General features: G+C 38.7%; 1 pseudogene across 1 annotated transcript; it reads right to left on the bottom strand.

The window, feature by feature from the left end:
- Nucleotides 1-18,695: 18,695 nt before the first annotated feature.
- Nucleotides 18,696-19,321, bottom strand: LOC308522017 (ER lumen protein-retaining receptor 3-like; annotated as a pseudogene). The gene has a single exon. The product of its transcript is annotated as an ER lumen protein-retaining receptor 3-like (transcript).
- Nucleotides 19,322-144,179: the final 124,858 nt, after the last annotated feature.

Raw genomic sequence — 144,179 nt, 5'->3', positions numbered from 1 at the left:
ATTGCTTGAAACTGGTAGTGGTAATAGTATTTACACCATGGGAATTGGCAAATGCTACAAAGCAGAATTTAAACAAATTCTTCCAGAGTGCAGGTCGTTAAACAGTTACCAGCATACCACCAGGCCTGGGAATGTAGTGTTCCTTGATTCTACTGGAAAATTTCGTGGAGGATAAGGACAGAATAGTGTTTCCAATATCAGTAAAACATGGTGCCTGATAAAGCAGAGATTAGAACTATAAATAAGACATTATCCCTGCTTTTTTAGATGTTACAAATAGGAAATATAAGACAAGTCATAAATCACTATGTCAAGACCAAACAATTTTAAAAGTTCAAGGGAAGAGAGGAAGGCTAGAAGGAGTACTCAAAGAAATACATTTCAGTGGCTGGTTCATGGATCGTTGAGTCATTAGAGCCCATAAGTATTCTCATGTAAAGTTTGTAGGTCACTCAGTCAAGAGTGTTGTTTGGGGGAATGAAGTTTCTCAAGGAGTTTTTTTTTTTATCAACCTGTCATCCTTCTAAAGGGGTTCTACCCAATGTCAGCAATAGAGATCCTGTAACATAATGTTTAAAAATGTTAGCATAGCCCTCTGAGTGCTTTGGATCAAGTACTTCATTACTATGCAGTACTGGGAAAATTACATAAACTGTGTGCTTCAGATTAATTTTTCTTCAAATTGGGAAGTAATAGTACTTAACTTGCATAGTTTGTTGAAGATTAAATGAGTTAAAAGTATGAGACCACTCAGACCTGCCTGGCATATCATGCACACTTTAAGTGTCATTATTAGCACACTAGAGGCCCAGTGCATGAATTCGTGCACGGGTGGGGTCCCTTGGCCTGGCCGGTGATCAGGGCCAATGGGGGGGGAGGGGGTTGGCCAGCCAGGGTGAGGGACCATGGGAGGTTGGCCTCAGCAGCAAGCTAACCAATGGCTGATTCCACAAGGAAACGAGCTCCCTTCCCCTTCCTGTCTGGGTCTGGGGTCCAGGTGAACCAGATTCAGGGCTGTCAGGGCCTCAGCAGCAAGGTCTCGGTCAGTGCGTGTCATAGCTTAAATTTTTCTATATATATAGATACTAGGGGCCCAGTGCACGAAATTCGTGCACTGGGTGTGTGTGTGTGTGTGTGTGTGTGTGGGGGGGGGGGGGTGTCCCTCAGCCCAGCCTGCCCCCTCTCACATACTGGGAGCCCTCAGGCATTGACCCCCATCACCCTCCAATCGCAGGATCGGCCCCTTGCCCAGGCCTGACGCCTCTGACAGAGGCACAGACCCCCATCACCCTCCGATCACCTGATCGGCCCCTTGCCCAGGCCTGACGCCTCCGCCAGAGGTGTCAGGCTTGGACAGGGGACCCCCACCTCCCCCCGATCACTGGGTCTGACCCCCGCCCAGGCCTGAGGACTCTGGCCCAGGAATCATGCCTGGGCAGGGGACACCCATCTCCCTCTGATTGCTTGCTCCACCCCCCGCCCAAGTCTGACGCCTCTGACCCAGGCTTCAGGCCTGGGCAAGGGGACCATCATATCCCCCCAATCCCCGGCTCCGCCCCCCACCCAGGCCTGATGCCTCTGGCCCAGGCATCAGGCCTGGGCAGGGGACCCCCCGCCCCCCGCCCAGGCCTGATGCCTCGGCCAGAGGAGTTGACCCTCATCACCCTCCGATCACCAATCACCGGATCGGCCCCTTGACCAGTCCTGAGGCCTCCGGCAGAGGTGTCAGGCCTGGGCAGGGGACCCCCAGCTCCCCACGGTTGCAGGCTCTTCCCCTGCCTCTGCAGGACGCCTCTGGCTGAGGTGTCTGGCCCGGGCAGTGGGGACCCGCAGCTGCAGTGGCCCCGCTATCGTGGGCTTCACTTTAGGCCCAGGCAAGGGACCCCTAGCTCCCGGGACTGCCAGCTTCGACCATGCCCAGCTCCCATCGCTGGCTCCACCCCTACTTCCTGCTATCACTGGCCAGGGAGGAAAAGGCGCCTGATTCTCCGATCATGGCTGGGGGGCAGGGCAAAGGCAGCCCTGGGGCTGCCTTTGCCCTGCCCCCCAGCTCTTAGCTCCCCCCTGGGTTTCAGATCACTGTCAGTGGCAGGGGGCTTCTTCCTGCTTTCCCTTTCACCTCCCTGCATTGTGCCTACATATGCAAATTAGCCGCCATCTTGTTGGCAGTTAACTGCCAATCTTAGTTGGCAGTTAATTTGCATATAGCCCTGATTAGCCAATGAAAAGGGTAGCGCCGTACGCCAATTACCATTTTTCTCTTTTATTAGTGTAGATTAACAAGGACTGGTGGCTTCCACAAAATGGGTTAGGCATGATCTGATTCTATCATTCCAAACACTTTTACAAACTTCTAGAAGTCATGGCTAATTCTTGAGCTTGACAAATGCAAAGTGACAAATATAAAGATTCACCATCGAATTTTGAGCATTTGCTCAAATTTTTTAAAATTAACCCTGAATATTTGTGATACAATTATCTTTTTTCTAGTATTATGAACATATTTAGAAGATATGATTTCTCTTAACATTACATTACATCTCACAGTAAATTTACCTCAACAATGAGAGAGAAAAGTCACAGATCTGAAAACACAATCCATTTAGCCTTATAAGATGATATTTTAATGACAGGTAAGGTTGAAATGTTTTTAGAAAAACATAAGCACTTAAAAAAGACTTCTTTTCCTTGGTCATGGAATTATTCACCACCTGTCCTTTCTATGTGCTATTTATTTCAAAGCAATAGATAAAAAGTGACCTTTCAACACAGAACCCTTGATTTACTTACAGCTCTACTTTTGGTGTTCCAGAAATCCCATTGAAGGCTTTGCCCATGGCCACAAATGTGACAATAGCTGGAATCTTTTCAAAGATATAAGAATTTTTGGTGGTTAATCACTAATAACATTTCTTGAAAATGAAAACCTAAATCCATACAACCCAAGAACCATAAATCATCTGTGTAAAGAGCCTAACTGTACACTTACTCATGGGGTGATGTTTCGTTAGAAGATGGGAAGAAGAAAAAGTGAGCAGGGTTCTTTTATGGGGTTTTAAAAAATCCTTTGGTTATTGTACTAAACCCAAATTAGCCCTAAGAATATACATGGATGCCATGGTACAGATATTGATATGGAAAGCAGAGGGCCCATGTTCTGATCCCACCCAGCAATACCACTAATTTGCCAAGATGTACAAACCACTGGATCTCACTTTATTTTTTCTTTTTTTTTTTTAGGGCATTGGGTTTGACACAGTTGTTTTCAAACTGAGCTCCAAGCGGTCCTCAGCACCCCAATAGTAGGGTCTGAGGGATAGCACCAAGAGGGTGATGATCAATACTTCAGTCCCTTCCCACCTCCACTATCATTTCAGTCAAAACAATGCCACTTCAATCAGTTTTATAGATTAAATATTTGCAAGTTTTTTTATATTTACTTTAAGCAACTTTTGTTTGAAAAAAGATCACTGGTTGAAAGCTGAAAATCAATAACTGGTGGAGATTCTTCTTTACAGTTTTCACACCACTAGTTTAAGGAGGTGATACCTTATGTAATAGCCGAAATAAGCTCAGACCACCTAGATTATTTAGATCCATAATTACTTAGAACATTGGTTACTATATGAAAACTCTGATGAAACACAAAGAATAAGAGGTGAATGTTTACTAGGGTTGAGGTCTTTTCAACACTTTAAATGCTACAGGTTAATAAAGAAAAAACATAATCTATATCTTAAGGTATATTTTATGTATTTCCTTTTTCCATCCAAAGTGACTAATCAACAAATTTCCTACTGAAATAATAGGCTTGTTATTTTACAGGTGAGTGATCAGTAATTCAGAGTTTCTTGAGGAGGTATGCCATATCTAGCATCCTTCCCTCTGTAGCATATGGTTTTGCCAAGGAATAAATACACAAGCTACCTGACAGCCATCTGGAGATTCTTAATCACTCCCCCCCGCCCCCCATGTCTTTGCCTTTTTTTTTCTTGTCTCTATCACTATCTCTGTATCTGTTTTTCTCTTTCCTTCTCCTTCTTTTTCCCCTTCCTTCTTTCCTTCCTTTTTATTCTCTTTCTTTTCTTTCTTTCTTCTTTCATTTATTCACAAAAAAATAATTTTAGAATCTCTATAAGGATCTCAACACTCTACCAGTATTGGGAATTTGCAATTATGTAAGAAGATCTGGTACTTGTCTCATGGACTATATAGTCTAGAAGAGGAGACAGACAAGTAAACTGCCAAAGGAGTAAAGAGGGCCAGGTCCTCCGGGAGAAATATTCAAGTGTGCTGTGGAAGCAAGAGGCAATACTTTTAAGTCAGAGAAGCAGTCAGGAATGGACATGCAGGAAATGGCACTTAGAGTATGTTTTGAAGAATGAGTAGGAAATAAATAGACTAAAGCTGTATATTTGAGGGTATTTGGGCTGTGGAAAGAGTCTTCCACGTAGAAGAAAGAGGTACAGATGCCTAAACAGATGAGGCAGTGGTGGATCTGCAAGAGTTTCAGTGAGGCTGGACAGATGAATGCACGTCAGAAAGAGGTGCTGGGAGATGAGAGCTGTAGGAAGCAGAAAAACCATAAGGGGTCTTCTAGGACAAAGTTTACAAGCATGAATCTTCCTCCAAGTTGTTATGATGCAACAGATAGCTATTGATCAAGGGGATGCTATTGTCAGACATACAGCTTGAAAACTAAATGACAGGTTTATGTCGAAAGACTGGCAGGGGCTAGTACTGAGATGCAGAACCATTAGGATGTGCTTCCAGGCATCCAGGAGAGAGGAGTGAGGGCTGTGGTCTGTGCTGGGGAGAACTGACATCAGGGGATAGATCTATGACAAATTAATTAACAATTAACCCTGACTTACCTTAAGGGTCTAAGAAAAATTCATGGTAAGAAATAGGTTATTTTGGTCCTCCCAGAGACCTGGCTGCACTTGAGAGAAAAGATCAAAGTCCTACTGCAATTCCACATCTAGAAAATACTCCCACAGATCTTTCCAGGACATTAAATTCAGCCTTTCAACTCCCATAAGTTCACCATTCAGCAAATGTTTCCAGAAGAGTTAATATAGTACTGTGCTTAGTTTGTTTTTCGTCTTTTTGGACAAAGTAAGAGAGTAACTATAACATTCTGACCTTGAGTTTCCTCTCCCTGGATGTTGGGTGAATTTTTATTATTCTGAAGTCAACCTGACACTATGTAAGTTCAGAGAGATAAAAGTTTTGGCAAAAACTCTCTGGAAAATGGTAAAAATTAATTCAGAAAAGAGATTCGCATCCATCAGATCAATCAAAATGGGCAATGCAGTTCTTGTTTAAAACCAGTTATATTCACTTAATGACTGCAGTGAACTCTTGGGGAGTAGGGATGGATCTGGGAAAAAAATCTGTATTGTAACTTATAGAAAGCACTTGTTTTAAAACCAATGATTATAACTATCACAGACAAAGGTAGATCTGAACATTATTTTATTTTATTTTATTTATTGTACTGGGAAGACTCAGTTAGGATCACAGGCTCAATGTTTCTCAAATTGTGGTCCAGCATCAGCAACCTTACCTGGGAACCTGTTAAAAAAAACAAATTCTGCACATTATTTCAGACTTACTAAATAAGAAATTGTGTGGAGCAGTTGAGGTAGTAATCTGGGTTTCACCAGCCTGTTAGGAGTTCTGATGTATGTTCATCAAAGTTTGAGAACCACTGTGACTGAACTATTATCTTAGTCCATAGCATGCACTCCAGAATCAGAAAGACACATCTACAAAATCTGGCTCTGATACTAAATTGATGTAATCCTGGGCAATTTACTTAACTTCTCTGAACTTTACTTTCCTCATTTATAAAATGGGAATGAACATCTGTCCTACTGCACAGGATAAGTGTAGAGACTCAATGAGATAATGCATTTATTCATTGATTGATTCATTGATTCTATACCTACTCATTGGGCATCTCCTTCCTCCTAGGCACCACTGTAGGCCCCTAAATATTTAATGGTGAATAAGACAGACAAGGTCCTTTCTTGGGAGACTGGAAGACACACTGTCTAGTGCACTATACGTTGTGGGGACTCAAGTCTGTCTGGCACACAGAAAGCTCTCGATAAATGTTACTTCAGATGAGTAATGGTTTCTTTGAATCAGAATTCAAAAGCAATGCCATTTTCAATTTTCTCAATTCAGTGTTTGGAAACATTGTGAAGATCAATATAGGTCTGGCCGGAGTAGCGCTTTACAAAACAAAAAGCACACTGGCTCTTAAGACAGACAAAATACTTAATGACTGTAATTTGTGAAAATAAAAGTGCCACAGAATCGAAAGACAACATTTACCCTAATAAAAACAGAGATAACTCAAGGGCCACTGTTTACACCATTGCGAAATATTAACTGCATTTGTAAGGACTTCAAACACTCCAAAATTTCTGTCCTATTGCCTGCTGAACACATTAAAAAAAACCACACGGACTGTTCCATTATTAAATGATGCTTGAAAGCTTTGTTTGATCTTCTGGGTATCCAGGAAAAGCTGCTACAACTTTCTTAACAGCCTCTCTCATCTGGGGATGGAGGCCTAGTCATTTGAATAACAAAGGGCAGAGAAAACGCTGAGAGGCAGTTTGATCTAACTCAACCTTTTCAAATGACTACACTAATTTTAAACATATGAATTTAACTGTATGTTTGCCCCTTTATAAACAGGGTGAACAAACAGTATATCATTTTTACACTTGAACTGTATTATGATTTTAATGCAGGCTCAGGTGAGGTGAGGTCAGAAGATACAATTAAATGGATCTGGTACCAGCTGGAGATTAGGCTCTCTTTAACCATGCTTGGGTGATTTATCCATCAACAACTCATGTACTGCTCCATAAAAATTGATATCTGTTTAAAAATAGGCATTAAAATACAGTGTACTTTTAAAATTAGAGGCTAAAATATTGTGTCGTTGCCAGCAGGTACTTTATTTAATATTCATGTGCAACATGAAACAGAAAGATTCCTGTTCTTGAAATAAATATCTATTAGAATAAATTTGCCCTCGTTGCTGGTATATATGGAGCCTCTGTGCTTGGCCAAGTCCTTGGAAAGAAATGCAGAAGCAAACTTTGAAATCATCTCCAACCCCCCAGCATGTGGAATGGTGCTATGTAATTATCTCTCTTGTTAAGTAGCTCTATCTGTTCCTCAAGGATTTATTCCAATGCTGTTGTGTGTTTTTTCGATGAAAGGCTGCTTAAAAACAAAAACATGAAAAAAGGGCAACAGAAATGCCAAGTAAACCTGTGTATTAAGGGGAAATACAAAATCTTGGTGGTCTTATATATTCTACTGTGGACTATGAATGGTGGAGTTCAATCTTGTGGGAGAATTTGGTTCTTAATAGACGTAAATTCCAATATTTGGATTTTCAGTATTGAAAGCCAACTTGGAGCTCTCAGTAAAGGGCAATTATTTGTCTGTTAATATGCATATCAAAAACCTAAACAAATGAGCATTTAACAGTAATATTTGATTAACCATTTGCTGAAAGAAAAGTAATTCTGTCTGTCTAACCCAGTAATTTATATAGTTTAGTGATTTGCTTGTCAATAATGAACATATTGCCCTAATATATTACTGTAATGCTTCATTTTCATTAAGACATCTGCCAACTTTTCAAAAAACCTTTTCCATTTGGGACTTGACTTATAATTGTAGAGTCCCTTGGGGGGAGTTTCAATATTATTCTAATCAATTTTATCCACAATACACAATATGGATGATTACATCGCAATGTAATTTCCAAAGTTACCTTCTCGCATTTGTCATTCGCAAAGAGAGGAGACACTGCCGATGTCTCCAGAACATATTTTAGAATGGAAACTCACTGCAGCAATGGAGCAAAGAATATTTTTCATCATTTGAATGCATCTCAACATGAATATGTATATGTACAGATATGCTTATATAATTTACAACCACACTTCAAAGCTTTATGGTCTATAACATTTATATGTTATTTTTATGCAATCGGATGATAATGGATTTTACAACCACAAGATTCAAAAGTTAAAAAATCCTCTAAGATGGACTTCCTGCGTGTGGGCTCCTGTGATAATGCCATAGTCTTTTCCTTTTTTATAATGAGGGGAAGTGGATCACAGTTCCATGGCAAGCTGGAAAAATAAAAGTGGAATTCAATCCCACTCCAAATTGAATTGAGCCTGTGAAAAATCATTCCCCTAGACGCTCTGTCCATAACAAGTGTGATATCTGGGCTTCCGTCTGTACTTCAGTTTTAAACTTCTGACCCAGGCGGGGAAGAGCTATGCATGGTGCTTACTGAGGGACTGCCAGCACCAAGACCCCCCAAATCATCAGCACTGATGCCTTCCCCGGGTCATCTAATCTGGCTTGAAAAGTTGGGAGCCTACTGCCAACATGTCACGGAAGCCTACTTTTAATTCAGGAGCATTAAAGAAGAAACAAATAGGTCTAATAAATAGTTTAAACATGTGGTAAGAAAAGGAAATCAGAAAAACAAATAAAACTTTATGAAGAGCAAGTCAGTGGTGATATCAGAAAAGATTAGATTTTTGGATTTCCTGCTTGTTTTTACCAAGTTTTTCTGTCTCCCATTTTTTTAAGCACCAGCAGGAGAGGAGCAGAAATGAGCCCCAATTCTCAGGATTCCATATTCAAAGCTTTTTACTATCTTTAATGTATTTATAAATTTTTTCAAAAAATCATTTTGGTTTCAAAATTAAAGAAAACCACGTTTAATCTTACCATTAAGTTGAATGAATTAAAATAAAGATTGGCTCTTTCCCAACAGAGGTACTAATTCATCATTAAAATTAATAAAGTTGCCATTAAAAATATTTATTAAGTGCTTGACAAACACAAGGTGATTTCCTGGAATATATATGAAGAAAAAATTAAAACACAACCTAAGGACTTAATGAAATCTTGAAAACTAGAAAGACATTTATTGTTTGTAGGTAAGAGTAATTAATATGCTAAAGCTTTCAGTTCTATTTAAATTAATTCAATCATAAAATAATTTTGATCAAAATATCCCCAAGTCTTTTAAAAACTTGAATAAATGAACTTATCTGGAAAAATAAAGGTAGGATACATGGAGTAAAGGAAAAAAGGTATTCCAAGCTGGAAAAAGTCAATGGGCCAAGTTTTATGGGCAGCAATTTGGAAAGGATGCCAGAAGATGATAAGTGGAGACATTTGATGGAACCCAGAGCTCATATAGGACAGAGGAGGATAAGGTTACAAAGATAGAATGGGCTCAGATAGGAAGAACTCTTTATTTTAAACTAAGTATGGGGACGTTCTTCCAAAGGGAAGTGACTTAAGGGTTTTAAGCCTGGGAATTAAACTTGGAAAAAGCTACTTCAGAGCAGTTCAGCAGTAGTGGATGTGATGGATTGGAAGGGGAAGAGACTCTAAGCAGACAGAATGGTTAGAAGGCAGTTGAAATAATCTATGCATGAAATAGTAAAGACCCAGAACAAAATAATATAATTTATAAATGGAAGGACCTTCAAATCATCTAGTGCAAGGCTTTCAAGCTTTTTAAACAAACAAATAAACAAAAAAACCTGTAAGCCATAGTTAAGAAATGTGTTTTAGCCCGGCTGGTGTGGATCAGTGGTTGAGCATCCACCTATAAACCAGGAGGTCACGGTTCAATTTCCAGTTGGGGCACATGCCTGGGTTGCAGGCTCGATCTCCAGTAGGGGTCAGCTGATCCATGATTCTCTCTCATTGATTTTTCTACCTCTCTCTTCCTCTCTGAAATCAATAAAAATATATGAAAAAGGGGAAATGTGTTTTATCTACACAAACATACATACAAAACAAAACAAAAAAAAGTTTAACAGGACAGTATTTATCCTTAGTATTTATGCTGACATTTGACATTTCTTTGCTGCATTCTTTTTAAATTTTAGCAAATGCTGATGGGAACACATTATATTTAAGATTTCCTGCTGAAACCGGTTTGGCTCAGTGGATAGAGCGTCGGCCCGCGGACTGAAAGGTCCCAGGTTCGATTCCGGTCAAGGGCATGTACCTGGGTTGCAGGCATATCCCCAGTGGGAGATGTGCAGGAGGCAGCTGATCGATGTTTCTCTCTCATCGATGTTTCTAACTCTCTATCTCTCTCCCTTCCTCTCTGTAAAATCAATAAAATATATATAAAAAAAGATTTCCTAATAGGCGATGACCTGCTGTTTGTAAAACATGGGTGAGGTGCAGCCTCTTTACTTTTCAGGGAGAAACTAATGTACAAAGACACCTAGAGGCTTGGTCAGGCTCTCACTGCTCATGGTTAGAGGCTGGGTCCATGAACTTTCATGATAACACATTATGATTAGGATGGTAGAAAAGTAAGGGGTTTTGAGTCCAAGTTCATTGTCTTGTGAAATCGAAGAATGAAGTCGGGGACAAAAACGGTTGGTGGAATTGAAATTTATTGAGAGGAGCCAGTCCTGGAAAAAGCAGCTGGAGTTCCAGGAGCAGGCTAGCATCTAGAGCTTCCTTTCCTGTTACAGTCGGGAGTAGTTCAGCATCCAAGCTAATAAAATCCTAATAGTCCATGTGTGGAGGCCCACATGGCCATAGCCACGTGGGCACAGGGAGTGCATCTCCTGCCATCAACCCAAGAACCTAGCCGGCCAGGGGAGAAGAGGAAAGGCATGGGCTTTTCTGTATATATATCCTTGTTAGTTCCTGATTGGTCCTTTCAAAGAATTTTGCCTTAGCAACATCCTTGGGATTGGTTATCTGCAAGCTGTCTGTCTTAGCGACATTCATACATTTTAAAGCGTATGTCTCTCAGCACCCTTTCTTCCCCACCCAGTTGGGGTGCCTTAGTAACTCCACCTATTTGGGTCCCCGGTTTTATTCCCTCCCCCCACCATGGTCCCAGTCCCTGTCTATCTAGCTTTCCTTTGTACCACCGTAGAAATAGATCTGATAGTAAGTTTATAGGAGAAACAAGACAAAGGAACTGACTATAAAAAAATCAAAGTCAACTGAAATTTTATTCCTGGTTAGTTGGGTAAACAGATTTGCCATAGAACTATAGATGTCTAAAGAAGGAACTGTGTCAGGAGAAATATAGTTCACATTGAAAATAAAAGGGCAGAGGGACCTCAAACTGCTCAACAGGCAGGGAGAGCTGCAAAAGTAAGTATTCAAATGAAAAATCTTGTAAGTCATCGATTTGGGAATGGCCAGATGACATTCAACACAATAAATGTATATTGACTACCTTTCCTTTTCATAGCCCTGATATTCAAAGGTAAATAAAATCAGATCCCTGTACACGAGAAGCTCTTATTCAAAAGTTTGTTGATAGGACTACATTTCCTTGGAATTCAGCCACTATTGTTACAAAATTTCAAAAAAAATTATTTTCAGTACTTTAAAATTCCTTTTAAAAAACTTTAAAATTTTCATCTTCTACAGTTTGATCCAATAACTTCACACTGGCCTTTATACCAACATGCATTATTTCTTTGAGCAATAATGCATTCATGTGTGTATGTGAGTTCTTTTTTTTCATCCACCAGTACTCTTTCAGGCAAGTTGCCTCTTACCAGATTACCTCTGAGGAGAAACAGCTTTTGACAGGGAAATGAGCAGCTGGGTGGCAGCCTACAGCAACTCTGTTATTTTGCACTGATAGAGCATTTTAATATAAAGGGCTGAAATACAATCTGAAAATAGTTATTCATCACAAACTCCACAAAGCTCGTTAGCATTTAAGCTGTTATATTTGTGGGTTAACATCTTTTTGGTGCTTCTCTTCCTTTAACAATAATGGTGATGTTCACACTGCCCATTGAAAGAGGAATAAAGGGTGCGGATTTCCACTTAAAGCAGTGGCTCTCAACCTTACTAATGCCGCGACCCTTTAATACAGCTCCTCATGTTGTGGTGACCCCCAATTTCATTGTTACAAATTGAACATAATTAAAGCATAGTGATTAATTACAAAAACAATATGTAATAATATATGTGTTTTCTGATGGTCTCAGGCGACCCCTGTGAAAGGGTCGTTCGACCCCCAAGGGGTTGTGACCCACAGGTTGAGAACCGCTGATTTAAAAATGTAGTGTAGTGGTGTGTCCCCTGGACATATCTCCAGACATTTTAGGTTGTTACAGGTTGGAAGGAGTTTGCTTAATACTGGCCTCTAGTAACTAGAGATCAGGCAGAGATGCTGTTAAACATTCCCCCAATGCACAGGAAAGCTGCCTCCCCTAACTCCTCCATCACAATAAAGAGTGTCAACAGCTGATGTTTTTGAGAAAGTGTAAGTGTAAAAACAGAAGAGCGAGCAACATAGAAAGATTTTTATCCCAAAGGCTTCTTTTATGCTCATGTTAGTTTTCCCTATACAATAAACAATTTTGTCTCAGTCAGTTTCATTGACTTCTTGCCTACCACCTGACTCTGATACTAACTTAGTGAGCTCACTTCTGGGAATTCATCTTATGGAAGTAATCTAAAAGGAAGACATCCTCATAGGCATGTTCTTTGCAAAAATAGAGAGTTTCACTGGATAAGATAGCTTGCAGACAAGGCAGAGATGGGAAATTACAGGGGAAGAAACTGAACAGGAGGGAGATTAAGAGCATAAGTAGAGGGTATAACCATTACAAGAAGGAGGGATATGTTTTTGAGACTAAAGAAAGTAGGTATATAAAAATGTTTTTGTTTTTTTAAAATATATTTTATTGATTTTTTACAGAGAGGAAGGGAGAGGGATAGAGAGTTAGAAAAATTGATGAGAGAGAAACATCGATCAGCTGCCTCCTGCACACCCCCTACTGGGGATGTGCTCTTGACCGGAATCGAACCTGGGATCCTTCAGTCCGCAAGCTGACGCTCTATCCACAGAGCCAAACCAGTTAGGGCTAAAAATGTTTTTAAGGGAAGCCATTGGGGAATGAGAAAGATTCCCTCTAATGACCCCCACCACTTTAGTAGAGTATAAGAAGCATCCTGGTTAGAGAGGGCTAGCAGCTTGGGGATCTGATTCAGAGACAGATAATTTGCAGAGATGTTTTTCCCAAATTAAAAATTTAATATAGTTCATTAAAATAAAACACAGTGAAACAAGCTTAACTTTGTGTTAATTTTTGTTTATATGCAAATTTGCAACTACCATCTTCCTTCCTTGTAAATGCCAGGATACACTAATATAAAATCATTTAAAAAATGAATTATGATCACATCCAGAAGTGCAACCCATGTATCAGCTTGGGCTGACACAATTGTTTTTATTTCTAATAAAGACCTTCATTTACTTAAAATGTCACTCCCTAGGTATTCTATTTCTCTTTTAAACATGTAAGACCATTGCTGTAAAAAAAGGAAATTACACTGAATCAAAGCCATTGAAAGTAGTAGTTGGAAACTTGATAGGGCTACAAAGAATCTTAATCTTAAAAATGCAGTAAAATTTGACTCCATCATAATAACCACAAGAGGCAGATCAATATGACTGAGTTAAGGTCTGTTCTATAAATCATCACTTGTAACCAAAATGGAGAGAGTGAGATGGGAACAGTCTGCTCTGGAATTAGATTCTGATAAAGTTCAGCTCGGGGCTGCAATATGGAGAATAATATGTTGTGTACTGTGGGCAATGGTGCATCTACTGACAAGTCTAACCTAGACATAGAATTTAGGGTTTTGAAGGCATAATTCTCACTCACTATTTGTGTAAAATAACAATAACAATAACCAACATGGAAAACATAAATCACAAACATAAGCTGAAGTTGTATATGTGACTACTAAGTATGAAATTTGGCAATATACATTTATAATGTAAGGGCTGTGTATGTGTTAATGATTTTTATTGCTTAAGTTGCTTAGTTTAGCTAGAAAAAAAACATTTATTTGGCATCAACTACATACAAAGTACTGAAATAATAACTGTAGGTAATTCAAAGATGAAAAAACTGGTCCCTGACCTCCAAATGCTCAGATGTTGCAGGTAGAATAATACAAATACTTTTTGAAATTGTGCATAGCCAGAAGGCTCTGTTAGAATTATTATGAATGTGAAAATAAAATCTTCTTGAAACATGGGGAAAGAAATCTTTATACTCCCATTAGCTATGTAAAAATATAGTGTTAAAGTAATTCTTTCAATGTTTGTTTTTATCTTTATACTAGAGGCCCAGTGCATGAAATTTGTGCACAGGTAGGGTCCCATGGCCTGGCCGGCGATGAGGGCCGTTCTGTGGGGCGACCAGTGGGGTGACTGGGGGGCCCCTGCTGGCACCCACTTTGGCTAGCCTGGGGCCTGTGGGCTGGGGGCAGCTCTTGTGTTGAGCGTCTGCCCCCTCGTGGTCAGTGCATGTCATAACAACCGGTTGTTCCACCATTTGGTCGATTTTCATATTAGGCTTTTATTATATAGGATAGAGGCCTGGTGCATGAAATTCCTGCACTAAGGGGGGGTCCCTCAGCCCAACCTGCGCTCTCTTGCAGTCCGGGACCCCTCGCTCCTTACTACCCACCTGCTCATTCCTAACCACTCGACTCACTGCTCCTTAGTGGCAGGCTCCTTAATGCTTGGCTCACTCCTCCTTAGCACTGCTGTGGAGGCAAAAGAGGCTCCCGCCACCTCCACTGCACTCGCCAGCCATGAGCCCGGCTTCTGAGCAGTGCTTCCTCTGTGGGAGTGCACTGACCACCAGGGAACAGCTCCTGCATTGAGCATCTGCCCCCGGTGATCAGTGCTCATTATAGTGACCGGTTGTTCTGGTCATTCAGCTGTAATGGTCACTTAGGCTTTTATTATATAGGCTAGAAGGCCCGTGCACAAAAATTTGTGCACTGGCAGGGAAAGGGGGTCCCTCAGCCCAACCTGTGCCCTCTCACAGATCACGCTACCACTCGTCCTGCCTGTCCTGCCTACCCCGTCGACCCCGCCCAAGTAACCGCAGGTCTGGATCCCGCGCTGGGGCGAAAGGCCGCTCAGATCTGCTGCCGCCCACCCTGCCAAGACACGGCAAACCTGGATCCCGTGCTGGGGCGGACAGCAGCTCTGATCACACTGCCACTCGCCCCGACCACCCCGCCTGCCCCACCCAAGACACAGCAGGCCTGGATCCAAGGCTGGGGCGAGTGGCCGCTCAGATCCTGCTGCCTCCCGCCCGGCTCTGGACAGCAGCTCGGACATGCTGCCGTTCACCCCGCCCACCCCGCCCAAGACACTGCAGGCCAGGATCTCGCCTTGGGCGGCGCAGCGTGATTTGCCTGCAGTATGCAAATTAGCCACCATCTCTGTTGGCGGTTAATTTGCACATCACCCTGATTAGCCAATGGGAAGGGTAGCTAAGTTACGGTTAATTACCATGTTTGTCTATTATTAGATAGGACTAGAGGACAGGTGCACGAAATTCATGCACGGGGAGGGGGGTGTCCCTCATCCTGGCCTGCACCCTCTCCAATCCAGAACCCCTCACGGGATGTCCGACTGCCGGTTTAAGCCCGATCTCACAAGGATTGGGCCTAAACCTGCAGTCGGACATCCCTCCTGCAATCTGGGACCACTGGCTCCTAACCGCTCACCTGCCTGCTGGCCTGATTGCCCTAACTGCTCTCCCCTGCCGGCCTGATTGCCCTAACTGCTCTTACTTGCCAGCCTGATCACCCCTAATCACCTCTGCCTAGGCCCCGCCATCATGGCTTTGTCCAGAGGATGTCTGGAAGATGTCCAGTCTAATTAGCATATTACCCTTTTATTAGTATAGACTAGGGGCCCGGTGCACAAAATTCGTGCACTGGGTGTGTGTGTGGGGAGAGTGTCCCTCAGCCCAGCCTGCCCCCTCTCACATACTGGGAGCCCTCAGGTGTTGACCCCCATCACCCTACAATCGCAGGATAGGCCCCTTGCCCAGGCCTGACGCCTCTGACAGAGGTGTCAGGCCTGGGCAGGGGACCCTCATTTCCCCCCATCACTGGTTCTGCCCCCAGCCCAGGCCTGATGCCTCTGGCCCAGGTATCAGGCCTGGGCAGGGGACCCCCAGACCCCTCCGATTGCTGGCTCTGCCCCTTGCCCAGGCCTGATGCCTCAGCAAGAGGCGTAGACCCCCATCACCCTCTGATCACCTGATCAGCCCCTTGCCCAGGCCTGACGCCTCTGCCAGAGGTGTCAGGCTTGGACAGGGGACTCCCATCTCCCCCCATCACTGGCTCTGGCCCCCGCCCAGGCCTGAGGCCTCTGGCTCAGGAATCATGCCTGGGCAGGAGACCCCCATCTCCCTCTGATCGCTTGCTCCACCCCCCGCCCAAGCCTGATGCCTCTGACCCAGGCTTCAGGCCTGGGCAAGGGGACCATCATATCCCCCCAATCCCCGGCTCCGCCCCCCACCCAGGCCTGATGCCTCAGCCAGAGGAGTTGACCCTCATCACCCTCCGATCACCAATCACCGGATCGGCCCCTTGACCAGGCCTGAGGCCTCCGGCAGAGGTGCCAGGCCTGGGCAGGGGACCCCCAGTTCCCTGCGGTTGCAGGCTCCGCCCCTGCTCAGGCCTAACGCCTCTGGCCTAGGCCTTCGGCCCGGGCAGCGGGGACCTGCAGTGGCAGCGGGGGGCGCCGCGATGGTGGGCTCCGCTTTAGGCCCAGGCAAGGGACTCCTAGCTCCCGGGAATGCCAGCTTCGACCGTGCCCAGCTCCCATCGCTGGTTCCACCCCTACTTCCTGCTATCACTGGCCAGGGCGGCAAAGGCGCCTGATTCTCCGATCATGGCTGGGGGGCAGGGCAAAGGCGGCCCCAGGGGCTCTTAGCTCCCCCCTGGGTTTCTGATCACTGTCAGTGGCAGGGGGCTTCTTCCTGCTTTCCCTTTCGCCTCCCTGCATTGTGCCTACATATGCAAATTAGCCGCCATCTTGTTGGCAGTTAACTGCCAATCTTAGTTGGCAGTTAACTGCCAATCTTAGTTGGCAGTTAACTGCCAATCATAGTTGGCAGTTAATTTGCATATAGCCCTGATTAGCCAATGAAAAGGGTATCGTCGTACGCCAATTACCATTTTTCTCTTTTATTAGTGTAGATTACTAGAGGCCTGGTGCACAGATTCATGAGCTGGTGGGGTCCCTCAGCCTGGCCTGTGGGGATTGGACTGAAACTGGCTCTCTGACATCTCCCGAGGGTTCCCAGATTGCAAGAAGGTGCAGGACAGGCAGAGGGACCCCACTGGTGCACAATCTGGGCCAGGGAGGAACTGTGGGAGGGCTCCAGGGCATGTCCAGACAGTATTGCCGAGTCCCGATCGGCCGGACCCCAGCAGCAAGCTAACCTACCAGTCAGAGCATCTGCCCCTGGTGGTCAGTGCACATCATAGCGACTGGTCAAACGGTTGGAGGGACAATTAGCATATATATATATATATATATATACACACACACACATACATATTAGAGGCCCAGTACACAATTGAAATCACACAAGGAGGTGCCCCGCCTCCCATCATGTGAGGAGGCACCCTGTGGGGGGCTGGGACCTGCACCTGACCCATGTAGTGCTGGCCACCGTGTTGTATCCACTGGGGTGGGGGCAGGTGCTCCTGTGTGTTGTGTCTCCACTCCGGCCTGCCCCCAGCCCCAACCTCCCTGTGGCCACTGGGGTCGGGGTGACACTCAGTCCCTCCTGCCCATCTGTGCATGCAGCTCCTCCTGAGCAGTCGTGATGCAGCTCCTCTTGAGTGGTAGTGATGCTCGGCTACTTAGCATATTCCCTTTTATATATATGTATACATATAAAATTATATATATATCATATTACATATATAGATTAGCATAGTGCCTGTCTAGGCAAATTAGCCCTTAAATAATATTTGATTAAATAAAATTTGAGGGGGTTGGTGGTGAAAGCTTTTAGAGAGAAGATAGGATGCATTGATTTAATAATATTAATGAATCTCTTTCTACTGAAGATATAGCACTTGACAAGATGGTCCTTGTCTTCATGAAGCTTCTGGTCTGGCAGACTTGGAATGTTGAAAGCATTCAATAAACTTTAATTAGTGTAATACAGTTAAAGCTTGAAATTTAAAGAAGAATGGCTTATAACAACCATGAGTATTAAATAAGTAAGGAAAGAAAAACAATGTTTCAAATATAAAAGACAGTTTAGGTAAGACAGAAACAGTTCCAGGAGTCACTGTGAACTCTTTGATTAAGATTTAGTCCCTTAGTATCATAGTCAAAAGGTCAATTGCCACACTAGTCAAGTGTCATACTAGAGAGGGGACAAAAATTCTAAGAGAAAGAATAAAACCCCATTTACGCTTTGATCATATAGTAGAAATGTAAAACAGAGTTTTCTATGGATACTAGCCAATTTTCATTCCCTTTTAAAGTAGTCTTTTTTTTTTTTTTTTTTCCATTTGTGAGTTAGGCACCTAAGGTTTCTTGGTGTTCCTGTTGACATTGTATGGCACCATGTTTATGTAATTGGCACATGTTTTTCATTACCACTATAAAGGAGGTGTTATTGATGAAGTTTTCTCTAGGTGGAATGACCAGGACTTTGTTGAAATCCATCCACACTAAACATTTTTCTGGCTTTAATTTTAACATTTGGTCTGAGTCAGGTGTAAGTCACTCAGTAGGACATTTCAAATAGTTTGATTCACGTCCTTGTTCTTCAAGGGCCCTCAAATTCCATTGGAAAACTTATCTTCTCTCCTTTAAGTACTTTGGTCACATACACCAGTACGTAAAAGAAGACACGATAGAGGATGGTTTGTACCACTTCAGACACCGCTATAATTTGGCCATAGAGATTCTCAGTCTGGTACCACCCGATCCAGCTAGCTAGGTAAAGGGCCAGGTACCGCCCAAGAAGTACCAGGTAGCAAGAAGTAATGGTCTCGGCCTCTCCAGTCTTGCTGAGTATGAAGAGCTGGGGCAGGATGGCCGCTGATTCCAACTAGATGGAGAAAGTCCAGAGGTTCTCCAGGGGAGTTCTCAAGGAAGGACAGGCCAATGACAGAGACCAGAAGAAACTCTAGGTAGAATGTGTATTCTCACTGTCAAACTTCTCATAGATCATGTACACTGTGACCGAGGCACAGAGAAGAAAAACCACCTCATGACTGTTGACGATGAAGCTGATGAACAGGTCCAGAAACCTGGTGGCGAAGAGGAGAGTGAGAGGATCTGGCTCTTCTCAGAGCTGCCTATGCAGTACTTGGACTTACAGATCTTTCCTAGGAGCAAGATCACGACCAGGAGGTGGCTCAGCTCTCCTAGGATACGGAATATGGTCATGGTCTAGCAAGCCAGCTGTAGATCCACACGCAGACAACACCTGTGAAACTTTCTGGCCGGCCAGAGGGCTGCCACACTCCCTGCCCTGCCAGTGGGCTCAGCCCACCCTCAGATCTTACTCTGCCTGGTGGTCTCTGCTGGGCAGGGTGCTCTCAGCCAGGGGGTGATGTGGCCAGCAGTCTTTCCAAAATATAATTTTTTATTTTTCAATTAAGTTGACATACTATATTATATTAGTTTCAGGTGTTCACCCCAATGATTAGACATTATGTAACTTACTAAGTGATCTTCCTAATAAATCTCATACCCACCTGACACCATACATAGTTATGATAATACTAGAGGCCTGATACATGAAATTCGTGCAAGAGTACGCCTTCCTTCCCCTGGCTGCCGGCACCAGCTTCCCTCCGGCACCTGGAGTCCTGGGACCTGGGACTGGGCTTTCCTTCGGCCACCAGCAGGCACCTGGGACCCGGGCTTCCCTCGCAGCCCCTGCTTCATCTGGAAGGTCATCCGGTCTAATTAGTGCATTATGCTTTTATTATAGATTATTGACTATATTCCCTAAACTGTACTTTACATCCCCTTGATTATTCTATAACAATTTGTACTTCTCAATCCCTTCACCTTTTTCACCCAAAATGTTCTTTGTATCTATGAGTCTGTTTCTGTTGTGCTTGTTTGTTTATTTTGTTTTTTAGATTCAATTGTTGATAGATGCGTATCTATTGCCACTTTATTGTTCAAATTTTTGAGTTTTTTTCAAGGACAGAGGTGGAGAAGCAAACAGTGACTAGAGGATGCAAAGCAGATGAGTTTTCTGAAACAAAGTTTAAGAGGGTAAGTGTGGCAATGAAGTGACAAAGGAAAAAGTCGTGAGTCAGATAATGAAAAGCTCTAACTGCCAGGTTAACAAGTTTGCACTTGATCTAGTGAATTGTGAGAAACAAAACTTTTTGAACAAGAAAAGGTTTTGGGAAGGTTAGTATGCAATTCTTTTTAAAATATATATATTTTTATTGATTTCAGAGAGGAAGGGAGAGGGAGAGGTAGAAACATCAATGGATAAGAGAGAATCACTGATCAGCTGCCTCCTCCATGCCCCACAGTGGGAATCGAGCCCACAACCGGGCATGTGCCCTGACTGGGAATCAAACAATGACCTCCTGGTTCATAGGTCAGTGTCAACCACTGAGCCATGCTGGCTGGGCTAGTCTGCAATTCTTGACAGGACAGACTGGATGAAACTTTGAGATATGTCTATCAGAATTATTTAGTTCAGTGGTTCTCAACTTTGGCTGCACATTAGAATCATCTGGTAATCTTTTTAAAATCCTGATTTCTGGGCCTCATCCTCTGGAAATATTGTTTCTTTGTTATGGGGTGGGGCCACAACATTAGTAACAAAGAAACAGAATTTCCGTAGGATGAGGCCCAGAAGTCAGGATTTTAAAAAGATTCCCAGGTGATTCTAATGTGCAGCCAAGGTTGAGAACCACTGATTTAGTTCCATTTCAGAACTACAAAGTTACAAGTTTCCATGGGAGTATTGGCTATGTGGTATGCAATAAATAGTTGTTGAGTTAATTAATGGTTATGTTTCTCCTACTGGAAAGTTCTGTAGTTATGAATTCCAAGTTCAATATAAGAGTTGACCAGGAGTTTTATAATTTATATACTGACAATATTTTCCATTTAGAATGCCTTGAAAATTTTCAAATCTATTTATAATTTCTGATGTCAGTTATAAGAAAAAACCTAATTTACAATTCATTATTCAGCCATTATTTTATCCCATGGGTGGGACTAATGAACATTAGACTATACAAGACAAGTATGTTGATAAAGGAAAGAATAGCAGGTTCTAAAGATAAATTGTGGTTCACACCTTTACTAGGCTCAGTAAAAACTCTTTGAATATAATTCAGTACACTGAATTGCTTTGCTAAAATAGAAAAAAGAGTATGTTTTCTAATTTTATGATAAAGAAATATTTTAAATGTATTAATAAATAATTAACACATATATTTAAAGTTTATAACTTGATGATATATCTATTGACAGGTCAATAAGTTATTGATCCATAGACAGATATATTGGGAAATTACTACCAAGATTAAGATAATTATACTCTCAGGCCGAGCCAGTGTTGCTCAGTGGTTGAGTTTTGACCTATGAACCAGGAGGTTCAATTCCCTGTCAGGGCACATGCCCAGATTATGGGCTCAACCCACATTGCGGGTAGTGCAGGAGGCAGCCAATCAATGATTCTCTCTCATCATTGATGTTTCTGTCTCTCTTTTTCTCCCCTTTCTGCTCTGAAATAAATAAATAAATAAGTAAATAAATAAATAAATTTAAAAAGATCTACTCTCAGTAACTTTAAGTATACATATTATTAACTATAGTCATGATGCTGTACATTATATCCTCAGAACTTACCCTTCTTATAACTGAAAAATTGTATGTTTTGACCTATGTCACCCTTCTCTCCAAAACCCTGGTATCCACCATTCTATTCTGTCTATGAAATCAGCTTTTCTTTTTTCTTTCTCTGTCTGACCTTTCACTTAGCACAATGTCCTCCAGGCTCATCCATGTTGCTGCAAATGGCAGGATTCCTTCCTCTTTTATAACTGAATAATATTTTCTTCATTCATTCATTCATTGGAGTACATTTAGGTTGCTTCCTTATTTTGGTTATATATAAATATGCTGCATAGGTAATCTTTGAATACTGATTTCAGTTTCATTAGGTATATGCCCATGAGTGGAATTGCTAGGTCATATGATAGTTCAACTTTTAATTTTTTGAAAAACTATCATACTGTTTTTCATAGTGGCTGAAACAATTCACATTCCATCAATAGTGGACAAGGATTCCCTTTTCTCCACATTTATCTCTTAGCTTCTTGATGATAGTGATTTTAACAGGTGTGAGATAATATCTCATTGTGGTTTTGATTTGCGTTTCCCTGATTAGTGATGTTGAGCACCTTTTCATATACCTATTGGTCATTTGTGTGTCTGCTTTGGAAAAATGTCTATTCAGGTCATTTGTCCATTTTTAAACTGGATTATTTTCTTCTTTGCTACTAAGATATATGAGTTCTTTGTATAGTTTAGATATTAACCACTTATCAAATATATGGTTTGAAAATATTTCCCAACAACAGTTATTAAAGAGACTATTCTTTCTCCATTATGTGTTTTTGGCTCCCTTGTGAAATGTCAGTGGATTGTATATGCATTGGTACCATTGACCTAGGTGCCTGTTTTTACGTCAGTACCAATCTATTAGAGCTTTGTAACGTAGCTTGAACTAGGTAAATGTGATGCCTCCAGCTTTGCTCTTCTATCTCAGAACTGCTTTGGATATTTGGAGTTTTTTGTGGTTCCATACACATTTTAGGACAGTTTTTTTTACATTTCTGTGAAAAATACCATTTTAATTTTGATAGTGATTGCATTGAATCTGTAGATGGCGTCTAGTAGTATGCACATTTTCACAATATAAATTCTTCCAATTCAAGAATACAGGATATTTTTCCATTTATTTGTGTCACCTTCATTCTTTTTCATCAAAGTCTTATAGTGTACAGGTCTTTCAACTCCTCAGTTAAATTTACTTTTTAAGTATTTTAATTCAATTGTAAATGAGATTGCTTTCTTAATTTGTCTTTCAGATAGTTTGTTGTTAGTGTATAAAATGCAACTGATTTCTGGATGTTGATTTTGTTTATTATTAGGCTCAATAGAACCTTCCTGTATAATAAAAAGCTAACATGCAAATTGACCAAACTGCAAAATGACTGGTTGCTATGACATGCACTAACCACCAGGGGGCAGACGCTCAATGCAAGAGCTGCCCCCTGGTGGTCAGTGTGCTCCCACAGGAGGAGTGCTACTCAGCCAGAAGAGGAACTCAAGGCTGGCGAGCACAGCAGTGGTGGTGGAAGCCTCTCCTGCCTTTAGGCAGCATTAAGGATGTCCGACTGACGGCTCCCAGGGGAGCAGGCCTAAGCTGTCAGTTGGACATCCCCCAAGGACTCCTGGACTGCAAGAGGCTACAGGCCGGGCTGAAGGACCCCCCCTGAATTTTGTGCACTGGGCCTCTAGTTTAATATAATTGAGCATACAGAGTTGCTATTACAATACAAACAACTGTATAATTGTCAATTATTTTAGCAAAGAAAGTGATCTTTTTAAGGTACTTCTGTTTCAAAGAAAGTGATCTTTTTAAGTTACTTATTCCCTAAGTAAACTTACAGCTTATAGAAGGAGTCAAGGTCTCTTCCATGTCCCTGGACAAAATGTATAGTTCTAAATAGTGTTTCTTATTTGTGCAGAAAACAGCAAAGCACTCCACTCAAAAAGTGCAAAATCTTTTGCCATCTGACTGTTTCTTATATTTTCAAAGACCATATTCATTTTATTATTATCCATATTTATACAAATAAAATCCAATTTCAGAAAAACACACAATAAAAGCAGCTAATATTATTGAATGTTTACTATGAGCCAGTCCCTGGTCTAAGTTGCTTACATAGATGAATGCATTTATTCTTCACACCAATCTATGAAGTTGGTGCTATTATATCCCTGTTTCATAGATGAAAGAGTTGAAGCAAGGAGAGGTTAAGTAAATTGTCCAAGAGGATGCAGTACTAAAAACGGTGAGGAGGGATTGAACACAGACAGTCTGATTTTGGAGACATACTTTCAAACAGAATTTTATTTTCTGTATAGGGCCAGATAGTAAATATTTTAGGCTTTGCAGGCCATACGGTCTCTGTCGCAACTACTCAACTCTGCCGTTTAGTAAAAAGCAGCCATAGATAATATGCAAATGATAAGCATGGCTGTGTTCCAATAAAACTTTATTTATGGACACTACAATTTGAATTTCATAAATTTTCATGTGTCACAAAATAGTATTTTTCTTTGGATTTCTTTCCAACCATTTAAAAATGTAAAAATCATTCTTAGCTGTGGGCCATAAAAAATGGAGCGAGGTGGCCAGTTCTGTCCCACAGTCTCTGGTGCTCTGACCCCTGTGCTCTACTGCCGCACTCTTTAGCCTGTAGGAAAGGAGTGGAGAACCACCGGATAGTTTTCCCAGAATTCATTACTAATAAAGAAATTTGGGACTTTTTTATTTTTCTGCTGAACTGAGGGAGAATATGAGGAATTGCTAAAAATGATTTGGGATAGACCTAAGAATAATTTACTGGATAAAATAGCAACTAAGTGCCCAAACAGGTACCTGAGGATGCAAGATCTTTTTATGCCTATTGTCTATCTGCCACAGAAAAGGCTATTTCCTGGAAAGATGGCTCCTTCTTGGGATTTAGAAATAAGGATTGTAGACAAGTGATCATCTAAAGTCTAAACCAGCCGTGGGCAAATTACGGCCCGCGGGCCGGATCCGGCCCGTTTGAAATGAATAAAACTAAAAAAAAAAAAGACCGTACCCTTTTATGTAATGATGTTTACTTTGAATTTATATTAGTTCACACAAACACTCCATCCATGCTTTTGTTCCGGCCCTCCGGTCCAGTTTAAGAACCCATTGTGGCCCTCGAGTCAAAAAGTTTGCCCACCCCTGGATGGGCCAAAGGGAGCCTCTTTGTGTGCTGCCTGTGGTCACTACTCCAGCGAGCCAGTACTAAGAGCCATGGAGACCAAGGGGCAGGTGGAAGGTATGGGGAGAAGGAAGTCCATCCCCATTACTCCTCAGCATCTAGCAACTGCCTTCTCGGTCACACCTTGCCACTCTCCCAGGGTCCATGTCAGTTTCCACCTGTACTTTGGAAACTCTGCTGTTGGCAACTGAGGGCACCAAATGTCAGAATCTCAGCCTAGGAGTGGCTTTACCTCTGGGCTGCTTTCCAAGTTGAGATGGCTGCACTGTATCTGAATGCCTGAGCAGACAGTGAAATTGACCATGGCAGCCACCTACACCATTGCCCACTAGGATGCCTATCCTTGGCTTACTCCGTCACCCAAGGAAAGTTTTCTTTAGACAGAAACTTATCACAAAGCTTCTCCATTACCTAGAATATCCCACAGGCAAACAAGGCAGGCCAGGCCAGGGCTTTTCTCGTGTCATATAAGTACTAGCATTATATCCTCAATTTTGCCTCTTGGTTCACCAAGCCTTTAATGTTTAATATCTGTAGCCCCCGCCCCCCAGTTGCCAAAGCCCGAGTTAGATCATGGCAGGGACCACCAAAATAAAGAGGAAGAGGGAGAGTAAGGGGAGGTTGTTTTGAATGAAAGGGTGTGTGATTTGGCTACAAGTTAGCCCATTCAGTATTTCACTTGATAAAAGGAAAATGTCTGAAGCTTAGGTAAATATGTGTCTAGGAAGTGATGGGACTGACAATTTTTTCTACAATCATGTGTGACATGTGATTACCTTTCAAAATGGCACCCTCATGAGGCTCTTCATGAAACTTAACAATGTTGTCATTGCTATAAAGCATTTGACACTCCTCTTTTGAAGTTGCCCTCTGAATGGACAAGTTGCAAAAGATAATCTGAGAGAGGGAATATCAAGGCACATTTTAGAGTTGAAAGAATATTTGAGATCAGCCTCAGTGTTTTATAGTCACAAACCTCCTTGAGCACAAAAGGTTAGTTCCCAGTTGACCACCTTTCTTATTAGTAATACTCGCCTAAGTTTGACTCTTTTCTAAATCAATTTATTTATTTATTTATTTATTTTTAAAAACAGAATATGATTATATTTAATGCACAAGTTTGATACAACCAAAAAGTAAAACAGCAGAGTAAAATAGTAACAAAAAACATGGTATATCATTTGCAATGCATGAGAAATGGTTAACATCTTTAGTTATAAACAATCAATTTATTATTACAGGATGAAAGATATGGTTGCATCAAGGATAGTGAAAATAATAGACCATATGTTGTGAAAGTAATTTTATAAAGAGGAAGTGAAAATGCTCTGAGTGGAAAAAAAAAAGATCATTTCTAGTAATGGTCAATAATTTGTTTGGCTACATAAATTCGGGTGAATTTTCTTTTTAAAAAGTCATGTTGTTCCATGATCAAGCAAAGTGCATTACGTTCCTTAATATTAAAAAGTTTTTGGAGTTTAGTAACTTTCAATTACAAATAATTAAGTCTATCTTAATTCATGTTTTTGGAGTATTCTGTATTATCCAATAAAATACATATTCTAAGATAAGTACATCAGTATAAGTATTTGTCTAAATTATAAGTGAGTCATTCTAATTTTTAATAAAGATAGACAAAGGGGGATGTTATTATGATTATTATTTTAGCAATAATTTTTCTTAGAAAAAGATATGAACATTACTTTTTGTTTCTCCACTATCGAGATGGTAGCTAGATTTCTTTCTTCCCCTTTTTTTAAATTCACAGAGATATGCCACAGAGAACAACCAAATATAACAACTCCCTTTCACAACCATGTGGAAGCAACTTGCTTCCTGCCATTTCTCTCTTGTGATATTACAAAGTGAAAATGAAATACAGATACTATCAAACTGTGGCCATGACAGATGAAAAAAAGAGAGACTTCTGTTTTACTGAAGTTCATTTGTTTTCCTCCCTCATTTTACAGGAAGCATCATAAACTCAGAGTCCCTGAGAGATGGATTTTACTCGGAGGCAGAATGCTAACTTTGCTCAAAGATGTGTAAATGCCACGTGCCCAGATGGTCCCTTTGCCTATTCATAGGGAGACGCTCAGAAACACACATGCATCTTTCTGTGGTCAGTCATAACAGATTTGTTCTAAATAAGCTACACTGTTTTGCAAGATGGCAGGGAACTGTCAGGCTGTATTTTAAGCACAAATGTTTCTGCCAGACAGACACAGCATATACCATGTGCTTCAGGAACACACACATGCGGCATTGATCTGAGGACAGAAGACAGACCTTGTGTTGTCATTTCGCAGCTCAGATCAATAAGCCCAGGGTGTAGTTCCTGCATTGGCATTCATTTGACTTAAGCATTTCATGATGGCCATCATATATAGATAGAGAATGATAAATAGACAGCCAGATAGAAAGATATTCCTTTTTATGCCTTACATAGAGATGCGCCTTTGCCAAGCCTGATTCTGCATATTGTCCTGGGAGGGGTCATTGTGTTATTGTTGTTGTTTTTTTTGGGGGGGGTGGCGGGGGGGGGGGCGTGGGCGACCTAGTAACTTTGATACTCTTATCAAAGTATCTTTACTACCTTTCCCCCCCATCAAGAGTCACTTTCCATCTTTAATAATGGTAAAATGTAAGCAGTTTGACATTTTGTATATTATCAAGTATACTGCAGTCCTTGGAAACTTACAATCTAAAGTCGATATCCTGAAATAGAAATCTTTAGTTAATAGAGATTTATTTTTTTTAAAAAAGAAGCAACAATTTGTTACAAAAACTACCTTTCAGAGGTTAACTGCAATTTTATGTAGGGAAGAAGAATGCTTATATAGTTGACTTGGAGACTAAATTGGGAGAGTCCCGGGACTCCCAGCTCGGAGTATTGTGAGACTGGTGATTCCCGTCGGACTTGTCCTGACAGGTATCTCCAAGCAGGTGAGCAAACTGAAGCCACATTACAGGAAGGCATGACTAGATGTGAAGAATGACTAGAAGTGACATTGGACTGGGGAGGAGGGAAAGCATGTTTCTCAATGCAGCTAATAGTTAATTCATTAACTAGTTGATTATATCCCAGCTCATTCCAAACAGAATTAACAGGGGTTGACAAAGATGCATATTCTGAATTTGATGGTGAATAATGGAGAAAAATAATTTTGGGTAAGAGAGAGGAAAACAGTCAGAGGTAGAGATTATACTAAAAAAGTTGACTCTAGGAATTTTACCTGAGCTGGCTTGCACATTCGACTTTATGCTTTTTAGCAACCAAAGAAGAAATCAGTGGCAAATTCCATAGTGTCCAATAGGGAAAAATACACTGGTTTTATAGTTTAACCCCAATTACTTCTGATATAAAATCTCAAATAAATCTACTTCTTGGCCCTGATAAGGAGGTCACTGTGATGCGATAAGCAATATCTAACAACATGCTTGTAGTAAAAACAGCAAGTTCCATTAGCTGTCCTAAAAAATAAACTTTCTTAAATTTAACCCAGATGTAATCCCAAAGTACAGTTCAGTGAAAGCAATTTTATTTCAAACATTAATGGCCCATTATTTAACGATACAGTTGAGTTCCTAGAGGAATGGTTAAACCTACAGATTTTAGACAATTGATAGATATTTCTATGACCAAGTTTTGATTATTTTCCAACAAAAACCTAAAGTGTGACTATTCCATTGGAGATTGAGGGCAGATTTCTATGTTTCAGACCTGAGAAAAAATAAGGGTAGGATTCAATATCTTTTATAAACTTATTTAGTGCAAACTAGAACACACCACACACATAGCTAAATAAAATACCTCTCATTTAAGCAGATTTTCACTAGTAAATACCATCACACTCAAAAATGGCCATTTGGGATAACTGTATCAATAATAACTTTAGCATGTTTTGACCATTTCAAAGAAAATGTGTGATATGACCAATGAAACCATTTGTATTATGTCACTGCAATCAACAGTGTAGGATGGAAAACCAGGAATCAAAATTTGGAAATATTGGTTGCATCAAGCAGAAATTAAAATGTAACATCTTAATAAATTATTTTAATACCAATCAGGAAATTCAACAGTATATTTGCAGCCTGCGATTCTAATATCAAACCACGCCTAAGGCATTTCCTCGGGGATTAATGACCGGGGGGAATTAATGGCCCTTGGCTTCATCTCAGGCCATCCACTTTGCCAGCCAGTCATTAATCCTAAGAAATGTCCTGAGCCTCAATCATTACAGCTTAATTGAGATGTCATGAAAAGGGTTAAAGAAGTTTTGACTACTTTACTACATGAATACCAGCAGTGAAATGCAGTTAGAATCCCTGTTTAAAAGACATGTAATTGCCTCCGATTCTTTATATTATCATAACTCTTGAAAATTGATTGGTTTTAGGTTTATGGAAAAATATGCAAATTTACAGAGGATATGACACACAGTTCTCATTGTGGGAATAAAAGTAGTGCATACAGAAGTCATTTGATTGAGTTTGATTACTGAACGAAATCTAATTATTTTAGATACACCATCAGACCTTTCTAGAGATGCATATAATAGGAAAGAAGCAGTTGGCATGCGTGATTGTCAGTTCAAATATGTCATGTTAAACAATGGTTACTTGAGGGGGAGTGTCCATCATTTCTAGGAAGCACTGTTTTCAGGAACCATGTATTCAAAGTAAACAAAATGAAAGGATTGATTTCTTTCTTGCTTACTCAGGATGAGCATACCATTAGCCTATGTGGAGTTGGGAAAGGACCAGCAATTTCTGTCTTAGTATTTTGGAACTATATTTTCTACACAAAGTTTCTAAGCAACTTACAAGAATGCTTTAATTTGCATGAGAATCTGAGACCAGACAAAACAAGGAAAGTTGGACAAATGGGGAGAGTGGCCAATCAGAATAAAAATAAAACAATTAGAAAGAATCCCAATAAGGAACCACTTTTAGCCAAAAATGCTTTACGATGTAGAAAGTGAAAAAATTCACTAGAAATAGTTCTTAAATGCACATTTGATTGTATTCCTTGTAGCTTTGATTCCAGCCATCTGCCAACCAGAGGAGTCCTTTTAAAATTCTGATCATGCCCAACCTGCATGGCTCAGTGGTTGAGTGTCAACCTATGAAGCAGGAGATTACGGTTCGATTCCTAGTCAGGGAATGTGCCTGGGTTGTGAGCTCAACCCCAGGGGGCATGCAAGAAGCAGCTGATCAATGATTCTCTCTCACCATTGATGTTTCTTCTCTCTCTCCCTCTCCCTTCCTTTCTGAAATCAATAAAAATCTATTTTAAAAATAATTCTGATCATTAGTGACTATGTTTTATTCACCAAGTTGCACTAAGAGCTCAGCAGTTTGCAAACTTTTCACATCTAGTTTTGATTCTCTTCTCAGAACCATAATATTCAGTTTTCAAGGAATAGATATGTCTATTCTACAATATTCTTGAACACTAATTATCTTAGTGGTGATAGTGTGTGATTAAGTGTGTGTGAGAGATGTATTATAGAATTGTACATTTAAAACTTACATAATATTATTAACAAATGTCACCCAATAATCTTAATTGTAAAATAGACAAACATTGTAGATTTAGCATAGCTCTCAACAAATCACCTTCTGCAGTGGCTCTAGGTAGTTGCCTATTCACTTTTGGAGTATCTTTGTTTCAATAACACGATTTTAATCATGTATATTTCTATATGAGTGCATATGTATTAGGAAATGAGTCGGATATGAGTAAGATTTTTCTTGTTGCCCTAAATAGCTAACTTGGACCTAAAGTTGAGGACAGAGTGTTGATATATTATATCCTCTGCTCCAAAGAGAGCTGACAACAGTAGTGGCCAGCCCACTCCCTCAGGGTTTATTGTTGAGGTGTGTAGTTTATTTGATATTCTGATCCAACACTCAGCACCCCAACTCAATACCAGGCTATTAAAAAGTAACTAAAAGACATTGTAGAGAAGTGGCCTGGGTCATCTGGAATGCTGTGATTTCCACAACACCAAGCCAGAGAAGAAGGAAAATCCAAAAGAATCTTCATCCTAGAGACTGAAGGTAGCTGCAAGGTTGACATCTCATTCCCTGGTCAACATCTGCTTGGTCAGTGGACGTGTTGGTCTACTCTGAGCCTACTGAGCAAGACAAATAAGGACTAGAGAGAAGTGGCAGTGAGGAAAGGGAAGTCACTGAGGTGTGGTAAGGGTTTAGGATTTTCTCTTTGGACTAAGAGATGTTTTGAAGGAGACCACCTTGTGCTGTCTTGGTATGTTAAGGCCATAAGGGATTTTTCCTAAGATTGTAAGGCCAACTGCTGGTGGCACGCACAGCCACATACTTGCCAAGAGCCGGCTGGCAATGTGAGAAGTGAAAGACCCAAATATGAGATGGGAATTTTAGCCTGGCCTACATTGGACTTTGAGTACATGAAAAAGATGAGAAAGCAATTGTATCTTCCCAGAATAGTAAACTAGGGTGGAAGAGAAATTCAACAAAATACCATGCATGTACCTCTGAGTTGCCATAGTTTAACAGATTGGTTACCCATGTAATAGATCCAGGCACACCTCATAATGTTCTCCTTATGTGTCCTGGATGTCTATCACTGTATTATTAACCCATCAACTCATCAGTTCTTGTATTTACAGATTAGTTAGATTGTAAAATCAGAACACCAGCCAATTTATTAAAATACTAGAGGCCTGGTGCATGAAATTCATGTGTGTGTGGGGGGGTCCATCAGCCCAGCCTGCACCCTCTCCAATGTGAGACATCCCTCTTGAAATTTGGGACCACTGGCTCCTAACCACTCACCTGCCCCTCTGCCTGCTGGCCTGATGCCCTTAACTGCTCCCCTGCCAGCCTGATCACCCCTAATTGTTCCCTCCTGCTGGCCTAATCACCCCCTAAATGCCCCCCTCTGCTGGCTTGATGGCCCCTAACTACCCCTGCCTCAGCCTCTCCCCCCCCCCACTTGCTTTATCTGGAAGGACATTGGAAGATGTATAGTCTAACTGGCATATTACCCTTTTATTAGTATAGATTTGTCTAGAATATTCAGTTGGTGATCTTTATTTACTCTTTAGCACATCCATTAATATACAGAACATAGAGCAGTCTAATTAATTTCAGAGTATAATTAATTTTTGCTATAGCAAATCTAATTATCAAATTATTAATTATTAATTAATGTTATTAATACATTTTGAATGTAGATTTTTTATTCTGTCATTATTCATATGCAGTATGTGAATAAATCCTTTTATTTAATGATTCAATCACTTTTGGGGGGTTTACTCTCTCCACCATTACCATTCTGGTACAAATCATTGGTATTTCTCTCTTAAATTAATGCAAGGGATACTTCACTGGTTTCTCTGACTTTACTGTTGCCTTTTTACAGGTTATTTCCACACAGCAGCCAGAGCAATCATGAAAGCTGGAGTTAGAATTTTCCAGGGTCTTTAAATTGCACTCAGAGTAAAGGCCAAAGTCCTTGCCATGGTTTTTAAGGTTCCACAAGATTTGTGTATCTGCCTCCTCATCTCTCATGATCTCCTATCAATCTCCCTTCTTGCAGTGATCCCTCACTCAAATTCTATGTGTTCTGAGAAAAATAACAGTCAATTTTATTTAGCATCTACTATGTACTAGATACATTCTAAGTGCTTTCCCAATACTATCTTATATAATAAAAGCCTAATATGCTAAGTGTCTGACCACTCATTCAACCATTAGACCAGTTGCTCTGAGGTGTACTGACCATCAGGGGGCAGACGCTCTGACCAGTAGGTTAGCTTGCTGCTGGGGTCTGGCTGATTGAGACTGGGCAAGACAGGCTGGACACACTCTAGAGCCCTCCTGCGGTCACTCCCCGGCCCCAATACTGCACCAGTGGGGTCCCTCAGCCTGGCCTGCACCCTCTCACAACCCGGGACCCCTTGGGGGATGTCTGCAGGCCAGGCTGGGGGACCCTACTGGTGCACAGATCCGTGCACTGGGCCTCTAGTCTATTTATATAAAAACCCTGGGTGTAACATCTATCACGACCAAGGCTGTAACATCCATCACGACCAAGGCTCAACCAACCGGAAGGAAATCAGTCCTGCAGGGGTTGCCTTGGCAAGGGCTGTGCCCTCCCCGAGCTGTTTCCTGCGAGGGCGAGGTTTGAGGCAGGAACTGGCCCTCGGAGCATGGAGGCATATCTTTATAAAGTTTTAATACATTATATTAGAGGTCGTGGTGGTACTGTTTTACCCACAGTGTCTACAGGAATTGCTGCAAATTTACTTCTCAGTGGAAGAACCTTTCATTCCCAATATAAATTACCTATTCCATTAAATGAAACTTCAATTTCTAGACTCGATATAAACAGTGAAGTTTCTAAAACTATTAAAAAGGCCCAACTTCTCATTATTGATGAATGCATCATGGCATCCAGTCATGCTATAAACGCCATACACAGATTGCTGACAGAAATTATGAATTTGAATGTTGTATTTGGCGGGAAAGTTCTCCTTCTTGGAGGGGATTTTTGACAATGTCTCAGTATTGTACTGTATGTGATGCGATCAGCCATAGTACAAATGAGTTTAAAGTACTGTAATGTTTGGGGATGTTTCAGAACGTTGTCTCTTACAACAAATATGAGATCAGAGGATTCTGCTTATAGTGAATGGTTAATAATACTTGGAGATGGCAAACTTGATAGTTTTCATTTAGGAATGGATATTATTGAAATCCCCTGTGAAATGATTTGTAATGGTTCTATTTTTGAAGCTACCTTTGGAAATAGTATATCTATAGATAATATTAAAATATATCTAAACATGAAATTCTTTGTCCAAACAATGAGCACATTCAAAAATTAAATGAAGAAATTTTGGTTATACTCAATGGAGATTTTCACACTTATTTGAGTGATGATTCCATTGATTCAACAGATGATGCTGAAAAGGAAAAACTTCCCATCAAATTTCTTAATAGTATTACTCCTTTGGTAATGCCATGTCATAAATTAAAATTGAAAGTGGGTGCAATCATCATGCTATTGAGAAATCTTAACAGTAAAAATGGGGTCTTTGTAATGGTTCCAGATTTATTATCCAAAGATTACGACCTAACATTATCAAAGCTGAAGTATTAACAGGATCTGCAGAAGGAGAGGTTGTTCTGATTCCAAGAATTAATTTGTCCCCATCTGACACTGGGCTCCCATTTAAATTAATTCAATGACAGTTTCCCGTGATGCCAGTATTTGTGATAACTATTAATAAATCACAAGGACAAACTCTAGACAGAGTAGGAATATTCCTACCTGAACCCGTTTTCGCACATGGTCAGTTATATGTTGCTTTCTCTCAAGTTTGAAGAGCTTGTGATGTTACAGTTAAAGTTCTAAATACTTCATCACAAGGGAAATTAGTCAAGCACTCTGAAAGTATTTTCACTCTTAATGTGGTATACAGGGAGATATAAGAATAAGTTTAATCTCTTTATTAGTCATTGTTTGCATCACTGTTGTTTTTATATCATGGTTTTGTTGTTTTCATATCCTGTTTTTGTTATTTTTATATCATGCCTCTGTTGCTGTTATATCCTTTTGTTACTGTTTATTTATTAATAAATTTATAAATCATTTTCATATACATTTTACTAATTTCCTTTCATCTCTCACACTTCTATTATAGAAAAAGGGCAAATAGCAATATTAAAATATTTCCTCTAATTAATTCCCTTTTAATGTGCACAAATTTCATGCACCGGGCCATTAGTACAACTAATGAGTAGTTAAGATGCAATTTTATCTCAGGCAGACTGAGACCACAGGCTTAGTCCTTATACAAATATGTGTCTTATGGAGATGGTGTGTTATAATAGTCCGTGTTTCTTAGTAATTAAAACAGGACTTCGGAGTTAAGTAGAACCAGGCTCAAAACCTGGTTCCTTCTCTTCTTAGCAGTGTCACCTGAGCAAATTACTTACCATAGTTCAATTTTCTTATCTGAGGAATGAAGATAAATCTACACTAATAAAAGACAAAGATGCTAATTGATCATACCTCTAAGCCACGCCCACCAGCCAATCAGAGCAACTATATGCAAATTAACCCAACCAAGATGTCGGCTGGCAGCCAGCCTGCAAACAGCTATCAACCCTTCACCAAGGCTGGCCAGGCACCCCAGCAGGGACCTCCACTCTAAAGGGGCTGTGGCCAGCCTGAAAACAGCCATCAGCCACTCACCCAGGCTGGCCATACCCTCATGGGGTGAGGGTCCCCACTGGGGGGCTTGGACAGCCTGAAAACTGCCATCAGCCACTCATCAGACTGGCCAGGCACCCCAGCAGGACCCCCCCACCCTGAAGGGGGTGTGACCAGTCTGAAAACTGCCCTTAGCCCCTCACCCAGGCTGGCCAGGCACCCCAGTGGGGACACCTACCCTGAAGGGGCTGTGGTCGGCCTGCCAACAGCCATCAGCCCTTCACCCAGGCTGGCTAGGCACTCCTATATAATAAAGGAGTAATATCCAAATTGACCCTAACAGCAGAATGACTGGAAATGACTGGTCACTATGACCACCAGGGGGCAGATGCTCAATGCAGGAGCTGCCCCCTGGTGGTCAATGTGCTCCCACAGGGGGAGCTCTGCTCAGCCACAAGCCAGGCTGATAGCTGCCAGTACAATGGTGGTGATGGGAGCCTCTCCCACCTCCTCAGCAGTGCTAAGGATGTCCAACTGCAGCTTAGGCCTGCTCCCCACTGGCAAGTGGACATCCCCTGAGGACTCCCAGGCTGCCAGAGGGATGTCTGATTGCCAGCTTAGGCCCAATCCCCCCTGGAATGGGCCTAAGCCAGCAGGTGGTCATCCCCCGAGGGGTCCCAGACTGCGAAAGGGCACAGGCAGGGCTGAGGGACTCCCCCTAGTGCACAAATTTTTGTGCGCCAGGCCTCTAGTAAGAATATAAATAAATATTCTTAGTGCAATCACAGACAAGGAGTATATGCTCAAAGCATTATTATAAAGTTTTTATTATACTTATTTAAATATATATTTTCAAAGAAAATCAATATTTTCACTCTCAAGGCTTTTATAATGTTTTAAATTAGACATTTGAGAATCTCTATTAAAATGGCTTATGCTTGTATTAAAGATCTGTACACAATTGAATGTATTTACTACATTGTCAAACTGAAGGTTCAGGAAAGAGGAGTGTTAGCCTATATAATAAAAGGGTAATATGCAAATTGACCCTAATGGCAGAACGACCGCTCGATCAGTCACTATGAGGCACACTGACCACCTCTTGGTCCCTTTCCCCAACAAGTAGGCTCGTATTCCCTGATGTTGAATGGAGAACCGGGGGCGGGTAGCAGGGGATGCAGGTGGTGCCAGGCCAAGGTTCTTGCTCCACCAGTCACCCAACACACAGAGGGCAACCCACAGTGGGGACGGGGCCAGTGAGCAGACGGGAATGGCCGGCCTCTTGGTCCCTCCCCTGGCTGGCAGGCTGAATCACCTGATGGCGAACGGGGAACCAGGGGTGGGTGGTGGTGGGGGGCGGGGCCGGCTGCAGGCAGGCAGGTAAGATGGCCTTGATAGCAGGCCAGGCCTAGGGACCGTACCCATGCACGAATTTTGTGCGCTGGGCCTCTAGTTTTATTTATAATTGTCCAAAGGATGTCCAAGACTACAGACTCTTCATTTCACTCATTGCAGACATTTTTTTTTTTCTAAAATAATAGTGTACATGAAAGCTGACAAATATTTGCTAAAATTTTATCTTGATGCAAATTAAAAGAGACAAGTTACAATCTGGAATAGCAAAGTTTATAATAGACAGCAACTAAACCTTAAACAAGGCATTATAAACTCAAAGCTTTTTAAAAATATATATTTTCATTGATTTCAGAGAAGACAGAAGAGGGATAGAGAGTTAGAAACATCAATGATGGGAGAGAATCATTGATCATCTGCTTCCTGCACACCCCATATGGGGATCAAACCTGCAACCCAGGCATGTGCCCTGACCAGGAATCAAACTGTGACCTCCTGGTTCATGGGTCAATGCTCAACCACTGAACCACATTGGCCTGGCTGAAAGCTTTTTTTTTAAGAGGAGAAAAATGGTTATAGGGGCTACTCAGGAGGCTAGCATGGGTCTGGCTGGGCATCTGAATGTCATGGTTATAGCTAATCATTTGTCATGTTAGAGTCAATGGGAAATAGTTTATCATTATAAAACAAGATCTTAAATAATATGGGTTTGGGGTAGAGCCTCTTTAATTTTTGTAGTATTTTTTTTTCAGTTCATGTTTGCTGTACCAGTTAGCCAAAAAAATCCAAATGCAGATTTCTAGGTGGTTCTTTGCCCATTTTGAAATCTCTGTAAATCTGTAGCTTATCGTGGTTGCTCAGTAAATACCTGTGACTAATTGGTTGGCTCATTGACTAATAATATAACATTGTTCACAAATATTACTGTCTTATCTCTAAAGTTTTGATAGTACACACATACACATATATGCCACTGTTTTGAGTGCTTGACATATAGTGGTATATAATTCATATAATCCACACGAAAACCTTCAGAAACAGACAATGATATTATTTCTATTTTACAGATGAAGATATGAAGTCAGAGGGAAAGTAAGTGACATCTATGTCACACACACAATATGTGGCTACACTGGGATTTGAGTCTGTAGAGTCTGGTACCATATTTCTAAACACTATATCATGACAGCAAAGCAGCCCAAATACAGATGTGTTGTCATGGCCAACAATATATTAAGCATATATTAATATCACTAGTGCCTGCTGTCATGAATGTATAGCTCACTGTTGGTGATGCCATTCAATTCTTCTTCTAAAAAATAATTTTATTGATTTCAGAGAGGAAGGGAGAAGGAGAGAGGGAGATAGAAACATCAATGATGAGAGAGAATCATTCATAGGCTGCCTCCTGAATGCCCTACATTGAGGACTGAGCCCAAAATCCAGGCATATGCCCTGACTGGGAATTGAACCCTGACCTCATGGTTCATGGGTCAACACTTAACCACTGAGTCATGCAAGCTAGGCAGCCATTCAATTCTTTGCTTTTTTTTTTTTTTTTGACACAGCTCCTGTGTCTATTTGCCATTTGACTCCCTCCATTGGACTTTTTTTTTTTTTTAAATCCTCACCTGAGGATATTTTTCCATTGATTTTTAGAGACAGTGGAAGATTGATTAGAGAGAGTAGAAGAGAGAGGAAAAGACAGAGAGAAATATACATGTCCACGTGAGAGAAACACATTAATTGGTTGCCTCCTGCATGCACCCTGACCAGGGCCCAGGCCAGGGAGGAGCTTGCAACTGAGGTACATGCCCTTGACTGGAATTGAACCTGGGACTTCAGTCTGTAAGCCACTGAACCAAACTGGCTAGGGCTGGACTATTTTTTTTTTTTATTATTCTCATCCTCAACACTTCCCTGAAGTCTCTTTAATATGCAAGCTGTCTTTTCATTTTATCACATGACCTGATGAAATCTATTATAACTTTTTTGTTTCCTTCACTATTTTTTGAAAGCACAGTTACATAGAATTATATCTTTATATAATTATCAAATTAAATTTATCAAACACCAGTAATACTTACAGCTATTATTCAAATCTTTAAAGATTTGAAGGGATTATACAAGTCTCTGAAGGGTTTGAGATCCATCCCATTCACTTAAAATGTAGCAATGGGATGCAATATTTCCATAGCAACATTCTTTGAGAGCTCTGTAGCCCATGCCATTGATCTTTAAAATATTCTTGCTTGGCATGACTAGTAGCTTCATTTTTGTTTCTGTAAAAGAAAGATAATGAGGCAAAGGAAGTAAAAGTTCTTTTCTTATAGCTATGTTCTTAAATTCAAACTACTCATTTTATTATGAAGCAAATAAAATAGTAGTTTAAAATTAGAATTAGAAAATATATGTTTATCATGAACAGGAAATATTGATTAATATTTTAGTAAGTTACGTGAAGAATAATATCACCTAGTAAAATATCTGTTCCATAACTACCTTGGTGTAAAAGAATAGAGATACCTAGAGGCAATGGTCATGTAAACAGGACAAACATGGCTGCAATGACTTAGAGAGTCTACCCCTTTAACCCTCAGTGACATGAGCATTTTGACCAATGTCCTCAATTTCTTTAGGCTTAACAATGCCTGATTGCCTGACTGTAGTCTTGTGGACAGAAGCTTTTTAAAGATAATGTTATATTGACACTCAATTAAATGTCATCTTTACTTGTGCATAATCTTCTAGATCTCTTTCTTGGTTTATATTGCATTTACTCTTAACCATGGACTAAAACAGGTTAGATCAATAGAGGTTCTATTTTAACTACTATTCTGTTTAACATAGCATCTCTTAGATGACAAAACATCTGGTTAAACTATGAAAAATCCCTATTCTCAACCAGTTGTTTTACTTTGGTTATATTGGGTCATTAATTACTTTCTTCCTCAAATTAAATGACTGGATAAAAAAGTATTAGCTCAGGTCCAATTGGGTTAGAATATTTTGATTAAGACCTACATGGCATTCTAATTTGAACAAGCTCTTTAGTCATTTATTTATTTTAAAGTGCACAAAAATGAACAATTGGGTTTACCAGTAGTCAGCTTACTTGGTACAACAATTTTTGCAGTTTGTTTTAATGTTTTAAAAATGTTTTAAATCTTGATTTTACAGAGAGAGAGAAGGAAAGTGAGAGAGAGAAACATTGATTGGCTGCCTCCTGCATGATCCCTACTTGGGATTGCCCACGCAATCCAGGCACATGCCCTGATGGGAAATCCAACCTGTGACCTCTGCATGGGAGGACCCTCAACCAACTGAGCCACAATGGCCAGGGATGTTTTAGTTTATGATTTCAAATTTTATTCTACTCTATTCATTAAAATTGACCATACTGCTCTTGTTGGCATTTGATTTTTTAAATTTTTCCTTTTCTTCACTTCTTACGACTTGGGGTATTTTCACTTGCATATTTTTTTCAGTGCATACATGGAAAGTTTTAAGAGAGATAGAGGCTTTTTAAAAATATATATTTTAATGGTATTTTTGTGCAAAGTTGGTGTTTTTACCTCCGCTTTACTCAGCTGCAGATCAGCTGAAGAAGCAGATGTTTGATGTCAGTGTTTTTTAAAACAGCAAATCTCACTTAAAAGAGTGTTTTATTTTAAAATATAAAATGGAGCAAGATATTTAACCCTTTTTAATATTTCTCAATTACGAAGTCTTTTTACTTATAAAAGTTTACATATTAAAATGTATTATTTTGGATAAATTGTCCCTTCTTACTTAATCATAGACAGAGTTAGTGAATCAGAATATAAAGTGGCTTAGCAGTTGAGCATCTACTCAGGAACCAAGAGGTCATGGTTCGATTCCTGGCCAGGACATATGCCCTGGTTGCGGGCTTGATCCCCAGTAGAGGGTGTGCAGAGGCAGCCGAAGGATGATTCTGTCTCATCATTGATGTTTCTCTCTTTCCCTCTCCCTTCCTCTCTGATATCAATAAAAATATATTTTAAAAAATATAAGATTGCTTCATTCTGACATATAGGCATATTGGTTTCTCTCTCTGTTCCTGCTGCTCAAAGAAAATCCTCCTGAACCATTCTTTACTTTGGAATATTAGTTCATTAAAGATGTTTAACTGTACAAGCACTTTGTGGTTTATTTTGGTTTATTATTACTTAATAAAGACAAATAAATAATATAATTCAAACAAAATATATGTCTAATTAGTAACGATTTTGGGGGCTAAAGTTCAGTTTTTTTCAAAGTAGGCCAATCATCTCAATCAAACTCTTGCTAGATTGTTTAAAAAATGAAATAACCAGAAGGAGAAATGGATAAATAAATATAATGATATTTATTGTACTATATATGTGTGTGTATGTATATATATAGTATTACATATGTGTATGTATGTATATATATGCACATACATATCTTTAAAGGCACATATTAAATCTTGTGTTTCTTCAACAACAAGGGGGTACATTATCACAATTGCATATTCATGAGCCTTCACAATGACAAAATCATAGAATTTACATCCTTCCTCTATCCAAGGAGCAAATTTGTTGGCTTGAAATGTACTAGCTTAACTTAAACAACATATTCTACCTCTACACTAATTCAGACTCTTCCCATAAGTACTCAAGTCTTCAAAGGACATGGAAGAATATTATATCCAGTAGAAAGAACTCACAGAGGTCAACAAGCTTGTGTCCTAAATGGCATTTTCAGAGTAAGACGAAAATGTACTTCTCTTCGTTTTATTAAGTACAATCAACATACATTATATTAGTTTCAGGTATACAACATAATGATTCAACACTTATATACCTTAGGTAGTCATACTTCTCTTCAGATGTTAAAATTAAGTCACTGAGAAGAAAACATTCCTTTGGCAAAGGATTAGTGTTGGATATAATTATCACTAATTTCCCTCCCCAAATGAACACTGACTTAAGTTTGCTACTTTATAGCACTGATTTGAGTATTTGGGGCTATCAAGATACCTTCTCTTTCTTTATGTAGCAAGAAGAAGCCTATTACAATCTTGTCTTCCAAACTTTCAGAGAGGAAGGGAGAGGGAGATAGAGATAGAAATATCAATAATAAGAGAGAATTATTGATCGGCTGCCTCCTGCATGCCTCCTCCTGGGGATCAAGCCCGCAACCCAGGCATGTACCCTTGACCAGAATTGAACCCGGGTCCCTTCAGTCTGCAGGCCGATGCTCTATTCACTGAGCTAAACCAGCTAGGGCTTGTCTTCCAAACTTTAATAAAAATTCAAGGAGAGCTTGCATTGGCTTTTCCTCATAAAGCATTTTATTTTTCTCATAAAGTGACCACCAGAATGATAGCTCAAGCCAGCCAGGACTAAATTAGCTACACCAAAAACTGAGATATCCTTCACTTAAATACAAATAAGATTTTATATATACCTACACCACTTCTGGTGGGAAGCTTTCAGATATTAACCTTTGCAGAAAATTACATTTTTTTATTCAACATACAGGTTCTTTGTTTTCATAGGAAGGAGATATAGATGGAACAAATGCAAGATCACAGTGACCTCATGGTCATTCTGTGCTACATTGGTTCATTCAATAGTAACATTTCAACACCAATAAATGTGATTACCAAAACTTTATGGGCATCAATGATATTTTTGTTGCTGTTGTTATCTAGTTTAGGGAAAAACTTCAGAAAAGATATAATTTCAGTTGATGGTACTAGCAAATATTAATCTTTCAAAATTCTTGATACTAGAATTTTATAATGAAGGAATAATAAGTCTAATTCTATCTACTTGTTGAATGTTTATCCAAGTATGATGTTGTTCTAAGGGTTTTACAGAAGTTAGCCGAAACCAGTTTGGCTCAGTGGATAGAGCATCGGCCTGCAGACTGAAGGGTCCCAGGTTCGATTCCGGTCAAGGGCATGTACCTGGGTTGCGGCCACATCCCCAGTGGAGGGTGTGCAGGAGACAGCTGATCGATGTTTCTCTCTCATCGATGTTTCTCTCTATCTCTCTCCCTTCCTCTCTGTAAAAAATCAATAAAATATAAAAAAAGAAGTTAGACAAAAACATAGGGCTTGAAAAAAAACACAACAAAAAAATCACACACAAAGGACTTCTCTCCTCTTAGAGGGAACTACTGCTTCCCAAGAGATTAGAGAGTCTTCTTGTATGAAGGAAATTTCCTCACCCATTGGAGCACCTTTAATTTCTTCTCTTATATGCATATTTTTTAAAATATAAAAGTAGTATATATCCTTTATGGAAAATTTGTAAAATTTAAAGAAGTTGGAGAACATGTTTACTTGTAATAATTCTTAACAGAGGTAACTCTTGTTATAATTTTGGAAGATGCTTTCTTCCTTTTTAAACATTCTTTTCCACTCCCCTTTCTTCTTTCCTTTTCTCCTTTCCACTCTCCCCCTTTTTGCTCTTCCTTCACTTCTCTACATACAATGTTCTCTTCAATTAACTTTCTGAAACATTTGCTTAAATGCTTTTTTTAAAAAACATATTTTTAAATGTTACATTTTACCTTGTTTTTGGTACCAGAACCATTTCTTTTCTCAGTAGCTATGACACCTTGTGATCTTGGTGACAGAGTCTATACCTATCAGTGACAGAGACTATTCTGGATTAAGAATTTTCAGGGAATTTTATGGTCACATGATAATTGTTTGACCATAAGAACTAGGCTTTGGAGATCTCCCAAGTCTTCTCAGTAGGAGTGGATGCCATAGCTATCTCTCACATATGTTTTTATTTATTTTAGAGAGAGAGGAAGAGAGAGGGAAAGAGAGAAACATCAATTGGCTGCCTCCTGAATACCCCCTATTGGGGATCAAACCCACAACCTAGGTATATGCCCTGACCTGGAATCAAACCAGTGACCTTTTGGTACAGGGGATGACACCAACTGAGCCACACTGGCCAAGGCAATACAGCAACTTTTGGGATCTGCTGTTTACTTATTTTGAAAATGGCTGAGAGTATCTTTTAACTATAAATACCTTTTTAAAGTAAAAAAAGGGGCTTATCATTAAATTGAAAATCAAGTTTTTATAGAAGAGTGTGCACAGATGTTTGTTAGCTGAAGTCTGGACTACAGTGATTATTACTAGTACACTGCCCTCTCTTAGCTTCAAACCCATACTCCTATACTCTGTTTTGTTATGCTGAAATCGAATGCCAGTGGGTCCCCATTATACCTTGCCAAAAGAGGCACTAGACAACATCTGGAAGGCTGGAGAACTTGTTCCTTCCTGTTTTTTTTTCCAATTCCAGTCAGGTGATAGCTCTCCACCCTGGCTGTGACAATTGATTCCACAAGTAGCAATTAATTGTAGTTTGCAATTTTCCCATACTATTAAAATCAGCCTCATTGTATTCCTCTCAGAAAACTCAGCATCAGCCAAACCAGACTTTAATCTCAGAAGACAGAGTTCAGTGGGATTTCTCCTTAAAGCTCTTAAACACCAGCACTAGCTGAGACGTGCTCTTTCATCAGAGATCTGAGTCCCAGTTCCACAGGCTTTTCTCCAAGTCCCCCTTTGCCTTTTTAATTTTCTAATAGCCAGTTAACAATTCTGCTTAATTTTTTTCTATTAAAATAATTGATGTAGTTTCTGTTTCTACAAAAATATCCTGATCTAGTTGAAGATTAAGAATGGCAACACTGAAGTTATCAGTATTAAAGATAGGGACTAAAAGGTAAAGCCTAGGGGACAGGGGATGATTTGCCTGTGAGGGTAGACAGAGAGGTAAGAAGTGAAGGAGGATAGCACAGGTTAAGAAAGAGATATTTAAGGAATCATCAAGGAAACCATGTGGCAGAACATTCAACTTGGTTAAGGCCCTAGCCGGCTTGGCTCAGTGGATAGAGCGTTGGCCTGCAGACCGAAGGGTCCCAGCCAGGTCCATTATGGTCAAGGGCATGTACCTCAGTTGCAGGCCCCTCCCTGGCCCTGGTCCTGGTCAGGGTGCATGCAGGAGGCAACTAATCGATGTGTCTCCCTCACATCAATGTTTCTCTTTGTCTTTCCCTCTCTCTTCCATTCTTTCAAAAAGTCAATGGACAAATATCCTTGTGTGAGGATTTAAAAAAAAAAAGAATAAAATTATTTCCTGGGATTCTATATTGTCAATGACTCTCATTGCAATGAAGGTGGGGAGCTTGGTTTAGAGGATAAGCTTTAGAAATTTTGTGTCATTGGTGTTTAGTAGTCCTCATCTTCTACATAGTCCTGGGCAGGGGACATCAAGGTGGCCAGTGATAATGAAGACAGACACAATAAGAAAACGCAGTACTCACATGAGGTCAAATCATCCACTGGGTGATCGATGGTAGGAACAAGGCCTAAGGATATTTAGTATGTTATTTTAGTCTAAATTCTTTAAAGTTAGAATTATGTTTTATTGCATGGCAGTCTAAATGGCCAAGATTACCACTCCATATGAATGTTTAGTGTTCTCTCATGGGAAGGATGAATATCAATTTGACTGCATCCATCCCAAAATACTAAGAAGAACAAAGAGAGCTATGGTTTTTATTAATAATCCCAACTTCAGTTTCAACATTGAATTTGGTAGTTTAGATTCCTATGATACATTGAGGCAGACTTGGCTGAATTAAAAAGCACTGGACTTCTATATCCCAACATTCCCTGCTGCAAACTGGTAATAATCATTTCATCTTTAAATGCAGAAGTCATTGAAACAAACAGGAGAAACACACAAACCCACAGGCATTTTAACATCCCTTGTTCTCTTCACAGACACAACAAAATCAGGAAGAATAGAGAAAAATCTAAACAAACCTGAATTAATTGGCATTTATGGGACACTAATACGACACAAAATAATTGCAGAATATTCATTCATTTCAAGTATGCATCAAATGCTTAGCAAAACAGGCCACATTTTGTACCATTAAATATGTCTCAAAAATTTTAGGACATTGAGGTCATCAGAATGTGTACTGTGATCAAAATGGATGAAATCAGAAATCAGTAACAGAAAAATATCTAAAAAATCTCCAAATATTTAGAAATCATGTTCATACATACTTTTTCTACTTGGTTTATATGAAAACTGGGTAAAGAAATACTTAAATAGGCATTGATTGACACAAAAATATAAATATGTAATTTCTACAACGATAACAGCAAAAGGAAGGAAGGTTGAACCTATAGAAATGAAAAGGTTTTATATACTATTGAAATTAAGTTATTATTAATCCAAACTACATTGTTATAAATGAAGATGGTAATTGTTATCTTCAGGACCACCACCAAGAAAATAAATTTTAAAACTTAGTAAAAGAAACAAGGGACTTAGAATAGACTTAAAAATACTTAACAAAAAAGAGGACAATAATGGAAGAATACAAGGCAAAAGAGACATGGCCAATAATCATATGCCAAAAAAAAGTCAGCATTATTTGTCACTGGGGAAATGAAAATCAAAACTTTAATGAGATACCTTTATACTTATTTGGATGGCTACAATAAAAAAGAGAGACAATAACAAGTATTGGCAAGGATGTGGAGAAATTGGAACAGTCATACATTGTTGATGGAATTGTAGAATGATGAACTGCTTTGAGAAAGTTTGGCAGTTCCTCAAAAGGTTAATGTATAGTTACCATATGATCAGCAATTCCACTCCTAGACATATACCCCAGAGAACTGAATGCATGTTCATGTAAAAATTTATGTCCATGTAAACACAAAGTTTATAACAGCATTATTCAGAATGGCCAACAAGTGGAAACAGGCCAAATGTTTATGATTTGAATGGAAAAGTAAAATGTGGTACATCATACAATAAAATACTTTTCAGTATTTTTCAGCTTTAAAAAGAAATGACATACTGATCCATGTTACCACATGGATAAACCTTGAAGGTCTTATGGTAAGTGAAGAAGCCAAGTAAAAAAATCACAGTTTGTATGGCTGCATTTATATGAAATGTGTAGAATAATTAAATCCATGCGTAGGATAATTAAATCCAATGAATAAATACAATTCCATTTTTTTCATGTATTTAACTGATTTGTGTTTGTTCAAGGTTGAAGGAAGGAAAACAGGGTTTGACAGGATTTAGGGATTCTCCTTTGAGTGGTAAAAATGTTCTGGAATTAGATAACATTGATGGTTGTACAACCTTGTGAATATACTATATGAAACCTTAAAAGATGAAATTTATGGTATAAAAATTTTATTTTTACTCAGCAATAAAAAAGAATCAACTTTTGACTAACGATAGATCACAGATCTCAAAATATTATGTTGAGAAAGAGAAGTCAGAAACAAATGAGTAAATACCAGATGTGAAGCCAGATGTGAAGGAATTTACAGGTCACTCTTTTAAGCAAATAAAATACATAAATATATCCTCCATCATTACCATGTAATAGGCACTGTTGTCGATTAATCTTCCTTTTTTTTTTTACCTGATTATTACATATTCAATTTCCTTGACTCCATTTTCACATCTTTACAACATTGTGTGAAATCATCCCCAGGAAACCATTTTGTTTTTAGACATAAAGGTAAAATAAGATCACAAGTTATTTTCAGGTATTTAGAAAGAAGAAATATATAAACTCAATATATTACCATTTCTCTTTCATCTTTATTTCATTAAAACATATGGTACATGAAAAACTATGTACTAGCATAATAATAGGTAATCTATATTATCATTATTATAATTATACTATCCTGTACTTATGTACTTCAGATATCTTCTCATCAAGAATCCCTAATGGCTTGACAAATGAGTAAATATAATTTCTTCCAATTTTTTCATGTGTATAATTGAGATAATATGAAATAGGAGAACGGAGTTGAAGCTAGACAGAAAGGCTTTGGAATAGTTCAGAGGAGTCCACAAAAATTGAACAGAATTTATTTGAGCCTATTCTAACCTTTAGATCATATCCCTCCCAGAGAACATAAAGAAATCCACCCACCAATGCACCCTGGAAATACTGACTAAACTCTCTAGCAACTGCTGTGTTAGGAGTGATTTCCTATGTGCAGCATACACAGTCAGAGCATTCGAATCAGACACAACGAGCAGAGGCCAGACATGTCAACGTTTTTACAAGTTTTCGTTAGAATATTACAAATGCTAAAAGATTTCCAATATTTTGCTTTTACCATTTATTGCACTCACTGTTTAATTCAGAACTGTTGCCTATTCTCTTTTTGTGCCTTTATATCCCATATAAAAACTTCCACTAAACTGCTGGGCGATTTAAAATACTATTTAAATAAAATCTTTTTGGAAGGCCTTATTAGGAGCTGAGTTGGGTATATGAGCGAAGGTTTCTCCACCTGAAGCCAGAAACGTCTATTTAACTGCTGTGGTTCTTTCTCTAGGCCGTGAGCATTGACTGATTTACTGTCACAGATAATCCAGTGCTCGGCCAGAAGCCATTTCAGTTTAAGGGCATGTGGTTTGGCAGGCAGCATTGCTTGCAATAATGTAATAAAACAGAAAGAAATCCATACCTGGTTGTGAAAGAAAAAAAATCTATCTATTTCGCCAGAGGCAGGTGAATGGGTCCGTGTGATTTAGCGGTGGGTCAGAGCAGAGCTATATAAAATAATCCACCATGACTTGTATTTCTGAAAATGTCCAGCATGCTTCAAAGTTCCTACGGGCTGTGCACTACTGGAAGAGGTGCGGGCAATGATTACTAGTTGTATTTGTCTTCTCAGGCCATTGGTTTATGATGGTGCTATTACCATTGATGGTGGTTCTGGTCAAGGTTCTTTTGGTTGCAATGATCAGAATGCCATGTAAACTCACCCAAATCGCATAAAGAAAAAAAAGTAGAGGTAGGCCTCGAATACGATGGATGGAACTGAGACAGAAGCCATTCTCTGTCTGTAGGTGCTGCCTGCCTCACTCCTGCCACTCCTCCCAGCGAGTCTGCCCTGCTCCTCTCTTTCAGCATGTTGCCTTGCTCTGCTTGCACATACAAGCCATGGCACCTCACATTTTGTCCTTTCCTGTATCATAGCCTTTATGCTGTAAGTCCATTGTTAACAGACTGAGTCTCTCAATTTCTCATTTATAAATTGCTAGTAAAAGAATCTGCTTGGACCAGCTCATCTATGTTTTGGCCAGGTCTTGGCACTAGGTGTTATCACAGGTTTCTCTCTTGTCAGCCTATGAAGTGGTGCCTCCGGGTGGTTTGAGGAGGGACCCTCATCCCATGGTCTACTGTTCATTCAGCATGGACTGTGGTCAGGAAAGGCAATAGTAGGCATGCTGATATAACAATGGCTTATAATTTTATTAAAGCTAGATATGTCTTCTTTCATTGAAAAATGTTGATGCCACTATATTATGTACCATGCTAAATTCTGGAGATGCAACTGTCAACAAGATGGAAAATCTTAGTTCTTTACTAATTTGCCCTGGCACGGCACCCTCTTATCTCCCTTAGGCCTCTTCCAGCAAGTTTATTCAATGTGTCCTTTATTTGGGGTTTATAGTACCACCTCTGAGTTTTCTTGATATTCTGTATCCTAAAGATCATTGCTTATAATAAAGCACAAAGCCCTTCCATTTCTATTATTCCAAAATTTATGAAAACTATTTCCTCCACACGGTCTTTTCACTTACCCTATATCAAAACCACTCCCCATTTCCCACCAGTCTTCCACTTTATCTGTCTAGTGTTTATCACTTTAATATGACCTTCATTTAGGATTATCCTCTCTGTCTGAGCTCTGGTCATGGCCATGAGCTGATGAGAAGACTTGTTGAAAGAGTTGAGGCCACACTGTTCTCTATTGATGCACATTTGTCTTAAATTAATTTTTAGCACCTAGACTTGCAGAAGGAGAGTTTATTATTTAAAAACCTGCTCTTACAGTACAGAGGTTGTGAAAAAGCATTTCTGTGTCATGCAAGAAACTGGCTAAATAAATGTGATTCTCTGGTGATTCTCAAAGCTGGTAAAATCCAGGTACACTATTGTTTCTTCCTGCAGGTTCTTTAGCAAACCAAGTGAATAGCCCACTAGAGAAAAGTTGTCACTTTCACTGATTCATCAACATTTTCCCCTGCAATCACAGTACCTGTGCCATCTGTGTTTAGTACTTTACAGAAAAAAAAAAAAAAGCTCTTTGCAACCGCCATACAAATCAGGGGCACTAACAAGGTCACACAGAAGGGAATTTCAGGGCTCTGGGAAGATGTTCTCCTGCATGGCAGTCAGCAGTAAGGCAATAATGGCATCCTACACGAGTTCTCCTGCATCCCAGGCTGCTCTGCCCCAGCCTAGAGCGGCTTCTGGTCCAGTGGGAAATGTGTATTATGCCTGGGTTAATTTGCTGATTAATCTCTAGTCAGTGGTTTGTGCTTTCCCCAGATGGCCAATTAAAATTTACAACTGGCAGAACAGTGTCCCGTTGGCAGGCTGCTGAGGGGCTAAAGCTAGAGGCAGTGACAGAAGGCATGGGCCCAGTTTTGCCTTCTTTTCTCCTCCTCTTGTCTTTATTTCTCTGTCTTGCTCTTTTTAAAGCTGCTGGATTTATTCAGAGGCAAGCGTAAGCTGGGCTTACGCGGTTAAGTGTGAGATGTGTGGTGCAGTTTACAACTCTGCTGCTATTTACTCTCCAACACTCTCAGGGCCGCTCCAGTATTCCAGGCATCAACAGTTTTACCCACAGCAAATAGAGCTGACAAAATCAGCCAGGGGGCACAACTGATTTAACAGCTTCTGAATGTAATAGCCTTTTTTTTTTCCCCCCTGATTTGCAGTCCCCATGGATTGATGGTCTAATATCATTCACTTCCTCACAAATATATAAAACATTTACAGTTGTTTGTGTAAATCAAAGGCAAAGTGCTATGTGTGAAGCTGATAATAAGTAATGCCGTGATAGATATGAAAGATAACGCACTTTTACGGCAGTAACCCCCCAAATTAACTGTTGCTTTTTATTTAGCATTCTGTACAAACTGCTTTGTATACACATCCGAATAAAACACAGCAAGGGATTTAATTAAAGAAATGCAATTTGATATAATTATTTTATAGTGAAATATTTACCCTGTGTTTCAAATATGCATGCATCATCTGGATTGGAAATTCTGAAGGAAATTGTTAATCAAGGACCATTGATCCTTAAATAAGCCAAGCATGGTAATGATGTATGGTATTATGACAGTTTGTTATTTCCACTAACTGTTGATAACAGTTGCCAAAATGTAAAATAAAATAAATATATTCCTTGAGGTGGAGAAAAATATTTGTAAGCTGAATATTGCATTATTGATGGTAAAAATAATTTAGGGCACTCAGGTGTCTCACATAAAATAAACAGGAAGGGAGGAGGCATTGTGTAAAGTTACCTTTGTGTGAAATACGTAGAATTTTGGATTCTCTTTTTATGGACAGGATATGTCACAAACTACACACTGGACAATGGCGAGTCTCTATGATACTTTTAGATTAGACTTACAGGTGTAACTCTGTAAGTTATTTTCACCATACTATATGCCCCAACAAATACATAGTTGTTAAATTTATTTTATGAAATACAATTGGGAAATGATTAGAGACATAGCAATTTCCACGTAGGCAGTGACTGTATCATTATTGGGCACATAGTGAGTGCTCAAGAAAGGTTGGACTAGTACACTAATTTCCCCAACAAATAGATCTCAGTTTGCTCCCTGCAAGGCTTTCCATGTGAACCTCCATTCAAACTAAAGCTCTCAGAATGTTTTTCAGAATGGGGTTTCTCATGTGTCCCCGCCTTGATTTATTCTCATCCAAGAGATCATAGCTCCCTTCATGGCATCCTTTGTCTTTGTTTATGCCTCACAGTGCCTACACTAGTATATCTTCTGAATAAATGTCTGCAGAATTAAATTCTAGGTGCTTCTCGAACTGCTGCTGCACCTGATAGGAACAACTCAATTCCATTGATAAACCTCCCATATTAGAAAGCAGACTTTAACTATACAGCATCTTAGTTCAACTTATGAGATGAGTGTAGGCCAAATGAATTGTAAATGGGATATCCATGAGACAAAATTGCAGAAGTAATGTTTCTTAGTTTTGTATTAAGTTTTTTTGTCTAATCACATAGATTATAAATTTTCTTTGGAGTAAATATTTTGCCAATAAAACAAAGCACTTCTATGTAATGTATGCGTTTCTCTGAGGTAGTTAGCAATACTTGAATTGTATTTTTTCTCAACTGATTGGAGAGTTTGTGTCTAATTAGTAACTGATTCATTCTAGAGATAGGACCAAAATGAGAGGTTGTGTAATGCCCCAACTTGGAAATACTAAACTGTGAATCATTGTGTCTTGATGGGGGGGACTGCAAATAGCTCCACATATATTTATTAAGCACATACTCTAAGGTACTGTGTTAGACATTTGGACATTAGGCATAGTTCCAAATATAAAAAAGCTTGTGATCTATGAACCAAAATAATAGTAAAATACAGCATAATATGATCACTGCAAATACAGATTAAAAAGACTCCACTAGGACAGTGATTGATTTTGTCTGCAGGAATTGGGAAAGGATTCTTCAGGGAAGTGAGCCTTAAAGAAACCGCTAAGATTTTAACAGGGAACAAAGAGAAAGGGGACAGGGAGGGCTTTCCAGGAAAAGGGAATTGCATGAGCAAAGGTATAGAGGTGGAGGAAAAATATTAATTTAATTCAAGGAGTAAAAAAATGGATTAAAAGAATGATGAGAACATGTGGGTGTGTGAATGAGGGTACAAAACAAGGCTGAAAAGGTCAATTGGTAAATTTAAGGTGTAGAAATTTGAAGCAAGTTTTTGATCAATGTAGAATCATCAAATCTGCTGGGTAGGGAAGTAATCCTAGTCCTACCTACATTCAACAATGAATTAGAAGTGGGAGTCTGGCAGTAGGGAGGGAAATCATGTCCATCACAATGACATAAACAAGAGGTATAAGGGTCTGGACTACAATGGCGATAGGAATGAAGAAGAGGACGAATGACAGAGCTATTTCTGACGCAGAATTGATAAAACTGGATGGCAATGAGGATGCTGAAGATGAGGGAGAGGGTAAAGTCAGAGATGGCTCAAGTTTTGAGGCTGGGAGCCAGAATGGGTGGCAATATCTTTACAGGAAAGAGAAAACAATTGAAAGATCATCTTTATAGGGAAGAGAGTCCACTAAATTTTGAAGTTATTGAGTGTGAACAACTGACATGGTCTTATTTTTACTCTATCTAACAGATTACTGAAAATGAGTTAAAGACTAGAGCTGTGGTTTTGCTGGTCACCTGAGGAATGTGTTAATTGAGTCATAGAGATAGATAAATTTTGAGGTGGGCTGATTCTCCATACTTACATTAGCACAAGGATTATAAAAATACTGAAGTACTTCTGTATTGGGTGGTACTTCCAGCTGCCCTAAGCTCTTCAATGTGCTCTCTGGCCCAGTTGTCCCAACCCCTTTACAGAGACCCTTGGAGCTACAGTTGCATAATCACAATTAGAATGTTAACATCTATCCATCATAAGGCCCGCAGGTCCCCGCCACAGAGTTGTGGCTCTATCTCTTCTAATTGGTTGGTGCCCTTGCCATCACTTTCTATTGTTAAGTAATTTTCTTGCCACCCTTGTCCACAGAAGAACTATATTCCAAGAAAAGAAGCAAGCTAAGGAGTGTGCTAGATAATACAACAGGTAGGAAGAAGTGATCACAAGGGGCATTAATGTTCCTGTACTTTGTACCTACCATATGCTTTTAAACTAGTTGTTATGGTAAAGCATATGATGAGATAAATTAAAAAAATGGTATGTGATAAATGTGTGGTGGTACAGACAATCAAATAAAAAATGGTATATACAAAGATACTCAATATAAACTTTTAGTTTCATTGTCTCATAAAGTGCACATAACTTGGCCATATGCATTTGTGCTAGAATGGGCCTGTGCATTAGAATGCAGTGGTATTATATACACACTTACAAAGTTTTATTCTATGTAATTCTGCAGAACTGAGTTTATGCAATTTTCTAAACTAAAGGAAGTTGAATTTCGCTGGAGTTATTATATCCATTGCTGCATACAATGTTCGTCCACATTCTCTTTTTATAATTATACCTACATTGGAGAAAACTTAAAGACGAATTACCTAGAATAATGCAAAACAGAGAGCATACATTGAGTTATACCAGAAATAGTAGCTTTGACTACTAGATTGTGAATGTGTTACCTACAAGCTTCAGGTTCTTGAGACTGTTTTGTGCAAACTGCAAATTCTGGAATCTCAAACATTTCTCTTATTTTTCTTTTTGTCAGGTAGAGAGGAACGTAACAGATCATTCTGAGGCAAGATGGTTGGAGTTTTCCAGTTGAAAGGTCATGTAGCAAAATCAGTGTGCTGGCTGTAATCTTATCATGGTTTCTCAGCATGAGGGAAATTTAAGTATTCATGATATTGTAATTACTGCTGCTGGTCCCATGTTTCATTAATGACATTGGAAGAGAGTTAGAAAAGTGTATTTTCCCTTCAGCATGAGAAAAATAAATTCTTTTATACTTATTTGCTATTACATTTATATTATACTATATTAATTGTTCAATTTGATCTGACAATTAATTGGCCCTACAAATACTATTTTTCCTTTCATTAACTACTCTCAGAGAGAACAATTTTGAAGACATATTTCCAAGTTATTAACCAGTGATTACATAAGCCCTTAAGTAAATAATGAAAATGTAAATATTAGATCTATGTCCTAATAAGAGGTGGTCAGATACTGTTAGATATTATAGGGTACACTCAGCTCATTATCATTGTTTTCATTCTCTTATTTGTCCATGCCCGTTAATTGTACACTTAAGTAATGCAGAGTGTGGTGAGCCCATAGACCTTTTCAGCATAAATTTATGTTTGATTATTTAATTGAAGATCAAATCAACTCTTGTCTGCTCTATGGCAATCCACAACATCTATTAAGGAAGATGAAATCTTTTTCAAAACTGCCAGGTCAGTAGCAAGCAACATATATCTACCCCTTAGTATTTCTGGTAATCAGTACTACTTAAGCTCTAGAATTGGCACAGAATGGTAAATGTAAACAGGATTTGAATATATTTAAGTTAAGTTGAGATTTTTTACATGGAAATATTTTTCTTATGTAAATATTTTATGAATATATATATATATATATATATATATATATATATTTACCTTAATGATAAAATCATAATGAAACAGTAAATGCTTAGGGAAAACACAAGTGAAAATAAAGCCTGTTACTGTGTTTTATTCTCTTAGTCTAAGGCATTTGAAAGCAAGATGTAGAAGCACAGATAATATTTATTATTAGGGACATCAATCATTATTCAGAAATTTAAACTACATACAATTTAAGGTGAAGAAATGGTTACTCATCAGCATATTCAAGACTTTTGCCTAAACTTGACCATTGGGAGATAACACAGACAGGAAAGTACGTGTTTGTGGACCCTGAGTTGCTGAGTGTAAGTTCTGTAAGTAGAAGGGTCAGGTTGAGATAGGATTCTATTCAATTTTTAAAAATGCATTTTTATTATAATGCATTTTATTTGTTACTTAAATATGGTTTTATTCAGGTATTCATTCATTAAAAATATTGGGTGTCTGACACAGGGGAGAAGAGAAGAGAAGAGAAGAGAAGGGAAGGGAAGGGAAGGGAAGGGGAGGGGAGGGGAGGGGAGGGGAGGGGAGGGGAGGGGAGGGGAGGGAAAAAGGGAAGGGAAGAGGAGAGGAAAGAAGAGGAGAGGAAAGAAGAGGAGAGAAGAGGGGAGGGGAGGAGAGGAGAGGAGAGGAGAGAGGAGAAGGAAGGGAAGGGAAGGGAAGGGAAGGGAAGGGAAGGGACGAGAATGGAAGAGAAGGGAAGAGAAGAGGTGAGAACGCTTTTGCAGCTCCAGACTCTAGGAATCAGGCCTATGTTCAATCCACCCCAGGGACAAGAAAGTACTGTGAATGGACGCGCCACAGTCTGGTTTAGACAGGTAATGTTCCTTGACCTACGAGATGAGACTAAGTTTAATAGGAACTCTGATTATAAAACCTCTGAAAAAATGCATTCTCTGTGCTAGCAAAGTGCCTGGAACACAGCAGATCCCCAATAAAAACAATTAGCAAGTGAACTATTGCTTCACTTTTGTGAAATTGTATAGTTATATGTAATGTATTTGAAACAAAAATCTCTATTTTTCCACTGCTGGTCAATATTTGAAACTACTGATTCCTCCTAAGGCTAGCTCTCTCTCCTCCCTTATGTATTTGCTCATATGCTACTTTCCTAACGAAGTACTAATTACTTTCCCTAATATTTCTATTTGAAATTACATTTCCTCATCTACTTTCTTACCTTAATTTTCTCCATAGCACTAATAGCCATTACAGTTATTACATGTTTATTCATTTGTCTGTCTCCTCCCACTAGAATGTAAACTCCAGGAAGCAGCCAATCAATGATTCTCTGTCATCATTGATGTTTCTACCTCTCTTCTTCCTTCCTCTCTGAAATCAATAAAAATATATTTTTAAAAATATTTGAAAAGTGATTAAGACCAAACAAAAAACCCAAAGGCTTTGAAATCAGATGTGAGTTCAAATTTCAGATCTGTAAAACTGGAAATAATAATAGTGACAGAGTCCTTGTGAGGTTTAAACAGTATTTTCATTACATAACAAAATGCCTAGAAGAGTCAGCCTTTAATAAATGTTTTCTATTAATTATTAGTACCTTATAATTATCACATAGTCAGATAATATAATCCTAAACTGCTGCACTTTGTCATCGATAGTCATTTATTAATTTTCCCTTAAACAGGTATGTGGTTTATTGAACCCATCTAGGCCAAGAGGTGAAAAAGTGAAGCTGTGGAAAATTCAATGGTACGGTCATGCCCCCATAAAATAAAAATATTACATCCTAATAAAACTTGTCTTTTGTTACTAGGGACATGCTTTGAGAACTGGAAAAAAGATTAGCAGAGTTTAGCTCATGTGAAAAAGGTTTTTTAAAAACTCAGCTAATAAGATCTTATATTCATTTATATATTGCTTCATAAGTCTCTAAAAACTTTCTCATGTTATATCATGTGATCCTTGTAAGAACATTGGATAGTAATCAGAATAGATCTAAAACCTACCTTTAAATGTGGAGGAAACCGCCCAAAAGGATGTGACTTACCTAAAGTCACGTGGCTGGAAGGAGGCGGAGCAGCAGTGAGGACACAGTCCCCTGCACACTAGCATCTCCGTTCCTGATAAAAAGGAACTCCATAAATGCATTTGGCTTTCTGACATAAATATTTTATTTTCACATAAGAAATAAAAAAATTACAGTTTGTTAAATTCAGTAAAAAAAAAAAAAAACACCCTTAACTACTATTTTGGAACATAAATATCCTCTAAAATTAATTCCTCAGTTTAGTGTCTTAAGTTGGCTACAGTCCAATCTTAAAATGTTATTCTTCTGATGCAAGGCTGGGATAATCAGACAATAAGGAGAGCAACAGCACAATCTACTTACGGTGCTTTGTGGTGCTTAGAGATAAGAGTCACTACAACTCCAAAAGTGTCACACGCTTTGACTTCAGTAAATGCGAAGGGACCCTGCAGAAGGCATTTCTAAGAGATTAACTTGATTTTTCTAAGTGAGAAATGGAACCTCAGATGTAATAAAATTATGGACGTGTTGATGTTTGTTTTTAATCCAAATCAATAATTTAATCCCCAGATAGATTTAAGAATCAATATTTTATTTAATACAAAAATCCATCTTTTGGGACAACCACAGCCTTTATATGAATAATTTTATCTCCTGAAATACTGTCAAAAAGAACTTCATAAACTTTAAAAGAAGATATGAATTCTAGGTGAATGGCAAACTGATTCTAAAAACACAAGGATTCCAGTTTGCTCAAGGCATACAAATGGAAAAGTGGTTATAAAGTAGAACAGGGGATAAATAATTACACCATACTTTGTAAGGGTTTCCATTTTTTCCAAGGTTTATTTCTATAGCAGTTAAAAAATAGAGAATTATGGTCATTATATATAAACAGTAGCTAAAGAAAGAAGTACAGAGTGGCCATAAAGCATATGTGAGCAAAGAATGAACTATTGCAGTAAAACATTACAAAAGAAAATGAAGTTAAGATTGCTGCCCTTCAACAAATAGACAACTAGATATTTCTCCAACAAATGATTTATTCAGTAACAACAAAGAATTGCAGTTGGGGACAAAGGAGCTAATGGAGAACCACATGCAAGTCTTGAGAGACAAAGTAAAGGAGATTATTTTATTAGAAGAGGATGTTGGGAGAGTTATCATAAACAAAAAACTCTTACTGTTGGGGTCCAAAATGAAAGTGGGGCATGAGAGTACCACCCTTTTGGCCTCCTGGTTTCATTTTAAATGAGGTTCCTTGTTATTAAGTTTTACAAGATGACAATCAGTGTGATAAAAGCTTGAGACTGGAATTTTGCTGACTAAGGCTTAAATCCTGGCTCTATCACTTATATCTTGAGAAAATTACTTAATCTCTTGAACTTCATCTTCCTCATATAAAAATGAGGCAGTATGCCAAACGGTTTGGCTTGGTGGATAGAGCATTGGCCTGCGGACTGAAGGGTCCCAGGTTTGATTCCGGTCAAGGGCATGTACCTTGGTTGTGGGTACATCCCCAGTAGGAGGTGTGAAGGAAGCAGCTGATCAATGTTTCTCTCCCATTGATGTTTCTGACTCTCTATCCCTTTCCCTTCATCTCTGTAAAAAGTCAATAAAATATATATAAAAAATAAAAATGAGGCAGTAATTATACTCTCTTACAGGGTTTTATAAAAATTAAAAATGATAAAGCACATCAAATGTTTTGCATAGCTCCTGTTATATAGCAAATGCTCAATGAAAATATTATGATTTATACAAAGTCACACATAGAATTGCAAAGATTCTGAACATCAGAACCAGAATAAAATGATAGTTCTGAAATAGATGGGTATCAACGATTATTAAGAATCTAACTAGTACACTTAGGCAATGTCCCTTCTTTCAAGTTAAACAACAACAACAACAACAACAAATAAACCCAAAACTAGCATCAAGAACAGCAAAAAGCACTGTGGTTTACTGAATGAGCAGAATCACCTTTCAATCAATCCTGCCAATTCATCATAACTTAATAATGTAACTAAACTTTAGAAGACTTTTTCCTACAACAATTAAAAGGAAAAATTTAATTCAGAAAATTAAGATTCAGATTTTACTCAAAGGTTGATTATTTTTAGCTGTTGCTATCCAATTAAACTTAACATTTATTTACTGAAGGTCTACACAATGCCTATAATTTACTCACCAGACATTATTAAATTATAATACTTTAAATTAAATCCAGGCAAAATACTATACCAGAACAGTATTCATCAGCAACAGCATAGGTCTAGTATCTAAAAGTGTTAACTCTCATCCCACTCAGTTTTGTTTCTCTAGAACAGATATGAAAAGTTAGAGGTTAGTCACTTCAAGAATTAAGACTGGTCCAGAAAATAAACAACACATCTCTGTCACTCGTCTCCGCTTGGCACAGAGCACGGCAACAAATGCTTGGCTGAAAATGGATAAAAAGAGAAAGTGGGTCTAATCACACCCACAGAGCAAGCAGCTGCACTCCTATTGCCCTGCCTTGAGCCGACTGCTCATGCTCAGATCTGGTGAGCCCCAGGACTGATCTCTATGCAGGTAAAGGAAACGAAAACTCTTTCACTGTCACCCAGGCTTCTCCTTGTGACACAGCCCCTCTTGCTCCGATTAAAGAAGGCCACGAGGCCATGCATTGTCTTTTGTTAAATATATAAACATCAATAAATATTTGTTAAATAACGGAAAATATAATGCAGGTCAGCCAAGACATTTAAAAAAAAACAAAACACCTCTGAAATTTATTTTTCCTGGCTATCCTGTCAGCCAGTGATTTGGGTAGTATTTCTGAGGAGAGAAAACAATAATCAAACTGCAATAGTTCCTTCAGTTAACCTAGAAGTTAACATAACTATGCCCACGGCCCATTTAACTTAATGGCTTGCCTGTCCTGGAATTGTAGATAGGGCTTGCAATAATCATCTCATACTGGAGTGCTGTGGACCCGTTATTCATCAATTGTTTAGAAAGAAGTCAATCCCAAACTCTCAGTCCCCCAAATGAAAAGATAAAATGTTAGCGAAGACGACGGTACTGGATTGCAGAATCAAAGGGGGAAACCTGATTAGGTCATGTGTGTGACATCCAGAATGATAATGAAGTTAGGGACTTAACATCTTGAAAAGGGTGAGAGGTGCTTTTCAGCACTAAACAAAGCAAAACTGAAGCTACCGGTCACTGCAGCTTGCTTTGTAGATTCACACCAAAGTGTGTATTTTCCTGGGCAATATGCACAAAAGACTTGTGCGCTTTGTGATGCGAAAATATTACCTTCCTAGATTCGAGGTGGATGCTATAAGCCAGGTTCTTTTTGTCTAAAATGCAATAGGTAAAGGCTATACTTCCAACAATAAAAAAGGAATTATACTTCGGTGAGGGAATAGTAAAGGTTTCCAGCACTTTCACAGGCCAAGCAAATGTCTTCCTCTGCCATGTAAATGCAGTGAAAAGATATCTGCATCAAATGACAGGATTTATCGTCGGCAGAAAAAGCAGAACCACATAAAGATCATTTTTGCATTAAAATTTGGTTTTCTCTACTAGTATATATTTTAAAAATATAGGTGTCTTTTGCTAATGAAGTACATCAAAGCTTATTATGTTCTACATTTTGTGAGAACTAGGCAATTTATAAATGCTATTCACATTTAATTAGTAGTCATTTCTTCTTCATAAGCATATTTACTCGGATCTCTTGTTCCTACGGCAACCCAGTGAGTACTACAGCTACAAGAACAGCCTAGACTAACCTCAAAAAGGATGGAGATTAATGAGCAACCTCAATATTAAGACTATAATGCAAAAGACCAAGCAATAAGATTGGTGAGAGGAGCATTACAAAGAAGCTTCAAATAAGAATCTCTTATTTCAAGCAGCCTATTTATAGCAGCACAGATTTTATTTATTCAAGAGTGCCTATAGTATACAGCGAATATGAGAGATGACTCATTTAGTGCTAAGTTCTGCTTAATTGGCTCTCCACTCAGGTACAGTGTTACACATGCACATACATATATACATACATGTATTATAATCCTCTAACACACCTATCAAGGGACTATATAAACAATATAACAAGCAGTTGTGCTCATGGATGCGGCCCTTAAATACTGCACTTGTTTAAAAACAGGGAGTCTTTAAAATTAACTTAGATATGAGATAATGTCATTAAACATTTAATGAAAAATGATTCTTAAATATCAGTGTTTATGCTATTTTAAGGGTAATTTATTATCTGCCCTTTATTCCAGTTCCATCACTCAACTCTCATCACAGGGTTGAATTGAAAATAAATAACAAGAGCATTGTTAAGAGAACCAGAACAAAAATAAGTGGTAATAAGGAAATAAATTTTGCATATTCCCCTAAGTTCTGTTTACCAGAGAGAGTTCTTAATTTAAAGGAGTAGGTGGGAGACTCAGGTATAAGGAACTTAGGCTAAAACCTAATTTTTTTTTTTTACAAAAAGTTATATAATTTCACATTACCTATGAGAAATAAATTAAAAATAATTATGAATCATTTACTTAAAATAATAAGACATAAAAAATAAACTTCTTATAGGTAAATTAATTTTGCTTTGCATGTTACAGATGGTTGGCAAATAATTACTGCACATTATTTGTCCTAAAATTTCTTTATGTCTCAAGACAATCTGTGGGAAAGAAACTGAATATGGAGAAGATAAACTAGAAATTACATAATCCTTGTTATCAAATCATGCTTAGGAAAAGTGACAGGCTCTCTTCAGAGCTGGGCAGTTCGTTCTTGCTACAACACGAGGCAGTGGCATCGTTATCAAGCCTCCAAATTATCTTGCTTGGTGGCAAAAAGTAAAATGACGCCTTCTGACCTTTCCACATTGCTTCATTAACTCTAACTTGCCAGCAACAAGTACAAATGCGAAGCTTTCTGCAGCCCCCTCTGATATAACTGATTAAAAGAAGTAGCTGCTCAGCAGCTGTCCAGGAGACTGGGTACCGCTCACGTGCTAAATGAGGGTAATTCAGTGTGTGGCAAGAAACGTCTGCTGTACATTCACTAATATCCAGCCCTGTTTAGCCAGGGCATTTCAAATGTGTTCCTTTCTAGATCTAGAGGGAGAGTTGCAGATGTAAAACTTTGTATACCTTCTCCAGAATCCTTATGAAATTATTTTATATGGCTCTATAAATAAAAAAGGAAGTATTATTTTATAAACCTGTGCAGATATTAATGATCAACCAATTCTGTTGCCTCAAATCCAGTTCTATAATATCAAGTCCCTTTTAAACATAGTCGTTTCTACCTGTAATTTTCTTTTGTGAAAATGTGCCTTTACCAGCAACTATTGTCTATGCAGTGAATTAATTATACTCAACAATTAAATCGCCAGGCATTTCTCTCCAAGATAATCTAGGAATTTGATTTCAGCATTTCTATAGGTACTTTTGTGCCTGTATGGAGAGTATTTTAATACCAAAGAACACAGCAACTTAAATGCCATTGCCTGGGCTTTATGAAAAAGCAATATAGGAGAGAAAATAGGGCAAATATCAACAACAAAGAACCTCTACTTTGAGTCAAACAATAAATGCAAATAAAAGAACTAAACCAGAGGAAAAGAGGGGGAGGGGGGCGCATTGTGGTCTGAGTATTCCTTGCTGAAAATGCTCACATATATTTAAGGCAAAAGTATTCTACTATCTTAAAACAAAAAAATCATGACCGGCCATCAGTGAATCCTCTTCTCTCTGCTTCCCAGGTAGAATTAAAACGCAGTCCCAGAGGCACCGGGACATGAAAACTGAACCCCTTGCCGCAGATAATCAGCACAGAAACGCAGCTAACTTCCTAAATAACCACAATTAAATTTCACACACTCGCCTCTCCCTTCCTGGTTTCCAAACGTGGGGTTATTTATCAGAGAGAAAAAATTGGAGGCTGCGTCCGCAGAAGGCAGCCAGGCACTCCTAACCTAATTAGCGTTAGCCACCTCTGAAAATAAATCCCCTCAATCCTGCAGCTCAAAAGTCACCCCCCACCCCCATAGTGCTCCATACACACCAGCAGCCCGATGGATAATAACCTTCCACCCTGACCCTAGCAAATAGCACTGAAGAGGCATTTGCCACCACCTTGCAGGAAATCAGGTTAAAAAAAAAACAAAACAAAAAACAGGGGCGGGGCGGGAGGGGAGGGGGGCGGGAAGGAGGGGGCGAGTGAGATGCATGCGATTTGCTTTGTCCGTATTTAAACTTAATGCCCACAGCACCACAAAATACTGCCCAGAAGCTCAGAAGCTGCCCTAGCCGGAAGCCTCAAACAGAAGGCTCAGAAAAGAATGGAGATTTGCAGATCTGATAATGAGCCAGTTAATGACATAAATGATACCTCAAGAACCTCACTAAACCATCCAGGTCCTACAATTTAATCTGTAATAAATACTCCTGCATCATTGCGAGATGGCTGCTCATAATGGCAAATGAAATATGCTGGTATGATAGGTACAATAAATCTGGATTTTCCTATGGTTCCCTCAGGCTAGAACAATATGTAACCACAGTGCGCACTGTCAGGATGAGCAGATCTCAAAGCCATCATAAAATCTAAATGGGGACTAATTAGGAGGCCCTTCCCTTCCAGAGTTACTATTTCTATTGACATTTTCCATGCATGAGCCCCTCCATAACATCATAAGTCACCAAGATAAGAACTCCCTAGATTATAGGGAAAAAGCTTTAATGGAGAAGTTGAACTGAAAGGCGATGCATAAATTTTCCTTTTGATACTATGGGAAGTCTGTGTGCAGTACTTTCTTTACAAACTTTCAAGCCATCAGCAGGGTACTTTTTAATCCCTCTGCAGCTTTGCCAAGGCCTGGCCACCGGGTCTCTCTGCACCGGGACCCTGAGTGTCAGGTGGTGCCCGGGGAGGGCACTAAAAGAGAGTGGGCTGCTTGTAAAACTGATGGCTGAGGCTCAGGTACACTTCCCACGCTGGTTTCTGGTTCAAGGGCCTCTTGGTTTAAAGGCTGGGAATTGTCCTAAAGGTCACTCAGGATTAGGCTTTCCCCAGGCCCTTCCAATCCGGAATGGAGCAGATTTCTTCAAACAGGCCCTTTCAATGCAGAAAAGTGAATTAAGTCTTGTGATGTCAGGAAGCCACAGGTCCGTGGGAAACAGAGAGGTGGAGTTGCCACTGTGCTTGGCAGGGGCTGGGAGTGAGATAGCCAGGCACCTGGGCTGGAAAAGTGAGGCAGAAAAACCCAGGCATTAATTTCAGATGAGCCTTCTCGTTGTCAACCAAGAATATGACAAGTTACTTAGCTTTTCTAAGAAACAAAATCCTCCGTTAAAACAGAAATAAAAGTCCCTTAGGGATGTCGGAAGGGTTGAAATATATATGCGGATAATTTTTAAAATAGCTACGAAATTGATTACTTACACAACTTATTTCATTTTAAAGGAATAAAATTAGGACAATACCATGAAAAGGGCATGTTCAACCTCATGTTCTCTTTTCTCAAACTTCGTTTTATGCCAGAGGAAAAACCAAATGTTGTTTGGGGTGAGTTGTCATATGATCTTGTAAAATGTAAGTCCAATATTAAAGAGGCATAGTCCTGTTCTTAGTTTAATTACCTGCAAGTGTTATCTGATTTTTGTATTTGTTAAAGTATTTTTGGTTCCCGAATGCAAAGCTGAGTACTGAGGGTAGAGCCGAGGCACTGCCACTGAACTGCTTCTCAGGAAGGCAGCCCCACGAGCAATTTCATAACACTCAGGAGTCTACCTGGCCTTGAACATTTTCTTTCTTTTTTTTTGTTTTCTTCTTTAAAAAATTTTTTTTTCTCTCTACACACCGGTGAAGAACAAGCTTTACTGTTTTCCAAACACAATAAGATCATTTGAAATTTCAATGGGCTTCTCCCTCTACCCATGCACATAAAATTCCTGGTGGCTTTTTCTTGATCCTCAACCCAGGGACCTTATCTAACTCACTCAACAATAAAGCAATGGCCACAAATATTTAGTCATTAATTTCACAAGCCATTATTCCAAGACAAAGACCTCTGACACCTGAAAGCTGGACAAAGGAATCCATACACCGAGTAAGTAAAAGGAGGATTGAAGGGGCCAAAGAAGGTAAGAGGGTGAGATAAGAGACCCCCAACCTCCAGGAATCAAGTAGCTCCATCGACAGCACTAAAAAGCCTCCTGGGAGTCATTACCCAACAGGCCACCCATCGATTTTGCAGTAACGTCACTGTCCATTCCTCTCTGATTTATCTACTGGAAGAGACACCCTGACTCCCTGAGCCAAGGCACTGTAAAACCCTATGAATAAAGATAGGACCTGGATACCTACAGTTACCTTCACTGTCGGGTGGTGGTACCACGAAGGAAAAACGTCCATAGCCAGCCGCAGATCAACCAGCTGAAAATCTCCCACAGAGGCTGGACAGGGTCTAGGAACTTCACAACTACAATGCATTCTTCAGAAACATGCGTGAGGAAGTCCCTTGGAGTAAAACTTAAACCATCTCGCTGACCATAATTCAGATTCTTTCTTCCATAAAAACAAAGTGCTTTCGCTCTATCTTCATTGAACCTAGGGTTTAAAAATTCCCTGATGTCATGTGACTTGGATACACCAAAGCAATCTACTGAGAGTGCAGGTGCCATTGGAGCCACCCATAAGTTTCCTCGGAAGAAGAAATGGTGAAACACTGTCCTTACTGGCTCCACTTAGAACAGCCTCTTTTGTTCTGTGTTTAGTATTCTCAACCAAGACTCTATTTCCTTTATTTCTATGCAGGATGGATTTGTTTTTCCATCACTTCTACTTTATTTTTTCACTCCCTCCAGGCTCAAGTCACCATTACAGTTAAACCATTTTTTTTCTGACTAAAGGAAATTAAATTGGGCTGTATTAACAAATGAAGCTCTAATTTTTTTCCATTATTCCTAACAGTTTTGCAGATGGTTTTTAAGAAACAGGCATCTGTGTCTCCCTGTAGAAAAAGCCAGGCCCTTCTGGAACTCCCAGTGCCGGGAACGAGTCTGCTCTGGGAAGGGACAGAACAAGGCCCCAGGAGACCCGAGACAGATAGGAGATCCAGGCAGGCTGTCAATCAGCAGAGCAGGGCATGGCCCCAGGGACTGGATAGGGGTCAGGAGCCCGGCCTAGCCCCAGGAAGAAGGGCTGGCCATCAAGGTCCCACAGGTGTAGAGTAGAGGGGGGTACCACCAAGGCATCTTGAACATTTTCTATCCAGAGTGAGTGTCTGCAACAACCAGGGCCACATAAACCCATGCATAAAAAGTGAATAACATACAAATCTCCAACATGGCATGTAAAATCAGCTATATTATTGCCTATTGATTTAGCCATGAGGAGAATAAATGCACTCCTATTCTTGATCATTCTTTACTCTATGCAATAGATCAAATATTTCCTAATAGACATTTGGTGAATGCTTCTAGCTGCAAATTTTCCAGTCTGAGTTTAAGATTAAAGTGGTAATATATTAGAATAAAAATAATACACTTTTGTGTGTACATCTATTTATTTTAAATTTATGTATGAAGTTCTCTTTATATTCTTGCTTTCCAGTGGGCTGAGTTAGTATTTTATTATTTTAATTGCTTGTTATTGGCTACTGGACTTGTACAAAATTTGCTGAACTCATTTCATTTGTTTGTCATGGCCACTAACATACAATTTGTATCACCTAATGTTGAAAATTATAAGGGTGTCCTTATTTTATATTTATACTAGAAGCTCGATGCATGAAAATTTGTGCAAGAGTAGGCCTTCCTTCCCCTTGCTGCTGGCACCGGCTTCCCTCCAGCACCTGGGACCCGGGCTGCTTCCCTTTTCCAGCTGCTGGCAGGTACCTGGGACCCAGGCTGGCTTCCCTCTCGCCCCAGCTCCATCAGGAAGGATGTCTGGAATGATGTCTGGAAGATGTCTGGTCAAATTAGCATATTACCCTTTTATTATTATAGATAGAAAATTTTGTAATTACCTGTAAACATTATAAAGACATCAATAGAATAAAGATAAAGTATATTTCAAAGCTCATGTAGCTTTCAAACTTTGCATTTTTTTGGAAGTTTAAACTGTAAATTGAATTTAAAATATTTAAGAAATACAAGTTAGGTTGTATTAGAGCCTAACTTATAATTTAATTTGTTAAACTATTTAGCATTACTTTAGTAAAACACTCAATTTCTTGTTTCTCTCCATGTCAACAATAATAAAATAATTCTGATAAAAGCAAACTATTTGCTGAATTCTACACTGAAGCCACCACTGAAAAAAAAAAAAAAGTAATAACAAAAGAGGTAAAGGTAAATCACATTATTGGACTTGTTATTCCATACAGTCTTAGTTTAAATGATAAGTGGAAACACCATTTAACACTAAGAATTTTCAAACTTCAGGTGTTTCTGGGCCCTGGTCAGGCTGTTAGGGTTTAAATATTCTTTTACAAGCTGAGATTTATAGAAAAAAGGGAAAGTTGAAGGTCTTGTGAACTAAGATGTCCTATGATAGCCCAGAGTTGCTCAGAATTGAAAATTAACTCTCAACTTCCCACACCCTTGTCTTCATGGAACTTCTAAAATACTGATCAGCTTAATTCTTATTGACTCAGAGTTGATGCTAAGGTTTAGGTGTTTAGAGTTACAATTTATTTACTCAATAAATATTTCCTGTATGTCTATGCTGTGTCAAACACTCTTTTGGGTGATACAGCATTGTACAAAACAGGCAAAAACCCTGCCTTCATGGAACTTATGTTCAACTGCAGGGAAAAAGATAACAAATAAATATATAGGTAAATTCATAATATGTTGGATGGTAATAAATGCCATGAAGACAAATGAAGCAGTGTTGTTAGAGAGCTAGAAAGTTGGGAGCTTGAGGAGCGGGCACTGACATTTATATGTATTTTAGGCAACATTTCACTGAGAAAGTGACATTGGAGCAAAGACCTAAGAATAACAAGGGAACCAGGCCTGTGGAGGGAGCAGAACATTCCAAATAGAGGAAACAGTAAGTGCAACTGTCCTGAGGTGGGGCCAGAGGGGTCTTTAAAGAAAAGCCAGAAGGTTGGTATGGCCAGAGAAAAGAGAGCAAAGAAGATAGCAGTAGGAGATAAGATTAAAGAGGTGACAACTGGCCAGCTAGTGTGGGGCCTGATGAGCCTCTGAAAGGACTTTGACTTGTGATTTGAGTGAGATGGGAAGCCTCTGAGAAGAGATGTGATAGGACCTGACTTACATTTTTAGATGATCACTCTGACCTCTGTATTGAAATGAACCTGGGGTAGAGAGAAAGGTGAAGGTAGGCAGACAGGATAGAAGCAGGGAGATATATAAGAAATGACTGCAGTAATAATCCAGGGAAGAGAGGAGGTGGGCTGAGACCAGTGAGGTACAGCTTTGTGAAGTCAGATTTTGGATATATTATAGACCCAATATGTAGATTTGCCAAAGGATTGGATGTGCATGTGAGTAACAGGCAGGAATGAGAAAAGAATTATTGAATATCCTTTAAAAAATTCTAACAAACACTGAACATATGCTCATAATAATGTAGAAGACAACACAATCATTTTGTTATAGTATGTTGTTTTTTAATGTAAAAAACATTCACTCATTCAACAGACTCAACAGATGTTGATTGAATACCATGTACCAGGGACAGTGCTGGAGATGTGATAGTGGACAAGGCAGGCAAAATCCCTTTTCTCTCTGAGCTCATATTTTCGTGGAAAAGAAGGAAGAAGATGAAAAGAAGGAAGAGGAAATAAAAAAGTAAAAAAATAAAGAAGATTGTAGTACTTACTGTGAAATAACTAGCCATGTTGACATGTGTAAGAGAAACATCCATAGCCATGAATAATCTGTAGGTTCATTTTTGGGATAATGATCTATAAAAAGGATTCTGCTTTAAAAGTTTTTGCCCACATCTGAGTGGACATTTCATTGACTGAAAATGTGACATTGAACATTAATGAAGTCAGGACTCCAGACCCATGAAAAAAATGAAAGATTATTAGTCACAAGATAATGCATAATATCTGCTAGAAATATAAAGACGATACCCCAAAATCTAAGAAGAGGTAGAAAACAAAAATTATACTTGCACTGTATTAATATAAGAAGACCCCTTATGTTTTTGATTTAGTCTTCATTTTAAGCTAAGGAAAAGTAATTTACTGTTAATTATAAAAATGGCAACACTCAATGAAAGTTATTTTTTATTAAGTTAAAAGTGTGTTTTGCCAAATTGAGTAATACAGATGAATTTGATTTGGAGTTTTGGGCTGTTTGTTTAGCTTAAGTTCATTCGATAATTTCTTTATGACTTCTTTTGATGATCTTATTCTTATATTTTTAACTATCATTCAGAGAATGTTTTAATCTCTATATTCAGCCCTGAGAATCCACCAAACTTCTGGCTCATGTACGTAAGTGTCGGTTAAACACATTCACCAGGATATCACAGGTAACTTTAAAGTCTACACATCATCACATTACCACTTCTATATATTTCCAAACTAATTTTGTTAGTTTTTACATTTGAATTGTATCTCATTCAATAGTCATTAAACCATGCAACTAGTCATCAAACCAGAAACATGAGATCAGACTAATTTCCTCTCCTTTCTTTATCCTCATACACAAACAATAAACCCTCACTGATGCCGTTCAGTCACACAGACTGAATTATGCCATGGTAATGAACAACATCAAAATCTCAGTGGCTTCACAAAACAAAAGTTTATTTCTCATTCCCCCCAAAATCTTTTGCATTAGACCTCCTTGTGAAGGTTCAGTATTCCACTCATCTTTGCTCTTATAAGGTCTTGGTCTGTACATGTGCTTCCAAAAACACAGTCTCTGAACAATAGCTGGTCACACAGAGTTTCTCCCATGTTTGGGCCTAGAACTTACATATGTCCTTCCTATTCACAGTCTATTGGCCAGAACTAATCACATGGCACCACTCATAGCAAAGGACCCAAGAATTGCAGTTTTACATGAGTTCCAAATAAAAGATGAGCATGTTACCCTACCCTCTAAACGTCTTATTATCTTGCACTTAGCTTACAATAATACCTCAGTGTCTCCCATGATCTACAGAATGCAATCTATTGTCCACAGTCCTCTGCATCATGCTCTTGCCCCTTCACCCAGTGATGTGGCTCATGCAGATGAGGATTTGCCTGACATGCTCTTCCTCCTTCTGCATCTAGTTAACATGCGATGATGCTCAGGATAGACTGGGCCTCACATTCTCCAGAATGCATCCCTGATCCTCGGGTTGAGCCAGGCATCATTGTTGCCCCCCCTGCCCCCCCCCCCCAACCAAGTTCTTAGCACTTATCACATTACATTACATTATTTTTTTATATAGCTGTCAAACTCCAAACCCTGAATGATAAGTTTATCAAAGGCAGATAAATGTGCTCTTAGCTTGTATTCCTAGCACTCTGCAATGACTGGCATTCAGTAGACTTTTATAAATATTTATAGAATTCAGTTATTATTTAGATTTTACTACTTCATTTGGAATCTGAATATCATGTTTAATATTTGGAGATGTTAAAAACAGTGACAGGCACAACAGAGTCTGGGTGGTTTAAGTTAGAGGAAAAGGGTTGATTTTTCTACTAATTGAAGCGCAATAGGTAAATATTAGCTAATTTGGTTCTTTCTTTCTTTGCAGTAGTCTCTCTACTGAAATCTAGTTTGGGAATAGGTACAATGCCAGATTGCAGTTCAGCTCCTTGTTTTTAACCTTCCCCTTGAAATGTATTGGCTGTGAAGTGTATTTTTATAGCAGTGTGTTTTGGGAAATAATTTCTGATACAAACAAATTGCTAGGCTCAAAAAGTACTTTATGGCCCTGGTTGGTGTGGTTCAGTTGGTTGGAATGTTATCCCATAGACCATTGGTGGTGGGTTTGATTCTTAGTCAGGGCACATACTCAAGTTGTGGGTTCCATTCCCAGGTGGGCCCATACAGAAGGTTTATCTCTCTCTCTATCATATCTCTCTCTCTATCATCTCTCTCTCTCTCTCTCTCTCTCTCTCTCTCTCTCTCTCTCTCTCAAAGCAATTAAAAAATTTTTAAAGTACTTTATGAAGTATTGTATTCTACTTTTAATCTATATATGAAAATCTAGAAACAATATGTGAAAAAGCAAGTGAGCCCACTGTAAAATTTACCCAAGGATATGCAAAAGATACATGCTCATGCAAACCAGGTTATCAACATTAAAAATCAACTAAATAAAGACTCCTGGGTCTCTTAAGTTAAAGTCATCATCTTTGTGTTTATAAATGGTTGGTATATATTATTGATCTATGTATTGTGAAACCAATATTTATTTATTGGACAATTGAATGTATGATAGAGGTATTCAAACATATTAATAATTTGTTGTAGGGGGCGGCTATAGGGTTACACCTCGGACTGACCTGTTGGCAAAGCCACAAACAAGTCCCAGCTTAGAGGGCACAGTCCTCTTAGCATAATTAAGCTTGACCTTATGACTCTCCCTAGATCTTATCTGGGAAGCTAATGGGCTGAGGGAGATGCAGCAAGTGCTGCCAAAACAATTGAAACTCACAAGAACATTGTAACTATGGTGACCACTACCTTGTTTGCCCCTGGCTATAAAATAAAGGCTCAGCTTGCCTCTGGGTCTCTCTCTGTGGCCTCAGCCAGGCACAGAAAGATCCACCTCCTAGACCAGCCGTGGGCAAACTACGGCCCACGGGCCGGATCCGGCCAGTTTGAAATGAATAAAACTAAAAAAAAAAAAAAAAAAAGACCGTACCCTTTTATGTAATGATGTTTACTTTGAATTTATATTAGTTCACACAAACACTCCATCCATGCTTTTGTTCCGGCCCTCCGGTCCAGTTTAAGAACCCATTGTGGTCCTCGAGTCAAAAAGTTTGCCCACCCCTGTCCTAGACCCAGCTTATTCTCTTTGTCTGTCTTTTCTTCATCCATTCACCAACCTCACTCAGGTTTGTGAACCCTTGGCTGAGGTGGCTCGGCACAATTTGTAAAACAAATGAGATGGATAAATTTATTTTGAGAGGGCCTCAGTTCCCTTATTGATATAATGAGGTGGTTAAAATAGATGATATATATGGCTTAATATCTTTGGAGTCTATAAATAGGGGTACATAGGCATGAAGGTACAATAAAATGGATTGGTCAAGTTGCAGATTTGGGAAAATCAGTAAAAAAATTCATAGGTTTAAAAAATATATTCATAAAGGATTAGAAGACTTAGATTAAAAAATAATAGCTAATTTTTATTGAAATGAACTAGTATGACTATGTACTAGTCATGAGTCTGAACACTTTAGACATATCGTTTCATTGAATCTATACAACAATATTGTGAAGTGAATATTGATAGTATCCCTATTTTAGGGATGAGAAAACTGAGTGTTAGAAAAGTTAAGTAATTTGTCCAGGCTCACAAAGTTAGCAAGTGGAAGCATCTAATTTGAAAGTAGGCAGTCGTCCAATAGTGTCAATGTTATTAATCAACTTAATATTTTCTCCTATTGAGTGTTATGCTTCTTTTCCTTCTGATTTCAAAAAAAAAAATGCTTATTGATTTTTCTCTCAAGCCATCTCATGATATTGACTTACAAATACTTAAGAACTTTCAATTTTGTGATAAAATGCCTATTTGATGTACTATAGTTGTTAATTTTACTTTATTTATTTATTTATTTATTTATTTATTTATTTATTTATTTATTTAAACTGGTCCCATCAAAAGTGAGTAGGAATTAGCACTTAACCCTAAATTACTCTTGCTTTAGGGTCTTTTTTCTGGGTGTTAAGTTTTTGTTCCCATTTGGGCCAAATTTCTATAATTTCAGTTGCAAGTTAATTTTTTTCTTAAATGGCCTACAGTGTCTTATTCTAATGATAGCTATCAGGCCCGCTGAATATGGCCTTCTGATGATTAACCTTTAGGATGCCTAGGGTCATCTTGATAGAAGGTTTAGTACTTTAATATGCAAATCTGATCATCTGGGATAGCCAAGTGGATAATCATCACTTCGCAAAATTAATGACTCACATGAAAAAATTTTTTGAAAGTGTTACATTTCTCCTCTCTTGGATTGATTTGTCATTTATGGTTGGAATTGACTGTTTTATATATATATATATATATATATATATATATATATATATATATTTCACACATATACATTAGACTTCCAGCAAAGATAGCATAAGAACAGACTTTCAAAATCTACTACTTATAAGAATTAGCCAAAATGATGACTAAGAAGAAAAATGAGCTTTGATGTACTAGCAAAGAATGGTTAGGTAATGCTTCTGTATCAAACAACCTCAAATTTTTAATGGCTTAACATAACAGTACTTTATTTCTCAGTCATATTCTATGTCTAACACAGCTTTGCATCTATAATTGGTGGTGGGGGAGCACTCTATTCAATGACTGAGACTGACAGACAGATAGTCACTATCTCCACCCACAGCTGACTCATCTCAACATAGGCTTCCACAAAAGACATGTAAAGGTGCCGAAACCGGTTTGGCTCAGTGGATAGAGCGTCAGTCTGTGGACTGAAAGGTCCCAGGTTCAATTCCGGTCAAGGGCATATACCTGGGTTGCGGGCACATCCACAGTAGGAGATGTGCAGGAGGCAGCTAATCGATGTTTCTCTCTCATCGATGTTTCTAACTCTATCTCTCTCCCTTCCTCTCTGTAAAAAATCAATAAAATATATTTAAAAAAAAAAAAAGACATGCAAAGGAAAAGAACATGGTCAATGCTATACTGGCTCTTAGGCTTCTGCCTGCACATGATACCAATCACTTTCTTACTCAATTCCTTTGTCAAAGTAAGTCACTTAGAGAAACCTAAATTCCAAGGAAGCAGTTTAAAGAAAGTGCAATTCCACCATGGTACTGGAGGGAAAGGAGCTGGAAATATTTGGTGAGCAGTTGTCATGACTACCAGAGTATAGAAGTTAGTTCTTAAGTATATGAATGACCTATCAAACTTCTAAAAACATCTAACAGATATAAAATGAAGGAGACTTTTATATAACACAGAACTTCTGTTCAGGATAAGTTAGAGAATTATTACAGAAACCAACTAATATGCCCTAATTTCAAGGGAATAGAATGGCAATTGTGGGAATGCCATGAAAGAGATGAGAATTGAACAATTTTAGTTGGCAAATGAATATACTATATTTTGGGGAAAACATATTCTTTTTATTAGCTACTTCTTGAGAAGTCTCATCTTTCTACTTGATGCATTTTATATATCTTTTATGTAGAACAATAATGTAAAATAGCTCAGTAAAAAAAAGACTTGAAAAGGTAAAAAATATAATTAAATATACCTGCTACCGTCCATGTACTTTTGTGTTAAATACAACATCTCATTGTATTTAAATTAGTATACTTCTTGTTATTGATGTTAATTTTGTGCTTCAAATTTGGTTAGGCTCTAACAAACTTTTGAAACTTTTCATGATATTGAAGAAAAGCAGAAATGTATTGAAAAGTTTAAAAATAAGGAACAAATACTGTTTTAAATGGGCCAACGGGGACACCATTGAAGAAACACCCATTATTCCCCCCAATTCAAAATATCGTTTTTCTGTTTCCGTATGTGATTCTAATAGAATTTTTTTTTTTTAAAAAAAGGGGAATCATAGTAATTAGTCTGTGTAAAACATTGACTAGCTGCATTAGTGAGGATAGGCTAAAGAAGCTAAATATCAAGGACTTTGCACAATAGTTGTTTTTAATTCTTATTACATGTCAAAGGAAGACTAGCAAGGGTAAGGGGTGGGGTCTCCTGTGCAGAATCACCCAGGTATCCCAGCCAATGGAGCCTCCAACATCCCGATCAAATATTACCAGTGACCATGGCCAGAAAAGAGAGGAGGACAAAGGAATTGTGGAAGAGCTGCTCACTGTCTCCACCCACAGGTGACCCAGATAATTTTCCAGCATCAGTCCTGGACCTGCAAGTGCAAGGCTGCAAGGAAATACAGTGTGTCCTTGGTCCTGGGAACAAGACTATGAAATATGATTTAATGCACTTTTTTTTTTTTGGCCACACCATCCAATGTTTGAAATGAATTATGTGTTCCATCTACATGATTTCTATTTGATGTGGACATTCTGGAAGAAAAGAAGTATTTTCCAAAACTCAAGGTTTGCTTTACTTTTTTGTACTAATTAAGTTCAAGTAAATTTATTGTCTATTTTGTTAAACCATGTGGAGGTGTAACAATAGTATATTTCAGCCTAGAAATGGGATTTGGAGGTAAAGGCAAATTAATACTTTGAGAAACATCACATTCTGGGATCCTCACACAGATGGTCCTTGTGTAGGTCACTGCCCAAAAGAATCATCTTCTGGAATGTTCCTAGAGACAGACTGATTCACCCTATAGCTAGTTTTAAGGGGGAAGAAATGTAAAAAATAAAAGTAAAAGATTAAAGTGTTTTTTATGTTTTTTTTCATCTCTATTTACACAATTTCTTTTCCATTCAGCCCATCACTGACTGCTCAAATACAGACTGCCCCTTTACAGCCTTTGGTTACCCAAGACCTGCCACCCAGCCCAATGCTTGCTGGTAATAATACCATCTGATTTCCCAGTTTTTTCTTTCCCAAATAAAACATAGTAACTTTTTACCTATTGTCAAAATTGATCACTATAAATACTAAAAAATATGATGTGTTGATTTTAGTTGGCATCAATAACTCAATATTTCATTCCTTGAAGCAGTATGTTATTTAAAAACTGGAAACTTAGAGAAGTAATGCCTTGTATCCAAAGTGAATGTTCCTACTTGTGGATTATCAGGAGTCATTTCATGGTAGATTCATAGAAGAACAATCAGACAGGGAGTCTTTCCATGATGCCTCCCTAAAGCTTATTTATTTTTAAAGTTTTGGCTTATTATTTTGTCTGAATATATTCAGTATTATTCATTTATTTATTTGGATATTTATTGTTGTACTAATCAGATATTTATGTTTTATATACTATCCACTGGCACTGTACTAGTAGCTGGGAATCCTATCTAATAAAGAGGGAATATGCTAATTGACCCTCACACCGTTGCAAAGGTGGTGGCAATATAGGATCATTTGTTGATTTTTTTCCTTTAGCACTTTACATATGTCATTTTTTTAATTTTGTCTTGTATTTTTCTCATGAGAAGTCAATAATCATGTTTGTTTTCTCTAGATGTAGAATGTCAATATTTTTCTTGCTGCTTTAAAAATTATCTTTTTTCATTGGTTTTAAACAATTTGATTATAATGTTCCTGGTGTGTCTTTCTTTGAATATTTGTGGAAATAATTTATCAAATTTGAAATATTTTGGTTTTATTTTTTTGTGTATATTTTTCTGCCCTTTTCTAATTCTTTTCCCTACCTTTGATTCCAACTACATATATATTAGAACACTTAATGTTATTTCATAGGTGACTTAGGGGCCAAAATATTTTTCAGCATTTTTTTCTCTATGTATTTTAATTTGAATATATTTTTTTTTTGTTGTCTCTGAAAGTTCACGTTTTTCCTGAAGAATTTAATATGTTGATAAACCTATCCAGTGATTTTTTAAATATTTCAAATATATTTTAGATATTCCACTTTTTCTTTTAAAAATATCCTCTATGTCTTTATTCATTAAGTTTATATTTTCTTTTAAATCATTGGACATATTTATGAAAGCTGCTTTAAAGTTTTGTTTTCTCATTCTATCATCTCTTTTATTGCTGACTCTGTTTTTATTCATTGTTTTTTCTCTTGTTTATGTTTCAAATGTTGCTACTTTTTAAAGTAAGAATATTTATATAACATTTAGTAATATTGGATATTTATTGTTATACTAATCAGATATTTATTATTAGTATACTATATAACATAGTAATATTTGATTGGACATTTGATTTTATGAAAGATCCATTGTTGATTATTTTGGATTTTTTTAAGTGGAAAAGATTTGTTGGAATGCAGTTAAATTACTTGCAGATCAGTACAATTCTTTTAAGATCTTTTTTGTTTATTTGTTAGACCAAGTCTAAAATAGCTTTTAATCTAGGGTTAGTTTAAGTTTGCTTCTAAAGTGTGATCCTTTGGAGATCTCTACTGAATACCTCAGGCATTCACTAAGATCTCTTCACTGTGACTGGTAAAACCTTGTATGTCTGTTAGCCCCGTGTGACATTTGGCAATTGTTAAGCTTGTAGCTTCCTGATAACTGATCTTTACCAGACCTGGTGCATATGCAGATTGATATTCAACCTAGGATTTAGCCTAAGAATTTTGGGGGTCCTTAAGTACATTTATGGAAGTTTTTCTTTGAGGAGCTCCCTCTTTCCCAGTACTATGCCCTCCAAATTCCAGCTGCATCTTCTCCTTGGGCTTCTATGTCTGTCTTCTCGAATCTGTAAACCCAAGTCTGTTCTACCCTGGCAGAAAGCCAAGATTATCATAGACTCTTCCTCATTTGTTTCTCTATCAGGGACCACATTCTCCTTCTTCCCATAATCCAGTAGTTGAAAACAACTATTTCATATATTTTGTGTGGTTTTCTAACTGTCTAGTTATGTTTTATACAAAGCGAGTCCCATACCATTTACTATTTCATGGATGAAAGTGTAGCTCCTGGATATTGAAAAAAGCTTATTTTTACAGCAATGGTCTCATGAAGAGAAGTACAAAATTTTCTTGCTGAGAAATAAAAAGTTTTAAAAAATTGGACGGAAGGAAACAATCATACCATTATGATTAATCTATGCTTAATGACTACCCAGGCAAGATGGATGTATTTCTTAGGAGTGAGTTTTATGAGTCTTTGTTTTAAAAGGGGTATATACAAATAAAGTAGTGGTGACAAGGAAGAGTAACTATTTCTATTTGAAGAAGGATTAGAGAGTGTTTTACAAAAGGAAGAAAGAAATTTGAGCCAAGTTGAAGGATAAAAATATGAAAAGTTAAGGGAGGCTGTTTTCCAAGCAGAAGAACCATGTGGAAAGACATCTATAATAACAAAAGTGTAATATGCTAATTAGACCAGATGAAGCCTGGGCTGCAGCTGCAGGATGGAGGCAGCCACCGGGGCTTCAGATCCAGGCATCCTCCCCAGGCTGCGAGGGACAGATCAAGGCAGCCTGCCCGCGGTTGCGAAGGCCTACTCTTGCATGATTTTCGTGCATCGGGCCTCTAGTCTACACTAATAAAAGACAAAGATGCTAATTGACCATGTCTTCGCTATGCCCTAAGCCATGCCCACCAGCCAATCAGAGCAACTATATGCAAATTAACCCAACCAAGATGGCGGCCAGCAGCCACGGAGCTGGAGCAAGCAGGAGGCTTGGTTGCCCAGGCCATGGAGGAAGCCAAGCTGTGGCCTCCGCTAAAGGCAATAAAGTTTCAATTATAGATGATAAACAAATCCCAGATACCTGCTTCCAGCCACCCTCCACTGGGAGCTTGGGTGGCTGGTGGTTGTGGCCAGCCTGCAAACAGCCATCAGCCCCTCACCCAGGCTGGCCACACCCTCATGGGGTGAGGGTCCCTACTAGGGGGCTTAGACAGCCTGAAAAAGGCCCTCAGCCCCTCACCCAGGCTGGTCAGGCACTCCAGGGGGGACCCCCACACTGAAGGGGCTGTGGCCAGCCTGCAAAGAGCCATGAACCCCTCACCCAGGCTGGCCAGGCACTCCTATATAATAAAAGACTAATATGCAAATTGACCTTAACAGCAGAACTACTGGGAATGACTTGTCATTATGACACTCACTGACCACCAGGGGCAGAAGCTTAATGCAAGAGCTGCCCCCTCATGGTCAATGCACTCCCACGGCGGGAGCTCTGCTCAGCCCCAAGCCAGGATGATGGCTGCCAGTACAGCGGTGGTGGTGGGAGCCTGCCCCGCCTCCTCAGCAGCTCTAAGGATGTTTAACTGCAGCTTAGGCCTGCTCCCTGCTGGCAAGTGGACAATCCCCCGAGGGTTCCTGGGCGGCCAGAGGGATGTCTGACTGCCAGCTTAGGCCCTATCCCCCAGGGAGCAGGCCTAAGCCAGCAGGTGGTCATCCCTCGAGGGGTCCCAGACTGTGAGAGGGCACAGGCTGGGCTGAGGGACCCCCCTGAGTGCACAAATTTTTGTGCACTGGGCCTCTAATAGAGATATAAAATGGAATGGCTTGATCACATGAATTTGGGGAGAATATAGTGTAGGTTGGAGACATAAGCAAGGAGAGCCCTGATTGCATGACACACTGATAGGTTTAGACTATCTAGTAATTGAAAGGCAGGCTTTTATGGGAGAAGTTACATATTAAAATAGGTAGCACACAGAACTCTTTGCTGCCAGAGCAGGAAATACATTAGCCAGAGTCTTGGCTGGAGACGGCAGTTCTTTTCTTCTTCTCAAAATGCAGGTAGCAAACTCCTATCAGTGATGTTTTAAAATCAATTTTTCCTTTAAAAGTGGAATAGACTAGAAGACATTGATGTTCATCACATATTAAGAGAAATAATTTTTGAAACTTTTATTTCATGAATATGTTCTATTTTATTTATGTATGTGTATAATGACACATAATGTAAATGCATTTCTTCATGGTGATAAGGAAACAAATTGAATGCCACTGCTGTAGTGAAGTATAACAACTGTCTAGGTAAAAGACTATTTGGATTTAGGCAAAGTATTAACAAATGGAATACATAGGCATGATGATGAAAATGTAGAACCTACATAATTTAGAGTTTAATGAATTGTATGGCTTGAGGGTCACAGAAGAATGCAGGATGGCATCTTTAATTGTTTAACTTATGCAACTAGATGCTTGGTAATAACTTTAGCCAAGAAGATGTGTAAGTTTTGGAAGAAGCAATATCACTTCACACAAAGAAAAACTAAAAAGACACAAAGGATAGTTAGCAAAGGACTAAAATATGCCTACATTTTTACTCAACATAAAATGTCAATGCTGTAGCTAACCTCTCTTGTTCTGCCCTTGGAGATAAAAATTTACAAAAACAAAAGTATCACAGCAGAGTAACTTAAGAATAGATATACTTAGTAAAGCAACAACCTAAATAAAATCAGACATTTTCTTCTCAATACATTCTTTTTTTTTCTTTGTCTTAAAAAACGTATTTAATGATGAAGTAAAGCCCATTGGATGAGTTTGATAAAATATAGAAATATAGGAAGATAGAAGAACTGTACATTATATGTAATACATGAGAGCTTACGTCCTTGATGACATTTATCTTCACTTATGTGAGGAGATTTAATAAAGTAATTTATGAGGTCCCTTCTTACTCATGAAAAGAAATGTCATAAAAGACCTATTCCCTCATAGATTGTCCATATATTGAATATTAATCTTTATATTCCTAACTCAGTATGGCATACTAAACTTTCAGTGGTCCTGCTTTAGAGCAAAACAAATGTAGATGCCAAGAAAATCTTAAATTTGTGGGACAGAAGAATTTCAAGACTGGTAGATACTTATGAGTCTCTCAATTTTAAACATGTATTTAGTTTCAGAAAAGAACTAGCCTTGGAAATTAAGCCAAACATCATTTTGGAAAGTTAAATTATGAAGTCAAATATGACGTCTGTTCAGATGATGAGATGACATTTTACATGCATGGACCAGGTTTACTTCCCAAATACTTCTCTCTTAGAGAAAAAGTAATGAATTGGTGATGCAATGCAAATGTACTATTAGAAAAGCAACTCAATTAATAGAATCTATTGTATGCAATATAAATATAAAATTCAACTACTCAAAAGATATGTATTTTTAAAAATGTATATAGTTTATGAATCAGATTCACAAAAACAGCAAAGAAAATAGAAAATCCAGTATGCTAATTGTAGCACAATCTATTAATTTTAAAGTCAATGATAATGACAACAAATTTAATTTAAATATTAAAGTCTTTTTCATTTTAGTTAGATATTTTAGTTGCTCCTAAACATTGACTATTTTTCTCCTTTGCCTTTCATGCTTATCTGTACTTGGGAAGGGAGCTGTCTTGTCCAATAAATTTTCAGGTACATCTTCAGTTATTTGAGACATGAGCAAAATGATGTAATACAAAGCAAATTTGAAACGACTTCAGAAATTGACACAAATTCCTACAATTGACACAAAGTGACAGGTCTTTTCAAAGGAAAATTCTACTGACATTGGATTTTGTTATCTTCCTTAAAGCAGAGTTGCAGTTCCAGCAGTGTATGTACAGGGAAGGGAATTTTAGGGAAATGGACAAAAGAACATGACATACTTTGATAAATGGTCATTGTAGTAGGTCCATATAGATCATGAATTTTTTTTGTTGTTGGTAAAAAATCTAATTCAGAATTTTTTTATTTTGAAAATTCTAAAATGCTCTCATATCTGAAAATAAGGATTCCAAAAGTTTGATTCATTTCAACTTTGTCATTCAGAAATTCTTGTAAGAATAGACTATGATCCTTGGGGGTAGTGGACTTTTGAAACTCTACAATTCAGAAACATTTATTTTAGGTAAAAGTGACATAACAATTAGCAGAGGCAATATATGAGCTTCCATTTCTTAAATGTGCCTTGGACTCTTTGTCAGTATAAGGTCGTATCTGATTGGTGAGTACAATGTAGAGTCATATATGTAGCAGGTACTCAAAGTATTTTAAATTGTATGATAGCTTTTAGCTACTAATTTTGTTAAGAAAAATATGAAAGGTATAAAGGTATGTAAAAGTAAAAATTAGAGACTCCTTTCTTTGGCTTATGATTTTTATAGGAGTTACTATTAACAGATCAGTTATTAAAAATGGATTGCTTGCCGAAACCAGTTTGGCTCAGTGGATAGAGCATCGGCCTGTAGACTGAAGGGTCCCAGGTTCAATTCCAGTCAAGGGCATGTACCTTGGTTGTGGGCACATCCCCAGTGGGAGATGTGCAGGAGGCAGCTGATCGATGTTTCTTTCTCATCGATGTTTCTAACTCTCTATCTCTCTCCCTTCCTCTCTGTAAAAAATCAAAAAAATATAAAAAAACAACATAAAAATGGATTGCCTTTGGCTTTTAAGAATTCATTTGAGACTCAAGGTGGAAAAGCCTATTATTTTCTTAGTTTTTTTTAACATATTTTTTTTATTGATTTTAGAGAAAAAAGGAGGTAGAGGAGGAGAGAGAGGGAGAGAGACATCAATGTGTGAGAGAAACATCATTTGCTGCCTCCAGATTGATGTGCATCCCACCAGTGATCAAGCCCACAACCTGAGCATGTGCCCTGACCAGAAATCAAAACAGTGACCCTTCAGTGAACTGGATGACACTCAATGAACTGAGCCACATCAGCCAGGGTTCTTGGTTTTGTTTTTAATATCTGTTTCAGCATAGAGTTAATTAGTGTACTAATATATCTAATTGTAGAAATAAATTATTTTCTCTTTTCATATGTATTGCTAAGATTTTGGGATAGAAAAATTTCATGAGTGGAAGTGAAAAAAAAGAATTACTCCAAAAGGGAAGTGAATTTGGTTATTTTTGTTTACATATATAGTATGAGGTTGATTCTACAGCATTAGAAAATAGAGATATTTGTCAATTGTTTGCATAACCATATACTAAATTGATGCTTAACAAAATTAGGCTGTATGCAGATTTCTAAGAACCATTAACATTTGTTCTTATATCAGACCTTTGCTGACTGGGGGACCAAAGATGCTATGTTGTAGCTGTTTACAAAAATGATTAAAAACATTGTTTTCTTATTATTCCTATGATAGCCACTGTTTTACAGTTATAAGGATATAAGATGTTCCAAGAGTGCAATGTTCCTAAGTATAGGCATGTATGCTGATGAAATGTATAGAAGAAAGAAGTCAATGTGAGAAAATTGAAAATTGTGTACTCTAAAAACTGTACAATGAAATATATTTGACATGAGACTTTGAAAATATTTGATATGAAAGGAAAGTTACTTTACCATCAAGATACAGAGAAAAAATAAAACTTTACAATATGAAAGCAATTTGAAAACATTTATTTTATGTATAATAAATTTTTGGTAAGGAGATGAAAACAATAACAATAACAGGATAAGATAAAAACGTTGCTAAATTCAGGTAAGCAAAGATGAATCAATCTGGAAACATTATAAAGAAACTTAAAATGCATTAAGTAATAAAGACCATCTAAACTATGGAAGTAGAATGTTTATGTTGTGGACAAACAACAAAGATATAGGAAACATAAAAATGGAGATAGAAAACATAAAAAAAGAATCAGTCAGAAATAAAGAACACATTAATTAAAATGAGAAATATATTAAAGGGAATCAATAGTAGAATAGATGAAGCAGAGGATGAAATCAGAGATTTGAAAGATAAGAAAGCAGAAAATTACACAATTAAAACAGCAAAAAGAAAAAAATAACCACAAAAAAATGAGATAATATAAGAAGTCTCTGAAACAACTTTAAGCCTATCAACATTTGAAATATTGAGGTGCCAGAAAGAGAAGGGAGAAATCAAGGAATTAGAAACTTATGTGAAAAAAATAATGATGGAAAACTTCCCTAGGTACTTAATATATATATATATATTTTTTGCAGCCACTGTGGAGAACAGTATTGTTTTCCTCAAAAAACTAAAAATGGAACTCCCATTTGACCTAGTGATCCCACGTCTAGGAATATATCCCAAGAAACTAGAAATACCACTCAGAAAGGATATATGCACCCTTTTGTTCATAGCAGCACAATTTACCATAGCTAAGATGTGGAAACAGCCTAAGTGCCCATCAGCAGAGGAGTAGATTAAAAAACTATGGTACATCTACACAATGGAATACTATGCTGCAGTAAAAAAGAAGGAATTCTTACCATTTGCAACAGCATAGATGGAACTGGAGAGCATTATGCTAAGTGAAATAAGCCAGTCAGAGAAAGATAAATATCATATGATCTCACTCATTTGTGGAATATAATGAACGACCTAAAGTGATGAACAAAAACAGATCCAGAGACAGAGAAGCATTGATCAGACCATCAAACCTCAGAGGGAAGGCAGGGGAGGGTGGAGGTAAGGGGGAGAGCTCAACCAAAAGGACTTGTATGCATGCATATAAGCCTAACCAATGGACACAGACACCAGGGGGGTGAGGGCATGAGTGTGTGTGTGTGTGTGGGGAGGGAATTGGGGGGTATTGGGGGGATAAGGACACATATGTATACCTTAATCAATAAAGAAAAAAAAGAAAAGAAAACTTCCCTAACCTGTTGAAGGAAATAGACATACAAGTTCAGGAAGCATAGAGAATCTCAAACAAGGTAAACCAAAAAAGGCCCACACCAAGAAACATCATAATTAAAATGCCAAAGGTTAAAGACAAAGAAAGAATCTTAAAAGCAGCAAGAGAAAATCAGTTAGTTATCTAAAAGGGAGCTCCCATAATACTTTCAGCTGATTTCTCACCAGAAACTTTGTAGGCCAGAAGAAATTGGCAAGACATACTCAAAGTGATGAGAAGCAAAGACCTGCAACCAAGATTATCCAGCAAAATTGTCATCTAGAATCGAAGGTCAGATAAAGAGCTTTCCAGACAAGAAAAAGCTAAAGGAGTTCATCACCACCACACTAGTATTACAAGAAATATTAAAGGGTCTTCGTTAAGAAGAAGAAAAAATGAATTATAAAATGGCAATAAATATATATATATCTATTAGTAATTACTTTAAATGATGAAATTTTGCCATCTGCAATGATATGGATGGACCTAAAGAGTATTATGCTGAGTGAAATAAGTCACACAGAGGAAGACAAATGCCATAAGATTTCATTATAATGTAGATTCTAAAAAGCAAATAAACAAACAAGCAGAATAGAAACAGACTCATAGATAGAACATTTTGATAGTTGAAAGATGGTAAGGGGTTTAGGGATGGATGAAAAAGGTAAAGGGATCAAGAAGTACAAATTGATAGTTACAAAATAATCAGGGGGATGTAAAGTACAGCATAGGGAATATAGTCAATAATATTCTAATAACTATGATAGTGTCAGATGGGTACTGGATCTATTTGGATGATAACTTAATAAGTTATACAATGTGCAATCACTGGGTTGTACCCCCCAAACTAATATAATATTGTATGTCAACTGTAATTGAAAAATAAAAATAAAGCACCCCCCCCAAATAAGAATAAAGAAAAAAGTATAAAAATAAAAAAGGACAAAAATATGTCAAGTAAATAAAAAATAAAATATACATTTTAAAATTAAATACAGTACATGGGACAAGGGGATTAATCTTATTTTGTCAAAAGGTATTCTATGAAAAAAAAGATATAATGTGTGTATGCATGTAAAAACACAGCAATGAAGCAGATGTAGAAGGATTAAATTGGAATATATTAAAACCAGGTGTTTTTTTTTCTTTGTGTGCTTTGTAAAATCCATATTCTTCCTTAGCTGTTGACTCAGTTGCATGTATAAGAGAAAATTGTATTAGAAGAGAATGTATTATGTAGAGTAAATTGTATTAGAAAAGGTATCAAGTTAGCAGAAACAAAAAGGAAGAGTGGATATGTTGGAGGAAGATTCTGAAGAGACAAAATAGGGAGGAGAATTCAGCAGGACTGCAGTTTTTATTTTGTTTTAAATCACATTTCAAGTCAGATCATGTTGAATGTTAAGTCATGTAGAAATTTTACAGAATCTCTAAAAATTCTAAGTTCCCTCAAAAGCTTGAAATTGTTTAGATCAGCAGGCTTGAAGAAGTTTTATAAGTTACATGTCAAGAGACTTATACCTGTGAGCTTGAGATTGACTTTAACAGAAGAGCCAGTGCTAGCAGGAAGAGCAAGCCAGACCAGGTGGACGATGAAAGCAGAGCATGGAAAAGTCCAGATGTGCTGCCACTAGAGGGGAATAATATATACATTCCCAGGAGCCCAGATCTCCCCGGAAGAAGAGAAGGAAAACCATGGTTAGAAGAGAAAGAAATAATTTTCCTCATACATATTCTGGAGAGTCTAAGTTTGACCTGGAGGAGTGCACATTCCGCTAAATTGGCAAGTTTTCAGCATTGGGGAAATAGGCACTTGAGAGAGAAATTAGTTTTAGTTAGGGAAGAAAAAAGTTAAATTTCTTATACACCTCAGTTGTAGATGTAAAAAAAAAAAATCACTGCATAAAGACCAAACATTAAAAATCAAATGGAAAGATGGGGCATAGCATGATGAATATGAATAGGGGATATTGGAATGATGATGATGATTAAATTTGCATCCTATAGAAAAAAATTTTTAAGTGTTCATGGAACATGTACATATCTTCAATAAATCTAAACAAAAACAGGACTGTCCACATTATCTGGGCAGTACTTAACAATAGAATAAACAAATAATCCCCATGACAATTATAAAGTGCAAAACTTCAAAACAGTTCCTGGGTCAAATAGAAAGTGCCCACAGGTGTGGCAGGTTTGCTCATCAAATTTTAAAACACATTACAAAGCTACAATAACTAACATAGGGTGATATTAACTAAAAAAGACATTATCGGGAAGAGAATACAGAATACCGAAACTCATTCAAGAATAGGTATGCAACATTTTGTATATGATCAGGGGGTATTTTGAATCAGTGAGCGGGAAAATGATTGTTCAATGAATATTCTTGCTCTAATTGTATAATTATTGGATAAAATTTAGATCGCTACTTACACTAAATTTTAAATACATAACATAGTAGGAGATATATACATGACTATTTTAATAATACTGGTATTAAAAGGCCATTTTAAAATTGTGATATCAAAGAAAGAATTGCTGAAAATAATACTTTTTCTGCTTATTATATCTATAATAATAAAAGTATAATATGCTAATTAGACCAGACAGCCGAACAACCTTCTGGCCGTTATTCCAGACATCCTTCCTGATGAAGTCATGGCGGTAGGGGCTGAGGCAGAGGTGGTTAGGGGTGATCAGGCAGGCAGGCAGGTGAGTGGTTAGGAGCCAGCAGTCCCAGATTGCAAGAGGGATGTCCGACTGCCAGTTTAGGTGTGGTATCAGGCTTAAACCGGCAGTTGGACATCCCTGGAGGGGTCCCGGATTATGAGAGGGTGCAGGGCAGGCTGAGGGACACCCCCCACCCCATTCACAATTTTCGTGCTCTGGGCTTCTATTCTAATTATATTTATTTTCTTATTGTATTACCTAAATCTTCCAGAGCAATGTAGAACACTGAATGGATAATGGAAAATCCTACCTTTTCCTGACACATAATAATCCTTTGAGTCTTAGCAATAAGCGTAGTATTCTCTGCAGTATGAGATAGTCATAATTATTTTAAAGAAAAATCCTTTACTTAGATTCAAAATATTTACTTGTTTTAAAATCAGACATCCTTGTTGACTTTTATAAAAAGCTTTTTATAGTCTCTGATATGATAATATGAGAAATTATATTAGCAGATCTATTTTATTGATCTCTCTTTCTTTGCATTTATAAGATAAAAACTTACTTTGTCATGGCTTATTATTTTTTAATACACTTCTGAATTCAATTTGCTATTATTTTATTTGGAATGTTTACCTCTCTGTCACTAAAGAGTTTTATTTATAGTGTTTAGTTGTGTCTGTGGGTGCGATCTTGATCAGGTTTCTCTGTTAAGGTTGAGCTATTTTCATAAAATATGATTTTACACCTCTTCCTTCCTTCCCATCTCCCAGAAAAGACAGACTTCTGTGACATAAAAGAATTCTGAAAACAGCTTCTTCACACCTATCTTACCCATGAGGAAAATGAGAGGCAGATGAATTAAGTAGCATGACTTGTATACTGAACTGGCACACTGGGCAAAGTATAATCAAGCTTTAATTATTTTTCTTTCCTACTCTCCATTCAAAATATGTGCGATAAAGCAAATTTTTCTTCTGTTGCTAGATGAAAATTCTGGGGATTCCATGACTTTGGCATCATTTTTAGGTAATGGTATGTTCTCGAACTCACAAAACAGACTTAATTTGATATTATAGCACCAGTTCCAAACTTGATTGATAATTAAATCTTTTCCATTCTTTCAGTTCAGGAGGATTTCAGATAGACAAAATACCACGTGCGGGCGTGCACGTACAATGTGATTGAAACTTCGTGGCCCATGCGCAGAAGTCGAGCCGGTATTTTGTGGAAGAGCCGGTATTTTGTGGAAGAGCCACCCTCAAGGGGCCAAAGAGCCGCATGTGGCTCGCGAGCTGCAGTTTGCCGACCACTGATAGACTATTGACACCTGGTAAATAGGTCTGGTCAGTATCTCTTGTCATTTTCTGCTTCTCCTCCCTCAGCTTGCAAAGTGGTTTCCAGCTCTTCCAAAGACAGTGTGCAGAGAGGGAAAGTGAAAGAACATACAAAAAGCTTACTGGTATTATGCAACATTGCTTCACATTCTTGAAGTCTTGGTACTACCTCACGATGACTTTCTTGTCCAGGGACTTCTGCGGATCCCTTAGAGGCTTGCTTTGCTAGGCCTTCCCGTCGTAGGGGTAACAGCCATGTCTCCAGAACTTGGTCTTCCCATGAGCCTCTCTACATGAACTCCAAGCGGCACTCCTGGGCAGAATTTGAAATGGCTCATGTGAGTTCTTAATCCCTTTTGGGCAGATGAATGAGAAACACTCACACATTCTGTGCTTTTTATGTGTAGGAGAACATTTCTACCCAAAACAGCCTTCATCTTCTCGCTTTCTTGCCACCGCAGGCCTTTAACATAACTGCTTGCCTTGAGATTCCTCGAGATGTGTCTACTGTCTTGCAAGCTGCTGAAGGTCCTATTAGGGCAGTGGTTCTCAACCTTCCTAATGCCACGGCCCTTTAATACAGTTCCTCATGTTGTGGTGATCCCCAATTTCATTGTTACAAATTGAACATAATTAAAGCATAGTGATTAATCACAAAAACAATATGCAATTATATATGTGTTTTCTGATGGTCTTAAGCAACCCCTGTGAAAGGGTCGTTCGACCCCCAAAGGGGTTGCGACCCACAGGTTGAAAACCACTGCATTAGGGTGTCTAAAAGGTCCTGTTGAAGCCCTTTGTTCTATATAAAAAGTGAGAGGCAAACACTGCAGTACACTCACAATGGGATCATAGCTTGGCAGTAATACTCAACAAAGAAATTCCACTTGGAAATCCATTCTCAACCCTTTCATACCTTTAAGGTGAGTAAGGCATTTCAAGAGACCCGAAATAGCTCCTGTTGAGGTTTTCATCGGGCCAGGCCCTTTCTCTGGAATTTCTTACCAAATCCTGGGACCTCCGCTGCAATTTCAGACATAAAGTCTCCTCAGAGGTTGCCCAAGGTCGTCTGGAATGTTAGGGAAGACCTGCCCCTGGGTCCTTCGATTCCAGCCAGGAGGTCTCCACCACTTCAGCTGCCACCTCTTCATTTAAGTCATTCTTGATTATTGTTATATAAACTTAATTCCTTATATCTCCACTTCATAGCAGGGATCGAAACTGCCAGCATTTCCATATTTGTACTTATTTTCAAGGCAGGTTAAAGTTCAGCTAAAAATTGGTAAACATTGGTAAAACCATCCTGAGCTCCAGTTTGTCACTGTGGAAGTATCTTTTAGCTATTAGGACCTGCAGTATAAACAGGCTTTTGTTTATGTATATATACATTTCACACTTTATCCACAAGTTCCTTTCCTTCTTTTCTAACAGTATTATCTGTATTCCTCTGGATATTTTTAGGTCAGGTTAATAAAGCACAAGACGAAGGGATTCTTTGCCTTAACTGCTCTTCAGCTGCTTCCATAATTCATGTGCCCTGTGCGCTGCATTTGCACATTCATGCACTGCATCACACTGGTGGGTGGTTTGTATTTTTCTGTCTGGCAGGAGCAGGATGACTTTTTTTTTTCACCTGTTGTACTTTGTTCCTGATGTAAGTTGTTCAACTTATAAGGTTTCTGTTTCTTTGTTTATCAGTGTTCCTTTATTTAGTTTCTCTTTGCATGTACTTTACCATGTTACATTTCCCCAACAGCCTTTCAATTCTAAAGAAAGGTCCTATGTTCCCAAAGCTTTCTGAAGCATGGCTGCACACACTGTGGTCCACAGATCGGCAGAATTGGCATTGCCTTGGTTTGTTAGAAAAACAAAACTATCCCTCCACCCCCACCCAATAAATGGTGATGGAAGAAGACTGACTTGGGGAAAACACACAATTCAATATATAGATGATGTATTGTAGTATTTTATACCTAAAATCTGTATAATTTTATTGACCAATGTCACCCCAAGAAAGTCAATAAAAAATGAAAGCAAAATCGAAGCTGTGCCATAGACTTGCGCAACCAGAGTCCGTATTTTAACCAGACCTTTGAAAGAATAGCACATTAATAAACGAGAAGCACTGCTCTGAAGGATCTGCCCAAGCTCCACACCCGAGGAGGTCTCATCTCTATGTTCACTCTGGCTGTTTAGCTGCATGAAATATTATCCCCACTGATTACGCTAATGTCAGAGCCAGGACTGCATCAACCGGGGAGCAGCTGCTTGTGTCCACATGGATGCTCAGATGCACTGATCTTTCTGAACTCTTCTCTTAGCACTTTGGGTGTTCATCCTGCCGACCTGGAATGCGAGGGAATGAGGGGATTGCCTCATTTGTAGGATTGGGCATATTATTGGCAGAATAACCTCAGCAAAGGAGTAACCTATTTTGTGCTACTATTGGGAATGAAAGATGTCTCTACTACCATGTTACTAGTTCAAGTCACAGTGATTTTATTGTTAATATGGTTAGAAAGTGGCTGGCTCAAGATTTAGCATAATACTATACTGTGAATGCTCTTTATTTTGTAGTTTTCCATTGTATTTTTAAATCCTTGGACTGGCCAAATGGCATGAAGTGATGTTAAAAAGAGAAAGACATACTGTATATTTCAGTATAGAATCATTGTGACATAAATATGGGCTGTTTCCTCAGTTATACCTACTTCTTTCTTGGACATGGTGGAGATCTTCCCCACACAGTAAACATACAACTATGAAGAGAATGAGAAGCAGATGATGTCTTTGTGTTCTTTTGTGGAAATATGCTGCAACTGAAAGTTAAACAATTTAGAAAAAGAAAGGAAAGATAATATATATTGTAGTACATGGTATGTCAGAACTACACACATAATGAGATATTCTCTTAAGAATATCTGACATACAAGTAAGTAGAGATAATTAAAAAACAAAACCTCTAATAGCAACTGATGATGTGTAAAAGAAATTATCAGCATCCTGGTCAATTAAGAATTCAGAAATTATTGAATCTGATTGCAGTAAATCATAGGCAAATATAAAGATGCAAATGGGTAGGATAACTAATGCAGTTATTGATGATGTCTAACTTTTAATTTCCAAAGTTAGTTGTACTATTTTCCTAGACTGAAATATATATATTTTGTAAATTCCATATCATTAGTAAACTAGAGGCCTGGTGCACAAAATTTGTGTACTGGCGGGGGGGGGGGGGGGGGGGGCTGTCCCTCAGCCCAGCCTGCACCTTCTCCAATCTGGAACACCTTGGGGGATGTCTGACTCACAATCCAGGACGGGCTGGCTCCTAACTGCCCACTTGTCTGCCAGCCTGATTGTCCCCAACTGCCCTCCCCTGCTGGCTTGATCTCTCCCCCAATTGCCCTGCCCTGCCAGTCTGGTCACCCCGGTGGAAGCCAAGCAGAGAAGCAGCAGCCAGGACCTGCTCCCTGGCATGGCTGCAGGAACCCTGGAGGCAGGCAGGCAGAGTGGCCACCAGGTCTCCCACCCCACCCTCAGGGCCATGGCGGCAGGTGCGCGGAGCAGCCGGCCCTGCCCCTGCTGTGCACTCCGCCATCTTGTGACGGCGTTATGGCATGAGGGTTAATTTGCATGTTACCTCTTTATTATATAGGATAGCATTTACTACATAAGAAGAACATGTCACTATTATGAAAAACCTTAATGTCATTTTAAAGTATTGGGTTATTATAAAATATAACTAAACCAATATTAAATTTAACATGAATTATGTTTTACCAAACTATATTTCATATTAATGTTAGATTAGGATTTCTGTTTTTAAAATTATGTTATCTGTTTGCAAAGACACTAAAGTTTGTCAGTTAAAAATGAAATTCCTTTCTGCAGATGTATACATGTAAATTCAACCATGTATAATATTTAAAATTAAGAATTCATTTAAAAATAATATATTCTTGCCCTACCTGGTGTGGGCACATGCCTGGGGTGTGGGCTTAATCCCCAGTAGGGGCCATGCAGGAGGCAGCCGACCAATGATTCTCTATCATCATTAATGTTTCTATCTCTCTCTCCTTCTCCCTTACTCTCTGAAATCAATAAAAAACTATATTCTTCATAAATGACTAACTTTTTGTGATTTTTATATTGGTCACCCTGATTTCTCTTCTGAGGAAAGCCCACATACAATATTCTATAACAATGATTCTACTCTGGGGCCTTTTGGAAGCAGTGGGGACATTGTTGGTTGTTGCAATTATAAAGGAGAACTGATGTCATTTATTGGACAGGAAGTAGGACATTAGACGTTTTGTACTTTGCAGGACAATTCCTACAATGAAGCAATGAAGAACTGTTCTGAATACTGATGACCTTTAAATGTCCTTCCATATAGACATTCAGGGAGTTGAAAATCTTGTTGAAAATGATACTGAGTCTAGAACCTATTTCAATTTACATATTAAAACAAAGTATATCTGCATAGTTTTAATATGTGCAAAATTTTCAAAGAATGGAAAACATATACAATAAGAGAATCAAAATTATAAAATTTCATTGCTTGTAATTTGGTTTGGAATTTTACCAAGGTTTAGCTCACCATCTTGGTAAACCTGGTCTATCATCAGCAAAAACCCTCCAATGGTGTTGGAGTCACTGATCAAATACCCTGCATTTTGTAGCTATGTGTTCATGATAATTCTTAAAGGGGCAAAAATCGCATTACTTGTTTATCTAGTAGAGTTGTTTCCAAGTGTTTAACAACATATAAAACACACACACATACATACATTCATATTTCATCAATCACAACTTTTCTTTCTTCTACTCTATTATAATCAAGGCATTGATTTGATGTTTAAAAGACACATCATATGAATAAATTGAAAGACAAAAATACATATTCATATCAATAGACACAAAAAAATCATTTGACAAAATTCAACACCCATTTTTGATAAAAACTCTCAGCAAAATGTGAATAGAAGGATCATACTTCAACATAATAAAGGCCATCTATGACAAACCTACAGCCAACATCATACTCAATGGGAAAAAAGTAAAACCATTTCCCCTAAGAACAAGAACAAGACAGAGATGTTCACTTTCACCATTCTTATTCAACTTAGTACTGGAAGTGCTAGCCACAGCAATCAGACAAGAAGAAAACATAAAGGCATCCAAATTGGGAAAAAGGAAATAAAACTATCATTATTCACAGATGACATAGTATTGTACATAGAAAACCTTAAAGACTCCACCAAAAACTTCTAGATTTAATACATGAATTTGGCAATGTAGTATGATACAAAATCAACACCCCAAAATTGATGGCTTTTTTATACACCAATAATGAATTCTCAGAAAGAAAAACCAAAAAAAAAAAAAAAAAATCCCATTTACCATTGCAACAAAAAAAATTAAGGTGGTAAAAGACCTGTACTCAGAAAACTACAGGACATTGAAAAAAGAGACAGGAGAAGATAAAAAACAAGTGAAAGAATATATCATGTTCATGGATTGGTAGAATTAACATCATTAAAATGTCCATACTATCCAAAGCAATCTATAGATTCAATGCAATCCCTATTAAAATACCAATGGCATATTTCACAGATCAAGAACATGTAATCCAAAAATTTACATGAAACCAAAAAAGACTCCAAATAGCTTCAGCAATCTTTAGAAAGAAGAACAAAGTTGGAGGGATCACAATACCAGTTATCAAAGTTATACTATAGAGCCACCATAATCAAAACAATATGGTACTGGTACAAGAACAGGCATATAGATCAATGGATCAGAACAGAAACCCAAGAAATAAACCTAAGCTATTATGCTTAACTAATATTTGACAAAGAAGGCAAGAGCATACATTGGAGTTAAGACAGTCTCTCCCAATAAATGGTGTTGGGGAAACTGGACAAGTACATGCAAAAAAATGAAACTAGACTACCAACTTAATACCATACACAAGAATAAACTCAAAATGGATAAAAGACTGAAATTTAAGTCATAAAACCATAAAAATCCTAGAAGAAACCATAGGCAGTAAAATCTCAAACATCTCTCACAGCAATATGTTTGCTGATACATCTTCTAAGGTAAGTGAAAGTAAGGAGAAAATAAATGGAACTAGCCTATATAATAAAAGGCAATATGCAAATTGACCGCCACACCCTTGCACAAGATGGTTGCCCCCAAGTGGTCACAAGATGGCCGCCACAAGATGGCTGGCAGGGGAGGGCAGTTGTGGGCAATCAGGCCAGCAGGGGAGGGAAGTTAGGGGCAATTGGGCCAGCAAGGGAGCAGTTAGGCGTCAATCAGGCTGGCAGGGGAGTGGTTAGGGGTGATCAGGCTGGCAGGCAAAAGTGGTTAGGGGCAATCAGACTGGCAGGTATGCGAGCAGTTGGGAGTTAGCAGTCCTGAATTGTGAGAGGGATGTCTGACTGCCAGTTTAGGCTCAATGTGGGATTGGGCCTAAACCAGCAGTTGGAAATCCCCTGAGGGGTCTCAGATTGGAGAGGGTACAGGCTGGGCTGAGGGACACCACAACCCCCCCCACCCCCCCACCCCCGTGCACTAATGTTGCACTGGGCCCCTAGTCTATAATAATAAAAGTGTAATATGCAAATAGACTGAACGATGGAACAGCAGAACAACTGTCCGGATGACCATGCTATGACATGAACTGGTGCCAGGCCAGCCAAGGTGGGTGTGATGTAATTGGTTGGGGGGCCTGCCATCGCCCCATGGTCACCCCACAGAAGGAGGCCCAGGCCACCAGCCATCAGGGCAATCAATTGGAGGACTCTGCAATTGCCCCAAAGAGGGAGGCCCAGACCAACCTCTGCAGGGTGATCGATCAAGGCGATGGAACCAGGAAACCAGGGGTGTGTGGAAGTGGACATGAGCAGTGCCAGGCCAAGGCAGGTGTGTGTGGGGGGGTGGGGCCATGAGGCAGCTGGGGCTGTGAAAGCCTACCGTTGCACGAATTTCATGCATAAGGCTTCTAGTATCAAAATAAAAAGCTTCTGCTCAGCACAAGAAACCATCAACAAAATAAAAGGGAGCAAACTGTTTGGGAGAACATATTTGCCAATAATACATCTGATAGGGGGTTAATATCCAAAATATATAAGGAACTCATACAACTTAACAAAAAAAGGATAAACAATTCAATTAAAAAATGGACAAAGGACCTAAATAAATACTTCTCCAAAATGGACATACAGAAGGCCAAGAGACATATGAAAAAAAATGCTCAAAGTAACTAATCATTTGAGAGATGCAAATTAAAACAAAAAGGAAATATCACCTCACACCTGTCAGAATGGCTATCATCAACATATCAACAAATGGCAAGTGCTGGTGAGGATGTGAAGAAAAGGGAACCCTATTACATTGCTGGTGGGAATGCAGACTGGTGCAGCCACTATGGAAAACAGTATGGAGTCTCCTCAAAAAATTAAATATGGAACTGACATTTGACCCAGTAATCCCACTTCTAGGAATATATCCTAAGAAACCTGAAACACCAATCAGAAAGAGAATATGCACCCCTATTTTCATAGCAGCACAATTTGTAATAGCTAAGATCTGGAAACAGCCCATGTACCCATCAGTAGATGAGTGGATAATAAAGCTGTGGTACATTTATACCACGGAATACCATGCAGCAGTAAAACAGAAGGATCTCTTACCCTTTGAGACAGCCTAGAGAGACCTGGAGAGTATTGTGCCAAGAGAAATAAGCCAGTCAGAGAAAGGTAAGTATCACAAGATCTTACTTATATGTGGAATCTAAAGAACAAAATGAAGTGATAAATAAAACAGACCCAGAGACATAGAAACATGGAACAGACTGATGAATCTCAGAGAGAAGGCAGAGGTGGGAGGGAAGAGATTAACTGAAGAACATGTATGCATATATGCATAATCCATGGAAGGACACAGACAATAATATGGTGAAGGCCTGGGGTGGAGGGCGGGTGCAGGCTAGAAGGGAAAAAGGAGGATAGCTGTAATACTTTCAACAATAAAAATACATTTTTAAAAAGTCATCTATATAGGTAGTAAGTTCTATTGCCTGTGAATTTTATTTCTGGGAAGGTGGGGTATTATAATAGACTAGTGGCCTGATGCATGAAATTTGTGCAAGAGTAGGCCTTTTCAGCCACGGTGGCTGCAGCTCCAGCTTGGTCTGGAAGGATGTCCGGTCTAATTAGCATATTATGCTTTTATTATTATAGATTTAATATAAAATGGTATATTAGACCTGATGGTGTTGAGAACCAGTCCCAGGTGTATTGAATCTTAGGTAGAATTATATTTCTAAGAAAGGCACTTGTAATATAGCCAATTGTTCAGCACAAGTTAACATTGTAGAAGAACAAATGTATATAATGCAGAGAACAGTAGTTGTTCTGGTGCATACCTACTTGCAGCAAATTTCTCTGGGCCTGAATTTTCTTCTGATTAAATTAAAATATTAGAATTTATAAACTCTAAAATCCCTAACAAACCATGTTATTATAGGTAGAGATTTATTTTTATGTATAGACACTAAACACAGAAACCTATGTGTTTTATTTGCAGTACTTACAGTTTTTGATATCAGTTCTCTGATCTTTTTTAATGCTGGATTTGAACCTATTAAGTGATATGAAATTAAGGGTTCTATAAATATATTTTCCACTAAGTATTAAACCATTTAAATTTTATTTTGAAGACTATATTAGCAGGATTATAAGTGTTTGTAATGATTGCAAACTCTTCCTTGGCAAAACTAATAGCATGGCTTTTCATTTTTATTACATGTATGAACATATAGTTAGACACACACATACACACATATATATATATGTATACATATATATGTATACATATATATATATATGATGGGCGCAAAGGTGTAGTATGTACACATATAGAGATTTACCTGTGATATTTTAAAGGGTATGTGTAGCTGTGTAATTTAATGGTTGATTTCCTTAAAGCCCAGACAAGATTTTCTGAGTAAAATATACATGGTAATACACGAGGAAATTACTTGTCCCCAGGTCATATAAAGAGTTGGTTAGAAAGGGCACATCCATCTTTATCTTTGGAGTAGACCAGCATTCTCTCCTTCAATTCCCATTTCCTTCCTCCCTCAGCCACATGCACCTTGCCACCTTTCCTCTTTAAATTATCAAGAGGAGGCCATGGGATGAGGAATACTTCACTGCAGGTGGTGATATGAAACTGACAAGTAGTTTATAAACTACCCCTACCCTATTGCTTGGAGAAGCTTTATAACTGATTGTTTTAATACCAAAGTGACACCAACGGGGGTCAAGTAAATAAATATGCAAGCCTCACCAGTTCAAAATAATAAAATTCCAATGTGTGCAAGCCTGCTTGTTGAACATATGTTTGAGGCACGGCTAAGCCATCTGGCTCAGTGTCAAGCATTTACACCAACTGCAGTCTTACAGTACCTGACAGCAGAAAAGCTTTATTCCCCTGGTGTTTGGGCACAAATGGAGAAATATTATTGAAATGATTATCTGCATCAAGACTCAGATTTGCTTTGACATTTAGCTGGCTCTGTTTAATCCAAAGGGTTGTCTGAATGAATAAAGAGAAGGGTTCCTCCAGAAGACGCCGCGAGCAGCCAGGGAAAGCCAAATGATTAATGAGACTGAAAGGCAGGGTGGACCTGCCCACCTCCACCCAGACCTTAGTGCCAAGAACTGAATATGAAATTAGTCTAAAGCTTCCTGTGGCTTGTCAGGAAGATTCTTCCACCCTCACATGGGCTCTCATTCTGGACCTCCGGAAACAAAAGGATCGGATACCTTCCCCCGTGTGGGAGAAATAGAGAGGCCGGGAGAGAGCTTCATGTTATAATCAGAACATTTCACATTCAAACACGTTTTGCTTTTAGCAGCTCTACCGAAGGCATTTAGATATCATGTTAGGAACAGTCTCTTTTAGGAATCAGAAAGCTACGGCTTGTCGCCTTGTTTCTGTTTTGGCAGCAGGTTTTTACTTGCTCTGGTCCGTACAGCAAGATAATTTCATTTGGTTTAGAATGCCACGTCCCACTGCTTATTCTGTGCCGTCATTCATTCTAAAATGCCATATTAAGCTGAGTGTCTTGAAAAGGAGGCTTCAGCATTCACCTATGCTAATAAAATTCAGAGGTTTAACCAAAAAAGAGGCACCTTTTATCAGAGTCCAGGGAAATCCTCAAGAAAATATAATAATACTAACGATAGTAATAGTAAATGAAATGCCTTACTTTGGAAATCTCTATCAAAGAGCTGTAGGTTCGCATCTTGCTTTATCTGATTTTCAGGTATAATATACCTTTTGGAGGGAGAGTTTTAGTAATTATTGTTGATTTAGATTTGAAATTACTTTGGTAATTTGGGTTTAATAGGAATGTTAGACATGATTTCCTCCTCACTCGTACTTTTAATTAACTTTTTATAGAGAGATGAATGAATTCTAATGAAGACAATTGGCAGGCTAATTGATTTGTTTCAGAGCATAGTGGGTGATCAGTATGCTGGCAGCATTGTGATATACTACTCAAGGATGTCAAACAGTTTTTGGTTTAATTTTCTGGCAGAGGTTAGTTAGGGAAACTGCTTAAAATATGTACTGTTTTTGATTTTCAAATAAGTGCCTGTTTTTTTTTTTTTTTTAAATTCAGTGAATTAAAAGATATCTATTGCTCTGAATTTATAGTGTCTTTAAATTATCACATTGCCACCAGGGAGTAGTTTTGTGTATTCTGTGCATATTAACAGAATACTTTTACATGTGTTATGCACATGAGAATATTAAAGACAATTTTAAGAAGATAAAGCATTCTTGTCGCAAGAAGAAAGCCAAGAATATGCTTCTCTATTTAAAACTGTATCTTTAAAAGTTGCCTCAAAATCAAGAGTGATCACAACAAATCCTAAAAGCACCCATTTAAAGAAAAATAAGGCACGACTCCCAGAGGTTATTGTTTTGCTAGGGATCTCACTTTAAAGGTTTTGCTTAAATAAATCCCAGTGAAATGACATTCTTTTATAGTGTTAAGAACAATGAGCGGGTGAGAAAATATATTATGACATAGTTAAACACAGAGCTATAATTTCTAAACTGCATAAATTACATGTTTTCCCCTATTATGATACAGACAGCCAAACTGAACATTTTTGAAAGAAAATGACCAACGTATGATTAATTGCAAGCTCACAGATTTTGCAGCTTCAAGAGTAAATCAACTGCTAAGAAGTGCTAACTTGCTAAAATATAAACTAATTTTAGTCCCTAGATATTAAAATATAATTCATCTTCTTCCTCCATTGGGAAAGCTAATTAGAAATTGTGAATGGCAGAAGGAGGAGAACCCAGAGAACACCAGGATTAAGTTCATACACTTAAAACCTGAGCCCAGAAAAAGAGGCCAGATTTTTTATTCTTTACATTTCACATATTTGAGTTTCCTGAAGCCACCTTATGGTAATGGCTGCTGCCCAAATGTGCAAGTGACAGAGAGAGAGTTTGTGAAAAGAACACGTTAGTTAGCATAGAATGCTACAAATATAATACAGAAATATAGAGATTGGTTCATGGATTTTATTTATACACTTCTCAAAAGACCTGGTTGTTCACATATAACACATTCAATATCTAGAGTTTTGGAAAGGCCATCAGATAAGTGGCATTCATGTTCTGAAGCTTTATATTCTAGGAAACCTTAAAATTGTCAGTCTTGATGTCAAGTTGGTTTCACCTGTGACCTGATGACTCTTCTATTGAATGTTAAGGTAAAAAATGATGGGGTTGGGAATGCATAACGAATAAGTAGACAGTCTGTCCTACTCACACATCCAGAACACTGACAACTTCAGATTTGCTATTTTATGGTTAAGGTCTTATTTCACATAATTTTTATTTTGCCATATTTTAAATAATCCTATATAATAAAAAGCTAATATGCAAATCGACCGGACAGTGGAACGACCGGTCGCTATGACACGCACTGACCACCAGGGTGCATATACTCAACACAGGAGCCCCCAGGTGGTCAGTGCACTCCCACAGGGGGAGCGTCGCTCAGCCAGAAACCTGGCTCATGGCTGGTGAGCACAGCAGCAGCAGCCATCAGTCAGATACCCCCTGAGGGCTCCTGGACTGCAAGGGGGCACAGGTCTGGTTGAGGGACGCCTGGCCCCCCAGTGCACCAATATCGTGCACCGGGCCTCTAGTATAAATATATTGTTAAACCTTCTTGACACATCTGTGAGATTTTTTTCAATTAAATAAAATCTCACATAGAAGAAATGTAAGAAGTTTCCCTACTAATAATGATGATTTAGTGTGAATGAGTGAATTAGAATTGCATAATATTAAGGAGCTACTGTCTTATAATAGCAACCCCATTTCCCTTGTTTACTATTGAAGGAATAGATCCAGTCAAACATTTCATACTAGAAGTAGAAGACTACCAAATGATATTCTATGAACATCTAAAAATATTGAATTATGATGAAAAGTCTCCAGTGGGTATTTATATGCACATTTGAGGGTAGATGTATTTATCAGATAGTGAGATTAATTGAAATATACTTTTTAAAGAATAGCATGAATTTCCTCAAAAAAGTTTAATTAAATTTGGTGTGCATAACAAGACACTGAATTTCCCAAATTTATTTATAACAAAACCTACTCACATTCCTTTTACTGACCTTAATGAGTAATGATTTTAACTAGCTGGGATTCCAAATTGTAAGGCAATGTTTATAATGCAAATAGTAGTAATTGTGAGAGCCATTTTTATAGTGATTAAGAACTAGACCACCAGGGTTGTTATTTTGGCTCTACCACTTCACAGCTATGAAATCCTGGAAAATTATTTAAAACTAGAGGCCCGGTGTACAAAATTCATGCACTTGGGAGTGGGGTCCTTCAGCCTGGATTGCGAGAGGGCACAGGCCAGGCCGAGGGACCCCCACCAGTGCATTTTTGGGGCTGGGGAGAGACGCGGGAGGTTGGCCAGCCGGGGAGGGTCTGTGAAAGGGCTCCAGGGTATGTCCAGCCCATCTCCCTCAGTACCAATCAGCAGGACCCCAGCAGCAAGCTAGCCTAACAGTCAGAGCGTCTGCCCCCTGGTGGCAAGTGCACATCATAGCGAGTGGCTGAGAGGCCTTAGCATATCATTAGCATATTATACTTTGATTGGTTGAATGGCCGATTGGATGACCCGACACTTAGCATATTAGGCTTTTATTATATAGGATATCTACTTAATTTTATCACCTACAAAATAAAATTAGCACTAGCACCCACCTTACAACAATGTTATGAGGACTAAAGATATTAATACATATAAAATAATTGGACTTGTATAAGGCACATAGTAAAGTGCTTAAAAATATTAAAACACATATACATCACAAATACTACAAATTATATCCAGTGTGTAATACATGAACCTATGGAAACAAATGTTTTCTCTTTCCAGCAAAGTTCTCAGTTTTAGAGTCTTTAACATGAGTTAACATGAGACCAAGAAAGGCTGATAAGGTGAAATGTGAGCAAAACCAGCTCCAGGCACTTGAATTTCTACAGAATCACACCCACATCTAAGGGTAAGAGCCCAGAGAGCTGACGAGTGTGGTTATATAGAGAAAAGATTATATTGCTCCCATGTGTTAGTTTACACCTAAGTCATTACTACAGAGTTTCAGTCAAAGGTTTATGATTCAACACAAAGAAGGGTATTATTTTTGAAGCACCTAGCATTAATTTATTAATCATGTAAAGGTTAACAATAATAATTTAGGCATTCTTTTCTAAGAATTGTTATCATTTCACATGCCTACTTTGTGCCAAACACATTTATTTCAGTTATTGCTCATTACCACCAAAATCTAAATGTTTAATACTATTGTTACTTGTATTTTAAATATGTATAAACTTTTTCAGAGAGAATGCTTAATGTACTCTAAGTCACTTAATAGTGGAGATAGAATTCAAATGCAGATTTATTTAAATTTAAAGTCAATGTTATTTGTACTACATTTTGTACCATTGTAGGTAAGAAGATTTAAATTTGACCATGTTCCAAAAAATTAACTTTTTCTTTTCTTTGATTTGGCAACCTATAAAATGTGTAGAAGATGGAAACTTTTTACTTTTGGTTTCTCAGCCTTTGCACACATCTAGAATCTGAAAATACAGGGTGAAATTAGCTGCAGACGTCATCTTATTTTTCTGAGGTTTTGTTTTCTCATATTAGCTCCTTTAATTTTATTGTTTTAGCAATGCATAAATGCTCTTAAACTAATGATCTCGAAATTTATCATTTTCCTAATTGTCCTTTGAAGTAGCACAGTTCTGTTGCAGAATACTTTAACTCATCTAAGTGCAGATATTCCCTTGTAAATTCTTGACCTATATACGTAACAAAATGAAAATGCTCATTGGAGTCCCAAAAATAGTAGAAAGAAAGAATGGGGCAGAAGCAATATTTGGAGATAATACTAAGATTTTTCCAAAACTAACAAAGTACAAGAAATTCTGTAAGACTATGCAAGTCACAAATAAGGAAAAGAAAAACACATTTAGAGACATACAGTAAGATAGCTGAAAACGAAAGAGAAAGAGAAAATATTAAAAGCAGCCCGAGTGCTGCCGAGGAAAAGGAACCCTCATGCATTCCTGGTGGGAATTTAACCCAGTGATCCCACTTCTAGTAATATATCCCAAGAAACTAGAAACAATAATCAGAAAGGATATATGCACCCCTATGTTCATAACAGAACAATTCACCATAGCTAAGATTTGGAAACAGCCTAAGGGCCTATTAGCAGATGAGTGGATTAAAAACTGCGGTACATCTACACAATGGAATATTATGCTGCGGTAAAAAAGAAGGAATTCTTAACGTTTGCAATAGCATGGATGGAACTGGAGAGTATTATGCTAAGTGAAATAAGCCAGTCAGAGAAAGATAAATATCATATGATCTCACTCATTTGTGGAATATAATGAACAACCTAAAATGATGAACAAAAACAGATCCAGAGACAGAGAAGCATTGATCAGACTGTCAAATCTCAGAGGGAAGGTAGGGGAGGGCAGGGGTAAGGGAGAGAGATCAACCAAAGGACTTGTATGCATGCATATAAGCCTAACCAATGGACACAGACACCAGGGGGGTGAGATCATGAGTGTGGGAGGGTGGGGAGGCAATGGGGGAATAAGTACACATATGTAATACCTTAATCAATAAAGAAAATAATAATAAAAATATACCCCCCCCCCAAAAAAAAGCAGCCTAAGAAGACATATTATTGTCAACAGAGCAGCAATGAAATGGACAGCTGATTAATCAACAGAAATGATGGAAGCAAAAGACAATGGAAATACATCATAAAGTGCTATGAGAAAATAACTGCCACTCCAGAAGTATATATCTAGCAAAAATATGAAATTTCCCCAAGTAATAAGAGCAACAAAAGGGTAAATATATGAAGAAATGTAAATGGATTTTGATGGGACATAACAATACAATAATAATGTATAAGCATAACAATGTACAAATAATATGTCTGAGAAATTTAAATATGTCAAATTAAAATGCATGATAATAAAATAAAATTTTAAAAAATTAAATGGAATTAAAGTGTAAAATTTGAGCATTATTGGGAACATGGTAAAATTAGTAAGTTTTATAAGACTAAAATTAAAAATTAAAATTTTAATTACCAATTGTATGAGACTTCAATAAATCTAAGTTGCATGTTAAATCTAAGGTAACTATTAAAATCATATTAACATTTTCAAATATAATCAGTTATGGGGGAAATAGAAAACAAAGCAATTTTAGTAATACAAAAGAAGGCAAGAAACAAAGAAAAAATAGCATAAAATAGGGGTTCAATGGATGGCACATAAATACATAGTAAATATAAACCCAGAAGTATCATTTAAGTGCAGATGGTCTAAATGTTTCATTTCAAAAGACTAAAATGGTCAGATGTGATTCGTAGCAGGAAAGGAAAAAACAAACACAAGGAGGGAAATGATGCTAGAGAAGCCAAAAATAAATACAGAAAAACAAGAAAGAGAAACCTGCCTCAATAAGACAGAACTAACTGTATGTGGAAGAATTATTCTACTGAAGAAGTAGTGCAGGAGTGAGAAGGAGATATCCTACTGAGCGTGGTGGAACTTAATGAGAAAGTGACATAACCATGGAGAAAGGAGAAGGCAATTAATTCAATTGAGGAAGAAATGAATTAAAACGGCATAGCAGTCTATGGAAAGTCATGCAGGGTTGATTATGCCTGAATAACTCACTAACTACTAAGCCCATTTTTGTTTCCAGCAGTGTTATTATTGAAGTTCATAATCACAAGGGGTATTTATTAAGGAAAAGGTTGAATTATGTTTAGTGCAACTTATTTTCAGAGATTAGGAAGTGCGTAATACATTTTGGAAAATTTTCCATCCATATAGTTACAGAAGCAATGCTGCAAAAAGTGATAGCTTTATATTATCTAGAAATTCAGGATACTCTTCCACTCCACTCTAATGGAAACTCCCTTCTCTGACCCTGGAGGAATGGAGCATGTGAACTTCACTCTATGGGGAACTGACTTGGGGGCATGAGAAGCATTTAAAATCAGCTGATAAAAGAGTGTGTGGAAATGGCCTTAAAATATATAACCAATTTACCTGAAGTAGTGCTTCTGAAAATTTGAAAGGCATATTTATTTCCTGAATTTTCTGTTAAAAGGCAGATTCTTATTTGGAGATCTGTGGTGGGTTTGTGATTTCGCATTTGTAACAAGTTGCCCAGTGATGCCAATGCTCTGGTCTGTGGACCACACATGGGGTAGCTTGCACCTTGAGAACATAGAAGAGAAAGTCTTGAAGGTAATAGTCAAAAGTTAATCATGAAAATTGCTCACTTATTGTATGACCATTGGCCCCATGGCACTAAGCTGTTTAGTCAGATACTCAATAGATCCCAAAAAGTAAGAAACACACACACACACACACACACACACACATCAAACGAGAAAGACAATCAGGAGATTTTTAGAAAATTTATACAAATGTAACAAATTTGAGCCATATAATTTCCATGAAAGTAATGTTGAAAAGGGTTTTCAATTTACTTATTTCTACAAATAGCAAAAGTGATTGTGGTTTGTTAATGCATATTCTTCTCACTGTGTCTCAGGACTAACAAATTCAACCTGGGGAAACAAAACTTTTTTAGAAAAACACATTCAGATCTGTAGTCATTTTTTATTATGACTTCTAAAATATACTTCCTATCAAATTTTATATAAAATTAAAATCCAGGGTCATATAAAGCTGCCAATCAAAACATTGGCAAATGAGAAATGCACACAGTAAACATTTGGGAAAATAACATAGCAGTTTTCTCCTTTTATTAAATTTTCACTGAACAAATGGTAAGTGCTTTGGTGTCAGGGAAGCTGCAAGAATAAAAGGCAATGAGGTTGGAAGCAGTGTGTTATAAAGATTAAGATAAGTATGTTTAATTATCTTACCCATATATTCTCCTCACCCTATAAAACTCCTGTCCTATAAAAAATATTTAATCAGTAATCTTGAATGTGAGTCTTGAATTTCTGGGAATTCTCCGTGTTCCTTATGTGTGTAACTTTTGAGATCTGCAGATAGAAAGAAGAAATCAAGAACATTAAAATATAAAATCGTTTTTCTAAAAAAAATATGACTTGAAAGAGAAATAAAGTGTACCTAGATGTCTTAAAAGGAACATGTCTTATCAAAAACCTTATTTATCTGAGGTTTAAACAGGTATTGTTTAGAACCAGCAATCACCTTTCCATTTAATCCCATGACTAATGAGAGGAAACCCAAAATGTATAAAGTATGTTCAAGCACCCTACGTAAGTAGAGATTATTCATGAATTTATTCCTTTATTCAATTTTTGTCAATTCAGTATCATTTTGGCACAATAGGCCATTGGGAAGAAAAGGGTGAATGAAATAGACATTTTGCCTTCAAGGAATTTATAATTCAATAGGGAAATACTTCATGTGCATGAAATAGGCTCAATATACAAGGCATCAAGTGATGAGTTGCACCACTATTAGCTGCAGAACCAAATTATGGGTGTTGATTCAGTGTATATAGGCCACTAAAATTTTGTTGAAAGAATTTTGAAAGTGTTCTTCAAAGAGACAGAGAGGGAATGTATCATATGAAGTCAGAGCTAGGATTGTTACTTCTGGCTGGTAAAGACAAGGAATGATTTCTGAAAGAACTGACTTGTAAGCTGAGTAGGAAAAAAAAATGAATAGGATTTTAACAGAATGAAAAAACAGGGAAGAAACCATCTTCTTGGAACCAGCAGTCACCTGAGATGTATTTTTCTCATGGTGAAAGGTGGAGCACAAGAGGGCAAACTACTGCAAGCACATGTTTAGCTTCTGTTCAGGTCCTGTTGGCTAATGTCTATTGGTCCAAACAAGCAGCATGGCTAAATCCAAAGTCAATGGTCTGGAGACATATATTCCACCTATAAGGTGGAAATAGGAAAGAATGTGAATATTTTTTGAACAATAATCTGTCCTATTATTTATAAACTAAAGGCCTGGTGCATGAAATTTGTGCACTGGAGGGGGGGTGTCCCTCAGCCCAGCCTGCACCTTCTCCAATCTGGGACCCCTCAGGGGATGTCCGACTGCCAGTTTAGGCCTGATCCCACATCGCTCTCACAATTCAGGACTGCTAACTCCCAACCATTCGCATGCCTGCCAGCCTGATTGCCTCTAACCACTTCTGCTGACAGACTGATCACCCCCTAATCACTCCCCTGCCAGCCTGATCACCCCCAACTTCCCTCCCCTGCAGGCCTGGTCGCCCCCAAGTGCCCTCCCCTGCAGGTCTGGTACCCCCCAAGTGCCCTCTCCTGCAGGCCTTGTCCTCCCCCAACTCCCTTCCCCTGCCAGCTGGGTCACCCCTAACTGCCCTCCCCTTTCAGACCCGGTCCCCCCTCCCCCAACTGCCTTCCCCTGCTGGCCTGATCACCCACAACTGTCCTTCCCTGCCAGCCATCTGTGGCTGTGGGCGCCACCATCTTTGAGGGTGTGGCAGTCAATTAGCATATTCCCTCCTTATTGGCTGTGCGCGCCACCATCTTTGCAATGGCATGAGGGTCAATTAGCATATTCCCTCTTTATTAGATTGGGTATTTATTACCATCCCATTATAAAATTAACAGATTCATTTTGGAAACCCCCAAAGTCTCATCCAATTAGGGCATCAGGCTGGAAGTTCAGGTATTATCTATTATAAGCACAGCTGTACATTTTTGTTTGTTTGTTAGTTTCTAGTATAGAGTTCTAAAACTCACTAGTAAAACACTAGTTATCCCCCTCAACCTATACCCAACACACAAACTCAAAACAATACTGGAATAAGGCCAGGATAGCTGCAGTAAACTCCCACACAAGGGAAAGAATGGGAGACATGCAGTAGTCAGAGGTCCTTCACATTTTTAAATCCTGCTGATGTGCTATCACTAGGCCCCCTTCAGGTAGAGGATATTCCTTGACTAGGTCCCAGATCTCCTCCGGGGCATGCCTCTAAGTTCATTGTATTCATTCTATGGCTCTTGAATCCACTCTTTTTTACTGTCACCATCCTTGGCCATTTCAGAAGCCTTTTAAGAAGAAAATGCCTTTCTTGTAGAACAACTCACCTTCTTTCAGCTTGTAGAAAATTGTTTTTTGTTTCTTTTGTTTCTAATCTCTCAAATTGATTTAGTCTCCTTTTGTCATCTACACTGGTAGGACTATAGCCAAGAGTTCTCTCAAAATCTTCATTGGTTTCCTATATATTTGATTCTCTATATTTTGATTCTAGTCATATTTCAGTGTTAAAGAGCCACGCCCACAATTCTTTTGGAGGCATGCCTCTTTCTCTGGTCTTAAAAATGGTATTTAAGATATGCATGAGCATGCATGCTCGTGCAAGATAATTGGGTCTCTGTTCACATCATATCTCCTAACACCTCATTGGCCAACACAGGTCACATAACTAAGCACAGAGTTAATTGGACAGAGATATGTACTCCTCCTCTGGAGGTAGGGTGGGAGGAGTATATTTGTTGAATAATTAAATATAATCTACTATAGGTAGTAATAATACATCAACTTCTAGAATTTTCATAAGGGACTAACATCCCTTGGTATGCAGAGAGTATCCTTCTTGGTATTCAGAGAGATATATAAATAGAGGGGAGGTTTTGGGGAAACATTATTGGGCAATAACCTAAAAATGTGAGTGGGTAGTAAAGCATGTGTATACGCTTCTTTATGGTCTAAACTAAGGGAGCAAGAAATACTAGCTTCTTTCAGATAATATTTTAAAATAATTTGTGTTCATAAGGAAGCAGCCATTACATATATTTTTGTGTATGTATGTCTATGGAAACTGGACCTTGAAAATTTCAAAGCTGAAAAATGATCCATTAAAAAATGTAATAGCAGTCTCCACTTTTGAATAAGTCTCTTTTATGTGGGAAGCCATGTTGGTAGTTCTTTTTTAAAAAAAATATTTTTATTGATTTCAGAGAGAAAGGGAGAGGTAGAGAAAGATAGAAACATCAATGATGAGAGAGAAACATTGATTGGCTGCCTCCTGCAAGCCCCCTACTGGGAATCAAGCCCTCAACCTGGGCATGTACCTTTGACTGGAATTGAACCTGAGGCCCTTTAGTCCACAAGCCAACACTCTATCCACTGAGCCAAACTGACTAGGGAAGTTGTCCTATTTAATATGCAAATGTGATACAAGTGCATATTCCCAGAGATGAGAGATGGGACCAATGTTAGGTCTTGCCATGTAGGATCTATAGGGAGCTAACACTTGCGATATGGGTTATGAATGTTTCCCCTCCCTCCCTCCCTCCCTCCCCCCTCCCTCCCTCCCTCCCTCCCCTTCTGCCTTCCTTCCTTCCTTCCCTCTTCTCTTATTCTTCAATTCTTTCTCTGGTCCTCTTTTTCTTCCTTCTTCCCTCTCTCCCTCCTTCCTCCATCCCTCCCTCCTTCCTTCCCCCCTCCCCCCCTCCCTCCCTCCCTCCCTCCCTTTCTGCCTTCCTTCCTTCCTTCCCTCTTCTCTTATTCTTCAATTCTTTCTCTGGTCCTCTTTTTCTTCCTTCTTCCCTCTCTCCCTCCTTCCTCCCTGCCTTCCCCTCCCTCCCTCCCTCCTCCCTCTCTCTTCCCTCCCTCCCTCCTTCCTCCCTGCCTTCCCCTCCCTCCCTCCCTCCTCCCTCTCTCTTCCCTCCCTCCCTCCTTCCTCCCTGCCTTCCCCTCCCTCCCTCCCTCCTCCCTCTCTCTTCCCTCCCTCCCTCCTTCCTCCCTGCCTTCCCCTCCCTCCCTCCCTCCTCCCTCTCTCTTCCCTCCCTCCCTCCTTCCTCCCTGCCTTCCCCTCCCTCCCTCCCTCCTCCCTCTCTCTTCCCTCCCTCCCTCCTTCCTCCCTGCCTTCCCCTCCCTCCCTCCCTCCTCCCTCTCTCTTCCCTCCCTCCCTCCTTCCTCCCTGCCTTCCCCTCCCTCCCTCCCTCCTCCCTCTCTCTTCCCTCCCTCCCTCCTTCCTCCCTGCCTTCCCCTCCCTCCCTCCCTCCTCCCTCTCTCTTCCCTCCCTCCCTCCTCCCTCCTTCCTCCCTCCCTCCTTCCTCCCTCCCTCCCTCCTTCCTCCCTGCCTTCCCCTTCCTCCCTCCCCCCTCCCCCCTCCTCCCTCTCTCTTCCCTCCCTCCCTCCTTTGTTCTTTTTCTTTCTTTCTTTCTAAAAACCTTTTATTAGGAACCCCTTCAAGCACACACACAAAACATGAAAATAGTATAATGAAGTCAAATTATACCTGCCACTCAGCCTCACCGTTTCAACTCATAGCCACTATTGTTTCCTCTGTACTCCAGCCATGCTGTCTGCCCCAAGAGGACTATAGAAACAATTCTAGACATAATATGATTACATCCTAAGTAGTTCACTAGATTGCCATTTCTAATCATTGCACTTTTCTTATGTTATCATCAAGCCTTCAGTAAAAGTTTGTCCAAAGTAAGACTGTATATATCTTGTTAAGAAAAATTATGAAACACCTGTCCATGTTCAGAAAGGGCAGCTAAGGGAAACGGGTATCCTTTTTAAGACTGGATTGGGATTATTAAGACAATTACGTGAAGTAGAAATTTGTTCACAGCAGGGAGGGAATCTCGGGAAGGAAGTGCATGTTCGGCAAGGCAAGCAGTAGGGAAGCATGAGGGGAAATCCAGAATCTGGTCAGGAGAGGTGGGCCTCTTAGTACTTTTCAAACTAGACACCGCTGTTCATCAGTGGGAGTGAAATCAGCTTCCTGGGTGGCACCAGTATTCAGAAAGTGAAATAGAACAAATGAGGTTGGAATGGATGGGACTAGAATAGAAAAGAAAATAATAGCGTACGTAACACATGTTAAGGCTAAACACAGCATGGTTCTTGTAAACTTTCACATGGACACACTGCATCGTGTGATATGCAAGGCATTTGTGACCGGTAGTTATGGCGGGCTGCAGATGTTTGAAAAGCAATGATCTAGGAATTCATAAAAAGTTCAAAGACACTATGAGAGGAATGGGAGTTTACGGCCAAGTCTGTGGAGGCCAGTACTGCTGGCTCCCTGACTGTAAATACTTTATTTTGGTTACTGATATATTCCCAGCACCTTGCAAAATGTCTGGCACATAGTGGGCGCTCAATAAATATTTGCTTAATAAATTAATAGAACAAATAAAAGTATTTCTGGTTAGCAGGTAGCTTTCCTTCATGTGGTAGTTCAGGCTCCTTCCACCCTGTGACTTCGCTGTTCCCTGGTCTCATAGTCATCTGTGTCTAGCTCAGTGGTTCTCAGCCTTCTGGCCCTTTAAATACAGTTCCTCATGTTGTGACCCAACCATAAAATTATTTTTGTTGCTACTTCATAACTGTAATGTTGCTACTGTTATGAATCGTAATGTAAATATCTGATATGCAGGATGGTCTTAGGCGACCCCTGTGAAAGGGTCGTTCGACCGCCAAAGGGGGCGCGACCCACAGGTTGAGAACCGCTGGTCTAGCTGAAGGTAGGGGAGGAATCTGAGAAGGCATTCCTGATCTTAAAGGCCCAGGCACAATCATGTGGCTATAGCAAAGAGCATGGGAGCCTTAGTAAATACTGTGCAGCTGAGTGCCCAGGAAAAGGACGGACTAGATTTGGTGAACAAATGTTATATAAAGTAGTATATAGTAAGTATCAGATACATGGTACAGTGGAAGTTTTTTTTGTTTCAGTAAAATTGGGAGTGATACTTGAAAAGTTACTTGAAACAAATGAGTTAAAAAGAAAATTTTTAAAAGATACAGAAAAATAGCAAATGTTGATTTTAACTTAAAAATGAATTTAAATTTGTTTGCCTATCTTCAGTGTAGTGATCAGGCCTTTTCTTTTAATATAGGTCTTTGATTGATCTACACTTTCTTCTTTACAAAAAATCACATGCATAAAGCAAACAATTTTCAAGGTTTTAAAACTGAATTGAAAACTTGTATGTCAACGTACATGCAGAATTCTAGACTTTTATGATTTTTCAAGCTATTTTTTTTTTCATGGATTCAAGCTGACATTGTGTTTAAAAAATTTTTTTAAAATATATTTTATTGATATTTTTACAGAGAGAAAGGGAGAGGGATAGAGAGCTAGAAACATCGATGAGAGAGAAACATCAATCAGCTGCCTCCTGCACACTCCCTACTGGGGATGTGCCCGCAACCAAGGTACATGCCCTTGACTGGAATCGAACCTGGGACCCTACAGTCCGCAAGCCGATGCTCTATCCACTGAGCCAAACCGGTGATGGTGGACATTGTGTTTTTAAAGAGCTCTGATAGAGTCTTTCCAATATCTTCAGAGTGTTTTAACAGAACTAGCTCTCTATCTTTCTATATTCAGATTTTATTAGTTTACCATATAAGATAATATAATTATAAAAGTATGCACTGCAAATAAACAGTTTGGGAACAAACATAACATTCTTAGTAGGCGTTCAACTCAACTGTTGGGTTCATCCCAGCTGGTATCTTATTAGCACAAGTGTTCAGCATGTTGTGGGCAATAATCGCTACTTTTCACAGAGGGACTGGTTAATCAGGAGAGCTGATTAAGGAGAGGTTGATTGGGATGGTTTCATCTGTCCCTAAATTAAATATCGCTTACATTACCAATCTTTATCACCATAAAAGGGCTCTTTTAATATCTATTGTATATGCAAAGATATATAGGGATCATATATTCAGTATTTTTATTTTTTGTCATTCACACAAAGCTGAAATGCTTATAACTGATATTCTTGGTCCATAAATTTGTTTAGTATGTGGTCTTTGTTCAGCTATTACCAAGTTCATATTAAAGTCTTTTCTTAGTTCTATTAGTAATAATAATTGGTAATGTTTATTTTGCACTTATTCCAGGCTAAGTATTGCATATGCATTAACATATATAGAGTATCCCAAACATCCTGGAGAACAGTATATTCGTATACCTGTATTACAAAGGGGAAAATTGATTTGCAATGTTGACTAACTATCTGGTTATGGTCACAGAGCTAGAGGCATAATTTGAAATAAAATACACCTGATTATAAAGCCTGGGGCTTAACCACTCAGCTATATGTTTTAATAATAAATGTTAACTTGGTTCTGACTACTCACAAATTGACTCAGTTATTTAAATGTTTCCACTCTCTAACTATAAAAGGGGGCTCTATAGGTTGAAGAAATCACCTATTAGGACACTTACCTTGGCAACCCTACACTACTCCACCCCTCTGTGCTGTCGCATACCTAAGCCAAAGGGCAAGGGTGATCATTGATATTGTCAGTACAGGGTGGCAATCCCTTAGAAGAGCAGAGAGGATCATTATTGAGTGTAGACTGGTAGGCACAACCAGGAGGGACACAGCACAGAGTCTAAACAATTTCTTTTGCAATTTAAAAAGTCCTTTACTAGCATTTTAAAAATACGGTTTCTTAGCAAACACTTCGATTTTGTATAAGTGGGAAAATACACATAGCAAAACGATTTAAGGTTTTTTTTTTTTGTGTGTGTGTGTTTTTAAAGATGATAGTTTTGAGAAGCTGATTGGAGAATCACTAATATGGATAAGAGAAATAATATGTTCCCTGCCTAATCCACAGGTTGCTGTGGGATTAAATAAAATGTCTGTGAAAATGCTATGCAAACGTAAGTTGCCTTTTTTTTTTAAGTGAAGAAAACAAACTTGTAATTATGCTCTTCATTTTCCCTTCTTTCATTGAAATTCCCAAGAATGCAGAATACTGTCTCTCTAATGATCCAGTTAAAATGAAATCAAATAATTATGATATGATGTGATAAGTGAGGGGGATGAATTCTGTATCCAGATGGGGGTGGTGTAAGGCTTCAGAGAGGAGCTGACATATGAATTGGCCCCTGAAGAATGAATAGAAATCAGCAGAAGGCCAGGAAGTTGTCCCTCCTTGGCTTATTGGTGGGAGGAGGACACGAGGGTTCCTGACATAGAGAATGGGCAGGCTGTGTGAAGTGGCATGAGAGGAGACTGAAAAAGAAGATGTCTTGCATCAAATGTTTGGTCCATGGTAAAGATATTGGATTTTTTTAAAAAACCATAGAGCAGTACTTTTAAACCCAGGCTTCATTTTAGAATTCCTTGGGGAGCTTTTAAGACATACTAATGCCTGAGACCAATTAAATCAGAATCTTGGCAATGAGGACCAGGCATGGTTTTTGTTGCTGTTGTTGTTTTAACTGATCCCTTGGTGGTTTTAATATGCAGCTAGTGATGAGAACCTGCACAGCAGCCTGAATGAGATGACACATCAATATCTTCAGTCAGGAATCTTTCCTTGAGCAATAGGCCCATATACCTGCCGTCTCCTGCATGCCGCCTCCTGCATACATCCTCCCAGACATTGCACAGGTACCCATCTCATTTTTAGAATTGCATCACTATTTTTCCACATGTCCCTATTCTATACTTTGTGAAATATTCTTCATTTCTGTGAATGTCATCAAAATGCATCCAGTCCAAAAATCTCTGTCATTCTTGAGTCCTTCCTACCACAGTCACCAAATTTTCTTTTCCTACCTCTTATTTATCCAGATTGCCTAACTTGTCCCCTGTCATATTGTCACTATCCTAGGCCTGGGGAGTAAGTGGCATTCAAGTCACAAGTTTGTCCCAATGGAATCAGTTTTCTAGATAATTGCTCAAGTGACATTTCTGAAAAATAGATCCACAAATCACTCTAATATTGGGTAGCCTTTAATATTTTCTCAATGTTGTTAGAATACATTAAAAACATTTTGACATAAATTGAATGCCTTTAAGGTTGTTTTACCTTCTGCTACTTATCTCGTTCCCTTTGTTGCTTTTCACTGGGGTGTCTACACATGCTGCCCTTTCTTGGCATTCTATACTTGGTTCTCTTTACCTGGACAACTCAGTTCACCTTTCAAGTCTCCTTCAGGTATTTATGCAGACTCTCTGAGACCATAGAGATCGGCACTACCCTTATCAAGGAACTTATCAGACTGTATTTCAAATACAAGGTGTGGTAAAAGTAGGTTTAGAGCTGTTCATAAAGAAAATAATACAATATTTAATAAATAATAAAAGAATAAACTCTGTGTTTCGAGTACTCACAACTGTAAACCTACTTTTGCCTAACCCTGTACTTATTTAATTTAATATTTTACTCACAATACATAAAGTTTTGTAGAACAAAAGAAATGTCTGCTTTGCCCATCATTTGTATTCCCCCCAATATAATAATACATTTATTGTCACAGAGCAGGTGTTGGATAAGTATTTGTTGAATGAATGAATAAACTTGTTAATTGTGGGGGTACAGCAATACAATGAGTTATAATACCCAGGTTCTGTCTTCCAGAAATGTACAGTCTAGTATGGGAAGCAAACGAGTAAATGAAAACGCACACAATACAATGTGAAATGTACTATTTTAGGTAAAAGCTACAGGGTGCTATGGAGCACATAGGAGTAGCATTTAATTCAGACCTGATAGGGACAAAGGGAGATTCATTAGGGAAGATGTGGGTGAGGATTTGAGGTCTAAGCTTATTTCTGAAGGAGCAAGTAATGTGCTAGAGAAAAGGGAAGAGCAGGAAGTGCGGGACAAAAAGGTCAGGAAGAAAGAGAATGCAGCGCATGGTAGAGGAACCCCAAGTGGTAAAGTTGTGGCTGGATTTGGAGCCACAGGATGGGAAGAGAGGGAGCGGGAATGATGAGCGGATCCCAGATGATAAAATGGATATGCATTGGGCACTTGATCTTGAGCACAATTAAAAGCCAGTAAATACTGTAAGCAGGATCTTGACCTAATCTAACTTGATCTTTACAGTGATCATCAACTGTATCTTGGAGACTATTTGAGAAGGGCGCAGCCGGACGATCACTTAGGAAACCTGAGTAGTTCAGGAGAAAGGTGGTCTCATGGACATACAGAGACGAGAACTAATGAAGAGCTACACATGAATATCCCCAACGGAATTTGATGACTGATAGGAACAAGGGAGCACAGAAGAAAGAGGAATAAAGGAGTGAAACTCTAGTTTCTGACATGGGCAGTGAAATGGAGAGCAGGGTCATCCTCTGAGATGGGGAGTGGCTCACAAGGACCAGACTGCCTTTGGGGGGAAGACAAGTTCAACTTCGGACCATTTGCAGTAAGGAATGTTCGTTTGGACATGGAATATTGTTACAGGTTGAATTATGTCCCCCACAAAAGACGTGTTTAAGTCCTACCCACCTAGTGCCTCACAATGAACCTTACTAGGAAATAAGGTCATTGCAGATATAATTAATGTTCAGTTGAAGTCATATGAGAGTAGTGTGGGCCCCTAATCTACTATGACTGGTGTCCTTATAAGAAGAATGCTGTGAAGACAGAGACATGGTGGGGACACCATATAAAAACAGAGGATTGGAGCAATGCATCTACGTCACTCCATACTCTTTGGAACTACGCACAAAGATTGTTACAGACCACCAGAAGCTAGCCAGAGGCAAGGAAGGATTCTGTGCTAGAGCCTAGAGAGGGAGTGTGACCCTGTCACCATTTTTATTTCAGGTTTCTAGCCTTCAGAACCCTGAGAAAATACATTTCTGTGGTTTTAAGCCACCCAGTTTGTTATAGCTCTAGAAAACTAATATGAATTTTACAACAAAGCTACCTAATATTTATGAGCATTTGCTCTGCATTAGCAACTGTTCTAAAATATTTGAATCTACCAATTTAATCCTCATAGCATCATTATGATGTAAGTACTATTATGATAAAAAAGGAAGTAATACAGATTGAACAAAAGAGAGAAATTATGGCAACAGGAAAGGAAAGGAAATGGATTATTTTTGTGTCTCCTGGATAATGTCTCCTTTTGAGGCACCTGACCTGTCCCCAGGAGCTGCTTGGGAATGGAAGAGGTCAGCAGGCTTCCCTTAATGTAAAAATCTAAGCTAACAAAGAACAAGCCATCCTACAGTGAGCAATACCTACACCGATCAATTGTATTGTGTAGGCATTTGTTTCCATGAGGATCTCTGGCTGTCCCACCAGGCACTGATTACAGAGATCAACATGGGAGGAAAAGAGGAATTTCCCCTCCCACATGCCACAGATGGTATATTTTGGGATGGGACTTCTGGACTATCTTTATGGTAAGCAGTGCAAGGGGGAGCTGGTGCACTCAGATAAAGTGCAAATGGGACTCTTTGATTCCTTACGCAAGTGTCAGCTTTATAACCACATGGGCCATTTTTCCTGAAGGATAATTGGGTCCTGACAATAGAACAGAGCCTTCCCCTGCCCCACTCCCTAGTGTTACTCGGGGCACATGGGATGCCATATATAGTCCCCACTCCCTCTGGGTGGCTTCCAGAGCACGTGATTTCCTTCTTGCCTCATAGGGAAACACATTTCCTCAAGGAATAAATCCCCACAATAGATGTATATATGAGTTGAGCCTGTAAAGTTATGAGACAGATTTTCACTGTGGCTTATGAATCAGTATCAAAATCTGAGAGAACAACAGAGGTGATTTAGACTGCCAAGATGGATAGATACGTTTTAGGGGATAATGTATGTGATGCTGAGATATTTGATAGAGTTGAAATGATATAAATGAAGAACTTTTGGAAAGTATAAAGCACTATATAAATATATTCCTATTTAGGATGGTTAATAATTGTTGTGAATTCAGCACACTGACTTAAAATATAATGATTTTATATAGGCCTTGTATTTCAGGTTAAATACTATCCAAGATAGCATTTCAGGAATTGATTTTTATTCCAACTGAGCAGTCCTCTGCTTATTATTATTATTGTATAATTTGCAGTGCTCATTTGTACTTAGCTGAGGAAGATGTATACTGTGCTTCTCGCACTTTTTATCCAGAGATGTTGCAATGTGTGACACCCGAGCGTTAAGATTAGTTTATGTGTCTAAAAGCACTGAAAAGTTGAGCGAGCCACCTGAAACCACACAGCAAAGCAGCAGCAGGAAAAGGTAGGCCATAGCAGCTCTGATCCTCACTTTTGTACTCAGATCTTTTGAACATTCTCCCTTTTACTAAAGATTTTGAAATATTGTATTCATACTTAAACAATGGCCTGATGAAGGAACTCAGGACTTAATTTTTAGTTTATAAATTCTTCAGTTTAACTCCAAGTTGAGCCAGAAAATTATTGCATGAGCTAAGAGATTTATCAAATGGGAACCATGGTATTGTGCTCATTAAAGATAATCACAGGTTTTCATACTTTTAGTTGTAACTTCCTTACTCATTTTGTAATATCAGATATTGGTGTACTCATATTCTTGGAACACACATACTTAACTGTCTTTCTGCTCTTTAGCAATAATTTTTAATGTCCAACTGCCCAAATATTCTTTGAGATATGTGTTCAGGAACCCAAAGAGTACATTTCTAGGTAGCCGTGGACATGGATGTAAGACAATACTTAGAGCTGATGTCTAAGGAAGGTATCTTGAGAAATAATGGCATCATTTGCTGTGGCTGCTGACATACTACTATTGCTTATGATGCAGATGTTCTACACAGGACTTTCCAATCCCATCAACAGCAGACAATAATAGCAGCCCTGATTTGTAACTGGGCAAGATATTTTACTGATTATTATTTTTTTATTTACTTTTAATAGATAACTGGCATATTTTGTCATCTGCATAGTTGATAGTCAATGATTGTTCTACCTTCATAAATGAGTATAAAAAATTACAAGCTTTCAAACTAACATGGCCATTTCTACTTTTACATCATTATGCATTCAAGAATAACGTAAAATAACAACAACAAACAATAGACTGATGTCACTGACAGCTGTTTGCCAGGAATGGGGTGGAGTGAGAACCCGCCTTTTTGAATGAGGGTAATGTTAGATTCTTACTTGAAATACCCGAGAAACAAGTTTGGGAGATAATTAGGTAAGTACTGTGAAAAAAAAAACCCTCTCTGGTTTCTGGAAACATTCATTTCTTTATGCAGTAGTACTTTGAAGCACCCTGCATTATATTTGTCATTGAGGAAATGGAATTATTCTGAACTATAGCATATATAAGTTTAAAATAACTTCAAACGTAAGTACTACTGACACCATAAAGCTAAACTGAAATAAAATTATATAAAATTGTATGTATTTGTGTGTTTGTATATATATATATATATATATATATATATATATATATATATATATATACTCTTGTATTGCATCTTTTTTTCTTGAAATTTTACCTTCTAAATTATACACAACACATCTTTCGGTTGTGACTTGGGAAATAAAAAGTTATTTTCGCCTTTAAAATGAAATATTCTCTTTTTTAAAAATTCTTTATTGATTAAAGTATTACATATGTCTCCTTTTGCCTCCATTGACCTCTCCCTGGCCACTCCCACCCTCTCTTTTCTTTATAATCATTTCACCTCAACTGGCTAATACATCAAAGAGTATAAATACCCATGTTTCAATTCTAAAAAACACTATTGCCTCCAAAGAACTCCAGACATGCAAACATCTATGCCATGGACATAATGCAGAAATGTTGACATTAGCAGGCCCTACTCCTTTGAAACTTATCTCAATTACATTTTTAAAGTCTTCATATCTCATTTAACACTTGCATTGCAATCAATACTCTCTAAATAGGTAGAAAATATTGAAATCTACTTGGGTGTTATGTTCTGCTCTGAATTTGAGAAGCACTACTTTGACCACTAAATGGGAAATTTGTAGGATTACCCTTGTAAACTATTTCATACGTCTCTTCATTTCCAATACAACAAATACTTATGTATTACACTTGATTCAGGTAAAGGTCCAAATAAGACATTTCAGGTTTTCAGCATGACTGCCATCAACAAACATAATAATGTGATATTCCTTCTGCTTCACTCTCAGCCCTGTGGATTAGAGGATCAGATTTTAGCTGGATATCATGCGTACGATGGACGAGGAAACAATCTAATTGGCTTTCCACTGACTCTACTGTGCTAAGTGTATACATATTTTAAATCAATTGATTTAATTCTTAAACTTACATATCCAAAGTAAAATTACACAGTGAAATAGAAAGAAAACATTGTTAAAAAAGATTAAAAATATTAAACAAAACAAAATGCTTTTCATAACACTAAAACCAATCCATGTTCCTCTGACTTATCAGTTTACACATGAGTATGAGGGTTATCTGTGTTGCATCTAGAGAAAAAGTGTGCCCTTGCTGAGATCAGCCCCTGAGTCAAGCAAGAAAACTCAGATTCTGACTCTCCAACCAAAGTAGGCAAAAATGAAAACAATATCAAATGAGAGCAAAAAATTTAACAATTATTTGGACACATGAAAATAATTATTTATTTGAGTTTTTCATATTGTTATAATGACAGGGTTATTGATAAGCCCCAGTTTCTGATTTTTCAAAATATGCTACTACTGCGCGCCATGGTTTTTAAAAACCAGCATCTCAAAGGAGTTGAAAATCCTTAGTCACCAAGCAGGATGTGGCAGGTCTCAGGAAGCAGAGCTGTCTATAGCCCTGCATGCGTTTCTGCAGAGGTAGAGCTGACGTGGAGCAAAGCTGGTAGATTGATGCACAGCTCACCCTCCGTGTAGAACCCTAAATATTAGCTGAGGAATTTTATCAAATGCTCCACCTTTAAAGGATTTTCTCCCTTGCCAAGAAGACTTTTGCAAATAATATACTATTTTCCTTTTCACAAAAGCCTGGATAGGTTCAGGAAATATCCGTTCTTGCTTATGTTAGCTTTTTGCTTTTCAGAGCAAAGTCCCTATGGCAAAGATATAATCCAGATCACTATAAATGTGTGTGTGTGTGTGTGTGTGTCACACACTCATATATTTTTAAATTACTCTTCCTCAAGTTTTAACAAATCAGAAGATTTAATTATTTAATTATATGACTTCCTATTTTCTAAACCTTACAAAATACCAACATCTGTTTTGTCTTTGCAAACCTGATCTTTCTCATCTCGACTTACTCATGAACGTGTCTGTTTTGACTGTGAATGGGGAGGACGGTATTCACACAGAGGACTCGTTTCTTAAGCTGGGTGTGATTTCTTACATGTTAGAAAATGAAATCTAAGTAGAGAAGTGGAAAGGTGAAGTCTGGCTGGGAAGGTGCTTTGTCCTGTTTATTTATTTTATCTGTATGGAAATGCAAAGGTATCACTGACTCATTTAGTGCTTCTTCATGTAGTGGGCTGACTTACTGGAGGGTTTTCCCATGTTCTCACATTACATATGGCGCACACGGCACACCACACACACACACATACACACACACACACAATAGATGCTCAGTTACTATTTATGTATTATCATCTGCAAGGGGCTTTGAAATTTCTGTTTTGCATTAAAGACAAAAAATTCCTCTCTCTGACTGCTCATTGAGGGTTTCCTGACACAAGAACATAATTAACTCTTTACTGGCCTAAATAATTTCTGCATTTTAAAAAGTGGCCAGATATGACAAAAGTGGAGCACTCAATCCACAGGGTGGCCATTAGCTGCGCTCCGTCACTGTGTGTCCTCAATTCAGACCACAATTACTGTCAGGGAATTGCACTGGAAGCTCCTTCTTGTTCGCAAACAGGGATATTATTCATTAAAGAGCACTTTCAATAAAATACAATCTATATTTTTAATGAATATTTGAGAAAGAAAATACAATCTTAGTTTCAGAAACCTGCAATATGGTTATTATTCTTTTAATAATGTAGACTTCCTCCTGTACATATGCTGAGAGATGTTGGAGGAGGAAGCAGAAATGAGATGGAGGGCTTTAACGCAGAAGAAATGAAAAAAGCTGAGCTACAGTAAACGAAGTCAGTGTTAAATACGGATTTCCTGGAACCACCTACAGCAGACACCGCTTCCTATGGGTTTTATTGATATCCCTGAAATACTGGATTTTACTTAAATCTTTCAAACCCTGAGGCACTTCTAAGACCGTCCCTTGCTCCAAGAACCTGCCACTCCCTAACCCAATTCTTTTTCTCTTAATGTGCTTTTAATTTTATTGACTGCGATTTTCATATTTTCAGACTGTTGGTTCTGATAAAACACCTAGTTGCAGTTTCTAGGAAATGACATCAGTAATGTTTAATGCTCAAGGAAAATGTCTACAATTACTCCCCACTAATGAACTTTAAATATGGCCCTCCACTATTAAAAACAGGAACAGACATGTGTGCGTGTGTTGTGCACATGCACAGGATGTACACTTGCACACACACATTTGTAAGAGACATGCACTGGTGGTTTACTGAATGCAAGAGCAGTTGGTTCTGGTAGCCCTTGATGGTAGCCCAGCTCCATTGCCAATTGCTACAGAGAGCAAAAGCACAAACAAGCGTATTGATATAGACTGAGAGTGATTCATTGACCAAAAAATTCCAGGAATGTTGCAACTCAAACAAACATTCCATTGAAAACCTAAATGATGCTTCCAGAAAACAACTAAATTATGATTTTTATAGGAATGAATAATAAGTGGAAATAACCTATTTTTAAGGGGAAAATGCAATGCACCATCTTATTAAAGAAAAGGAAGATCATGAATTTAGAGTCTCCTAAAGAAAACAAGTCTTACATATAGGCTTGACTTCGCAGTGAATTAAATAATTTAAAGTCATAACATGCAAAATCCACTCCCCCATTCCCTACAAAAGAAATGGAGTGCCAGTTATCAAGATTATTGCTAACATCCTTGTGTTCATTTTGAATTATATTTACCTTATAAGACGATGGCTAATTTCAAAGTAAATTCGCTGAAAATGAACATGTTTCTTTCTCTCTTTTATTTTCACTTTGGTTACCCTACAGCGACCATGATTGGATGATATACTGATTGAATATTTGAGAATAGGGACTTAGGAAAAAGACCTTTCAGTATTTCTAAAACAGGTTGTTTCTCCTCCTGCTTATCACTGACAAATGCAAAGGAAGAATTTAGAATTTCAGAGGCAGCACTTTGCTTGTGCCAGTCATGCATGGAGTGAAATGTGTTAACCTTTAAACAATTTGGGAGTGGATGCAGTTAATAGGTAGGACAGATAGTTACAAAGTCCTGATTAACTACAGAGCGCACAGACAGGTGGAAACTTGGCTGTGGTGAAGGGGAAGAGACAGCCGAGATTATTTGCTGTTCTGGAGACCAGGTTCCAGGGAACAGGAAGAAATTCTGAACAGCAACATTGCCCCCTTTTGGCAAAACAGTGCACGATGTCTTTACCTCGCTCTCAGGTGAAAGCAGGTCTTCGGGACACAGACAGTTTCCATCTCAAGAAACATGACACAAACTGAAACAAAATCAAACCCATCAGAGAGGGAAAGAGTTCACCTGTGTACCCATCAGCTAGACACAGTTAGACTACAGAGTAAAGAAACTTAAGAAAGTGATAGGCTAACAAAGAAGCTTTCAGGCTCCGTCTTTCTGTTGTCCAGTCCCTGAGAACAACGGTTTCTTTAACCCTCGTATTTATCCCTGACAGCTTCACGCCACCTGCAATGTAATCACAATCAAGCAGGACTCGGCATGTCAACAAACCAGGCGGGATCTCGCTCCCTTCGCGACACCGCTGCTGAAATAGGCGGGGAGTCTGCAGGCGCGACCCAAGTCCCTGAATAGAGAGCTGTGCCCAGCGACAGCCAGCCCCCGCAGAGTGTGCGCCTGGTTGTAATGAGGCCTGCGATGAGTTAGGACAGTGAAAGAAATGGGCTTGATCGCATCAAAAAGAGAAGAGAAAACTGTCAGGAGGAGACACCGTGTTAAACTAATTACTTTCATTCTCGTTGTCAGTGCCACTCGTTAAATGATACTAATTTCAGGCTCGTTCTCCATCTCTCATTTCCCCTCTGTTTTTCAAGTGAAAGACCACCGCTGGCTGCATTTTTGCTATGGGATTTTTTTGAAAAGAGATACCTCTGGAATGTAGGAATATCTAGTACCCGTGTAGGTGTACTGAACCAGTTCAGAAATTTATGTATTGTATTTTTCTCTCCCTGGCTATGAAATTAATCACCAGGCCTGCTAGTCCTAAATGTTACACCTTTGCTAGCTTACAGGCTAAACATATTTGCAGAAAGATGTCTGTTTTGTGAATGCTCACAGGTACCTCAGGAATGAGGACAAAGCAAGTTCCTCATCTTTCAACAGTTGGAGGTAGAATGTACTTCATGAAAGGAAACTGAGCATCACGCCCCATTCTTGTTCGTTTAACTACCTCCCACTAAATAAAATACCAGTCAGGAGCAGCGAGTTTTTGCAAGAGAAAATCTAAATGGAGAAATAAGTAGTTCCAGTACAGAAGTAGAAGAGGCAGCTCACATCTGTATTTGTAAACTGCTCTTTCTTCCCCTTCTCATTGCTGCGATTTGGAACAGTGAACTGCTACGTACATGCGATCTTTATTGTCAGAGTAGTATTTGAAGGGAATTCAAGTTTAATGTTTAGATCATTCGGATTCATTTGCAAAAAAAAAAGTGCTTGACTCCCTCAACATTGCTCTACATAAAAATTCCGAGAAACTATTTTGAGCTTTTTGGCAATCAATTTGGAAAGGTCAATTAATTCTATTAGTGCTAAAAGTTTACAAATGGCTTTCATATAAATCATCTTATTCTATCTTTACAAAAAACCCAGTGAGGTATGTAAGGATCTATTATTACCTCCACTTGGCAGGTGAGGAATTGGGAGACCAGAAAGTTGACGTGGCAGTCTGAGAGTGTGCAAACCAGGGTTCGAATGTTAATTTTTGTGCTCTTTTACTTTTCTTCATATGTGATAGCCTGTGACTTACCTCCCTTACCTGCCTTAAAAGCAAAAGGAGTGGAAAGCTAGGCCCCCCAAGCCCTTAAAATAGCATGTAGAACTTGAAACTTTATAGAAAAGCATTTTAAAAACGCAATGGGGCGTGGGCCTTCCTGTTTATTCATGTTCAGAAAGATTTAAAACTGCAGCATCGTCTTAATGGAAGAGCATTTCATAAGGTACCTCATTCGGTGAGGCAAAAACAGAGTTTTTTTTTTTTTTTTTTTTACTTTCTCAACTCCTTCTACATCAGTACACTCCAAAGTGACAAATAAAGTTGTCCTTCTCTGTCACAATCAAATTGACATTTATCTCTCCCATATCCGGTGACACCTCGCCCCACTGCATCTATCAGCTGCTGAAGCCTTCAGACCTGACGCAAAGCAAGCTAATCTCCAGTGGCAGCGTCTGAGGGGTACACAGGTGGCAAAAGCAATTGTACAGGTCTGCCACCATACACAAACAGCACTACCAGGTAAGCCTTGCTGGACAGCATTGTTCTGTTAGAGCCTATTTTCCCAGAAGTCCCCTTTGAACCTAAGGAATTTGCTTACTATTACCTGTAAAAGAAAGGATATGTCCTTGTGCAAATTTCTCCTGGCAAAATATGCACGCCTGAATCATGGCGAGAAGGAGCCAGCTCCCTACAGCCATCCACGTCTTTCTGCATGAATGTGTTCATTGACCTTTGAGGCCAGCAACATAATTTTATGTGTGTGTATTTGGCGGGGGGTGGAAGTCATTTCTCCCAGGATAAAGGAAGAAGAAAAGTCACCCAAGTTGCTGCTTTTTGCATATGGAAAGAGAAAAAAACAAAAATTCCCTGTTCCTATGAGTGCTGACATCGACACACGCTATATAGCTTAACTTGTGAGGCCGTTTCATTTTCACATAGGAAATATAATTCAAGTACGATTCAAGTGACATTTTCCAACATGATGCTCAAGTTGTAAATAATAATGGTTCCCAGAATTTTTATTTTCTGGATCAAAATGAATCCAAAATGATTCAAATAGGTATTGCTACTATAATTTACTCAGTTGGTCAAATGAGGGTGCTTATACTAGTAGCAAAAAATAAAATCTGAAAATAAAAACCAACATATTTTTCACATTAAAAAAATTTCTTTGTACACCTGGTTCTTGGCTGGGAAAACAAGATATATATATATATATATATAATAAACAGTGACTGTCACAGGTTTCTTTCAAAGAACCTTCATTAATATAACAATGTCTTTAGAATCTGTAAAAGTTTTTTTGTAATTTCTTAGGACTGTTTTTATTTCCTGATTTTTAAAATGTCTTCAGACATTTTATAAGTATTCAAGTGTTTCATATATGTGTTTATGTTTTTGTTATAGTCCTCTTTAAAATTGGCTGTTTTTTACATTCTCTATGGCTTCTCACCATTTTTTTATTAGTATTAATTTGGTCGTCTGGCTTAAGCGACCAATTTCAATAACAATTTATGCCAGGTGAAGGAAAATAAATGAACTTCCAAAAGTGAGCATATACTCGCTGCAAAATTGGTTAGCCTGGAGAATAATTTGATTTATTTGCATGGGAAGTTGCAGACTTTCTGATGCTTAATGGAATGGAGCTGCATTGGTTTTCAAACAATGCATATAGACAGTCCCCTCATTCAGTGTGGGTGATATTCTGAAAGTTCATTTGTAAGTCACTTGTGTGGAACTCAGAATGTATTTTTCTGCAGCAACAATATCATAACAATGATTAGGAGCTCAGGCCAACCTCCCTTCTCTCCCTCCACCTCCCCTCCTCCCTCCCCTCCCCTCTCCTCCCCTCCAAAACACAATGTTGTTGAAACATTGTTTTACATTTTCAGAGAAAAACCTATAAAAACGATGGGTGTTTTCACACTAGTAATCAAACAACACAGAGAAATAAGAAAATTGAAAAGGTTGTTTTGGAAATGCTGGTGCTTGAAGAAAGCAGGTTTAATTGGAGGAGGAGGAGGAGGAGGAGGAGGAGGAGGAGGAGGGTACCCTGGAGACTTGTGTAAATTCTGAAGGGGACCCCTGAGCTCACTCAAGGGCTCTAGCAGTGCTCGGTGTCAGCTTGTGGTTCTGCCTAATTTCATTCAGGATGGAGACTCTCCTTCTCTCTTTTATTACAGGCATATCATGAGTTCTTATGAGCCAGTGTTGAGGCCATTGTTTCTCTCTGTATTCACGAATGGAAGGAATTGCTAAGGGGGCCAAGGATCATTCTGAGGTAACAACCGGAGATGGAAGAGGGAAAAGCAACACCAACAGCCGTGACTGCAACCAGCGCCACATGTTTCCTGGGAGGAAATTGGTGGGTTGTCAATGGTCCCTGAGAGGCTAAGGGGAGCAGGCAGTAGGTCCAGTCTCTTGAGATGAAGAGGTATATATTTCAGACACATCCCCACCCTGGAAAGTGGATTTTCTCTAGAAAAAGTAGGTAACAGGAAAGTTAAGGTAGCTGGTTGTGTATAATCTGAGTAAGAGATTCTTTGTCAGATACCTACAAGTTTGGAAATGTCTATTTTTTTTGGAGGGGGCAGGCGGCGGAGTTATAATGAATGGAATCAACTCCCTATGTTTGTCATGCCATGTTTGAACTCACAAGTTATCTGAAAATGCACATTATATATAAAATATAGAGCTAGTTACTTTGTTGTCACTGCCCTCTGAATCCATCATTGAATTAGCCAGCAAGTAAAGTATAACTTGATTAAGAAAGTCTGTCTTTTCCCCGTCTTAGCTACTCGGTGCAGAGCAAACATTTTTACCCCCTGGGTTTTCAAAAAGGGCCTCAATTTCACATTCTTTAAATTTTTACTTTTCATAAAATTTGAAAAATAATACATTGCAAATGTTGAAAGCCAAATTATATGAGTTGTGTGTGTGTCTGATTGTGTGTGTCTGAATGTGTGGTGTGTCTGAATGTATGTGTGTGCATAAAAATAAAACGGATCCTGCGAAGGACATACCCATTTGAACAGAATCCTTAGCTGTAGATATACTAAGGGAATGATCCCATTTTATTCCATTTCATTCATTGATTACTTTTGAAATATTGAAAATATTTTCTTATTAAAAATATCAAACAGTGTGATGGCATGTTATATAAAATGTACTATGAATTACTCCTTCCAAACACCCTATGAAATGGGTCCTATAGGTATCCTATATGTCAGATGAGAAAACGGTGACTCAGAGAGGTTACATAATTCATCCAACATTATCCCTATGGCATCTGGTGAAGGGATTTAAATACAAACCTGCTTATTCAAAATCTCCTCCTGCTTACAATTATATTAAATGTGCTTGAAAATAGACTCTAAGGCAGAGCAGAGGTAGCGTGGAAAAGAAGACAAATTTTCTTAGTCTAGTTCTGCTTAATTTGTCTCTGCCTAGTTCAGTAGTGGGCTCTGAGGGCAGGGAACACCATGTGCACAGCCCCATCCCCCATGGTCTGATAGATCATTTTGCTCCTTTTGTGATAAGACATCCTCCAGCTGATTCATAAAATCAGTGCCTCTGGTCAGAAGGAGGACAAGAGAGAGAGCTCAGGTAGATTTTGACATAATCATTACCACTCCTGAAAAGGCATCACATTATTCCTAGGTATGGCCAGTTTTACCTTTCCACTGACGAAAGGCTGCATTTTTTGTTAGATTAAAAATATTACTGATGAATGCAGTTCCATGTTAAATAGTCACCAACATTGTTGTTAATGTTTGGTTTCTTTCATTATTAGCTTTAAGTCCTATTAATAAGCTTTTACTTTACGATGACCTACTAGACATACGTGTTTCCTCTGAGCCTTCTCAGGACCCTCTTCCTGTCTGAATAAATGCATAGAAGTACAAAAAGAAATAACCTCTTAATGGCAAAGAGATTTTGAAAGTAGTCAGAAATAATTAAGAGATTTCAACAAAAAGAGAAAGCAGATGAGCTTGGGCGGATGGGTGAGATGGGGAAGCTGTAGCCTAGATGGAACACAGGGTAACAGAGCTGCAGGGGCATCTGAAGCCACTTTTCTCTCAGCGGAATTACTGGGGAAACCTGGGCCCAGAGTTACCACCTAATGGAGAGGGCTGGCCTGAGATTCAGGGATGAAAGCAGAGGAATAAATTAAAACCCTTTATTAAGGCCAAATGCACTTATGGCCTAGATAGGTAGCCAACATTTACCTCCAGGTGGGAAACAGATAGGCCTTTTCTAATGGTTCAGCCTAAACTGCCTGTTGAAAACAAAATCTTCAGGGCACTGAAGCTCTCTCCTCTCATTTCTGAACCCAAGAGATTCCTAAAAGAGTAGGGCCTTCCAACTTGAAATAGCCTGGCTCCCAATTAGAATTCTCGCATAGATGTGAGACTTGCGGAAAAACAATCCTATGGGCCTTATGACACAGATAACTCAAACTAGCTAGCAATTCCTTTAATCTTACATAGAAAGCATCACTAGGAAAAAGCATACTAGTAATATCAAAGAGAGAGACTGAGGTAACCAGAAAAATTAATACAGGAGGAAAAAGATTGTTTGGGGAACAGGAAGGAGTTTAATATACACCTATGCAGTGATACTAAAAGTGTACTCAACAGCCTAGCTGCTAGCACTCCCCTATTGGCTACTGGTCCCAGAGAAGTAAGAATTTTGTGCCAGAATTGAACCCAGCTATGGCATTAAGCACACTCTGGGTTAGCTGCTTGTTTTCTCTGTGTAAGATCATCTCCATGAAGACAGAAAAGCACTTACTCACATTGTGATGCAAGAACCATAACTTATGTGCTTTTCAAGATTCATCACAAACTGGGATCTTGAATAGCACCTATAACATTCTTAAAGAGATCTGAGAAAGTATAGCATCCAGGAAACAAGTATAAAACCAAAGACATCATTATAAAAAGGAGATAATTAGAGAATAAGAACAAGAATGTATTGATGAGCAATTATTTCAAAAATTAAAATATCTGGGGATAAACACAAAGATATTTCCAAGGAAAAACAGAAAGGCAAAGAGACAAAAATAATAGAAAATAAATAGTAAAGAAGCCAGCAATGCAGGCATTTCAATATTCTACCAGTAAGTGTTCAGAAAAAGTAAGAGTGGACAGAGAGAAATGGTCAAATAAAAATAGAAGAAAAATTTCCAAAGGTAGTAAAGGATAAGTTTTCTGATTAAAACTGCATGATTGTCCAATGGAATGACGTTTTAAAATCCAATCCACATGTAAATACATAAATTTAAAATTTTAGAAAATAAATAGAAGATCATAAAATCTAACAGTGAGAAAACCATGAATTATCCAGGTGCAATATATATATCCTATCTAATAAAGAGGGAATATGCTAATTGAACCCCGCACCATCACAAAGATGGTGGCGCCCACAGCCAATAAGGAGGTAATATGCTAATTGACGGCCATGCCCTCAAAGATGGCAGTGCCCACAGCCACAAGAGGCAGCGCCCAGTCCCCTCAGCCCCGCTGGGGTGGCAGGCACATGGCAAGGTGGGCATAGCCACTCTGCATGCCTGCCTCTGGAGTCCCCCAGTCCCCTCAGCCCCTCAGCCACCCAAGGCCAGCCCAAGGCTCAGGTAACCAGGGCTGGCGGAGGCTTGCGCTGCTGGCAATGACAGCAGTACAGGTGTGATGGGGGTATCGCCTTCCCCTGATCACTGGGTCGCCTCCTGCCCCTGAGTGCTCCTGGATTGTGAGAGGGGGCAGGCTGGGCTGAAGGACTCCCCCCTCCAGTGCATGAATTTTCATGCACCAAACCTCAAGTATACACATATGTAACCATATATATGTACATGTAAACATATATACATATAGGTTTAATATATGGTTTTATAATGAATTAAGCTTTCTATCAAATGAGGACAGTGTAAAGACACCCTCATACATTCAAGAATTTAGGAAGTTTAATTTATTTACACCCCTTCCAAAGGATGTCACTTAAAAATACACTGCAGAAAAATAAGGGTGTCTTTTACAGATAAGGAAGAAATTGGATCACTCCAGGAGCACATATTTTAACTCAATAGTGCACAAGAGGGAGCTTTTATTTTATTTACTTATTAATATATTTTTATTGATTTTAGAGAGGAAGGGAGAGGGAGATAGAAACATCAATGATGAGAGATAATCATTGATCAGCTGCCTCCTGCACACCCCCTACTGGGGATCAAGCCTGCAACCTGGGCATGTGCCCTTGACTGGAATTGAACCCAGCATCCTTCAGTCTGCAGGCCGATGCACTATCCACTGAGCCAAACCACCTAGGGCCACAGAAGGGACATTTGTACACACTCTTACTAACAACCAATCAATACTGAAGCTAGAGGATAGAAAGCTATGAGAGGAGGTTTCATGGAAAAAGGGAGACTCAAGTTAGATAGTTTTACTAAGAATCTGGAAGAAAACTCATGGCTACAAAAAACCCCACAAATAGTATTTTTTTTTAAAGAGAGAAATAAGCTCTAGGGAGAAAATATTTTCAAGAAAATTGTGATCAAAATATCAGACAACAGAAAATATGATCATCTAAACCCATAATGGTAGCATAAAAAAATAGAATACATTTTTGTTGTTCTTCTTGTTGAAGATAGGAACATTTTCCATCAAGTCAGCCAGCGGTCATAACATTGATTTAGACAGAAAAATATTATATTCCTAGCATACTAATTGGCTCAGTAGTGAAAAACCTTTACATAGCCATAATAATGTTATGCTTTATAGTATTTTCCAATTATTAAAAAAATTATTTTTGTTAATCATCACTGAAGGGTATTTTTTCCATTGATTTTTTTTTTTTTTAAGAGAGAGTGGAAGGGAGGGAGAGAGACAGAGAGAGAAACATCAATGTGAGAAAGACACATTAATTGGTTGCCTCTCACACACACTCGACTAGGGTCGGGGATCGAGCTTGCAACTGAAGTACATGCCCTTGACCAGAATTGATCCTGAGACCCTTCAGTCTGTGGGCCAACACTCTAACCACTACCCTAAAAACTGGCTAGGGCAGTATTTTCCAATTTGTGGAGTTAATTTATGGCCAGAATTTAGAAAACAGCTTTGCCTGTAGAACGGAATATAAATGTTAGTAATATTAATAAGGTAAAAATGCAAGAGTAATAGACAGAAAGTAGGATATGAAAAGTGGGAGAAAAGATAGAGGGACAGGAGCTAATGTCTTTATCTGATAAAGTGGAGAACAAAGAGATATTATTGAAAGTGATGCATCAGACTTCACACCACGGCACTGTAAGTTCATGTTCTGAAATATTCTCTTCTATTTAAACCATATAGCAGTTCTTGACAACATGATACCATAATCTGCTCCCATAAACCCCTCTAAAAATGTCTAGTCTCCCTGGACTACACGGGTGGTAAGAGTGATCTAATCACCATTTGCTACAATTACTCCTATCCAGAACTGTGGTGGGCAGAATGATGCACCCGTTTTAAAGATGTCCATGTTCTAAACCCCAGAATATATAAATATGTTGCCTTCTATGTAAAAATGTAATTTGAAAATATAATTAAATTGAGAATATTGCAACAAGAAGATTATCCTGGGTTATCTCATGGTCCCAATATAATCAATCATAAGAGAGATTCCCTTAGAACAGTGGTTCTCAACCTTCTGGCCCTTTAAATACAATTCCTCATGTTGTGACCCAACCATAAAATTATTTTCGTTGCTACTTCATAACTGTAATGTTGCTACTGTTATGAATCGTAATGTAAATATCTGATATGAAAGATGGTCTTAGGCGAGCCCTGTGAAAGGGTCGTTCGACCGCCAAAGGGGTCGCAACCCACAGGTTGAGAGCCGCTGCCTTAGAAGAATGAAGCAGGAGGGTTGGAGTCAGAGGGAAAGAGTTGAAGATGCTACATGGCTGACTTCTGAAGGAGGATGGCAGGGCCAAGGTTTTCGGGTGGCCTTCATCATCTGGAAGAGTAAAGGAACCAAATTCTCCAGTAGAGCCTTCTGAAGGAACGCAGACCTGTTGACACCTTGATTTTAACTCAGTACAACCAATTTTGAATGTCTGACCTCCAGAATTGTGACATAGTAAATCTATGTTGTTTTATGACAGTTTGGGGAGGTTTGGTAAAGTATAAACTAATACACAAGCTTGTCAAGAATGGATTTCTATCATTTCTCTGTCGAGGTGATCAAAATATGGTAGAGGCAGACAATACGAACGGACAACTACATCAAGTTTATCTCCTCGGCATTCCTGAGTAGTGTTTCAATTCTGGTCACATATCAGAAGCATCTGAAGTGCTTTAAAAACTGTAATATGCCCAGGCCCTACAGTAGAACAATTAAACAAGAATCTCTTGGAAATTTGAGAAAAAAATAAAAATAATTAATATGTTGAAAATTTTCATAAAAATTACAGGGTCTGAAAGGGTATGGAACAAGAAATACAGGTTGAGACATTTTATCTCAATTTAAATACTTAAGCAATATAAAATTCAAACAAAATTTAAATTCCACATACTGGGAAAAGAAAGGAGGGAGGGAATAAGTGTATGTGAATCAAATAGATAAGCCAGATAGGCAATGGATTCATTGAGTTCAAAAGGGTAATGTGGGCTTGCAGTTTGAAAGGAGTAGGATGGAAGTTGAAAAGTACTTGTTATAAATAGTGATAATTTACTGAAATCCAGCAACACTTAACTGTCCTTGAGGTGAAAGACATTTGTTTATTGTAAGATTGCTCTGATATTACATTGGGCAGCACTTGCTTTTATAGGACGTAGTTTGATATTCTGAGTAACAGAATTGTTTCTATTTAGTTTAAAAATCTCCCTTTCCTGAAGACACCTGGGTTTTTTGACAATTAAATGTGGTTAAAATAACTCTTCAGTCTAGTTAAGTCTTTTCTGTTAAATTTAGCAAAAAGAAGAAAACAAAATAACAGTATCCAGGTTTAGGACTAAGGTAAGTGCTGGAAGATGCTGATGTTTTCTTTTTTTAATATATTTTATTGATTTTTTACAGAGAGGAAGGGAGAAGGATAGAGAGTTAGAAACATCGATGAGAGAGAAACATCGATCAGCTGCCTCCTGCACACCCCCAACTGGGGATGTGCCCGAAACCAAGGTACATGCCCTTGACCGGAATAGAACCTGGGACCCTTCAGTCCACATGCCGACGCTCTATCCACTGAGCCAAACCGGTGAGGGCAGATGCTGATGTTTTCTAAGGGTGTTTTCAGACAAAGAGCTCTGAATTTCTTTAAAGACTCAGTTCCACCTAACTGAAAAGAAAATTCTCAAGAAAGATAAATTTTCCTAAATTTTTATAATCTTTTGGATTGGTCATAGAAGCTATTTAAAAATCTGTGTTTCTCTGAAATTTTACACATTGCAGAAAACTGAAAGGAAGGGAAGCAGTTACCTACAGTTCCACCATCCAATTTCAATTTCTGTGAGTTTTACTGTTGTGTGTATGATCTTCCATTCTTCCTCTTTTATTTTAAATCACCATGTATGGGATTTTGTGTAGTAGCTTTTAAAATTTCTTTTTACATAATTGTCATCAACCTGAATATAAATTTCTGCTCTTTTAAATTGAATATTCCAATAATTTATACATCTTCCTCCAATCCTTTGGAGAACTACACATTGTATTGTTTTGGTACATAACTACTGCATGTATTTGTTCAGTGACTATTTCCTGACATATGCCTGCTGAGGTACCGACTGTTTAGTTGCGAGGGAAAGAGAAAAAAAAAAGCGATCTTTCCTCCTGGAGCTCCCTCCCTAACGGGGAAAAACTCACACTAATGATAATAAATGGTATTGATGTACTACCTTAGAAAATGGTATGTGCTATGGAAGATGTATATCTGAATAAGGGAGCCGAGGGGTGCTGAGACAAGGTTCTAATAATGGAAAATATAAAATGGAAGAAGCATTGCTAAGAGAATCACTTAAAGTAGAGTCAGAAGGCCGTTAGGAATAACCTCTGCAAATCTTTTGTCTCAGTTCTCAGAGCTGCTATGAGGTTGCAAACCTGTTGCTCAAGTCAGCCCAAGGCTGAGCTGTAACCATATTGGAACAGCAACTGCTGTATGGACACACATGGACTTTACCTGCTTCTTGTCGTTCTCATTTGCATCTTGTAGTTTTTGCCTCTTCCGTTTGCATATTGAAACTAACCAGTCCCTGCTAACCTCGCCAACAAACCTTCATTCACAGGCAAGAATTATTACATCTTGTGGTCTTGGCCTTTGTAAATCCTGCCTTTGTTTTCTCCAGAGCGCAGTCTGAGCTGCTACCTGAATCCGAATCTCTCGGATTTAAATCTTCTAAGACTCCAAATAAACTTTTAAATTGTTTGACAGCCTCAAACCTTTATTGGTTAGATAGGGAAGGATGGTCTCACTGAAAGATGACATTTGAGCAAAGATGTGAAATTGGCAAGAGAGTTCATGCTGCTACCCGAGGGAAAAGTGCTCTGGATAGAGTGAACAGCCAGGGCAAGGAGGAGCGAGGAGGGTGGAAAGTGTGGTCAAGGTGAGAAGAGCTCAGTGATGTATTTAGGGGAGTGGGGGGCAAGTTATGTCATGTGTCAAGTGATGTTCTTTGACTTTTATTCTAAGAGAAATGGAGAGCCAAATTCATGGAAATTAGTTTCAGTGGAAATTTGAGCAAAAACATTTAATATATTTTTTTTTAAAAAACGACACTAGAAAATAATACTGTATGCTGTATAGTGTAAAGAGGAAACTTTCAGGTCATTTCAGAAAGGACTAAATGACCTTTCAATCTTTTCCTTCTAAAATTGGGCTTTGTATTGGAGCATTCTATTGAAGAATGCTTTGGGAGAAAATTGTTATATGATGGGTTTGTCACTGAGTCCTGACTCAGCAGCGCATTGAATCTGCCCTTGATTTAATCTTGAGATTCTTGGTGCCAGGGCATTCTGACTGTGGTCTCTGCTATGGAATTCTCTGTTCGGGTTGTCCTTTTATTTAAAAATTAATTGAAAAAGTATCTATGTGCCCCTGTTTTCACCCACCCGAAAGTGCAGAAATGTATTGCTGAGTAGCCTGTAAAGTGTCCTTGGACTTTCTTTATCTTCCTGTGTATGCTGTTGATGGGTAAACAGATCAGTAAGAGCAGCCGCATTTTGGCTTTATCATTAGAGTGGGGGGTCATACAACTCTTAAATTGCTGTGCTTTTTATTGCATTAATGGTATTTGCGATACACAAATACACATAAATAATCTACATGAATATGTTAAGAGTGGCAATAAGGCTACCTATAATAATCCATTTGGTCTTGGTCATTGATATGACATTCATTCCTTAATATTTGTTGAGTACTTAACTCTGTGTCTGGCGCTGGCTTAGGCACCTCAGACAAAAAATGAAAAATCTTATGGTTTCTGCCTTCATAAAGTTCAATTGGCAAGTCAATGCTGTGTGACAAGTGTTATGATGGTAGAGGTACAAGATGCTATGGGAGCCTACAGAGGAGACATCTCATCCAACTTCGGATGCAGTGTATTCATTCAGGGCATGTTTCAAATACTTAAAAGCACACATGCATGCACACAGAAGCACTAGATTTGCCTTTGCCATTTTAAACACCTAACATGACATGTCCATGGAGATATTTTTTTCCTAGTAAGCAGGCCTTTGTAACTAGTGAAATGGATCTGGTCTTCATTCTAAAGAGATAATTAGACAATGTCCTTGTTAAATAAAGTAAAAATATGTTTATCATTTCCACAGACTTTGCCAACTTTTGATGATCTATTCCTTCACCTGCTTAGAAACTTCCTACTCCTAGCAGAGTTCTATCCTGGAATATAGTTGCAGCTGCTCCCAGATTTCCTGCAAATAGCTGACTTCTCCATCTTGGTTACCAGTAATTGGTACAGCAATTGTATTGCATGTAAATGCCCAGTGGGTAACAGCTGAGAGCCATTTTGAACAAAAGCCTTAATGTTCTGCAGAAAAATTAAAATTGACTGCCGCACATAATTTTAGATCTAAAAATAATCCCAAACATGTTTTCACAAGAAAGACTGTTAATGTCTGATAGTTCTAAGCTAGGAGGTGCCAATGGGTATCCCTATGATGGAAATATTTAGGCACAAATGAGTCATCTCTGTTGCTTTTAGATCCTAGAACAACACTCCTTCCTGCTCCCCTCCCCCCACCCCACCCCACTGTTTAAGAACAGATGGCAAAAGTTCAAGTGATAATAAATTATCCAAATGTTCCTTCTACTCCTAATCCAAGGGCAAGTGGGGATTGGGGTTGTCAGTAGAGGTGTCACACTAGCAGCAGAGGACTGGCCTCTGATTTCTCTTTCCTTGGATGCACTTTAGGAATTGAATGTCAGTCTTGTTGTACTGCCCAATGGAGATGCAAGGATGCAAGGAAGTGTTCACAGTTATTTTTAGTTGTCTGCTTAGCCTGCAGATGCAACCATAAATTTTCCTAATGTATAGTTTTGATGTTTTAACAATCACTTTTTTCACATGGAAAAGCAACTTTCCCTTGTGTTTTGTTGACAAGTAGTTGAGATTTTGTTTCTGCAAACTCAAAGTAGAAACATTTACTCCCATGCCTTGGAGGAGAGGGAAGGGGGGCAAATACTAAGATGAAGACCAAACCCCTGCCACACTAGGAGGAGTTAGAATAGGTTCATGGTTTTGAATATAAATCCTGCTATGTGCTACAAACAAATGCAAGAAGTCTGCAAAAGCTTCCAGAAGGAAGTTGTGTTTAAATGGAGCCCTGCTGGATGGGAGGAATCAGCCCAGGGGGGAGAGGTAGAAGTGAGTTTCAGGAAGAGAAGAGCTGATATTACCTGGAAGCTAGAGAGAACACATAATCTGTGAAGAAATGTAGAGCTTACGTTCAGTGTGAGTTGATGGAGAATGTAAGAGCCCACTATCTAGCCGTGTCCTGAGAAAGGCTGTGTGACCAACTGATAGAATCAATGGCTGAAAAAATTGTAGATTTACCCTAGAGAGTTGAAACTATTCTAAATTGTGACTGTGGAAATTTTATGGTTTTATTTTTTTAACTATTGATTTGGGGAGAGAGAGAGAGAAACATCAATTTGTTTTTCCTCTTATCTATGCGTTCATTGGTTGGTTCCTGTATGTGCCCTGACCTGGTTGTACTGGGATGACATTCTAACAACTGAGCCACCTGGAAAATTTGTGATTTTCAAGAGAATTGACAAAACTCACTATAAACCATTATTTTGGAGAAGAAAATTAGATCCAAATTTTAATTCTTTTTTTTTTAATATATTTTATTGATTTTTTACAGAGAGGAAGGGAGAGAGATAGAGAGTTAGAAACATCGATGAGAGAGAAACATCGATCAGCTGCCTCCTGCACATCTCCTACTGGGGACGTGCCCGCAACCCAGGTACATGCCCTTGACCGGAATCGAACCTGGGACCTTTCAGTCCGCAGGCCGACGCTCTATCCACTGAGCCAAACCAGTTTTGGCTAAATTTTAATTCTTGAACAACATTTCAAGTCCTGGAGTCTTTTCTTTCCTGGAATATCACTATAAATAAAGAGATAAATCATCCAGATGTATTTTGAAGACATTTTATGTGGGTGAATCTACATGCTGTAATGTTAAAGATACGACATTCTAAGAAAACAGTCTTCAGAAACACACTATATAAAAATTAAAAATCTTCACCTCATAGGAAACAAAATCAACTTGTCATATATTTTTCTAATATTTAGATGATACATTATTCTTCTTGACTTTATTTTTCTCATATGTTACATTTTCAAAAGCCAGATCGATTTAGCCTTGGTGTATTTTGAAATTGTATACCAGGTCACTTCAAACTTACCCTTTTTTTTACTCAGAATATCATCTTAACATTTTCAGTGGAATGCACATTCCAGAGAGTTGGTATCATTTCTGTGTCTCTATCCTGTGCTCCTTGTTTGCCAGTATTATGTAAGTGTATGGTAGTCACTTGGAGTAGAGAACAAAGCACTTAGGCTGGAGAGATGGTATTTTCATAATAATAACAAGTTACTGGGACCTGGCTTTAGTTATGTTATATAGTGTTGTATGCTGGAAATAATGTGGGCTATGGCACCCAGATTTAAGCTTAAAACCTTGCTCTTTGTTTAAGACTAAAAACTCAGGGATATACATTGCCTTCTCTAAGTCTCAGCTTTCTAATATGCAAGGAAAGTAAGCCTTGTTTTGAATATTAAAAATTTAATGAATGTATGCAAAGTGCCTGAAACATGGTTAAGACAATAAAGGATAATTGTGACTACAATAATAATGATAACAGTATTTATATAAACAAATAGTAAGTATTTATGGATATTGAACAAAAGTTAGAAGTCTTTGTTTCCCATTATAAATGAGTAGCTGCTGGGTAAAATGTATTATGGACAAAAGTGTAATTTGAAAGGTTTTAACATTTTGATAAAACCTAAAATGTCATGTAATTGCTTCTTCATTTCTGGGAATTTCTCCTTTTTACATTGTGAATTAAGCTCAGAAATGTCCTATAACCACACTTCACTTTCAGTGATTAAAGTTTATATAATGACATAAACCAATAGCACAATAAAAATGACTATATCCTACTCTTTATATAATGAAGCTTATTCATTTATAGTAATACTAGAGGCCCGGTGCACAAAAATTTGTGCACTCGGTGGGGAGGGGGGGTCCCTCAGCCCGGCCTGTGCCCTCTTGCAGTCTGGGACCCCTCAGGAGATAACGACCTGCTGGCTTAGGCTTGCTCCCGGGTGGCAGAGGGCAGGCCCAATCCCTAGGTGCAGCCCCTGGTCGGGCTCAAAGCAGGGACGATTGGGGAGTTGGGGCGCCGCCCCGTCATGCACAGAGCAGGGCAGATTGGGAGGTTGTGATGCCACCCTCAGTCACGCTCAGGGTAGGGCCGATTGGGGGGTTGGGGCACCGCCCCCTGTCACACTCAAGGCAGGGTCGATGGGGAGGTTGCGGCACCACCCCCTGTCACGCACAGAGCAGGGCCAATCAGGGGGTTGGGGCGCCGCCACTGTCACACTCAGGGCAGGGCCGATGGGGAAGTTATGGCTCTACCCCATCACACACAGAGCAGGGCCTGTGTGGGGGGGTGTTGGGGAGCTCCCCCCTATCAGGCACAGAGCAGGGCTGCTCAGGGGGTTGGGGCCCCACCCCCTGTCACACACAGAGCTGCAGGGAGATCAGGGGGTTTGGGCGCTGCCCCCTGTCACGCTGATCCTGGTGCCGGGAGGCATATTACCCTTTTACTATATAGGGTAGAGGCCTGGTGCATGGGTGGGGCCAGCTGGTTTGCCCTGAAGGGTGTCCTGGATCAGGGTGGGTGTCCCCACTGGGGTGCCTGGCCAGTCTGGGTGAGGGGCTGAAGGCTGTTTTCAGGCTGGGAGTGACTGAAGTTCCCAACCGCTCCTTTTTTTCTTTTTTTTTTTATTCTGCGCCAGCTTTACTTTGAGGCTTGGCTCCAGCTCTTAGGCCTCTGCAGCTGAAAGTAGGTTTCTGGCCTTTGCTTACAATGTTGCAGATCTGCTGGCTGAAGTCCGGCGGTATTTGTTACAATGTTTCTTAAACTGCCCACTCAGAGGCCTGCAGCCGCAGGTGGGGAACGTTGGTTTCCTCCAACGATCCTCCGTCACTGAGGCAAGCAAGCCTCATGTTAGTTTCAAGCTGCCTGACTGCCGGCCACCATCTTGGCTGACAGTTAATTTGCATATCTCGCTGATTAGCCAATGAAAAGGGTAGCGGTCATATGCCAATTACCATGTTTCTTTTTTATTAGTGTAGATTAGAGACCCAGTGCACGAATTCATGCATGGGTGGGGTCCAGCCAGCCTGACCCTGATTGGGGCGAATCGGGCTGGGCCTGTTGGGAGAAGGAGATGGCAGGAGGTTGGCCTGCCAACCCACCCCAATCTGGGCCCTATCAGGGCCGGGCCTGCCGGGGGGAAGGGGATGTGGACGATTGGCCAGTGGGCCCCGCCCCCAATTTGTGGGGGGGCGATTGGGGTCGGGGTCAGCTGGGTGGAGGAGCCACCGGCCTTGCCCCTGATCAGAGTGGGGTGGGCCAATCAGGGGTGGAGCTGGCTGGGGGGAGGGGCCGTGGGCCAATTGGGGTGGTGGGGCTTATCTGCGGTGGGGCTGGCTGTGGGGAGGGGCTATGGGTAGTGGGCCACCTGGCCCCACCCTCAAATGGGGTGGAGGGGGCTGATCAGGGGCCAGTGGCCAGGGGGAGGGGCTGTGGATGGTTGGCTGGTCAGCCCCACCCCTAATTGCTGTTGGGGGGCCAATTAGGGACAGAGCTGGCTGGGGGGGAGGGGCCATGGACCTATTGGGGTGGTGGGGGCCAATCAAGGGCGGGGCCAGCTGGGGGAGGGGCTGCAGGCAGTTAGCCAGCTGTCCCCACCCCCTATTGGAGTAAGGGGGTGACCAGGGGTGGGGCTGGCCAGAGGGAGGGGCCACGGAAGGTTGGCTGCTGGCCCTACCCACAATGGGGCCAGTTTGCTGGCCACAGTGGGTGTCATAGCAACCAGTCGTTCTGGTCCTTACAATGTTCTGGTCACTGGCATATATATATATATATACAATAATATTATAGTATATAAAATTGTTAACCAAACCCCAGTGGGGTTAATGTGTCCACCATGAACTAGAAAGAATTCGAGTTTGGACTAAAGACATTACTTTATTAGAATAAATTAGAGTAATTTTGCAGTGTTGATGAACATGCTATGTCAAGAACTATGAGGAATAATGCCAAGGACAGCTTTTTCTTTAGATGAAATAAAATCAATATAGCTTTATAGAAAGTCAAGGGAATAGTCAAAGACAAAGAATATAAATTTGCATCATTGTTGTTGAATATACATTTGTTGTTGTTTTTTTAGGACTACAGAGTTCACTGTTGTTGTTTTAATATCCTTACCCAAGGACACGTTTCTTCGTGATTTTAGAGAAATAGGAAGGGACAGAGTATGGGAGGGAGCAACATAGACCAGGACTCACAGAGGATCGAACCGGCTGCCCTGACACGAAATCAAACCGTCAACTTTTCGGTGCACTAGATGATGCTGCAACGAACTGAGCCACAGCAGCCACAATAGGATTGCAGAGTTTTGACTTCATTTATCTTAAATGTGAATCCTGTCTCTCCCTTGCCAAACCTCCCTTGTTCTCAAATGACACTGACATGACATAACATAACATTACTTATTTGTTGTTGTTTTTTACCTCATACACAACAATCTGAGAACAATCATGTCAATTAACTAAAGACACTTTTCGTTTTTTCTCCCTTAACTCATATAAGACTATATATGTACAATTAAATATTATATGCTTCAAAATTATTTGCAATATTCCTGTTCTGTATTTTGCCACAAACCTGGCCACAGAGTCAGGTTTCAGATGTCAAGTCATTATTAGCTTCACTGTCTCCTCTGATCACAGGTTTACTCTGGCCATTCATTCTTAGCATTTTTATTTTTCATCTTAAGTAGCACTAGGACAAAGAGTGTTTATAGTCTTCGGTTTTTCTTGCCTTTAAGAAAAACATCTCACATGGGCATAAGCAATTCCCCGCTGAGCAGATAATCACGCAGTGATTGCTTGGAATATTTACTTTTGAATACTGGGATAACCAGCCATATTGGATAGTGCTGCTCCTTAACTAAAAACATGTGAAGGTAATCTTGTATCCTTTTTTAACCGAGTAATTAGCTTTTGAGAATCATGATTTGAGCTACCATGTTTTCAAAATGCAGAAATGTGGGAAATAGACCGCTTTAAACATCTTAGATAGAAACATTAAAAACCCCATATGATTTAGAATAGCAACAAGGGGAACATAATACTTGATGGATGCAATGGTCTTAACTCCTGCCCCAAATGACTTTTATTTCTCATAGTCAACACAACATTTAGGTAAGACTTTGCATATGAAAATCTTAATTCTTAGAAGTGAAAATTTGTCAGTGTCAAGGTAGAATAATCAAATGCCTATTTAATCGCACTATGCATGCCAATAAATCACAGGGAATCTCTCTCCCCCTCACTCACTCTCCCTGGTGGGGTAAATATGGTTTGTCACATTCAGAGACTGTTGTATATCATGGGAATAATCAGAACATATTGTTAGCTCCAATTTTCCGTCATTTATTTTTCAGTGCCCAACCAAAGTAAACCTCACCACATAGTTTAGTCATGGGTAGGAAGAGAATTAGCCTGTCAATGGGAGCTGCTATTTTTAAAAAGTGGCTCTTAGAAGTAGAAGATGGAAGGCAACATTGGTCGGATTAATGCACAATTGTTCACTGTGCTTACTAATGCTATATAGAAAAGCCCCTTCGAAAGTTTTTCTTATTACATATTTTGCATAATGTCCATATTAAAAATCAATGGACTATTTGCCTCTGAAAATACTGCAGCTGATCTGTAGTCAGTTTCAAAGAAAACTGAACTCAGTAGACAAAGACTGATTCTTCATCCATCTGACATGTCATGCCAACAAATGGTTTTTTTTGTGTGTGCCGTTTTGTCAGCATTGTCGGCATCTTAATCAGCGTCAAGACAGCCTCCAGCACCGACTCACTCTGAAAGCGCTTCTCACACTTAATCCTTCAACTTGTATGTGTTGTAGAGACATTCAGATGAGGCATGATAATACACATGATTTACATGGTTCTGTCAGTTCTTGGATTTGTCACACATCAAAATCACCCACGCTGAATTTCTCCCCTATTACCATCCGAACTACTTAAAGAGTAAGTTGCAGCAGGAGTACTTCTAATTGCTATGCAGAACTACTTAGTGTAGCTTGATGTTAAATTATTTTTTTTATATATATATTTTATTGATTTTTTACAGAGAGGAAAGGAAGGGAGAGAGATAGAGAGTTAGAAACATCGATCAGCTGCCTCCTGCACATCTCCCACTGGGGATGTGCCCGCAACCCAGGTACATGCCCTTGACCGGAATCGAACCTGGGACCCCTCAGTCCACAGGCCGACGCTCTATCCACTGAGCCAAACCGGTTTCGGCTTGATGTTAAATTATTATTAAAAAAGAGGTTTTATAAACCTGAGTAAAATGTTATTGTAATTAGGTTCTAATGCAGAAGTATCTGTGCATAGATTGTTTTCTGTTTTTTTCGACTATTAAATATATGTACACACATGAGGGTATGTGACTAAAGGTTAAATAAGTCAGTGATTTGCAACCCGTTTTTATCTCATGGCACACAAACTATTTACTAAAATTCTGCAACACACCAAACATATATTTTTTGTCAAATGGACAAAAAATAGGTATAATTTTGCTTCATTTACACCAGACAGTTATTGTTGTGTTGGCTATTATCATTTCTTTTTTTTTTAATTTGACAATCTAAGGAAAAAGAGGTCAGTGCCCCTGACTGAATAGTCATGGATCACATGTCTTAAAAATTCTTGCTGCACGTTGGTGTGCCCTGGCACA

Source organism: Myotis nattereri (genome assembly GCF_964212035.1).
Source record: "Myotis nattereri genome assembly, chromosome: 7".
NCBI classification, from domain to species: Eukaryota; Metazoa; Chordata; class Mammalia; order Chiroptera; family Vespertilionidae; genus Myotis; species Myotis nattereri.
The sequence above is the reverse complement of the archived record's forward strand: the minus strand, read 5'-3'. Positions and strand labels throughout refer to the sequence as shown.